The sequence below is a fragment of the Pseudorasbora parva genome, chromosome 4, assembly GCF_024679245.1.
Source record: "Pseudorasbora parva isolate DD20220531a chromosome 4, ASM2467924v1, whole genome shotgun sequence".
Lineage (NCBI taxonomy): Eukaryota > Metazoa > Chordata > Actinopteri > Cypriniformes > Gobionidae > Pseudorasbora > Pseudorasbora parva.
In genome coordinates this window covers 26,065,862-26,190,815 of record NC_090175.1, presented here as the reverse complement: position 1 = coordinate 26,190,815, position 124,954 = coordinate 26,065,862, and the positions used below count along the sequence as shown (strand labels likewise).

Here is a 124,954-nt window from a genome sequence, read left to right as displayed (position 1 = left end):
TATCTGCAATATCTGAATATCTGATATCTGAAAATATCTGCAGATATTGCTAGACCTATTGCGCCAATTTTAATCTGATGCTGCGTCCCAATTCGCATACTATTCATACTAAATAGCATTTGAAAATAGAATTAGTCTGTCCTAAATCATAGCATGTTGAAAAGAGTATTCCAAAGATACTCGGATGGTCTACTATTTGCAGTAAGAAATTCGAAGTACGGATTGACACACACTTCAACAGCTGATATTGCCCACAACCCATTGCGAGTTGGACGAGAATTTAATTAGAACTAAAAACATGATGGATGTGAGACTCCAACGGTTAAGAGGTTTATTAAAGGGGTGAACTGAGAAATCAACTTTCCCTTGAGCTTTAGATATATAAAAGGTCATGGTAATATAAGAATATCTTTTAAGTTTCAGAGCGGAAAACTTCATTGTTAGTCAAAGAAAATTTTTTATAGACACCAGGCCCAGAAAACGATTGCGTGCACCTAGACTTAATCTGTTGTGAAACACCGCCTCTACAGAATAATAAGCATGTCAAATTCAGTAGCCCCGCCCACCGATTCACAGAAATGTCCGGATTGCGCTAGCCAGCAGCAATAAACAAGCTAAAGAAGATAGCAAGATATTATGCTATTCCTGGTTGTGGAAGAACACAGTCGCTGCATAGGCTTCCTTCGGATTCTTATATTAGGAATGTGTGGTTGAACTTTATTTTTAATGAAGTTCCAGCTCTCATGGGGAAGACATGTACACATGTTCGATTCATTCACTGCGGAATCATTTGTAAACAAGTCTCAGGTCAATGCTGACATATTGCTCAGGTCAATTGCAGTCTCAGGTCAATTGCAGACATATTGAGATTAAAACACAATCTTGTGCCTTCTATATTGGATCCAACAGGAATGGTGCAGCACACTTATGGAAGTAAAACATGTTTTTTTTTAATGTATTTCTATTGCATTGTTGTAGATCGTTTTGATTATGTGTACTAACAGAACATATCTTTAGCACACTGTCACAGGGCTGGAGAATCCCTTATTTGTTGGTTCATTGCAATCTGTGGTCAGACTCGGACATATGGGCCAGGGACATTCCTTGGCAACTGAACTGACTGGGGAGCATATCATTAAATATGCAAATCTTATCCAATTCTAGCCTCCAGTCTTCAGTGCGGCACGCCCATCAAAACCCAGCGTTCAGAAGAGAGCCTCAAAACCAGTGTAGAAAATAGCCAATTACTTATTGCTTACTTCTTCAATGCGTATAAATAGTACGAGTATGGAATGTCATGGAATGTATATGCCAAAACTCCTTTTGGCGTGCCTATGCTACGCTGTTTTTCGCGTGCATATGATATGCATTTTATGGCGTATTTTACGTACGAACTTATTCGTATTATTCACATTATATTATTTAAATTGCAAATACACAAGGAGAGTTGCTGCATGAAAGACCCACACATGGCAAATCAACGGGCTACTACATTTCTCTCTGATATGGTAGGAAATGAAACTGAATGTGCAGGATTTGAACTGTGAAGATGATTGACGACGGATTAATTAAGCAACAGAGTCCGTTAAAGATGACAAAGTATATTTCCCAAAGCTTGCATACTGTTTTGCTACACACTCAAAAGTATGTACTTTTTCTTTACAAAAAGAGTACATACTGTCGTAGGTAAATTGGGATGCAGCATGTCCACTAATGTAATACCGCCATCTTGGAAATCAGCTATGGTCCTTCAGATTTGAATAATTATCACCCTATTTCTAAACTACCAGTTTTAGCAAAAGTTTTTGTATCTATGGTAAATTATCAAAAGAAAGAATAGTCAATTATAATATTTTAAACGCATCTCAGTTAGTATTTAGAGCGGGCCATATTACGATCACAGCTACTAGTTACTAATGATTTAATCACTGCTTTCGATAAGAGACAGCACTGTGTGGCCTTATTTGTTGATTTGCAAAAGCATTTGACTTAGTCATGCCTTACTGTTACAAAGGGCTTAAAAGTATAGGGCTCAGTAATTTGGCCTTGAGTTGGTTTAAAAAACGATTATTCTGATAGAACTCAATGTGTTGCTGTAGATAATTAGACCTAATCTATAGTAACAGTCAAGACAGGTGTCCCGCAAGGTTCTTTACTGGGACCACTTATTTTTACTCATTTTATTAATGAATTGGGGCAGGGATTGAAATGACGATATTATGCCGACGATACAATTATTTATTCCACTGCACCCTCTCTCTCTCTCTTAAGCTATTGAAATTCTTCAGGATTATTTTCATACTTTTCAGCTAGTTTTACTGTAACTAAAATTTGTTTTAAATGTGAATAAAAATAATTGTTTTATTTTTACGCTCAGCCGTTCTATGACCACTGCCCCGCCCATTCCTACTATGGCCTTAGTAGGAATGGCACAGACATGCCAGGCTCCCACGTCACAGACACACAGCGCACGCTTTCACCGGAATAATAATCACTCACACCTGCAACCCATCACCACCCCAATCACCCACAGTATAAGAGACACACACGCAGTATTTGTCCGGTCTCATTTGGGAAAGGTACTAACCTCTTCTGCTTACCTTAAGGACTCCCTCGATAATGTGTCTTCTCCCCAGTCTTCAGCGATCTCCAGTGTCCAGCGTGTGTGTGTTTAGTGTTCTCCATCGTTCTTCTCCTGCGAATGCTCCTACGATCTCCAAGTGCACCCTGAGAATCAAAGACCAGAACCATCACCAGCATATTTTCACTCCGTCAAGTTATTACTCTACTGGTTGCTTAAAGGGTTACTTCAGCGATTAGCATATGGCTTTGTATCAGTAGAAACCCTGGAGAATATTCAAATTGTTGTGCTTTCCCCCCTCATATCTCCCTGAGACAAGAGATTTATGCATTTTATTTCTGGAAAAATTCCTCCTATGATGCAAAATGACGATTTTTGCATCATAGGAGGAATGTTTGCCCAGAGGCTAAAGACTACAGCCAGCAGAGGGAGCCATTTCCGCATGTTTTAAATGTGCGCATGGGGGATGGGAGATAACACTCAGCTGGCAGGGAGAGCTCAGCTTGCAGACAGGATCATTTAAACGGAGCTATGGTGAGCAATGTAAGTCTTTTAACTTCTCAAATTCATTTCTATGAAAGTTAAGCTTGCAAAGGCATGAACTGAAACGCGTGCCAGACTGAACTCGCGTTGTGAATGTATGCCGCGAGTGTAGTCGCAATTACCTCAGCTCTCATCTCTCATGCAGTTAGTGCTCAGTGCTGTGATACTCGCGCGGTGACTCACTCATTATATTGAACAGACACGTTCAGTTTTTAATTGTAGTGTCTTCTCTAACTCAGTCACAGTAATGAAGTTGATGGTGTTGGGAATGGCCTCACAGGGCAGCGAAGCATTCTGGGAATTGTAGTCTTTCATCCCCATGGGACAAAAATACATTTTCTGTCTTTTCTCAGTCTAGAAGACACCAAATTCAAAAATAATTTCACATTTCTACTGCATTGATGACCCAGTTTAAATACAGATTCATCTTCCCAGCGCTGAAGTACCCCTTTAATAAACCTGAATAACTCACCATCTTGTCTCTTCGTAGAATCTGTACCGTAACAGAAGACCGGACCCCAACCGTGAGCACCAGTATAAGCCACCCGGATCCCTTTCAAGAACTGGTGGATGGAGTTTGCCGGGCTCTTCCATCCAGGCCACCATCCCCAATGCCGGCGAGCACTTCTGCATCCACCAGCACCTCTTCCACGTCACCTCTGTTCGCCAGTCCCATGGCCAAGCCAGCGTCCTTCTCTGGATCGGCAGAGGACTGCAATGGATTCCTTCTGCAGTGCTCGCTGGTCCTGGAGATGCAACCGCACCTATATCCGACTGATCGTTCCCATGTGGCTTTCATCGTGTCCCAACTGAGCGGCAAGGCCTTGCGTTGGGCAGAAACACTGTATGCACAGAATAACTCAACTGCAATCGCTGTCCAGTTTCACCGCTCACTTCAAGGAAGTCTTCGGAAAGCCTGCCTGAGATGCTTCAGTAGGTGAGCAATTGTATCAATTAAAACAAAATATGTCTGTAAATGAGTATGCCTTACAGTTTCGGACCTTGGCCGCCGCCAGCGGATGGAACGAGCAATCCCTTCTGACCACCTATCGTCAAAGATTGGGTCCCCACGTGCGGTTGCATCTCGCTGCATACAAGGATTCCATCGGGCTAGAATGCTTCATCCAGTTATCCATCCGCTTCGCCACTCGTATGCAGGCGTGTCTCGAAAAACACCAGCACCAGTGTATGAGCCTGCCGTTCCTCTTCGCAAACCAGAATCTGTCAGGCCCTCCAGAACCAGTATCCGAGCCCATGCAAGTCGAAAATACAAGGTTAACCCCAGCGAAATGGAGGAGACGGCTGGCGCTAGGTTTATGCTTATATTGTGGAGCTTCGGATCACTACATCGCCAAGTGCCCCACATGTCCTCCTCGTCCTCTGGTGAGTGTGATCTATCCTTCTACGTACAAGAGTTGTCCACTGACCACTGTAGTGAACCTCATTACTGCCGATGTTTCCTTGCCAGTCTCCGCTCTCCTCGACTCCGGTTCCGCTGGGAACTTTATCTCTGGCGCCCTCTGCCGTCAGCTCCACCTCAAGATGACTCGCACTCCATCTGTCTACTGGGTCGAATCCATAACCGGAAAACCGTTAAGCCGACGGCAGGTCAGTCTCCTCGCTGAGCCTCTTCAGATCCAAAAGGGTATCCTTCTTGTGGAAGACATTCATCTACTGGTTCTGGAGGAGTCCACCGCTGATGTGATCCTAGGGCGCTCATGGCTAGAGCAGCATAACCCCGTCATCTCCTGGAAGTCCTTTGAGGTCCTAAAGTGGGGCGATAATTGTTTCTCAAGCTGCTTGTCTGCACTTCCTGTTCCTTCCACGTCTCGTTCCAGGAGTATTCCCTTCTGTACAGCGTCAATTCAAAGTCCCCTCGAGCAGCGGTCAGTGACTATTCCACCCTGCTATGCCCACTTCAGTGACATGTTCTGTCCTCACCGGGCTTCCAAGCTGCCTCCCCATTGGTCATGGGACTGTGCCATCGATCTGCTTCCGGGTGAGCCAGTGCCCAAGGGGAAAATCTATCCCCTCTCACTGCCGGAGAAGAAGGCCATGGAAGAATACATCAAGGAGGCACTCGACCAGGGCTATATTCGACCATCCACATCCCCTGCTGCATCCAGCTTCTTCTTCGTGGCCAAGAAGGACGGAGGCTTGCGGCTCTGCATATACTACCGGGCCCTCAACAAGATAACCATTAAGTTCCGCTATCCCCTTCCACTCATCCCAACTGCGCTGGAACATCTCTGTGGTGCCACTGTCTTCACCAAGTTGGACCTCTGCAGCGCCTATAACCTCATCCGGATATGTGAGGGGGACGAGTGGAAGACCGCCTTTGTGACACCCACCGGCCACTACGAATACTTGGTGATGCCCTATGGCCAAGCTAACGCCCCCTCCGTATTCCAGGACTTCATTCACAAGGTGCTCCGGGAGTTCCTCCACAAGTGTACATTGGTGTACATTGACGACATCCTGATTTACTCCTGGAGCCAGGCCGACCATCGCCACCATGTTGCGGAGGTCCTGCAACGCCTGAGGGAGTTTCATCTGTATCTCAAAGCAGAGAAGTGCTCCTTCCACCAGCCCTCAGTGCAGTTCCTTGGTTACAACATGGACAGCAGTGGCATTCGGATGGACGAGGGGAAGGTGGAAGCCATCAGGACCTGGCCAACACCTTCCACCATTAAAGAACTCTAACGATTCCTAGGGTTTGCACATTTCTACCGAAGATTCATACAAAACTACAGTGTCATCTCCAGTCCACTCACTCACCTCCTGCGCAGTAAGCCCAAGTCTCTGTCCTGGAACCCGGCGGCCAAACCCTTCGTCGTGGAAGTCGATGCATCAACCACAGGAGCGGGAGCGGTGTTGTCCCAACAGCAGGGGACGCCCAGTAAACTCCATCCATGTGCCTTCTTCTCCCGGAAGTTCAGCCCGGCTGAGGTAAATTACGACATCGGGAACAGGGAGCTGCTTGCCATAGAGTTGGCCCTGGAAGAGTGGAGGCATTGGCTGGAGGGATCTCAACATCCATTTCTGTTGCTTACCGATCACAAGAACCTTGAGTATTTGAGAGATGCCAAGCGACTCAATCCCTGCCAAGCTCGTTGGGCCCTCTTCTTCACCAGGTTCAACTTTTCAATCTCCTATTGACCCGGTTCGAAGAATGTGAAGGCTGATGCCCTCTCTCGTCTTTTCGCCTCTGAAGAACAGCCTGAGCGGTCCGAACCCATTCTGTCAGAAAAGATATTCATGAGTCCCAACGCCTGGTCAGAGGAAACCCTGCCCTCTTCCAATGCTTCCAATACTGCCCCACCGGGCTGCCCACCAGGACTCCAGCACATCCCACGAACACGGCGCACCCCACTTATTCACTCCGCTCACACTTCATTGGGCACTGGCCACCCAGGGGTCAATGAAACCCTCTCGTTGCTATGAGATCGCTTTTGGTGGCCCAACATGGTGGGAGAAGTCAGAAGGTACGTGAAAGGGTGTCGGAAGTGTGCCATCTCAAAGAGTCCCCGGCACCTCCCTGCCAGTAAGCTCCTTCCTCTGCCCGTTCCCAATCGGCCATGGTCACACCTAGGAGTAGATTTCATTACTGATCTACCTGTGTCCAGTGGCTACACTTGTTTCCTTGTTGTTGTGGACAGATTCTCCAAGTCATGTCGGCTCATGCCCCTGAAGGGCCTGCCTACCGCCCTGGAGACGGCCGAGCTAATGTTCAATGTGATTTTTCGATATTACGGACTCCCTGAGGACATTGTGTCGGACAGAGGGCCACAGTTTATCTCCCGAGTCTGGAAGGCATTCCTATTGCTTCTAGGTGTGAACGTAAGTCTCTCTTCTGGTTACCATCCACAGACCAACGGGCAGACAGAGAGGAAGATCCAGGAGATGGCCACGGTCACCAGAACTCTTGGAACCAGTTCCTGGGTTGGGCCAACTCCCTCCGTCAAGCGACCAGTGGACCCACACCCTTTCAGTGCGTACTCGGTTACCAACCCCCATTGTTTCCCTGGTTGGGGGAACCGTCGGATGTTCCAGCGGTCGACTACTGGTTCTGGGAGAGCGAGACGGTCTGGGACTCTGCACACCACCAACTCCAGTGAGCCCTGCGCAGACGCAAAATGACAGCTGACCTTCGGCGTTCCAACACTCCCACCTTCCAGCCAGGACAGAAGGTATGGCTGTCCACGAGGGACATCAGATTGCATCTGCCATGCAGGAAGCGCAGTCCCAATGTCACACACACGCCAGGCTCCCACGTCACAGACACACAGCGCACGCTTTCACCGGAATACTAATCACTCACACCTGCAACCCATCACCACCCCAATCGTCCACAGTAAAAGAGACACGCAGTATTTGTCTGGTCTTGTTTGAGAAAGGTACTAACCTCTTCTGGTTACCTTAAGGACTCCCTCGATGATACTTACCCGTCTCCAGTGTCTTCTCCCCAGTCTCCAGTGTCCAGCGTGGGTGTGTTTATTGTTCTCCATCGTTCCTCTCCTGCGAATGCTCCTTTGATCTCCAAGTGCACCCTGAGAATCAAAGACCAGAACCATCACCAGCATATCTTCACTCCGTTAAGTTTTTACTCTACTGGTTGCTCAATAAACCTGAATAACTCACCATCTTGTCGCCGTAGAATCTGTACCGTAACAGACCTGCATATAGAAAGATATTTCAGAATATAGCTTGATGAGAAGTTAGCCTTGGATGTTGACATTGATTACCTGGTGAAAAGACTTAAAACAAGATTAGGTTTTCTTTTTTCTTTTTTGGGTCTACTTTTTCCTTTGGAGTACATTTTTTACCCATTTTAGACTATGATGTTATTTATATGCATGCTTCTATATATTTATTAAAAAGGCTGGATGGTGTTTATCATGCTGCACTGTGTTTTATAACAAGTGCTTGTTCACGTACTCATCACTGTTTGCTGTATTTAGGTTGGTCCTCTTTATATCAAATAAGGAAATCACACGCTAGTATATATTGTAAAGACTTGTTAGGTATGCTTTCAAATTGCATTACTAGTTTTTTATGTTTATGTCGAAAGAACTGTGCACCAGATCATCAAATGGGATTAAATTAGTGTACCCTCAGAGCAATCATCATTCTCTTATTATGCTCCATGGCTGCGGAATGAATTTCAATCCACTACTCCGCTAGAAACAATTCCTCCATTGAATTTGTTCAAAAATGTATTGCAGTGTAAAATAATTGAATCACGTTGCTGTTTTAATTATTTGTTGATTTATGTTTTAGCTTTGACTGTTTAGAATTTATCATTGTGTTATATGTTTATGTGCAATTTTATTTGGGGCCATCTTGGCCAGGACTCTGTGGAAAACAAGATTTATTTTAATCTCAATGGGAACTTCCTGGAAAAATAAAGAATAAATAAAACATAAAAAAACATATAAAGTGTTCTTCAGGACATTACAGTTCTAAATAGAACTGTTACGTGTAAAAAAAAAAAAAAAAAACATATTTTTTAGAGAGTAGAGAATGTGTATGTAGTGTATGATGCCCATTAGCTCAAGATATATTTTTTCCCCCACATTTTCTTTGCAGTTTTTTTTTCTGTCTGCGCAGGAGCAACATCAAAGCACAGCATCACACTTGCAGCTCAGAGGGAACGTTTCCCAATAAAGTCTTGTATGTGTTGGTGTGCGTATGAGAGAAAGAGGAAGCAAGTTCAGAGAAGAGATGGAGGTGTGGTGTCTGGATCTCTGTCTGGGTTGTGTGAACTTGGAATACAAGGTAAATGTTCACATTTAGTTTACTTGAGAGTAAGAGAAAGACAAAGAATAATGAAAAGAGACAGATGACACTGGCAGAGTAAGTTTGCAGCGAAGTGCTGTCTGTCTGAAGAATCAATTTTGTGAACTCATTACATCAATATGTGAAAGTACTAAAAAACTAATGAATGTCACTTTTATCTCTGATCAAGACATCAAATGGTGTCACCCAAAAGGGAGGCATCCCAACACACACACACACACACACACACACACACACACACACACACACACACACACACACACACACACACACACACACACCTACATACATATCCATTGGGACATTTACTTCTGCAGCATTTATTTTCAGATTCATCTGGTGTAACAAAAGTGTGATGCATTGCTGTGCTATCCGACAATTCTGCCTTATAAGATGTGGCTATTTGTCATTTCGTCTCAATACTGACAAGATGATAAATGTTGTATGAAGTGCCCTCCTGGGCCTGTGACGCAAATATTACAGGTTTGGTTCAAGATAGAAGTGACCTGTGAAATAAGCCTCTTGAAAAAGGTACTTAAGCCCAGATTGCACCAGGGTTGTAAAACATATTTGTACCGAGTTGTGTTTCGGTCGGCTTAACCCTATAAACCCTGTATCATATTTGATAGGCAAAATTATCACATGATCAAAATTTGCGCAAGAAGGGTTTGATTTAAGGTTTGTGACACCATATTAAATATGTATGTTGTCTGTTTATGTGTGCATTGAACAATGTTTTGATTTGATTTGAGATTATATTTTGATCTCTTTGTCTTGTATTTCAGAATAAATGAGTAGTGTCGATTAATTTCACACTAAATGAAAGCCATTTGAGTTTTGCTCATTTGAGGGGTAAATATTACATACACAATTACAAAATTGCAGCAATAATAATAGCACAATGACATACAGTATTTAAATATAAATTACCAAAAGTAAGGATTTCATTTTTGCTGATGCTTGATTTTAGCAGTTGAACACACAAAGTCTGTGAAGATCAATCCTTAAGTGAAATCTCCCAACTCCATCGCGTGCATATGAGACGCACTTTATGGCGTATTATACATACGAACCCCCCACCCCACCACCCTAAACCTACCCAAGAGCGTGTCATATGCACGCCATAAAGTGCGTCTCATATGCACGCAAAAAAACGCGTACCATATGCACGCCAAAACTCATTTTGGCGTATACATTCCACGAGATTGCAAACTCATACTATTTATACGCATGACCATGAGATCGTGTTGTAAAAAAGTTACACGGTATTTCTAATATGCAGACCATTTTCACCATTAGGGAATTTATCCATTTCACTTTAGAAAATACCAAACAATGTGCAAATAATGAGGCTGTAGGTTCATGTGCTACCCCACAGCTTTAACAGTTGATATCAAGTCCATTCATTTTAAAAGCTTAGGTAAGGTTTTTGGTATTTGGATCTTATCAAACAAATAATTTCCCCATTTTTTTTCCTCATAAATGGTAGACTGACGTCATTATACTCTGAGTCTTGTCAGAATGAGTTTAATACTGCTCCATTAGGCTTTGATTATGGGGCGTTTTAACCGAACCATCAGTTGGACTGACCTACAACAATCAAAGCAATGGAGTAAGTGGCAATGATGTATGTTGACTCAAAGGGTTAGTTCACCCAAAAATGAAAATTATTTCATTAATTACTCACCCTCGTGTCGTTGGACACCCGTAAGACCTTCGTTCATCTTCAGAACAAAAATGAAGATATTTTTGTTGAAAGCTGATGGCTGAGAAAGGCTTCAAAAAGGCCTCCATTGGGATTCAGTACATTTCCACTGACCCACTCACAAGACCCATAAAGGCATTAAAGACTTCGTTATAAAGTCCATCTCACTACAGTGGCTGTACAATAATTGTACCAAGCGGCGAGAACAGTTTTTGTGCGCAAAAAACAAATAAAAATAATGACTTTATCTGCCAAGATATTGTCTTCCGTGTAGGTCTCGGACGTGAACTCACGCGATAGCGGCGCTCCTCCTCTTCCGGGTCATGGTTTTGCTATGATTCAAATGGCGGTGCTGCATCATATTCTCGCGCATGCGTCGAGTTCACGTCAATAATTTGTTGCATTATATCGTTATTTTGATTTTTGTGCGCACAATAACTATTTTCGTCGCATTGTAAAATTATTGTACAGCCACTGTAGTGAGATGGACTTTGTAACGAAGTCTTTAGTGCCTTTATGGGTCTTGTGAGTGGGTCAGTGGAAATGTACTGAATGCCAATGGAGGCCTTTCTGAAGCCTTTCTCAGCCATCAGCTTTCAACAAAAATATCTTAATTTGTGTTCTGAAGATGAACGAAGGTGTTACAGGTGTCCAACGACTTGAGGGTGAGTAATTAAAGGGGGGGTGAAACACTCAGTTTCAGTCAATCTCATGTCAATCTTTAGTACCTATAGAGTAGTATTGCATCCTTCATATCTCCGAAAAGTCTTTAGTTTTATCATATTTATAAAAGAAATATAGGCTGTACCGAGTCTTTCCGGAAAAAACCGAGCGCCTGGAGGCGTATCGTGTGGGCGGAGCTAAAGAATGACAAGCGCGCAAAGCGGTGACGTCATCAAGCGTGGAGAAACCCATCTATCTCAGCTAATACAGATAATGATCCACAATCAAATCTGAGGGAGAAATAAATTGAACAGGAGAAACGGCAACAGCAGGACGTCCGTCTCTGTGGTATGTAAGTTACTGTATTTAATGGCCTCTCCACATTTCTGTGTGTTTACTCGCAGAGTATGAGGACATGATTCGGTTTATGGACTATTGTATGCGACTAGACCTTAGAAGTAGCAAGCAAAACGGTTTTGCACGTCAGAATACTGTAACGTTATACAGAGAACAACAATGGAGTAACCGTTAGCGCATTTGAATGACGAAGCACGCGATCGTGTCGTTTACTGATGTTTACTCATGCGACGGTAGCCAATAGCAGAGACATTTGAAGCAGTTTAAGTTAACTCACCGTCGAAGCTTTATCGCTGGGACCGCTCCGTCAGAAACACACTTCTTTGGTATGATTTGGTAAAGTCCTGTGACAGCAGTGGCGTGTAAATCCATTTTGAGACGCAACTGAAACGATGTTGTCAAGCTTCCCGTCATTTCTGCGTTCAAATCGGTTCAAATGCAGCGCTGCCTTCCCGGAATGCTGTGCTGAAGAGTTGAAGTCGCTCGACGTCACCCATAGGAATAAAGTGGAGCGCGGCGTCGTTCACGGACGACAGGATCTGCAGCTGAGAGACTGTTTACAGCGTGCTCTAGTCACGCGCGCGCGCACCCTACCGGGAGAAGAGCCCGTACGGCCCATACAAGGACCTTCCGCTCTTATTAACGTCAAATAGACCCATACTCGAAAAAAACTCTCCGGAACTTGTGAGAAACCGGAAGGAGTATTTTTGACACAGAAATACTCCATCAAACGTCCAACATTAGTTTTTGAAACTTTGTCTATGTTTAGGATGGGAATCCAAGTCTTTAACAGTGTAAAAAGCTCAGTATGCATGAAACAGCATTTCACCCCCCCCTTTAATGAAATAATTTTCATTTTTGGGTGAACTAACCCTTTAAGCGACACATAGGCCCTGTCCCAAATGGCACCCCTCACGGTCTTCCTCTGAGTCCACACTTTCACGACGTAATGCCGGTTTGACTGCCGGGAAGAAGTCCGCTGCATAACCCGCACCAGTGCTCTGCAAAAGTGCACATTGAGGGAGCTTATTGACTCGCAAAGCTCGCGAGCACCCTTCTGAGACCTAAAATTACAAATGGGACATTTGTATAAAATGGGACTTAACCGACACACTCACGCAACTGCCATTGTAAGTCCAAAAGACCGAAAGTGCACATGAAGTGTCCCATTTGGGACAGGGCCATAGTTGTCAACAAAACTCAACTGTACGCATGCTGGAAGAAGATCATAATTTTTCAGAGAAATAGTAAATGTGAATGCATGTATGAACAAGTTCTCGAATTCAACCCAAATGTTCTTTGGTGAAGTGGATGATTACGTTACTGTTTATCATCCGTCCATCATCGCACCGAACAGCTCTGGTTCGAGCATAGTTACTCCACAACGGATCAAGTCTAGACCGAGCTTCCCGACCTCAAATGTCATGTGCGGGGCTAAGTTCGGCTGGCATCCAGGCTACATAAATGGGTCTTTATACATAAAAATAGCTTCCTTTATATTTTTGGAGATTATATTTCTGCATCAAAAAGTTTGAAAACCATCAAACTTCTGTGTGGAAATCTGTGTGGAAAAGTGGTGTGTGAACAGCCTTCAAAAATGTTTAGGCTACTTTGTGTTCTGCCAAACAAAAAAATCTTACAGGATGACACAAGGGTGAGTAAATAATAAGAACATTTTCTTTTTCAGGTCAAGAACATATAGTTTCAACTTTCAAAAGGCAGTTTTCTAGCAAACAAAAACGATTTATCCAAGCGGGAATGTTTGCATTCAACCTGGAGGCAAAGCTGAACCTACAAAATTTCCTGACGTAAACAGTTGATTCTCCACAGGTTAAATGAAATGACTTGACATCTGCTTAAAACAAAGCCTACAGAAACTGGTGTTCCACAGGAGGAATTTTAGCTTTGCCTTTTATGGGATCAGATGAATGTGTTTTTTATTTCCAAGATAAGCTATAATGACGAATCTCTGCTCCAGGGAAAGACTGACAGAATGAGAGGAAAGTGACAATCCATGCGAGAGCATTATCACAAAGGCTTCCCATCCCTCCTCCCTCAGTAGCCCACCTGTTCGTGTTGCTTTGTATCCTTCACTCTCTCATTTTTGTGTCTCGCTCTTTCAAGCAAGCCTTGTTACAGACACTCTTCCTGTTCAGATCCCAATCTCTGTCCCTGCCTTATTAGAAATCCAATTCCCTGCCTTTCTGACCTCCCATCCTCTACATTTCCTCTTTCAACATTTGCTGCAAAACTTTTGATGTGAGCAAAGCATCCAGACCAATAATGGTTTCGTTTGCTTCTATTAAGACAATCTTCCCTCCATCTCACTCTTGGGTAAATATGCACATAAATTAGAATGCATTACCTCCATGTGCTCAAGACCTTCCAGAGTTTATTTTTTATAATATGCACCGCTAGCTGTCATGAAGTATGAACCCTATCATTTATTGAGTGTGCTGATATTTGGTGGGATCTGTTCTGCTTGTTGAAGGTCTGACTATCTGAGCCTCACCAGTTACATAACAGCCAGATTGCAGAAGGGTTCCAGGCTGAAAATGAATCATAGCCTATTGAACCACCCTGGAGGACCTCTGATAGCATCCTCCACAGGACCTAATGATCACTACAACATATATAGGGCCTGTCTTATACCCTGGGATATGTATTCTGAAAACTCTAATAAAGTAATTTACATTGATCTTTTGTATGTGTTTATTTGATAGTCGAAAATAAAGTAGAAGGAAAACGATACTTAGGAATCTGGACGCGTGTCCTGTACAGACGTTAAACGGGACTCAGTCGATGTAATTGCTGAGTAATTCGTAACTCGATAATAAAAACGTGCCTCCCTCCCATTAAGCACCTGTCAGGCGCACCACGGCGCGCGGCTCCCACGCACTATATGATGAATAGCACGCGCTCTCATCAGGAGCACTGAGCAGTCACACACAGCTCCGACATTCCGCCACTCACACTCACACTCACTCAGTTCCGTCACTTGTGGGGAATTCTTATCCAGGGAAATCGTGCTGAATCGAAGACATCCTCTTTGGAATCACTAGACGTAAGTACCTAAGTTAAATTACCAAATGAGGTTGGCCACTTGTTTTTGGCCAAGTATGTTTGTGTCTTGGGGTGTGTAGACTATGGAAACATATTGTTTTGAAGTGTATGGAAATATAATGTGCGTGTGTGTGTGTGTGTGTGTGTGTGTGTGTGTGTGTGTGTGTGTGTGTGTGTGTGTGTGTGTGTGTGTGTGTGTGTGTGCGTAGCCTATGTATACATGTATAGCCTATATTCTTATAGGCTACGCGATTTTTCAGGCTTTAGACTGAGCACAACCACATTGACAAATATTTCAAAAGGATTTACAGGATTTACAGTTCAATTAACCCCCTTTCTTCTCCTTTTTAACACACCTAGAAAATCTTATTAAGTAAATGAATTCATGCGAATTACATGCTCAAACCAAAGCACAGTATGAGCATAATGGTCCATAATGGTTTTGGTTTAAGAGAGAACCCATAATTATAATGAATTAGCTTCTATCTTCTTTAAATTCTTTATGTAGCTTTTATATATTCAGTTAAGTTCTTGTAGCTGTTGTACATCAAATCAATTCTAGTCCCATTTAAATGAGGTTATTGGTATAACATATCATTACAAATGTCCCAATGGACTCGCTTTACAAATTTTCTTCTTATTTGTGTTCATTCAGATATATATTTAACTATTTTGAGTATGTTGTCATAAAATGTATGATCATATGGCTATAGACTTTTTATATTTACTTATTAACTAGCATTATGTGCGAAAATGTGTGTGTGATGAATGCTTAGCCCAAAATAATATATATGAAACATATTTATAAATTACATATTTATGTATTGTATAATACATTATTGTTTTGTGATAATATATTATTTTAAATATATACAAATAAATGTTTCCCTGTTTAAAAAAATCAGCTCAAGGATAAGTTTGGCTAACTTTTATTAATACACGTTTATTTAGAGAACCCACACTGTATAATATATATATATATATATATATATATATATATATATATATATATATATATATATATATATATATATATATATATATATATATATATATATATATATATATATATTATGAATGAATCATTAACACACAATATATAATGCTTATGTATCATTAGTTAATATTCACATCAAATAGTTAGACTTATGAGATAATGTGCTTGTTAATGTTTACTAATAAACATTACATAGTGATTAATAGATCATTATTTAACTTTCAATTTATATGAGCATGCACTTCTTGAACACTTGAACAGATGTTATACTATGAATACAATCTTATTTGTTAATGCATTTGAATGCTGACATGTCTTTAAACTAAAATGTATATATTACCTTATGCATATTTTTACATTTACAAATGTTTTGAGTATAAGCACTTCATGGTTTACACATTATTCATTAACTCATAACCACAGTAAAGGTCACACATTTGGTCTTTTTTGTTGTGGTGTGTATGCAGAATCATGTTTTTGCAGTACCCAATCTAAAGTTGAAACTATTTATTGTATGTAAATGTTTATAAATTTTTACTATTAACCATTTACCTTTATGGGCATTGGACTTTTAGCTACTGTGACGTTAATGTCTGTCTAAAGGGTGGTTATTTAAGTTTAGCTAAATGCTTGCTAAACAACTATTAAAATAATTGTAATTTGGGTGCATAACAAAGAGATAGTATACTATATCTGCCACAGTCGCTCTATATCAACACACAAAGATAAAGATTCCAAAAGTCTTTAATTCAACACACAGACCATACAAACACAGGGTTCAGCTTAACACAGACGAGACTGAACAAATTGTACCTAAATCACAAAAATGTATGCTGCCTTCATGTCTTATCAGAAGTTAGTTAATTCCCACTTCTGAAGTCGTGATTATAGAAATGTTCATGTGCAATTTTTGCCTATAGGAAACTCATATTTACGATAATAACAGAGAGCACCTGAAGGCAACATAAAATCACCACAGGCAATTGAGGTGATAAATGACGGCACAGCTGACTGTGATGACAAATCATATTAGTTATCATGACAACAAAGAAGTAGCAGTAAAACTAAAGAAAGGAAAACAGGAAGAATGCAAACTAAAAGTCTATGAAATCGAAATTAGAGACACGCATAACAGAATACTATACCCTTAGATATATCCTTAAATATGGGAATCATACATAAAATCAAAATAAATTTAATTTCCCTTCACTGTTCATTAAAACAATGAAGAAGGTTTAAAAGATCAAATTGTAATGCATTTAGCTGATGAGAGCTGAGAGCTGATGGGACCACACAACACTGATGGCTTTGGAGACCAAGGTAGAGGACTAAGACAAAGCTGGTGCGACTGAGGATCAAGGCGAAGCCCATTGCAGCCGAAGGGGTGGAGGAACAAAGTTTAGCTAAAGGCCTGTAAAGATGATGTCTGGCCAAGTTGGAGTGGAGTTAACAAGGCAATGGTCTCTGATGGAGCGAGGGAGGGAGGAACCAAGTTGAAGCCGACAGGTTGACAGGCCAAAGTGGAGTCATGGGCACAGAAGCTGAATAAGTATGAGGAGGTAGGAGAGGAAAGCAACGACAACAATAAAGCTTGATGTGTTCGAAATCAGCCCTAAACCCTCATTCACACCCCATGGCTCCACTAATATAGTCCACTTGAAGGAATGAATGAAAACGAGCGAGTGAATTCAGACACTGCTCTACCTCCACTCCCCAGTCGTTACCACTCCTCAGTGTCCAGCTCCATTGACACGGATATTACCGGCTCACACACCTGGTCAGACTCACATTGGAGCTCAGGTCCTGGCCTGTACATCGTGGCAGGCGTGAACTTGGTGAGAGGTGAGATCTGGGCGATGCGTGCGAGGCGGGGCTGGACAATGGTGATGTTATCTTCCGCTTCGCCCCATGATAAAAGAAGATCCATCCGCTGACAATGTGACGTTGATGTACTTTTGATGTACGTTGATGGCCAGCCCACACCTGAAGCCCTCCATGAAAGTGTTGTCGTCACACCCTCGCTTAGAGGCAGTTGTTAACAAATTCCTCCACATATTCCCTGAGAACGCAGCCATCTTGAAAAATAATAATCCATTTTATGTTTGTGCCAGTTTTTCATATAGCAAAATTGGATTGGATCACCCTGATCCAGATACACATTTTTTTTGTCAGATTATAGAGCCCCATAAAGTGACGATGGAAAAATATATGAGTTGGGGACATGCTTTTGCGTTCTCTCAGAAAAGTTCACCTCAGAAACTTTGCATTCGCTCACAAAGATCTTTTAACTGGTTAAACAGTGATAAAAGCACTTTAAATTAAATACGATATCTAGTCTATACTTCTAATTGCTCTAATTTACTTTTAATGTCTACTTTTACTTTAACAGTTCAATTAATTCAGAAAAAAGGGTATATTACATGATTCAAATGTATTTTGACCAGTTTAAAAGATTTATTAAATGTTTGTTCCTAAAATCCACCCTTCTGCTGGGAACATTATAATCCTGGTATCACCATCTTATAAAAGTTTTTGAATAACACAAACTGATGATTTGATCCACATCAAAACCATTGGATTTTGTGATCTAGTGTGATTTCAGAAGCCTTTTCCTTTTCTTTTTCTTTTGAACAACCCATTTTCAAGATTTGAACCAAACCGAAAACCAAGATCCGATCAGATTACTTTTGAACATCTGGCCCTAGGGGAATGCTTGCAGATCAGGCGGTGAAAAATACTCCTCCAGAAAACAACACAAAGAGACAGATCATCAACATGTTTTAAATAAAAACAACAGGGCTGACACTGTTTTGGTAGTCCCCATGAAGTTATCCCAGAGCGGCACTGCAACTGTGTGATGCAAAAAACAACTCTGGGGCAGAATACATGATAAATTACAATCTTGATCAGAGCTTCTTAAAAAAAAAAAACTGCAAAGAGTTGCATATGCTCTCTACAAAGAGAATACAAATTATGTTTCATAATCTCTCAGATGTTTGTTTTTAGGTTTTAAAGAGATTTAAAAAATAAAAACCTACAGTATTCTGTGCATATTGATAGACTGAGTGCCATCCTTATCCATGCCAGTCCTGCCCCATTGACTTTGATCTATAGTCAGATGTTGTCTCATATTTATTCACAGGGCCAGCCAGGTAAAGCAACTTGATCTGACATATCTTAAAATATACAGATATTCACAAGGCCGATCAAATGGGGCAATAAGGTGTATCATTTTGACCAGTACAGGAGTCAATGTATTGATTTCTTCACACTGCTTAAACAATAACTCTTTTGCTTGCTTCATGAGGATATCCATCGCCACCAGACACTGTATTGGCACGACATGATTGACATTTAGTTCTCATTAGTTCTCTGAATGCACACCCTATGGAGATTAAATTACTGGATGAAGAATAGGGTTTTGATAGTGTGACTGTGTGCATGTAGTGGAGTATGAAATATCCCGTGAGCCAAGTAAACAGTGAAATTAAAAGAAAATGAAATTTCTTCTAAGGAGCTAAATTAGTTGCCCACATTTCCTATGGGGTGCTTTTGGTGAGCAAATAAATGAGTTTTAATAATGGGGATTTGTTTTTTGTATTTATTGAATCTGTTATGAGAGGATATCTTCGAATTTTGCATTAAACATTTGGAGACTTGTAATTAAATATCTAATTGCTTTGGTCCATCTATTTTATTCTTTTTCTTCATCTTAATGAAATAAATTATATAATGAAATGTTTTTTCATCTGTTAAAAATCGTTGGCTTGGGCTGTTTTGAGAATGTGCTTTGAAGCCAGGATATGTAGATAAGCTTTGACATTGAGGCAAAAAAAAAAAAAAAAACTGCTATGTATCATAAACATCTGAATACCTAATGAATGGTTATCTCTGGATTGCATGACAAATCCATTGATCATAAGTTAATGCAATCAGAACTTCACAACATCAACAGATCTTTTCACCTCATTCAATTGGACGTTGCTGAGAACTGTCAGCTACACAAATTGAGGCAATTATATCTGCTTTGTTTCTGAAGGTGAAGGACAAGCGTGTGTTTGATGCACTTCCAACTCATTTCAGAAGAGTGCGGCGTTATTGATTGAGGCCAAGTGGTCAGACAGCCCGTAATGATCTTGTGATTGTGCCCATAAAGATTTTAGTGCCCAGAAGCATTCCATCTGTTGACTTCCATCTGATCCGAGTTGAGACGACACCTGTAGGCGGCCCAGGTGGCCCTACGTGTGCAAACATCCACACCATGGCTTCATTTAGAGACAGTCCGACTGCACTGGGCTAGTCCTGTATAGTCTTGTACTGATTCTAGACCTGTATTCTTGGTTCTTTATGCCCAAGACACAAATTTGGATAGGAGTAGTAGAGCCTTGAACAGTATTAAAGGGAATGTCATGAGCAGGCTGCCTCGAGCCTAAAGTGCCGTCACCAGTCCAACACCCAGAAGGCTTTTTGGCACAACCACCGCTGAAAGTTTGAGTAGGACGGATCTTCAGTCATTCTGCAGCTGGCAATGTGTTCTGATATCTCTCTGTGACAGCCTGTTGTTGTTTGCTCTCTGAAGCAGAGATTGCGAGAAATCGCTTAACCTCTTGAGACGTGTTGCATAAGATTTATTTAGTCTACTCCAAGGCACAATTCCTTAGTCTGGTTAAAATCCTACATTTCCTGAGTGAAATTCCATCATCCAAATGCCTTGAGATAAATGCAACTTAATGTGTAAAACTTTCTCCTAGGAGAAATGGAATTCTGTACAGATACTTACATTTTTGCGAAGGTTACTTTTCTGAAAAAGAGCGCTCCCGATTGTTTCTATCACTGTTCGTGTGAATCACGGCACGGTTCGGCGCACACACACAAAATACGAGCAGTTCAATAGGGAATGCGCATCTCTTAAAGGGGCCGACACTATATTCCTACTCGATGAATATAAACCTGGAGGAGTCCAGGTATGCTGTGGTACTGGTGCGCTCACATGTCCACATGGCAGCTTTCACACTACCAATTTTTCATACGAACTGTGCCCTGCTCTGAATTAAACTGCCAGTGTAAAAACTCCCTTTATTTATATTCTTAAACTGAGAGAAATCACTGCTTATTCTGCATTTTTAAGCTTAGGCTTATATGAACAAGATCATTGAAAAACATCTGTGACCTTTGATACATGTCTAATCTTCATGCTCTGAGTATGATTTCACTAATAATAAACATACATTTGTATAAAGCATGCATGTTTGTCCATACCCATGTTGATTAAAGTATTAAAAACTTAATTTAGAATTAATTTAAGATACATTTACAACTGATAAAAATGTGTGATTAAATTGTGATTAATCGCGAGTTAACTCGTGACAATATGCGATTAATCGCGGTTAGATATTTTAATCGATTGACACCTCTTAGTGGTGAGTAATGTTGTGTTCATGTCATGTTGTAATTATTGAAAATTCATGAGTTCACATATACATGAAATCCGAGGCTATAGTAAATTATGCTTATTTGGGTTTATGTAGCTCAGAATTAGAAGTAAGTGCAGGACAGCAACCGGGAAACAATATGAGATTAACCCTCCAAAAAAGTGAAGGGCACAAGACGGTATTCGCAAAACCAAGCTTGACCTTGACTGGGAGGGCTGTCGCAGCATCCAACAGGAGCTTGAAATGCTTGCAGCATCGGATGGGTAAGCCCCACCAGCAGTTAAATTGTTAGCTCTCATTTAGAAGAGCTTGATTTGGAATCAAGCAGAGTTGGGTAGCGACAATCTACTAAATCTAAGTACTTTATATTTAAGTATATTTACTCAGGTTAAAGTAAAAGTAACAATCATAATAGTTACTTAAATAAGAGTAAGAAAGTATTCGATAAAAAAAACTACTCAAGTACTTAGTTACTTGTTACTTTCGATCTGATTGATAAAAAGCAAAAACCTTGAATTTCAGACTCTGAGAGCTTTCACTCACCTGTGTGTGTGTGTGTGTGTGTGTGTGTGTGTGTGTGTGTGTGTGTGTGTGTGTGTGTGTGTGTGTGTGTGGGCATGTTTTTTGTGAAATATGAGGACACAAATGTGTATAATGACATAGGTACGACACAGGTATTACAAGGAGAGGGAGAAAAATGCGGACATTCCCCATGTCCCCACTTTTGAAAATGCGTATAAATCATACAAGAGTTTTTTTTTAGAAAGTAAAAATGCAGAATGTTTCCTGTGAAGGGTAGGTTTAGGGGTAGGGGCAGTGTAAGGGGATAGAAAATACGGTTTGTATGGTATAAAAACCATTACGCCTATGGAGAGTCCCCACATTTCACAAAAACAAACTTTGCTGGGCTAACCAGAGCTCTTTTTAAAACATAGGCCTACTTTGTTCTTATATTTTTATAATTATATGCATTCTTTAGGTAGGAATAAAATATTATCCCGTTTTTATTTGTATGTATTTTCTACACTTCAGACAGGTGTCTGTCCGGATTTGTGTATAAATGCAAAATGTCACACTAGGCTATTCAATTTGTTTCGTTTTGTGGAGAAAAAAATGTAAATGCGCAGACGTGAACGTTTTGTTCATGGACGTGTGTTGTTTGGAGGATTCAAACGATTTGTCATTGTTCGCACAAGAGCGCATATGAGGAAAACACTCGGACAGTGTGTAAAATAGTAATACAATAAGGATAAAGTGCCAATTGCATATGGCATACGGCCCAGGCTCCTCTGGTCCCTCATGGACAGCAGCCATCCCTCCAAAACCCAGGTGGCTGGCAGTCCAGGCCCAGTCCACCGCCTTGAGCGTCCAAACTGCAGTTTTCTCACAGAGGCGAGGGCTCCATGATGGGGCATTCCTCCTTCCTACAATGTAACCTACAATGTAAAAGTTTGTTTTTATGGGAATAAGGAGGCAGGAACCGGCTTTAATTTCTAAATTGAATTCTGAAATAAACAAACAACAAAACGAAAGTAAAAGCAGTAGCCTGTCACGGACGACTGCCGCACACACTAACCAAAGCATAACATAAATAGTCTAGGCCTGGTCCTCTCTCGTAATTCACTGTCATCCCTCCTCCTTTTACGTTTCTGAAGCTCCTCTGTGTAGAGACTGATGCAGCACTCATTATCAATCACGTCGCCAGCCTCACCCCTTTCTCACTGCACTAGTCCTCGTCATGCTTGCCATAGTGTTTGAATTTGCTGTTTGGAAAGACCTTTTTAATTCATTACATTTATATAGCCCTTTTCTAGGCACTCAAAACGCTTTACATGGAAGGGGGAATCTCCTCATCCACCACCAATGTGCAGCACCCACCTGGATGATGCGACGGCAGCCATATTGCGCCAGAACGCTCACCACACACCAGCTGATTGGTGGAGAGGAGACCGAGTGATGAAGCCAATCAGAATAGGGGGATGATTAGGAGGCCATGATGGACAGAGGCTAGGGGGCAAATTTGGCCAGGATGCCAGGGTTACACTCTTTACCCCTACTCTTTATCGAAGGACATCCTGGGATTTTTAACGACCACAGAGATTTGGGACCTCGGTTTAACGTCTCATCCGAAAGACATTGCTCTTTGACAGTTCAGTATCCTCCATCACTATACTGGGGCGTTAGGACCCACACAGACCACAGGGTGAGCGCCCCCTGCTGGCCTCATTAACACCTCTACCAGCAGCTACCTGGTTTTCCCAGTTGGTCTCCCATCCAATTACTGACCAGGCTCAGCCCTGCTTAGCTTCAGTGGGAAACCAGTCTTGGGCTACAGGGTGATATGGCTGCTGGTGATATGGCTGCTGCTTTTTGAGCGGCTGTGGTTGCTGCATCTAAAGCCGGGTGCACACTGTGCGATTTTGGCCACGATTTGGCCATCTGAGACAAATTTAGCAATACTAAAAGATTCCTCTGATCCTAGGCTAAAATCTGCCATCTTTGGTCATTAGTTTGACATGTTCACCGGCAGCAGATTAATGAGCGCTGCGATCAAATTTTACCTCAGACAAAATTCTGGCAGTGTCAGAAGATTTGGCACACAATCCTGCAGTGTGACTTTTCCTACGACGACAGTCAAATATCTCCATTTTTCAAGACAAACTATGACCAAAACGAGAGCTAGAGATTTCTTTGTAGCCTCCATTTCAGTCAAGTGTGTAATGCAGCTCACTGTCACCGAACACGTCATTCATTGATGATATAAAACTCCGGACAAGTTTTCTTGCGCACGTCCGTTTTTAGCGCGCCTTCACTATCGTGCAGTCTGACATTAATGCCAACTGAGATCTTACAGTGTGACATGGCTTACATCGGGGATCATGTTCTTACAGTCTGACAAGGGACATTGCCAATGTATTTTACTTTAAATGTATTGGTCATACATTTAAAGTGGGCGTGGTTAATGCAGAGAAACACAGATGATTGGCACCTGCTTTTCTCTTGAAGTATGGAATGTACTGGCAAGAACGAACTTTGTTCTTGTTCTTGCCACCTCGAGAAAACAAACACATTTCTTTGTTCTTGCAAAGTATGTTCCAAGCTTAAGGGAGACATACAAAATGTGCAGGGCTGGGGTGCCTCCAGGACAAGTTTGAAAACCAGGCAGTGGTTGATAAAGCACTGCAGATAAAGCAGCACTAGGTAACTTTTCAACCTTCATAATATATTTTCAAGACTCTTGTGATGATACATCAACTTACAATAGGTTGAATGACCCGTCTGCCATAGCCTGACGGGGTCTGTATCATTTTTAATCTTACTTTAAAAGTACTTTTAAACTAAACACAAAGAACTACAAAATTTGACTGCTTTACGGCATATACGTCCTTTCCACCACCACCCAAACTACCTTAAATTCGGACGTGCGAGCCCAACTATCGCTTGTTTGCCGGATGTTATAGTCATGTCTTGTTTATTTGTCTTGCCTCAAGCTAAATTGATATTTCAAATTTGCAGATTCATCTATGGTATTGATATTATAATATTGACGATATATGGTTATTACCTACCACTCAAACATTATAGTATCATAGATTCTGTAAAACTGTAACCAACGCTGGCTTGTAAACGTGAGCATCGGGATCCTTTGGCATTTGAAAAAAATAAAACCCATGGAATTATATTTATGATATGCTGAAACATATGCCACTTTACCTGGGATGAAGACATTTCACACGCGACGCAAGCATACACCTGAATGTGAACTCCTCCTGCAGTGTTCAGGGCTATCAAGGTTGTCATGTCAACAAATGCACGCAGGCATCCCCTGATGTAGGATGACAGAGTTGACAGTAGTAGAAGACAATACTGTTTCCCAACAGTAGGGGGACCCCAAGAGCAAAACCTACCTGGTGCTGCTTTAAAGCTACACTGTGTGATATTTTCCCCTATCTAGCAGTGAAAGGGTATATGACCATCCAGTGAATAAAAGTTTCTGTTCCTCTCAATTCTGATTTCGTTTTAACTCCTACGGTGGCCGATTTAGTCCAAGATTAACATGGCAATCCCCCTCTTCACATTCGACACGGTGCCATCGAGTGTTAAAACGCAAAAGATGAACCTTGAATTTACGGGTATGTCCCTCTTTGGCTAATACTTTCAAGATGGAGGGGCAACATGGTGACCAGCATTCGAATCCCTCACCCGTATGTATTTTTAATGGCATATTATAAACTTACGAGAATACTTTATTACTCGAAAGAAGTAAATATACATTAATGAGCACATATATTTTTGAAAGAACTAAGTGTTTTTAGCTAAGAATAAACTAAAAAAGTTACAGAGTGTAGCTTTAAAGATACATATTAGTACCTTTTCAGGTTTTATACGTTTTTTACCTAATGGGTCCTGCACACTGTGCGATTTTTCAAAATCCTTTGCGAATGTCCCTTGTCAGACTGTACGAACATGATCCCCGTGTCACACTGTAAGATCTCAGTTGGCATTAATGTCAGACTGCACGATAGTGAAGGCGCGCTAAAAACGGACGCGCGCAAGAAATCTCACCCGGAGTTTTATATCATCAATGAATGACGCGTTCAGTGACAGTGAGCTGCATTACACGCGGGACTGAAATGCTGGCTACAAATACATTTCTAGCTCTCGTTTTGGTCATAGTTTGTCTTGAAAAACGGAGATATTTGACTGTCGTCGTAGGAGAAGTCACACTGCAGGATTCTGTGCCAAATCTTCTGACACTGCCAGAATTTCGTCTGAGGTAAAATTTGATCGCAGAGCTCATTAATCGGCGGCCGGTGAACATGTCAAACTAACGACCAAAGACGTCAGATTTAAGCCTAGGATCAGAGGAATCTTTTAGGATTTCCTAAATTTGTCTCAGACGGCCAAATCGTGGCCAAAATCGCACAGTATGCACCCGGCTTTAGGGCAGGGCTATTCAAATCTTACCCTGGAGGGCCAATGCAGTGCAGAGTTTAGCTCCAACCTTAATCAAGCACACCTGAACATGCTAATCAATGTCTCCAGGAGCATTAGAAAATCACAGGTCGGTGTGTTTGATCAGGGTTGGAGCTAAACTCTGCAGTGCATTGGCCCTCCAGGGTAAGATTTGAATAGCCCTGCCTTAGGGTACCGCCTTAGGGTTCTGTCAGTGACAGAAATATACCTTTTTTCTGACAGTATGAATAATTAGAGTCATCGACAAAGAATGGAACGGATGGAGATTAATGGAACGTGATCATGGAACGTCTGTACTGCAGGTAATTTTTGACAGAATGGTATAGTTGAATGAATGAGAGCAAATTGAAAATGTAAATGAAATGAATTAAGTGACCTTTTGTTTTAGCTTGATCTCTAAAATCTGTAGATCCGAAATTGTAGGGTGAATATTAGTGTTGAAGTTAGTGGTAATGGTTAAAGCTACACTGTGTAACTTTTTTAGTTTATTCTTAGCTAAAAACACTTAGTTCTTTCAAAAATATATGTGCTCATTAATGTATATTTACTTCTTTCAAGTAATAAAGTATTCTCGTAAGTTTATAATATGCCATTGAAAATACATACGGGTGAGGGGTTCGAATGCCGGTTGCCATGTTGCCCCTCCATCTTGAAAGTACATTAGCCAAAGAGGGACATACCTGTAAATTCAAGCTTCGCCTTTCGCGTTTTAACCCTCGATGGCACTCATGGATGAGGTCGAACTGGAATCCATGTTAATCTTGGACTAAATCGGCCACCGTAGGAGTTAAAACGTAATCGGAACAGATACTAATATTCACTGGATGGTCATATACCTTTACACTGCTAGATGGGGGAAAATCTCACATAATGTAGCTTTAATTCAGAGCAGCAAAATTTTCCAAATGGAGACCTGAATTTTTTTTACACTGTAAGAGATGAATGACGTAAAGCATAAAAGAGTAAAATCGGGAAATATCAGGTTGTGAGAGAGGTAAACTGCTTTGAAATATGTAGTATGTTTGGATGTTTCTAAGTCAAATTTATGGGAAGATCAGCTGTGAAAAATAAGGGACTAGGGTTGGAAATGAATCTGCTTCTGGTGGCATCATCCTGAATTTCTAGTGGAAGAGGTTCTGAGTTCTCATTTTTTTCCTCATTTAAACATAATGTGTTTATTCTATATCAAGAGCAGGGACCCATTTGTGTGCAGTTTGTTTTGTGATTTCACCAGAATGAATAGAGTGTCTCCACAACAACGTTAAGCGATAGATTGAAGCACTCGTCTGTGTGAAGAATGCTGAGAGAGAACATAAAACAGCGGCAGCTAGCACTCACTAAAACAACACTTCTCTTATTTAACACGAACAAACAAATGAAGATGTTTCTTTCTATTAGGTTCTTTCATGCTGCGAGATGTTTCAAAAAGTGGTGGGGACAATATACACCCTGGCAAAAAGTGGTAGGGATATGTCCCACCCGCAAATTATGATTGTAGCATTTCATTTGGATGCTTTTGACTGACCACTTTTTCCCTCATAGGCAAGCCGCAATGACAGCTGACGAATGAGGTCTGTTTAGGAGGTATATGAGCAAAGGGACATGATCCAATGGCCAGATGCATTTGTCGTAAAACTATTTTTTTACCATTACACTGATTAAGGAAAGTTATCCATAATAAGTTTTCCCCGGGACAGGTGGACGGGCAGGAAAAGCTGAACATGGGGGAACGGAAGGGGAACAAAATTATCTCAGGGCTTGTCCTGCTAGGGGAGGCATCTACACTCTAAAAAATGCTGGGTTAAAAACAACCCAAGTTAGGTTGAAAATGGAAAAACCTAGAAATTGGGTTGTTTGATATGGTCCATTCACTGGGTTCAAACAACCCAATTTCTGGGTTTGTTCATTTTCAACCCAACTTGGGTTCTTTTAAACCCAGCATTTTTTAGAGTGTATAGTTGTGAGATTGGCTGACTAAGAGTTTGAAGCCAGAGATGTTGGTAGTGTTCCAGTCATACACTCTAAAAAATGCTGGGTTAAAAACAACCCAAGTTGAGTTGAAAATGGACAAACCCAGAAATTGGATAGTTTGAAACCAGTGAACGGACCCATTCAAATTAACAAAATTTCTGGGTTTGTCCACCAACTTGGGTTGTTTTTAACCCAGCATTTATTACAGTTTACATGTTTATGACCAAATGATAATTCTAAGTGCAAGATATCAGGTGAAAAGTTAACAAATGAAATGTGTACAATCTAGCCATCACTAGACCTCTCTGTCAGAACATATCAGATTTTGGTTTGATATATAGCGCAGTCAGCATGTAATACAAGAGGTGCAGAGAGAGGAAGAGCGGGAAGCAGGAGATTAAGTGATGGTAAAATATTTGAATATAGTTCACTGAGTAATCTTAGTTGTGTGATGTGTATTGCACTGTATGCCTTTGTCTGATCAGCATAAAAATTGCTTTTTTGCCAGGCAAAGTGAAATTAATGCTTCACAACATTGTCCTGTGACATTAACAACCTTGAGATGACAATACAGCACAGAATATGAAAGTGCATGTGTATTGAATAGATTAATACATTAATACAAAGTATAAAAGAGAATAAAGAAACAAGAATTTAGATGTTTGTGAAATACAGGGGAACAATAAGTGTGTAATAATAGTTTAACACTGCACTGTTGCACAAATGGCAAAATATCTTCATCTCATTGAGGCCCTGCAGCTAAATTACAACGAAACAAGCATACTTTCATCTTCATATGCGACATCTGATTATCACAGCAGTTGCTTACACCTTTTAATATTTAATAAGATCTCTTAACTTCTTAGTTTTAGTAATCACAGAAATGAACCGATCAAACTCTACATACCTCTGCTTAGTCATTACATGAACTGTGGTCAGATGATGACCCGAGGTGGGCCTGCCCTCACGCGATTATGATTGGCCATTTGATACGTTTAAATCTGATTGGCTAAAGAGTACAACTGATCCGGGTGGGACAAGAGTGCTGCCATAAAGTCTCAAAAGCACACACACACACACACACACACACACACACACACACACACACACACACACACACACACACACACACACACAAATCCAAGGTAGTTCACATGTGAATGATGATTTGCTCATTCACATTTAAGGATGAACTTGTACATTTTAAATATTCAAAGGTTTTTCTGCACATGGGAAATGTATTTTATGAATATATCATTTTATTTTGCACACGTGAGTTTGGTTTCAAGCATGTGAAATTGGCTACACATGTGTACATTGTGTTTGTTTGCGTGAATTATTAATGATACTATTCTGACTCCATATTAGGCAAACTAGATGGTTGTCAAGGGCAGGGTTTCTCAACCTTTTGCCTACTGCGACCCACTTTTTTTGTATGTATGCCAGTCATACGACTCACTAAGGCTGGAAATAAATAACATACATTTTAGACCTAGGCTAGTTCATACAAATCCAGCTGTTCATGGTTTGTTCATGTAAGTTCATGTTACAAGATTTTAATAATGCATTAGCACTTACGGGGTTAACAAGATTTTAATAATGCATTGGTAAATATTGAAAGTGCAGTTCATTATTAGTTCATGTTAACTCATGAACCATATTGCAAAGTTTTACCATTATTTTTATTTATTTTTCAAATAATTAGGCAGACTATGAGGCAAACTGATTCATTTATTTTTACTCACATTAATGTGACATTTGAGACTGCCGCTCTGAAACGATGACATCCAGACGCAGTGGAATAGGGCTTGGGCGTCATGACGTCATTACTTGGCGTGGCGGCCATGTTGATGGCATCCTTTACTGCTACTCGGACTACTGCGCACTGTTTATGTACTCCCTCTGCACTGCACTGTACTCCCTCTCAGTCGTGTGTCTTAATTTGATTATTTTGGCGTTATTTCAACTATGGTAAACCGTTGCTGCATTTTGGGGTGTAACAGCGCAACACATAATCGCCATGGGAAATGTCGAAAATGGATTAACTTTCCACCGCTTTCATGCTTGGAGGCGCAACCACGGACAAGAAGTAATAACAGTACGATGTGCAAAAAGCAAGAATTGTCACACAATCAGATGTTTTTTAGTGTTTATTTGCAAGTAGTGCAACCTAAGAACACAGAAATGTGGAATGCTTCAAGGTAAAAGGTTACAAATAAAAAATGAACACAGAAAACGGAGTGCAAGTTGTTGCACTTTATATAACGGAGTGCACTTTATATAACAATAATAAATACACTTAAAAAAAAATTCTTTCAATACTATATAAGCAAATAAATAGGAATCTATAAAATAACAACAAAAGACACAGAAAATGGAAGAAGTGCAAATTATAAATATAGTAAACAATAACATTGCAATAACAAATAAAAACGGAGGCAGTGCAATTTCTTATATAATAATAATAATAATATACGTTTCGGTTAGATTTTATTTCGATAGTCCCCTTTAAACATTCTACTAACTATGTACGTTTTCAACAGCATGTCAACTAACACTAATTAGAGTATTAGTAGACTGGTAGGTTATGGTTATGTGTTGGGGTTCGGGTTCGGGTTCGGGTTAGTAGAATAAGTTGAATTGTAGTTGCAAAGTTACTTATAGTCAGTAGAATGTCTGTTGGGGACATACAAAATAAAGTTTTCGTCGTCGTCGGTGCTCCGCTCTTTCTTTGGAAATTCATGTGGATCCAAAACTTTAATAGTTCCGATTTTGTCTCTATAGCGGTCCCTGCCTTCCCTAACGTATCCCGGTAAATTCCACATCCCTTTCGGGATTTTAACATGTTTTTTCTTTCTCCCAACTCTGCTTCTCCTCATTCGACTTGCTGTATGTTTACTTTTGCTAGGCCATCAACATGGCCGCAACGTCCCAGAATGCAACGCGGCACCCAAGCCCTATTGGGGAAAGGGCCACTCGTAGTGTTGCACTCAAACTAGCTGTTGTCAGTCTATTCCTGCTTTCTGTTTTCATTTTAGTCACTGTTGAAAATTCTGGATATTCGTGTCTGGTTTGAATCCAGAAGGAATTCAGGTCTCAAGCTGACAGGCCGTGGCTGCGTACAGTATAGGTCTGGCATCTCGAGCGCGATGCCATTACCAAGCAACGGGGTAAAACGCTTGTGTAAGGAGAGTAGTACCTTGTCCAATAAGAGCCGTTCGCGGCAGTGATACATTATTGTGATAGGACAGTTTAGAATCAGTGTTAGAAAGTTACGGCAATAATGATTCAATACGAAATGCGAAAATAGGAGAAAGCATAGACAGTCTCGCGACCCCCTAAAAAATGATCCACGACCCACTGGTTGAGAAACACATAGACAGTAAAAGAAATGGACAGAGTTATCCCATTGACTTCAACGGCAGAAAAATGAGGCCATTCATAGGCACTCACTTCCTGATAGCTGAGTGAACTGTGCAGGCTCAGACTGAGCTTGACGACGTAGATGTGATGTAAGCCTCCTGTCTGACAGTTGTAGGTCTTCTAGTTGTGGAAAGTGAAATCTGAATCACGTTGTTTAAATATTTTCTTCCGTTGCTTTTGGCTCACTATCGGCTTCTCCCCATTCTTCTCCCTTGACTTTATCGGACTTTATGATTCCACGTCCCCCCGACTGCCTCATAGACATTTAAAGATTGCCTGCGAGCATCTCCTCCTGTCTATACTGTAATTTCTCAATTGTGCAACAGAGTCGCGTTGGTTATGACGCAATCGTTAGCCTATTTTTACAAAAACAGCTTCTACGGGGCGATAGTGTAAGATACAAGGTAATGGAGATTTTTATGCATTGTCGTGTTTCTTTAGAAATAAAAAATGGACAAATGGAGTCTTTAAACGCCTCAGATGTAAAGTTATTCACTGTCAAAATGACGCAAAAATGAATGGGAGTCAATGGGATGCTAACAGCAGGTGATGGCTTGGTTAGCAATGGCCGCCCCTATGGGTGGAACGCTTTCCGAGTGCTAGATTACCCCCTTGGAGAAACACTGGCCTAGGGCGCCATTTACTGAGGTGGCGCCAATGAGCGCATATCTGGCACTACATTTTAGCAGGGGTGTGGTAAAGGGTGTCACGGCCACCCTGAAATATGATTGCCGCCCCCACTGGTTCCTCCAACACTATTTGGCTAGACTAGAGTATGGCTAGAAACGGGCCTGGTTGAAGACTATTGATATTTAATCAAACCAAAGCAAACACACCCCTCCCCACATTGCTCCAGCCCCAAACTGCACAAACACGCAATGCAAGAGTGGATGTCTCTTTATGATAGCAGAAGCTAAGCAAAATAAACCTTTGCAAAAAATAACACAAAGATGATGAATGAATAACAAGAAAGAACAAAAACATTATATTATGGGGAAGCACAGGTGAAGCACTGCTACTTGGGCGCAGAGATATCATGGCTCTCATCCTCAGGTCCTTCAGCTGTTGAGCGATCACAATGTGTTGCGTGATATCTCTGCGCCCAAGTAGAAGTGCTTCGCCTGTGCTTCCCCATAATATAGTCCCAAGTCAATATCTTTCTAGGGAATCGCCTAGTCTTAATCTGCATTGCTATTTGTACTCATTTTGAATACGCAGGCCACAAGAAGTAATTAGGTGGGGTTTTTGTGTCACTTTTACTCGGGACATGCTAGCTGTCAACATAGGATTGTATTCATTATGCTAAGCTAGCAGCGACCCTGCCAAACTAAAACGATGCATGCACTGAGACAAATACATTTGCCCACATATCTAAAGTTGAATAAGCCCTATTTCTAAAAAAGAAAATATTCAAAGTGAAAATAAAGTATTCCACAATTGGAGATTATTTGTTCAAACTCATGTTAAACAGGTATTTAAAAGGGTGCATAATTGAAATTGAATGTGGACGTTTGTGGGCTGGCATATCGACTGTGACACGTGCCAAAAACTTTTGTGGAACTTTGAGGATACATTTACTGATCAGCAGGTTCAATATGGTTTGGAGTATGTGTGCAAGGATGGGCTTTAGGGACAAGTAAGTATCCAATAAGGCAGCATTCCTTTATGACTTTAATTAATACACACTGAATATGTTGTTATGGTTGTATAATGTTTTATAATGTATTACAATACATATACCACTACTTACACTGTGCAAATGGCATATTTTGTAAAAAAAAAAAAAATGCAACTTATGTTTTGTATGACAAATTCAGCTTAAAGTTTAAAAGTGTATTCAACTATTTAACATCGAAAAAGCTTTCTCAAAGATAGTTTGTTCAACTATCGACCCTAAGTTGAGAAAACTCAAAAATGTTCTGCAGCTGGATGCCTTAAACTTTTAAGTGTTCTCAACTTTTCTTTTCTTTTTCTTTTTCTTTTTTTGCTATGTAAATTTTAGTTACAGTGTTTCTCCCAGCCTCAATAGTCATGTAGTCAGGTGTCATCCATGTGCATTATTCTGACTTCAAAAAAGGATAAGATGTGGTGGGCTGCCAGCATGCAATTATAATTTATCCTATTTAGTTTTTTAATACACATTGCTGGTGTTATTGTGCATGATGCATAGATCAGTGCGCATTATTGTTAGAAAAAAAATTGCTTTGTAATCTTTTATCAAAATGAAATTGCTTGCTCCTGCTCTAAAATGACTTTCCTTTTCGACCGTGTTTATTAATCTCACTTACTTTTTCAACCCCTCCCCTCAGACCACCTGGCTTCATTCTGGTTTGTAACAATCATTTCTCATGATCCAATCCAATCAAAAATGGATAGAATGAAGTCTTGCCATACATGTTTCTCACTGAATGTCCTATTTCACTAGGAAATAAGTCACAGGGTTTCACATAAATGTTTCATTTAGAACACCCACATTTGGAATCCAACCCCCCCCCCCCCCCCCCAACCCTCCCTGCAAATTCCACATGTTCTCTCTCCAACCATCACTAACAGTCGAAACTAATAATTTCCCAAATTTTCACACATCGTTTAGAGTTTATGGAATACCATACTTTTGTTGACTTGTTTTTGATTCGCTAATTTCCTCTGGGAACGTGTGTCAGAGCTTAAGATGCCACGGCACTAACAAAAACTGACGAATCTGCCGTACCATATTAGTGTGACCGTGAAAGAATAGAGTAGGTCGTTTGGGAGGGAACTGTGAGACCTTCTGACTCTTATATATTCACTGAAACTTCTCGCAATTACCTTTGGTCTTCCCTGAGGAGGGACATTTCCATCTAGCAGGCAACCCAGGCAGGGATTTAAAAGTCTTCAAGGCATTTCACATATGCAAATACTTTTAATAGAGTGTAAATCAAGAAATTATTGGTGTGAGCTACACAGTCCCTATTGCCTGAACACATGTAAATGGATCGTGTTATTTGTTTCCTTTGGTAGAATATGGCTTTTATCTACCATATAAATTATATAAGAAGGACGCATTTTCTAAAATAAGATCTTATGTCTTGTTTTGCATAGGTACTAGTTAAAGGTCTTTAAATGCATGAAAGGGATGAAAGTTAAAGTGAATCTGTATTACTTTAAAACACTGCTGCACATATTACTGCTGATCTGATATTCAGCTTAACCTACGCTTTGTTTAAAAACCTATTGAGCTGTTTCTGTTGGCTGTAAAGCATTATAAGTGCACACAGATTATTCCAAAAGGTAGGCAGCATAATTATACATCCTCCTGAAATACCTTTTTTTTTGGCCAGATTCTCAGGCAGTTTCACATCCAATCCCAGAATACATTGTGAGGCCGCTTAAAAACAAGTGATCATGCTTAGGGAGCGTTTCCCAAAACAGCATCACAATTATTTCTGTTGTTGGCAACATACTTCAATTTTCTGGTGTTTCTCGAAACCATAGGTCCAGTGAATGGCATGCAAAGTTGTGTGTTAGAACCATAAACTAAGAAAGTAAAACTACAGCTCTTCTAGATTGTAGGACATGTAAACTTGGATATAGGATATATATAGGAATCTATTTATTACCTTCTAAGTTTTTTTAAGTTTGTGTGTTCAATTGGAAACATATCTAAATTAAGCAAAACAACAAGAACAAAAAATTGCAAAGTAGCCTACTTTTCAAATGCCATGCTCATTATTTACAGCAATATAATCATCCATTAATATGATCTGGAACTGATTAATTAGTAGGACTTATTATTTTCCTGCCTCTGTCATGGCAGTTCTATTTTGTTGAACCAGCGTGGTTCAAATGATGGATTTTTACTACTACGAATTGAGGATGCAGTCATGACTAACTATATATATATTTTTTTCAATGATGTATTGTAGCAGCGAGTTACATCATTGTACGGTAAATTCACCCCAGGTTAGCACACAAACTGCATTTGATGTCAAACAGCATCTCTCTCCATTGATGGCCAAGGTTTTTGTTTAACTTTTTTTATTACTAGTATTATTATTTGCTAGCAACATATTGCCAATGTTTAATTATACTGAAGTAGATTTTTTACCAGTGACTGTTTTTTTTTTGTGTGTGTGTGTGTGTGTGTGTGTGTGTGGGGGGGGGGGGGGTAGCTTAGCCTATATCTGAGATCCACGACTGATACACTGACATTAGAGAAAATCTCAAGCTAAAAAAAATACATATGGTATAAAAGTGAGACAAGCTAAGTTGCTACTACAGCTTGTCTCACACAAAAAATACAGTGCGAACAATGTTGAACTTGACTTCGGACCAAATAAATAAACCAAGTGTGAAAACAGCTTTACTGTAAAGCACTAGCTTAGCGACATGCTAGTGCCAGAGTCTAGTGGAATAAGGCTTTCATAGACGTTTTGTTAGCGTTAACTGTATGATGCATTAAATTGATGCCTAAGAGCATTTTAAATTTGTCACATTGTATGTTTCGCCAATCATTATTCCATATTTGGATATTTAGTGACCCGGATCAATATCTAACATGGTTCCCTAAGTGTCACAATGATATAACACTCTCCTGATATTAAAGTAAGATTTACAAAATAATAAAATAAAGCATATGTTGTTACCTTTTGGAGTTTGGAAGGGTTCAGTTTGAGCAGATCGTTATCATCATCATCATCATCATCATCAACATCATCATCACTGTCCTCATCAGAGCGCATTTCAGTACAATCAGAATCTGACTCGCCATCTCAAACATATTCTTAAAACTATCATCTTCAAGATAAATTTTGACCACTGACAGCTTCTTCACCAGATCTACCATTAAGTGACAGTGACACTAATATTTAACTGTTCAGAACTTGCTCTGCTGTAAATCACTGAGCCTTTTCAAGTTTTCCTGATGAAGTTTTGTTATTGTTTGTTTTCTGTTTGCACTTCATCATTGTGTATTAGACATTGCCACCTTGTGGAATAAAGGTGAACTGCACTTATTCAGTCCTCAAAGATTCAATTAGGCATACAGGTCCTCCTAAAAAAATTAGCATATTGTGATTAAGTTCATTACTTTCCATAATGTAATGATAAAAATTAAACTTTCATATTTTTTAGATTCATTCCACACCAACTGAAATATGTCAGGTCTTTTATTGTTTTAATACTGATGATTTTGGCATACAGCTCATGAAAACCCAAAATTCCTGTCTCAAAAAATGTTCATATTTCATCCGAACAATAAAAGAAAAGTGTTTTTAATACAAAAAAGTCAACCTTCAAATAATTATGTTCAGTTATGCACTCAATACTTGGTCGGGAATCCTTTTGCATCCTTTTGTGGGAATCCTTGATTCAGCACTCTGGTAACATCCTATTCATTCAGAAATTTCTTTCTGTGTCTTACCCTCTCGCTTGAGGGTGTCAATGATGGCCTTCTGGACAGCAGTCAGGTTGGCAGTCTTACCCATGATTGCGGTTTTGAGTAATGAACCAGGCTGGGAGTTTTTAAAAGCCTCAGGAATCTTTTGCAGGTGTTTAGAGTTAATTAGTTGATTCAGATAATTAGGTGAATAGCTCGTTTAGAGAACCTTTTCATGATATGCTAATTTTTTTGAGATAGGAATTTTGGGTTTTCATGAGCTATATGCCAAAATCATCAGCATTAAAACAATAAAAGACCTGCACTATTTCAGTTGGTGTGCAATGAATCTAAAATATATGAAAGTTAAATTTTTATCATTACAAAATGGAAAATAATGAACTTCATCACAATATGCTAATTTTTTTTAGAAGGACCTGTATTGTTGTACAAAATTCTTACTCTATTCTTCTCGGAGGAGGTTTTTATGTAAATATTGGGGCTAATGATGTTAGCAACCCTGGAGGAATGTCTGTAGTCCCTATACCGGCCGTTTTTTGTAGTCCGTAGAAATTGATTTTTTTTAAAGCAAATATCTCCCTTTGCTTTAAACTTTGAACACTGTAACTTTGCAGATGTTGTTTATGCTCAAACAGCAACATTACACAAGTTAGAAAAGTGAAATTGTGTTTTACCATCCCTTTAAGGGTTAAAAAGACAAACAAAAAATGTTGGTTTTGGTACAAAGCCAGTGTTTGTGCTAGCAAAGCTGTGTTTATAGTGCTAATAAACATTTTATTCCTGCTCTAACTACCAGCTGGAAATGAGAAGTGTGGTTAGGAGAAAATATCTAGGATAGTCTTAATATGATCACACCGACTAGCATGGCTTGTCACTGATAAAGACAGGGTTGGCCATCTATTTCCTGCCTTTTAAGCAGTCAACATGCTCACTGGTGGGTTTCCACTGCACTGTGAAAAATTAATCACCAAACTTGTGTGGAGCGTATTAGATTGACAGGGCGGCGCTAACGTCTCTCAGTGTTATCAGCATCTTACTGCAAGGCCAGATTATAGCTTCACCAGGAGTGACACAAATACTAAACATTTTAAAATGCTTTCATCTAGCTTGGCATGTATAAGCATAAATCGTATGCTCCAAAACAGAAAATTACGAAGTGATAAGTACCTTTTAAGTAATGTACCCAGCATATTTTTAAACGTGCCGTGTAATCCTGAAAACCATAGTGGGCTCATGTGAAGTGATAAATTTGGACTAGGGGGTGAGCAAACAAATTTGTCACCTTGAAAATCGTATAGCAGTCTGCACTAAATAATGCTTGAGTTGATATAACATATCTTAAAACGTGGGTGTTTCCTCATGCAGCTCTCGATCTAAACCTATGAACTTTTTGCTTTTCATATGTAATTTGTCCACTAACAGTGTCCAACAATGAAGATCACAGGGGAATTATGTCTTTTTTTATTATGTATTGTGTTTAATAGAATTCTGCAATTGAAACAACATTTTTAAAAAAAGTTACGAACCCCTTTGTCTTACTAAAGCTAATTTAATGACTAACTACAAAATCCCCACACCTGAAAAAAGTTGTAATGTAGGAAATGTTGAAAATCTTTGTTTATTACATTCTTGGTTTAGAGTAGTATCATTTTTTTATGATGGATTTTAAGATTGGCACCAAGGTATAACAATAAAATATATGCATTTAAAGGGATAGTTCGCCCTAAAAGGAAAATTCTGTCATCATTAACTCACCCTCATGTTGTTCCAAACCTGTATGAGTTTCTTTGTTCTGCTGAACACAAAATAAGATATTTGGAAGAATATTTGTAACGAAGCAGAGCAACCATTCACTACCATAGTATTTTCCCTATGGTAGTGAATGGTTGTTTGTTCAATCAATTGATCAATCGACCAATCGACTGATCAATCAATCAATCAATCAATCAATCAATCAATCAATCAATCAATCAATCAATCAATCAATCAATCAATGGTTGTTCTATCTGCTTGGTTGCAAACATTTTTCCAAATATCTTATTTTGTAGAAGAAAGAAACTCATACAGGTTTGGAACAACATGAGGGGAAGTGAAATGATGAATTTTCATTTTGGGGTGAACTATCCCTTTAAGGCTAGCCCCATATGTTATATTGCATATATATTAAGAAAGAGGGAAAATACTAAACTTCTGGAAATTTGTATTTATTAATGATGTATCTGGTGACAATTTTGTGACCATATTAATGTACATTTTAAATTGAAGGAATAATGCCTTGAATCTTGTTCTTTGTATGTGCTTTTCTTAAAAATAAATAAATAAATAAATAAATAAATAAATAAATAAATAAATAAATAAATAAATAAATAAATAAATAAATAAATAAAATCATGTTTGCAGTGGTTTTAATTCAAATAAACACCTGTAAATAAGTTGAATAAGAAAGTTAACCAATTCACTGGAGTTATTGTTAATCTGGTTTAAGTTTATCTGTTTTTTTTTTTTCTTTTCTTTTAAAGTTCACACTTCCTGACATCAGTGTAACCTTAAAAGTCAATGGGTACATATCAATCTCAACTCCTTAGTTCAGTAGTCAGGACACTGATCAGGGACTCAGCCATTTTAAGGGCTCTCAATTGCAGAATCCTTCCAGTGCACGGAAACGTTCGCTCCCTAAAAAGTCCCAAAATGCACTGCACAAAACCCAGTGTGCATCGATACTCACTGTGTTCCCTTAATGGAAGTTCTGGAGCACAAAACTTAAATCGCATGAGCCTCCCACCACACATAACGAACTATAACAGCACGTAATATAACTTTTTTTTTTTTTTTTTTTTTTTAAAGAGAAACCATTATTTTATTATATTTCAGCATAAACATACATCGTTAGACTGAACATAATCTAGCTAATATTCATTTGCGGCTGAAATGTTGCAAGCATATGTAACAAGCAAAGTATTTATCATAATGTGCTTTAGATAACATTACGTCAGAAAGATATCAGCTCTGCTGTTAATCATTCACGAGTTCACACTTACATCAAATTAAATAGAGTAAAGATAATGCGTATTTGGTGTGCTGTCCAGGGGAGGGCTCCGGGCTCTGAATTTTTGCCCGAACCCAGAGTATAAACCGCCCTGTGATAAAGATACTCTAGAGCTAGACTGTAATGTATTATGGATTGTGTTGACATCTAATGAGAGTTTATTAAATTAAAGTGAGGAGATGAGGCAAAAATAAATTGAACAGGAGAAACGGCAACTTCAGGACGTCCGTCTCTGTGGTATGTACTGTATTTAGGGGCCTGTCAACATTTGTGTGTCTTTACAAGCAGTTAATGAGGACATGATTCGGTTTATGGACTATTGTATGCGACTAGACCTTAGAAGTAGCAAGCAAAACGGTTTTGCACGTCAGAGTCAGACTAGTGTAACGTTATACAGAACAACAATGGAGTAACCGTTAGCGCATTTGAATGACGAAGCACGCGATCGTGTCGTTTACTGATGTTTACTCACGCGACGAGCCAATAGCAGAGACATTTGAAGCAGATTTACTCACCGGCTGCTTCCAAAGCAGGACCGAACCTTTATCGCTGGGACCGCTCCGTCAAAAACACACTTCTTTGGTATGATTTGTTGAAGTCCTGTGACAGCAGTGGCGTGGAAATCCATTTTGAGACGCGACTGAAGCGATGCTTTGAAGCTTCCCGTAATTTCTGTGTTCAAATCGGTTCAAATGTAGCGCTGCCTTCCCGAAATGCTGTGCTGAAGTGTTGAAGTCGCTCGACGTCACCCATAGGAATAAAGTGGAGCGCGGCGCGCGACTATAACGACAACTGGATCTGCAGCTGAGAGCAGTGTTTACGGCGTGCATTTCCTCTCTCTCGCTCTAGTGACGCGCGCGCGCACCCTACCGGGAGAAGAGCCCGTACGGCCCATACAAGGACCTTCCGTTCTATTAACGTCAAGCCGACCCATACTCGAAAAAAACTCTCCGAAACTTGTGAGAAATCGGAAGGAGTGTTTTTAACACAGAAATACTCCATCAAACGTCCAACATTAGTTTTTGAAACTTTGTCTATGTTTAGGATGGGAATCCAAGTCTTTAACAGTGTAACAAGCTCAGTATGCATGAAACAGCATTTCACCCCCCCTTTAATGTGCTCCACTTGTGTTTAATTAGGTTTAATTAGCTGATGTGCTCTGTTGTTTAATTGGTTTAATTATCTGAATGTGCTCCTCCCGAAATTAGTTAATACAGCTTCACTAAATACCATTAATGATGTTGTCACGTCGTCTGAATTGGAGTCATGAGTGTCCCAATGTGTAGTGAGCCAGCGTCCTTTACTGTCCTTTTATTTTTCGATCGGGAATGAGTTTTGCTCTTGCTCATACTTTTGCTTTGTCCAACTCTTTTAGGTCCCAATCGTTTGTCGAATAATTTCGCCATGGACCACAGCAATTGCTCAGCTGTGGACCTCTCTGATGTTCTGGCCAGCCGGATGAGTCCCAGTAAGATCCTCCTCTCCCTGACTCTCTCCCTTCTGGCTGTTGCGACCACCGCCATCAACTCCCTGGTCATCACTGCTATCCTGATCACCCGCAAACTCCACCAACCCGCCAACTACCTCATCTGCTCTCTAGCTGTGACAGACCTCCTAGTAGCTGTTCTAGTGATGCCCGTCAGCATTGTGTACATCGCAGAAGAGACATGGGTTCTCGGTCCAATAGTGTGCCACCTGTGGTTGGGTGTCGATGTGACATGCTGCACATGTTCGATTCTACACTTGGCTGCCATTGCGCTCGATCGATACCGCGCCATCACCGATGCTGTGGCGTATTCCCAGAAACGCACGTATAAAAGAGCAATCATAACCATTCTTGCCCTGTGGACATTATCTGTGCTGGTGTCTCTACCACCATTAGTGTGGAGGAAATCCTCCAGTGTGGAACATGAGGATGGGAAGAGGGAAGTCATGGACTGCTGGATTGAACACGACCACGTGGCCTTCACGGTCTACTCCACTTTTGGAGCATTCTATATTCCACTGGCCCTCATTTTGGTTCTTTACTACAAGATCTACAAGGCGGCGGAGACACTGCGAAACCGCCGAGGGAGCAGCCGATTAGTCAAACAGACAGTGAGCAGCGTCATGCTTCCAGGAATGAGCTCTGATAAAGACATCGCCCTCAGCCCAGACGTATTCTGCCCAATCGAGAAGTCGTTTTCTGACCCATCAACAGATGGAGAAAGGGGGCGCATCACTTCCTCGTCAGGTAATCTCATCAAGGTCCGCAGGAACCCAGGGGCTAGGGAAAGACGGGCAGCTTTGACATTAGGACTAATCCTGGGAGCCTTTGTGGTGTGTTGGTTACCGTTCTTCCTGAAGGAGGTGATAGTGAATATTTGTCCGACCTGCAGCACCTCTGCAGTGCTCGCAGATTTCCTCACTTGGCTCGGGTATCTCAATTCCCTCATAAATCCGCTAATATACACCATCTTTAATGAAGACTTTAAAAAAGCATTTAAGAAACTTCTGCCCTACTGTTGCAGCAATGTCCTTTGAAATTGAACGGGAGGGCAAGAAATCTCACAAACTTTTGAGTTGAAAGCTGGAAAGTAAAGCAAAGTTACAAAGACAATCCTGTCATACTGTAAATAAATGGACTTATACGAGAATTACACATCTTTCAGAGACATTTCAGTATTATTGTTTTATAGTAACTGTATACTTGTGGATGCATGTAAAAAACAAAAACAACAAAAAAACAACAACAACCTATTTGCTCCACTCAAAGATTTCAGTATTTTGAAATGGAGATTTTCATATACAATTCAATTGCGTCTGATGCACAATGTTATGTAAATCAACTCTGGTCATGTTTACACCAAGGGGTAAAAGATTGGCTGGTTAGCATGGACCAGTTAGCCCTTACTGATATGCCATAACTACACCATCTGAATCCCAAAATATTTTAACAGCCGTTCAAAAGTTGCTGTGTATAGTTACTGATGAAATTTAAAACAAATATATATTTTAGTCCATTATTATATGGAATGTTTTGCCATTGTTTTTTGTTTTTGTTTTTGGAGGGCTCTACAAAGTGTGTGAACGAGGTTTTGGGATTAGATGTTTGTGTGGTGGGATTACCCACATGATTATGACTATTGATTATTATGTACACATCAAATGTTGGAAATATCAGAATTATGAGTGAGCAAACAAATGACCAAAGAAATTCTAGATGACACAAATTGCGGCATTGGAAGAGTCATATTTGAAAAATTGCAGAAACACTATGCTTGCAAGTCTGTTGAGTTTTGATTTTGCAAATGTATCGATAGTACATGATGTACTGTATTTTCATCACTTTAAATACAGAACAGCTGAAAGACAGGTGTAAATTAAATCACGTGACTTTAACGGTTTGAGTAATGCAAACATTTATAGTTTTTATACTATGTATAAGTGCTTTTAATTAATAAAAAATAATAAAAGTATAATAGAAATAATTTTCATAAAAATTGGTTTATTGTTCACAATACAATCATTTTGTTTAGTCTTCTTCAGTGTTGTTTCCAACTTGAATACGTGACATGTCGTAATAATAAACATCTGAGTTGGTGGTACGTTTTTATTCACATAGAATCAATATCTTAAGTGATTAGCTCAAAAAAAAAAAAAAAAAAAAAACTAAAAAGTGGAAGAAGTGTAGAAAAAAATGGCAGACAACAGCCCTTCTCCCATGGGCAGTCTTCAGGGTTAGCTCAAAATACATAATGCAGCAATATCCCAGGAGAAAGACAGGAGGCTGTTCTGTTCAAATGGAAGATGGAAATCAGTATGCCAAATAAACAGCTTATGTCTGAAAACAGCTTGTCACAATTGACTGACTGCTAATATTCACCATTCGTTTGGGAATGTGCTACACTTGATGTCTGCTTAAAAAGCTTTACAAAAATCAAATACATTAACCCACTACATAGCAACAGAAAGTTTTCTTAACCTATATATAAAATCTATAATGTAAAATGTATGAAGACTTCTCATTTTTGTCAGGCTTTTATATGGGCTATAGGTTTCTACTCAAGTACCCATACTTCTGAATGGTCTGAGGCTGGAATTTAGTGGGTTTTGTGGTGAAAGTATATGATAAACATGTGCAGAGGACATTCACTCATATCATTATCTCATTTTTGAGATAATGATATGAGTGACACCGAGGTGGCTTTTAGAGACTTTTGCAGAAGAGGTATATACATATAGCTCAAAAACAGTGCGTAGAGCTTCATGGAATGGGGTTCCATGGCCGAGCAGATGCATCCAAGGCTTATATCATCAAGTGCAATGCAAAGTGTGAGATGCAGTGGTGTAAACAAGCCACCACTGGAATCCAGAGCAGTGGAGACGTGTGCTCTAAAGTGACAAATCATACTTCTCTGTTGGGCAATCCCATGGGCAAGTCTGGGTTGGGTGTCTGCCAGAAGGCCTGACTGCATTGTGCAACATTTAAAGTTTGGTGGAGGGGATTATGATGTGGGGTTGTTTTTCAGGGGTTGGGCTTGGCCCATTAGTTTCAGTGAATTAAACTCTTAATACAGCCGCATACCAATACATTTTGGACAATTAGATGCTCCCAAATTTGTGGGAAAAGTTTAGGTATAGCCCCATCATGGTCCAACATGAAGGAACTTTTGGTACCTTTCGTGTATTTGTGTGGCCAAACATTTTTCACTAAAAAGTAAAGCAGCTCCCACTTGATTTTCCTAATAAAAATTTGATTTTTCTCTGATTTACTACCTATACTGCAGATTGTTGCCCTGGGGCAATTTTATAATCGGACTATAAATATTCCATAAGAGATAACATTCAAGTGCAAAAAAATATTTTATGCTCTAGACTAGAGTTAGAATGTAGTTGGGTGAATTTTTAGAAGCGGTATTCATACACTGCTGCTACAGAAGTTAGTCTCCCTAAAAACAGATGGAGAATGCCATATTTTAATAACAAACTGCCAAGATAAAAGGGGATTCTAATAAGATGTCTGGTACACATGGCAATTTAATTTGTTTCTCATTATTGGCAGAGTATGATAAGAACCAGCACCAAATTTACCAATGCCATAATTTAGCCCCCAAGGAATCCCCCACCCCAGCCATTACAAAAACAATACTGCCCTCTGTTGGATAAAAATATTTTATTAGCTCAATAGAAAAGTAATTAAGCAACATGTTAAAATTTGTAGTATACGGAAGGTCAAAATCATTTAAAAGGAGGCAAAACATTAGGTCTTAAAATAGCCAGACACCCTGCAGTCACACATACTCCAAGCGTTCCCTTCCATTTTGAGAAGCTGGCATATACCGACCCCCAGTGGACTTCCTTCCTTTTGGGCAAGAACTGCAGAGAAGGCCTCCACCAACCAGCATGAGAACCGCTGCTCCCCAGCAGATAAAGATAGCTGCACCCAACTCCCTCTTCTGAGCATGGGCCACAAGAGGATTGTAGAAGTCTCCAATGACCCTATGGGCAGTCCAACTAGATGGCACCAAACCTAAGACTCCTGCAGTGACGAAAGCGGCCCCTCCTACTGTGGCAACCCGAGCCTTTCCAAAACCATCTGCCAAGCAGTTAGTGCATTTACCACCTGCAAAACTGGCAAATATGCCTATCAGACCAACAAGGGCAGCAATGATAAGTATAGCTCGAGAGGCTTGGAGGTCTTGGGGAAGAGCCAGCATGGAGTCATAAACTTTACACTGCATTTGACCAGTGCTCTGAACCACACAGCTCATCCATAGCCCCTCCCACATAATCTGTGCAGTCACAATGTTGTTCCCAATAAAAGCAGTCACACGCCATAGAGGAATTGCACATGATATGATGCCCAGCCAGCCAAGAATGCCTAGTGTGGTTCCAAGAAGCTGTAATCCAGTAGACATGTCTGCAAGAGAGAAACCATTAAACCAAAAAGGAAAGGGCACTGGAAGTATGAAGAAATGCTTTAATTTTTTTTTAACATAGCAGGCAATTGCTTTCTAAAAGAGTTTGATACAAAGTAACACTTTTTTACTTTTACAGTTCTGACAGTCTTAAAACAGCATCAGATTTAAACAGGAAGCCGCTCTGGAGAAAAGTGATGTCATCAGCTCATTTCAATTATCATAAAGTGTCAACAAGGGTAGATCAGTGATACACTAGAATAGTGTCCCCAACTGAGCAAGCCAAAAGGTAAGAGTCAAGGAACCAAAATTCCTGCAGGTGACAATGAAAAAAAACCTTGGGATAAACCAGGCTCATTTGGGGTGCCAGTTCTCCTCTGGCCAACAAACAAAGTTGTGATTCTGGTAACATTACAGATCAGAAGTCGAGCAAGAGCTAAACGACAAAAGTCAAACTGGACAAGTCTTATTTTAGGGAACACTGCAGCATTTAAAATAGTGAATGTACATTTTTTGTAACCTAATAATTAAAAATAAAATAAAATTACATATGCATATTAAAATGAGGAGCACATTGTCATAGCTATTGACGATAAAAAAACAACACATCACTGAAATTCCTGACTGCATCTTTACTGCTCCCTACTGCCAAACTGATGGAAAGACAGCTTACACTGATTTATTGCAAAGTTAAAATTGGAAGTTTTACAGATTTTTTTTTTACTAGTCTGTAATCAAAGTGCCCACTTATGTCCACTACTATTAGGCCTACCTGACCACTTCTAACGCTGTAGATTACACGCCAACACCAATCCAATCACAATTTCTTTTTACAAAGTCTGAAGCAAGCACAGCTGATGCTTCCGTGCAGGAAAACTATTCTTTTAAACGTCTTGAATCACACCAACAAGTCCGTCTGTGCTCCTTTATGCAGTTTTCTGCTGTTATGACCATTGATTGGCTGATTATCAATCAGTTAAATCACTGGTTTGTAGTTTAATTAGCAGGCTGTACTGATGACGGTGATTATTCATTATCACGTTACCCATAAAAAAAGATTAAATTAGCATTAGGCTATTTACAGTTCGCCCGATTATTTTACACATTTTATTTCATAAAACTATAAATGGACCAAGATTATTGTTAACATGTTGCATCACGGCAATAATATGGGAGTGCGCGTGTTTGGGAAACTTAGTTATTTAGAGAGACGTTAAAAGTGATTTTGACAACTTATTTGTTTTTGGGGTGTTTATTACAAGACAGAAAAATATTAAAGTTTCTGCCTAACCAATCAAATGTTCAGTGTGAGGGTACGTCCCAACAACCGTTTGAAGGAAGGGGTCATCGTCCAATCACAAAGCAGATTTTGATTGCTCAGTAGCTAACTGACAGGGTGTTCCACCAATCAAATGCTTCCGAGGGGCTGTCCTTACACTCAGGGTAACATTCGTGGTCTCTGTTGTACGCGCTGGTTTAGACAAGCAGTATGGCGGAAGAAGAGAGTGAATTGGAGTTAGACAGGTTTAAGAAAGAACTGGAGACTTTGTTAAAGACTAGTGCAAACGACGAACGCGGACTGCAGAGCAAGACGTACTGTGAAAGGTTTTGCGAGGTAAGATGACACTGAAATGGTCGAAAGCGTTCGCAAGCTTTTTTAAAAAAGCAAACAGAGATGTGCTAACCAGTGTTAGCATCATGTCAGCAGATTCCCCTCCCCCAGTGTAGAGCCACCGTGAGCCAACATTCACACAGCATTTACCTCTCTAACTACGGGGTTTTTCAAAATACTATAGGAGTAGAGCTCAATAGTGCTATGGTTGATTTCCGATCACGGTTTATAAAGGACGTACTGTCACTTTGTTTCAGTTAGCTCCATTAGCCTAGTAAGTGGCTAACGGTTAGCATTCCTAAGTTGCATTCCAAAACAAGCAGCCTGCGAAAGATTTAAGCGTATGTCCTCTTCATAATATTTGATTTACCAACGATTTTATGAAACCCAAAACGGGCAAACCTAGTGTGAGAAATCCTTATGCACGACTGTGGGGTGTTAAATGATAGAATAACTCGATGCTGTCAGTGTTAGCAGTGGCTGGTGTCCTTTTAACCAGTCGCTGTAAAGGTTGGTTTTAAACCGCTGGTTTGTTTCCAAGAGTTATTAAGCAGCTTTTAATTTCGAATGAAATGTTTGCCAAATGAATCAATACACCCTTCTTTCTTGAAAAATCAACTTTTTATCCCGTTTTACGAAAGTTTGATTGATGTTTCCTAATTTGTATCACTAAGTCCATGTCCTGTCATTGATTGCTAGTGACACCCATGATTATAAACAAATACTAGAAGTCGATTAACAGTCATGCTTTATATTTTTGAAGCACTAAGTGATGGTAACACATTTATTCATTCTACTGTTTCTCTGTTAATTTTATATTTTTCCCCCTTTTAGTTGGTGGTGGAGCAAACCGGACGATGGCAAGTGCCTCTTCCTCAGCTCCAGGTGTTGCGGAGTGCCCTGTGCTCTTTTGTCCAGGGTGTGGCATCATTTCCTCCAGAGTGTGAGCATGTACGCTACACATTGAGTAGTCTGGCCCTGTGAGTATGCACTTCTGCTTTTGCCATGAAATCAAAATAGACCATTCTTTTTTTTTTTTATGGAATATTGCAGTATTTACTCTAAATGATTTATCTTTTTTTCAATGAATGTGCCCTTGTAATCTTTTAAAGGGATAGTTCACCCAAACATTTTAATAGTCATCATTCACTCACCCTTGTTGTTCCAAACCTTTAAGTATTTAGTTCATCTTCTAATATTTTTAATACAATCTGAGCCGCTTCTGTCCCTCCATTATCAGCTACGCAACTACCACTTTGACGGCAAAAGTTTATAAAGAGATTGTAAAACTAATCCATAATAATTGAGTGGCTTAGTAAATGTGTTTGTTATGTGAATAAAAGCCTAAATTAAATCTGTTCAACATAAAGCAATTATGTCTCTTCTGAAAATGTGGACTAAACCACTCAATTCATTTGGATTACTTTTACCATCTCTTTATGAACTTTTTAAAGTGCCATAAGTGGTAGTTGTGTAGCTGTCAACGGAGGTCTCAGATTTAATCAAAAACATTGATTATCGAAGATGAACAAAATTATTACGGGTTTGGAAAGACAGTGTATGATGACAGAATTTACAGTTTTTGGGGTGAACTATCGCTTTAATGCAGTTTACACTCTTTATTATCGAGCACATCCTGCAGTTTAGCAATAATAGACTATATTTTACTGCAATCACTGATCTAGTTGATTTGTACATTAGGTTTAGGCTTTTAGGGAGGAACAAAAGCACACTGCTATGAAGAAAAGAATTGCACTGCCCTAGTTTCTTGCTGTCATCGCTGTGGGTTTGCTGTTGTTTTAATGTCTCTGCAAAGATGTTGCAAATGTATTGTCCTTTTCAGACACCTGGTAGAACTGCCAGACCAGTGAATGTACTGAAGCTGTTTATAGCTGCACATTGAAAATTTGTCTCGTGAGATTTGCATCATCTGATTGGGTCTTTACAGAGACCTCTGTTCAAATTGTGTGGCGTATTCCCCATAAACACAGCCGGTTGTCTCAAGTGAAAGTAAAAAGTTGGGTATAAACCGGATATGTATCGGTATAATGGAACAACTCTTTTGGTCTTAAAGTGCTGCGGCACCTGCCCTGTGTCATTAATGTAAATCAAACTAAAGTAAAATAACTTTTTTTTTGTGTGCTGCTTTAATAAGAATACATTTAGATTTAATTCATACAACGAAGACTGTAATATTATTTTTTTTACATTTGATTATTATACTTCTGTGCTAATTCTAACTACGTTAAATTAATCTATTTTACCAGAATTCTGTGTTACAGCAGACAAATATAATGTTTTTTAATGAATAATTCATAAAAAATTTAATTACAAAGAGGCTCTGGTAAATATGATATTTCTCCACCTCCTAAAATAAAACTAATATTCTATGAAAAGGACTGAAAGTGGCTACAATGCATACAATATTGTTTATTGGTGCAACAGGTTGTAAACGTGAAAGTGAATAATTACAGAATCTTTTCATTTGTAGGAGTATCTTTGAACTGCTGCTGTTCTTTGGAAAAGATGAATTCATCGAGCATCCTTTAAAAGATATTCTAGACTCATTCCAGGTAACAAGCATGACATCAGTCCTATTATTATTGGGGGAGCATCATGTAGAATTCTGCTCTTTAACCTTGTGGTTATCTTGTATCAATCATATCTTTCCATATGGTCTATTCTAGGACTGCTATTCGAGCCTGGTAAGGCACCAGAATGTTTACCTTCTGCAGGTTAGGCATATTATTAAAGATGGAGGGCCTTGGGCAAACCCTGTACTTCAGGCCCTTCTCAGGGATTCAGAGCTTCCACAAGAAGATGGTCAGTCAATCACGCTTTTGATTAAAAACAATCTTGATCAAGTAATCTTTACCTTCAGGTTTTCTAAATTGTTAATGGAGTTGATTATTAGAATTCTTAATGGCTGTTTTTGTTCGCAGTGGACAAATATCTGAGCTCAGAAGTATCAATTTTCTTTGAGCTGCGTTTGCGGTATCTGGTGGCATGTGAGAGGCTTCAGGAGGCTTTGGCACTGACAAGGAGATGCATCCGGCACTCTGTTGTAGGGAGGCATCTCTATTTCAAGCAAGCCTACCTCGTCTGCCTTTGGAGAGCTTCTCTTCATGAGCGCTTGTACAAGGAGGTGAGTAAGAAATTCTCTTGGTGTGAGACTGGCCTTATACGCAGTCACTTTTTTGCCAGTTTCTAAACAAAAGTTTGCTCGCATGATCACATTGTGCACATGCTCATGCTGTAAGAAACAAATATGAAAGGCTGAGCAGTGATGTTGGTGTCTCAAGTCTCCACTATGCACATTTTAAAAAATATAAAATAACTCTATTACAAGGTTTGTGTAATGTAAACTGTTAAATAACTCCCAACCAAACGGCACTAATACTGCTGCTCTCCTTCTACTCTCTTCTGAACTCTTCCCTCTCTTCAATAAACTTAATTGAAGAGTTGACAGATATCACAAAAAAGCATAACAAGCCCCTAAAAATGCAATGTAATAGGAAGAGCAAACATGGCAAATATAAACAACATAACATCGCTTTTGGCTTGACTTGCTCAGTTGGGGACTCAAATTTAAAAACTAAAATATCCAAATCAAGGATGGAAATTAACTTTTTTATCCACCGGCCACTGTAGCTGTATCTACCAGCCACTCAATGTTTTTACCAGCCACTTTCTTGTTTTTAACCAACAATGTGTAACTGCATGTGGAAATGAATACTTCAAGCTCTACAATACTTAAGCAGTTTATTTAATCTCAAGTCTCAATGAAATAGGGTGGACTACTGCAATGCGCTCCTTATTGGCATCCCTAGCAAAAATCTCCAGAGGCTGTAGTGTATTCAGAACAGCGCTGCTAGGATCCTCATATGAGTGCGCAAATACGACCATATCACCCCCATTCTAAAATCACTCCACTGGCTTCCTGTGTCGTTCAGGATCGAGTACAAGATCTCTCTCCTTACCCACCAGTGCATCCATGGTGATGCTCCCTCCTATCTTAAGGAACTCCTCACCACACAAACAGCCACTCGTAACCTCCGCTCTGTTTCGCTGTATCGCCTTAAAACTCCCACAGCCAATCTCCGTACTATGGGAGATCGGGCCTTCTGCTCTGCAGCCCCCAGTCTGTGGAATGCTCTCCCTGACCACCTGCGGACTCCACAGACTATAGATGCTTTTAAGCGTGGTCTTAAAACCCACCTTTTTAGCAGAGCTTTTAATTGACTTGTTACTTCTTTATTTTATTTTATTTTTCAGTTTTATTTATTTTATTTTATTAATTTACATATTTATTGTTGTTGATTGTTTTTTTTAATTCTGTAGCACTTTGAGATTTTGTTTAATATAAAGTGCATTATAAATAAAAAAATGTATTATTATTATTATTATTATTAAATACTGACATTTTCTCTTTCTCTCTTATACACACACAAACCATGAACTGATATACATTGCATTAAATGAGTAGGCGTCTGTGCGCTTTCTTTTAAAAAAAAATTTTTTACCTGGATGTGGCATTTGGATGATTTGTGGTATTTTATGGCTTCCAGTTTTATTTTTTTAGTCCCAACAATGAAACTATTAGTTTTGGCATCTTCTGAACCGTGTTGACGACATACTGAGCAGAACACTGTCAGTAGGGATGCACAGAAATCAAAATTCTTGGACGAAACTGAAAAAGAGGACACCAAGGCCTAAAACCAAAACACCGAAAGAAATTATGCCAATTATTAGTACCATTGCATTTATGGCTATGACTGTGTAACTTTTCTAAAAATCAAGGCATTGCAATTGCATAAATTAATATTAACATTACAAATGATGTAAATATTTATTTAGCACATTGTAACAATGCACAGTATAAAATAAAAATCGAACTAAAATGTTTAACTTGCCCTCACTCATGTGTACATTAAGTAATAATGTACAGGCCTACTGGCCTGCAGAAAGGTACATAAATTGAATAAAATAATCAAATGTAAAATAACTGCATATTTAACGGTTTAAATTAAAGATCAATCTTTATTACACTTAAAAAATTTATTCAATCAAGAGCAGTGAGTGATGTCCTTATCTTTTGTTTTACATTAAACAGAGCAGTTAGGCTGCTGCTCCTTTAAGACCTAATGCACAGATATGCGTCGTCTTTCTCGACTATATAAATTTTACTTATACATACTGTGTCTGCTAGGATACTTATCAAGATGGACATGTTGATACTACTTGTGTGAGTTTGTCCATTCAAGCACAAGACTTGAAAGAGAACTGAATATTTGCGCGCTGTGAGACGTGTGCACTCTTTTGAAAGAGTGCAGAGATACAGATCTTCTCACAGCACACGTACTTCTCATTCGCGTCTTCTTCTGGCACTACACACGGGTTGTGACTGGTCATATTCGAACATACAGCAGCACTTGCATGCACTGAACAAAGTTTACAAAGAGGTGAAACAGTATGCTATTTTTATTTACCCGCCACGGTGGCCGGTAGGTGAAGCGAGTTTACCCACCACAACTTAAAATCACCCGCATTTGGCTGGTGGCGGATGCTAATTTCCATCCCTGATCTGAATGAATCTAATTAGTAAACTAAATTTACTATATAAACTATATTACTGAGCCACCCACATTGACATCATATAATAATTGAAATGAGCAGATGACATCACCGTTTTCTCCAGAGTGAATCAAATTCTTTTGCTTTATTTTCCTGTTTAACTCTGTGAAGCTGCTTTGAAACAATCTGCATTGTAAGGGTGCGTTCACACTTGTAGTTCAGTTCGTTTGGTCCGGACCAAAAAACAAAAACAAACATAATAGTCCTGGTCCGCTTAGCGTTCACACGGGCATTTTTAACAGCGAACCTAAAGTTACCGAACCAAAGGCACAGGGAGACGGTCACAACCTGATTGGTCGGCTTATACGACGTAGGAGTTAGTTTACCGAACATTCAAAACAATGCTGTGTGCGGATTACACGCGCTGGCATTTTATGCGTGTACATATGGCATTATTTTTTACCAGAGAACTCATGAAGAGCCCATGAAATGTTCACAACATTCAAAACAACGCTGTGTGCTGGATTAAATCGATCATTTTATGCGTGTACATATGGCATTATTTTTACCCGCTGAGAACTCATGAAGAGCTCATAAAATGTTAAAAACATTCAAAACAGCAGCAGGATGTCCTCCGTTGTGCAGAAAAGAGACGGCCGTTCTGTCGTCTGTAGGCTACCTGCTAATAATGGGCAACACAGGAACTTTGATGAGAAGAGCCAGGTATGCTTTTTGTGTGTTTTTTCTAGCATTTTCGAAACATGCTCGTCTGACCAAATATTGATTAGGCACTTCCTCGTTGCTCCATGTTTGCCCTCTAACGTTAAAGTTACTCATTTTGGATACACCGATCTTTCCGCGTAGTCAAATCAGCTGCATTATGCGTGGCATCTTGTGACATTACGTCCGGTTTTTGGTCCGTTTACATGTCTTTGGTCCGTGTTGCGTTCATATATCAATCGAACCGCACCAGAGTTCGTTTGGAAGCGGACCGAGACCCATCTTTTTAGTGGTCTCGGTCAACTTGTTTGGTGCGCACCAGGGTTCGGATGGCAGCGTTCAGATATGTTCAAATGAACCGCACTAACCGAGCAACCCGCACCAGGGTTCGTTTTAATCGAACCAAACATGACAAGTGTGAACGCACCCTAAAAGTGCTATATAAATAAAATTTGACTTGACTTGAACTAGTATTACCAATTCCCTATGAAATTAAGGAGGGCTTCAAGGGCAAAAGGTTGTGAACCAGTTTGAGATCACCTGTTCTACCAGGTTCATCAATATTAGGGATGCACCATTGCCATTTTTTCAGAACCGATCCGATATAAAATATTCTGAGTATCTTCCAATACCAATGCAGTTTTGTTTAATTTCTATACCTCAGTGTGTTGAACTGATAATCACTCTTTTGTGAGTTAGACACATTCTACTAAATACAGACAACTTCATTATAAAGAGAAAAAATTATAACAAATTAAAAAAAAATCACAATCTATGATAAAAATACTACTATAAACTAGATTAGTGGATAATTCGGCAGCAAAAGCTACTGAAAAATCACAAGTGCACAATAATTGTATAAAATCTAAGCATTTAGCATTGGATCATCTTGGAGAGAGTTTCATAATGTTTACTGTCGTAACCGATGGCGACATGCAGTTTGGAAGCTGAACGGAGAATGACTGATGGACACATCGGAGGAAAGCATTCACGTGAACTTGAATGTAATGACTTATATTCATCTGTACCTCACATTAAACTATGGAATAGCATCAGAACACTAGTTGATGATGCTTTATAATGTTATGCCGTTTATTATGCCTCTTGTGCAGTAGAAAACACATACCAGACTCCCCAGACCAATATTCTGATTAAGATGTTTACATGAGTTGCTTTTAGTATATTCTACTTATGTTCCCATTTTACATGTTATAGAACAGTGTTTCCCAACCTTTTTTCAGTCATGGTACCTTTTTGCAATTTTGTGGCACCCCCTCGCATACTTTACACTAGGTGGGTAACGGTACAGATTGCTCACGGTTTGGTTTGCATCACTGTTTTAGGTTAGGTCAAATTTGGTATTTGCGATGTTCAGTGGAAAAAGGACCACTGTCAAATAAAAATAAAGAAAATAAGAACAACTTAAATACATATAGGTAGCAGCACAAATACATATTATCGAGCAAAGATACTACCGTATTTTACAGACTATAAGTCGCATCAGTCAAAAAATTCGTCATGAAGAGGAAAAAAAAAACATAAATTGCACTGGACTATAAGTTGCATTAGGGCAGAAACAGAGTGGAGAGCAGGAACCCACAGATGGGTGCTTGAACGCTCTGCCGGGAGAGGCTCAGCCGCGCGAGATAAATGCTGTGTGAATCGTTCTCAGCTGCATATTTTACTACATGCAACCCATATTATAGATGTGTCATCAGATGTGAGATGAACAAGTGCAAGTGGGTGCGATTAATGGGGAAAAACCATACGATTCGATTTTTTTTTTTGTTTTTTTTACCGAAAACTGCTTCGCCCCTAATATAGATGTTGACGTCAGACATTGGATTTGTTAATTCAGACATTAGATATTCATCATATATATTAATTATTTTATTCGCCTTTTATCATTTAAAAACATTTATTTGAAGGACTATTACACGGCACCCCTGCTCTCCTCAGATGGCACCCCAGTATGCAGCGCCTGGTTGGGAAACACTGTTATAAAACAGATTGAGTAATGGCACACATCATTACATTCCCATGCCACGCAGTCCGATATTTCCTCCAAAATTTCACATATCAACATAGTTTCATTTTTAAATTTTATGAAATCTTCAAGTGTAGTTATTTATATGTCATGCTATACATGCAGTAGATGACGGCGGATACACATTTTTCTGGCAACGGGCCTCCTCTGCCACCGTGACAGACTCTGAGGTACTGGATGACGGTACAACGTAAGGTCTGGCGGAAGAGAGTTGCTTGAAGCCATGCTCTCTTGTTTGCCGTCAAATGTTTTACACTGCAGTGTGCATGTGTCCTGATGCAAAATGACTACACAATGTTAATAGTGTGATCTAAAGGATTAGTTGGTAAAATTTAAATTCCCTGATAATTTACTCACCCCAATTTCACCCCCATTTTTCTTCAGTCGAAAATATATATATATATTTTTTTAAAGAAAATGTTTCAAGATTTTTCTCCATTTAATGTACTTCATTGGCAACCAATGGGTTGAAGGTCCAAATCAATGCAGTTTCAAAGGGCTTCAAACTGTTTTAGAGGGCTCTGCAAAAACCCAGCTGAGGAATAGGGTCTTATCTAGTAAAACAATCTGTTAAAATAAAAAATGTATATATATAGGCTACTTTTTAACCACGAATGTTTGCCTTCACTATTGTGATTATTTACAGCGTATGATATAAAGTAGGTGAAATATGTCACTTCTTTGAACTGACAAATAGCTGTTGAAATGGTCTATGACTCTATGGGGAACCAGAGCTTCTAACGGCAGCTGCAGTGACTTTATCAATCAGCTCTTTTATTTAGAAGGCGGTACATATTTCGCTATATATGCCTGTTGCATTATCTCCCATTCATTAATAGGAGTAGGCCGTCTTTGTATGGTTTTGGTATAATTTATTCTTTTTATTCTAAGATTCAATGTGAAGTTGGCAGTTTAACTAGCACAGCAAAAGGAAAGAAATAATAATTTATAATGTATGCATGTGTGAATGTCCACATAAAGTATAGGGCATGCAGTTGTCTCATGCTAATTAAAGGGTTAGTTCACCCAAAAATGAAATTGATGTCAATAATGACTCACCTTAATGTTTTTCCACACCTTTAAGACCTCTGTCCATCTTCGGAACACAGTTTAAGATATTTTATATTTTAGTCCCAGAGCATAATCAGTCAATGCCCACTTCACTGTCCATGTCCAGAAAGCTAATAAAAACATCATCAAAGTAGTCCATTTGTGACATCAGTTGGTTGATTAGAGTCTCTTGAAGCATCAAAAAATACATTTTGGTCCAAAAATATCAAAAACTATGAATTTATTCAGCATTGTCCTCTCTTCCGTGCTGCTCCAAAAAGATTCAAATGGTTAATGAATCAGTGAATCGATCAATGCTTCGGGTAGCCAATGTCACGTGATTTGAGCAGTTTGGCAGTTTGACGTGATCCGAACTGCTGAAATCACGTGACATTGGCGACCCTAATCATTGATCGATTCGCACCGTGTGAATCTTTTTGGAGGAACGCGGAAGAGAAGACAATGCTGAATAAAATCATAGTTCCCTTTCGAGAGAGGTTCCTCGTATTACGTATGGGGAAAACTCCTTTTCTCGAGAATATGAAGCAAAACTTTAATAAAGGTATCCATGTAAAGCGCAGTGCCGCTGAACGGCCATAACTCAGCGCGAGGAGCGCTCTGATTGGCCGGGCCACGGCAACTGCATGAACCTATGGTGAGGCGGCTGAGAGGAACGAGCCAATGGGGGGCGTTCCAGAAGCCCGCCGAAAAAAGGTGCTTATATTTGCATACAGGAGGCTATATAAAGCCCTGATTTCGCCATAGGTGTCAGATTTTATCTCCTTCAGCGATACCTTCGCTGACCTCCGGAAGAAGCAACCGCCGTCGAAAAGGCACCAGCGGAACCTGCAGCTGAGGACGACGGACTCCCTCTCCGCCTTCTCTGCCGTTCCAGCTACGCCATCCGGCGATCGTATCCTTTTATACTCTCTTCTCCTAAAAGAGCGCGGGGCGTTGTTTCAAATGCCTCGCATTTCCTGCGGCTCTTGCAGAGCTCCTCTCCTTGGCGGCGACCGTCACGTCATCTGCGTGGCATGCCTTGGACGGGACCACGCGCAGCTCGCACTCTCTCAGGGCGGCTGCCCCGAGTGCGATGAGATGGCGCTGCAGACCCTTCGGGCTCGCCTCGCCACCTTCGACCAGGTCCCTCCTCCTGCCGCTGGGCCGCGCCGCAAGAAACGCCGCGACCAGAGGCTGCCGGAACGGTCTGGCGACTGCACGCCGGATGACTCCCCGCGTGCCTCGCCATCGCCGGTCACCTTCACCCAGGAGGAACAGCGTCCCTCTCATGCAGCGGCCTGTTCGGTTTCCTTCGGTGGCCCGCCGCCAGAGGATGATGAGGACAGCCTCTCCACAGCCGCTTCTGGTAGCGAGTGGTCAACTTCTGTCTCGGAGCCCCCCGCTTCGACGCAGACCGCCACGAGCGCCAAAACTAACGTCGACGCGGAACTCATCCGCGTGCTCTCCAGGGCCGTGGAAGACCTCGGGCTCGAGTGGTCCCAGCCCGATGAGCCAACACGCAGCAGACTGGACGAGTGGTTCCTGGAAAGCCGCCGCCTCTCTTCTCCTCAGAAGCCCGCGCCTTTCTTCCCTGAGGTACACGACGAGCTTACGAAGTCGTGGAAGTCGCCCTACTCTGCTCGCGCCAGATCCGCTTTTTCCCCAGCGCTCTCCGTTGTCGACGGCGCTAAGGAAAAAGGCTATGAGTCTCTTCCACCCCTCGAGGAGGCTGTCGCCGCGCACCTCTGCCCGCCCTCCTCCTCCAGAGGATGGCAGTCCAGGGCTCAGCACCCGTCCAAGCCCTGCCGCACCACTTCTGCTCTCGCTGGCCGGGCATATGCCTCCGCTGGCCAGGCTTCCGCGGCCCTTCACACCATGGCTATCCTTCAGGTGTTCCAGGCCAGACTTCTCCGCTCCTTGGATGAGTCTGTCCCCGACTCCGATGTTTTGAAGGACCTCCGCAGCGCGACGGACTTGGCCCTTCGCGCCACTAAAGCCACTGCACAAGCCATCGGGAAAAATATGGCTAACCTGACGGTCTTAGAGAGGCACCTTTGGCTGAATTTGACCGAGATGAAGGACGCGGACAAAGCCTCCTTTTTGGACGCCCCCATCTCCACTACCGGTCTCTTCGGCCCGTCAGTCGTGGGTTTCGCGGAGCGCTTCACCGAAGCGCAGAAGGCTTCGCAGGCTATGAGGCATTTCCTGCCTAAGCGCTCCAGCTCGTCTTCAGACCAGAGACGCTCTCGAGGTAGACCCCCGCCTTCTCAACCCGCTAAGCCGGCAGAGCCACCTTCCCGGCCTCGCTCCTCTTCTGGACCGCGCCAACGTTCCCGCTCCGCGAACCGCAGCAGTCGGCCTGAACGCCGGGGACCTCGACCCAGGATTGTGTTGAACCCCGAGCCTCCGAAGCCGTCCTAGCCGCAGGGATAAAAAGGAGATGGTCAGGTCTCGCCTCGGCCGGACCCCCATCTCTCCCTCCCGGTCTCCCAGTTCCCCGCACCCAGGTGACTGCCGACCTCAGTTTAGCAGCCAACGAGCCCGTTGTCAAACGCACTCGCCTGCACACAAACGCCGTTATCACGGCGACCCAAATAAATCTCAAAAAGAGCTTTTTCTCTGTAGTAAATGTGCCCACACATCAGTCTGCACTCCTACACTCATTCACCCCTCCCACCCATGCTATAAATGTCCCGGCGCCCACTCCACAGTGCACGCCGCCACACATAAGCACTACCCCCTCTATGTCTCAAGCACAAAATGGCAGCGCTACCGAGTTCCCTCTAGTAGGCGACCCTTATCCGCGCCGGCTCCAGCCGCTATCGTGTCGGGCTCAGGCCTGGCAAGCCATGCCCGGGGTATCAAATTGGGTTATGAACATAGTAAAAAGGGGCTACTCGCTACAGTTCGTTCGCAGGCCCCCGCGCTTTCGCGCCGTGGTCGAGACCTGAAAGATGCGTACTTTCATGTGCTGGTAGCCCCCCACCACAGGCCATTCTTGAGATTCGCCTTCAAGGGGCAGGCTTATCAGTACACGGTCCTGCCATTCGGCTTATCCCTGGCGCCCCGCACGTTTACGAAATGTATGGACGCGGCATTAGCCCCGCTCAGGCTGAAAGGGATGCGGGTGCTCAACTACCTCGACGACTGGCTAGTGATAGCCCAGTCTCGAGCAGAACTACTAACACACAGATCCTGGCTCCTCAACCATTTAGACTGTTTGGGTCTCAGGATCAATATCGCCAAGAGCTCGATGTCACCCACTCAAAAGATATCTTTTCTGGGCTTTGTTCTAGACTCGAGACTCATGAACGCGCGGCTGACGTCACAGCGCGCGCTATCCGTCCAGAACATGGCGACTTCATTCAAAGCCGGAACTCGCGTTCCCCTGAAACACTTTCAGAGAATGCTCGGCCTTATGGCCTCGGCATCGTCAGTGCTCAGGCTGGGACTGCTACACATGCGTCCCCTCCAGCGTTGGCTACGCGCCCGTGTCCCTCCTTATGCATGGAAATGGGGCCGTTTTCCCGTCAAAGTGAGCCACAGCGTTGTCAAAACTTTGGCTCCTTGGACGAGGACAGAGTGGTATCGGAGGGGCGTGCTTATGGGCACAGTCACGAAGTTGAAAGTGGTCTCGACAGATGCCTCCACTCGGGGGTGGGGAGCCCTACACGAGGGCAAGCCGGTCTCTGGCCTGTGGGCGGAAACAGAGAAGCGGCTGCACATAAACTGTCTAGAGATGAAAGCGGTCGCCTTATCGCTGAGAGCTTTCCTTCCACATATAAAGAACCACCACGTCTTGGTTCGTTCAGACAACATGTCGGTGGTAGCGTACATAAACCGCCAGGGTGGCCTGAGATCATATTCCCTTCACCGCATGGCGAAGCATCTCCTTTTATGGGCAGAGCACAACCTGAGCTCCCTGAGGGCGGCTCACGTGCCAGGTATTCTGAATGTGGGTCCGGATATGTTATCCAGGAGAACCATTCCCCCAGGGGAATGGTCTCTTCACCCGCAAACGGTTCTCTTAATTTGGAACACCTTCGGCAGAGCGAAAGTGGATCTCTTCGCCTCAGAAGACAACACTCACTGCCCAATATTTTTCTCCAAACGCAGGGATGCCCTGGCCCATGTCTGGCCCAGTCTCCCGCTGTATGCTTTCCCCCCGATCGCGATGCTACCACAAACCATCAAGAAAATCAGGGAGACAGCATCCGCGGTGCTTTTAATAGCCCCGCTCTGGAGGAACCGAACGTGGTTCTCCGATCTGATCCAGCTGTCAGACACAGCCCCATGGCCCATTCCGCTGAGGAAAGACCTCCTCACGCAGGCGAAGGGGGGGGATCTGGCATCCCAGTCCCGAACTATGGGCCCTCCACGTATGGCCCATCAACTGGTATCGGGAAACCTCTCTGACAGAGTTATGAACACTATAGCGGAAGCTAGAGCCCCCTCGACGAGGCGGCTCTATACTCTGAAGTGGTCAGTGTTTTCTAACTGGTGTGCCGTCCGAAATATCGACGCACGCTCATGCGAGATAACAGAAGTGCTCGCTTTTCTCCAAGAGCTACTGGACGCGGGTCGTTCCCCCTCCACGCTCAAAGTTTATGTCGCCGCCATAGCAGCTAACCACGCTCAGGTCGCGGGACATTCACTAGGGAAAAGTGAGCTCATTGTACGTTTTCTTAAAGGGGCCAGGAGATTGAACCCCCCTCGCCCCCCTTCGGTCCCTATTTGGGACCTCGCGGTGGTTCTAGACGCTATGAAGGGTCCCCCCTTCGAGCCTCTCCAGACCGCGACCATAAAGCTTTTATCATTCAAAACTGCGTTTCTGCTGGCTCTGGCCTCGGTTAAACGTGTGAGTGACTTACACGCACTCTCAGTGAGTCCGTCCTGTCTCGAGTTCGGGCCCAACAACTCCAAAGTTGTTCTTAAACCGAGACATGGTTTTATACCCAAAGTGCTTTCTACCCCTTTTAGAGCACAGGTTATTACTCTGCTTCCTTTACCCGTATCTCAGGGTGAACAGGACGCGAATCTGCTCTGCCCGGTCAGAGCTCTGAGACTGTATCTGGAGCGCTCCTCCCCCTTCAGGCAGTCGGACCAGCTGTTTGTCTGCTTCGGCGGCCGCACTAAAGGTTGTGCTGTCACGAAGCAAAGACTCTCACACTGGATAGTGGACGCTATCTCGCTGGCATATGAGTCTAAAAACCTGACTTGCCCTATAGGCGTTAAAGCCCACTCCACTAGAGGCATGGCCTCATCTTGGGCTTGGTCGTGTGGCATTTCTTTGGAAGATATCTGTGCGGCGGCAGGCTGGGCCTCTCCGTCCACTTTTATCAGATTCTATAAATTGGAGGTTCCAGCTCTACAAGCAGGGCTTCTCTCCATTTAGGCTCTATCTTGACCCTGGTAAACAGATTGCCTTTAGTTTTGGCCTGTACACTTCAGTCCTTAAGCACTTTCATTTATCATAAGATCCGACTATGTCCGATCAGCCGTTCAAATGAACCGACTCTTCCGGTTCTTCATCCCCCCTTATAGCCGCCTCTTCGGTGTCTCGGGGGTTATTTACATGTGCTTGGGTATACTGGGTCAGTCAGCACACACGGCGCTTTACATTGTGTTCCCATACGTAATACGAGGAACCTCTCTCGAAAGGGAACGTACTCGGTTACTTTCGTAACCTCGGTTCCCTGAGAGAGAGGAACGAGTATTACGTTCCGTGCCGTGTTTATGCTTCTCAGGTATCGCTTCAGTCGATCTAAAAACCTGACACCTATGGCGAAATCAGGGCTTTATATAGCCTCCTGTATGCAAATATAAGCACCTTTTTTCGGCGGGCTTCTGGAACGCCCCCCATTGGCTCGTTCCTCTCAGCCGCCTCACCATAGGTTCATGCAGTTGCCGTGGCCCGGCCAATCAGAGCGCTCCTCGCGCTGAGTTATGGCCGTTCAGCGGCACTGCGCTTTACATGGATACCTTTATTAAAGTTTTGCTTCATATTCTCGAGAAAAGGAGTTTTCCCCATACGTAATACTCGTTCCTCTCTCTCAGGGAACCGAGGTTACGAAAGTAACCGAGTACGTTTTTTATATTTTTGGACCAGAATGTATTTTCAATGCTTCAAGAGATTGTAATCAACCAACTGACGTCACATATTGACTACTTTGATGATGTTTTTATTAGCTTTCTGGACACTGACAGTGAAGTGTGCATTGACTGCATATGCTCTGGGACTAAAATATAAACTTATCTTAAACTGTGTTCCAATGACGAACGGCGGTCTTACAGGTGTGGAACGACATTAGGGTGAGTCATTAATGACATTAATTTCATTTTTGGGTGAACTAATAACCCTTTAAGTATTTTACTGTAAATCAATGCAATACCACAGGAAATAATTGACACTGTTTCTTTGTGGTCTCTTCAGGTGTAGGAAGGGAGTGTGTTGTTTGTATATAAATATAGTGATATGAAAGATGTCCTAACATTCCTGATGTTTTTACCTAATGGAAGATCACCATATTTCATGTTGACTTAATGTCAAAAATTGCACTTGTTTTCTTTTCTAAAGATGGCAGATATCAGTGGGAAGGATGCTGTGGAGATACTCTGCATGATGGAGAATGAAGAGAAAGATGAGACTGTTTTGATGCTCAGTAAAGGCTTCCTATCTCAGAAGCTCCAGATTGGAGACATGTTCTACCTTTGGTGGGTCTCACAAGCTCGATAAACATTTAAAAGGGAAATTGTTTTTATTTTTATTTTATTTTTTATTGCCCCTATTTTTAGCATTCTATATATTTTCTACTTGGTTATTACAAAGTCCTGAACAGAAGATAGTATTGAGGGTGCAGATAATTACATTTTTTTGCAATTTTTCCATTTAAGGGATTTGGTCTTCATATGGAGCAGACTCTACTTGCGGTTGAACCTCTCTAAACAGGGCTTCCTGGAGGAATGCAAAGTAATGATGTTGTCAGCCACCAATATAAAAGCGATTTTCCCATTTATGAAAGTGATTTTGGCAGAGGTAAGATTGGTTTATCATTAGTTTACTGTATTACATGTATTTGTAGAAATAGGTCATGTATATGGAATGGTCTTCACATATTGTCAATAAAATATTTATTTTTCAGCTTGGAAAAGATGGCCTGGGGTTTTGTGTGGAGCTTTGTGCAAGAGCCTTGCAGACTGACCTTAAGAATGATCCAGTCATCAAGTCCCTCATCTACAAAACCATTGCATACCTACTTCCTAATGACCTTGAGGTCTGTAGGGCTTGTGCGCTGCTAGTTTTCTTCCTAGAGAGAACTGTTGAGTCATACAAGAACGTGTTCCTCCTATATATTCACCCTGATCAAGAGTACAATGCAGACACCAGTCTTGTGGGTAACAGTGTACGCTTTGAGGTTCTCCAGATCCTGAAAAAAGACCTGTACTTTGACCCTGAGTTCTGGAGCATTGTCAACATCGAGACACACTGTCTGAAACTAATGAGTGATAAGATCGGTAAAGCTGCCTTATGTGAAATCATGCAAAAGGACAGGTGGATGCCAAGCTACTGTATGAAAGGATATTGTCAGTGTCATGCAGACAACACAGACAGGACTATTAACACAGCAGAGAACCATACAAACCGAAATGACCAGGAAGCTGAGTCATTGAAAACATTGGTTAATTCCGCCTCAGGGGAAGCATCCTCCAAACCTCCAGGCAAAAAGCGGGGGAGGAAGCCAGGATCACATCTTGTTAAAGATCCAGAGGCCTGTCCAGTTCGACGTTCATATAGGCAATTGGACTTGGCAAAGAGTCATGCCAGGCAACTTAATAGCAGGCGTCAGAGACTACTTTCCCGGCAGACAGAGATGAACCCTCTGAAACGCAAGGGCAGGAAACCACAATGGCTTTTGGACCAGTTAGCTGCCCAAGCAGAAAATGGTGAACCTCGACAGCCCAAGAAACCAGGAAGGAAACCAAAGCAGTCAAATATTTTGATGGACATTTCAGTGGAGACAACAATTACCGAAGTCACAATGAAATTTTCATATCCTGATAATGAAGTTGACCTCTCTTCTGATGTTCAGGCCTCACTGTTTTCCACAGAGATCCCTCATATCACTGAAAACAGTACTAACAAAATTAAAGACGATTTGAAATGGCCTGATAGTAATACATCTCTTATCGAGTTACTATCAACAGAATCTACTCCATGTAGCAAAAAAGACTTCAAGGTTCGAGAGGAGATTGTTTTCCGGGAACAAGGCCTTACTATGGTTCGAAAATTCCACACATATTCAAGACAAGCAGAATCAGAAGGAATATCAGTTGACAGTTTACACCGAGATAAAGAAGTTAAGCTGGACCGTAATGAATCCAAACAAGAACCACAGTCTGCTGAGCAACAGGTTGAACCTACAAAGAGCCTGGGAGCTGCCATCCAGGATAAAAATACTGTGGAAAGCATGGCTACTCCAATCTCAACTGTAAATATGGAAATGCTCACTCCTGTTGAAGACATTCATGAGCCAGTTAAAGAATTAATTGAAGATCCAAAAGTTAATAACGAGTTATCAGTTCTCCAAGATGCAGACACCAAATTTCCAGACTATGGTCCTTACAGTCCTATAAGTCCTCCAGAAATTGTTGATGTTGATCTTCCACCAGAAGTGACAACTGACACCAGAGTTGACACCATTGCCGTACCTCATAGTACTCCAGAAAACATGACAGCTCTTAATGAGGATGCTCCTCCTGTTCTTACTGAAGTGAGAATGCTCCCTTATGAAACAGTGGCTACTTTTAGTGAAACTGAGATTGACACTAAAATTGTGCCTGAGAGTACGGAGGTACCAGTGGTGCCATCAAGACCTGAGGAAACATCACCAGAAATCCATGCAACTGTTGATGGTCTAGTCTCTGACCTTGTGGCCCCAAGTGATGCAAGTTACCAGCTTTCAGTTAACTGCAGCCTTTGCAAAAAAGAAACCAAATACCCACACATTCTACGGCATGCACTGTGGCATCACCGGATTGAGAGAAAGTGCATGTTCTGCCACAAACGCTACACTCATGGGCGCAGCCCATCAATCCATTTTAAAGTGCACATTCAAGAACTGAAAAAGTCCAATGGGCTTTTTATTGAAACTGTTGAGAATGCCACTGAGACCACCACCTCACAGTGTTCCCAGAAGAGACTGTTTAAACGTGTGAATCCTGCCATAAAGAATAAGTTTAGAAACATCAAAATGAGATTAAACTGCAGTTTGAACATCACAGATTTGCACAAGGAAGGGCAAAGTTCAGAGCCTAAGGACAGATTGCGGACAAGGTTGGTCAAGAATTCAGATCCCCCAAGTACATCGGCAGAACAAAAGGAGAAGGTTTGCAAGATGAAGAGGAAATGTCTAAGGAGGGTTTTAGCAAAGAGATCTCAATCCACAGATGAGAACAAAAAGTTTTTCAAAATGAGACTAGCAAGGAAGAGAGCAAAGACTATGCAAGCACTAACTCCAGAGGACAACCAGTCAGATACCAATGGCAACTCCGCTCATAGGGTAAATGGAGTGATCAGAAAGAAAAGGAAAGTTAAGAGTGTCCCTGAGACAAATACCTCAAATGAAGAAAATCAGACATCATTACCACAGGACAACAAAGTGAAAATTGAGAATGTAGAATGTGCTTTAAGCCAGAAAGACAATGTCAAAACTGAATCTGAGAATGTAGAATGTGCAATAAGCCAGAAAGACAGTGTCAAGACTGAATCTGAGAATGTAGAATGTGCGATAAGCCAGAAAGACAGTGTCAAGACTGATTCTGATAATGTAGTACTAACAAAACACAAAAGCAAAACAAAAATGAAAAGAAAAGATGGAATTATGAACTCTGGGAAGAAGATGATTACACCTGGAGACCAAAAAGAGGAGGGAGAAGCTATAAAAAAGAGGAAGATAACAAATAGTCCAGAACACAGTTCTGAGAATCAGGAGCCCATAGACAATAATACAGAATTAATTAAGGAAATAAATGCAGTGGGCTATAAAAATGGTACTCCGACAAAGTCCAAACAGCCTTCCACACCATTCCAGGGAAAAAGAACTGGTGCATCAACGCATGTTAGATGTCCTGTGGAGATTTGTACATTTAGTGCAAAGTCAATTCTTGTACTTTCACATGTGCTGTCACACCACCATGGCGACAAGAAGGCGCTTCTGTTCTTTTTCAATTTCGGAAAGGAAAAATGTCTCTTCTGTTGCAGAAAGATATATAACCCCCAACATTTTTTTGACCATGTGATATGCCACAGAGGTGAGCTTAAGTTCCCATGCTACCATTACGGCTGCAAGGACAGGTACCAAACGCGTATGGAGTTGAGTGAACACATGTTAGGCCATCATCCATTGAGAGCGATGTGCTGCTTTCCTGGTTGCTCTATGCAAACAGAGACCATTTTGCTCCTGTATAAGCATGAAAGAACACATTATCGGCTTGATGCAAATTTGGAAATAAATTCGTCCTTCAAATGTGCTAAACCAACCGGGCAGGGAGCCCCTCAAATTACGGACGATGGTATGGGGGCAGCAGCAAATTCATCAGTCAGTCAACTAATTGTGGGTGCAGCCAAGTGGAAGAGGCCAACATCTGCAAATCAAGAGGATGATGAAAAACCTTTGGTCCTCAATAAAGGTTCCGTAAACTACAGTTGCAAGAACAATAGTCTTCTTAATGGGCATAGCGAGAGTGACAAAGAAGCTCCTCCCAAACCTTCAGATCCAGTCATTAAAGAACAGGAACCACTCAATTCAGGAAAACCCGCAAATAAACAATTCATTCGACCTCTTCCCTCAGCTTATCTAGATGAGTCTTACATTAGCATGCCAAAACGCTGGAAGGAACCCCAGGTGGCCTCAAAGTCAGTGGGCTCTGTTTCAAAACCAGTGAAACTGCCTACCAGGCAGCGTTGCTCTCGATGTTTTGAGTCTTTCAACAGCGAGGAAGAGCTGCAAACACACAAGGACAAATGCACATACCTCTTTGGATTTGATTCGGATGATGAGAGTAAGTCCTTTTTTTGTTTATTAATTTTAAGGTTATTTTAATTTTCGCAGTTGGTTAAATGTTTTGTTTTTGTCTTCATAGGTGCCTCCTGAATTTGGAGAAGCAGGCCTTTCTACTGAGAAACTGCAAAATGCTGCTGTAGGCAATCAGCATTCTTACATGTGTGCGTAACATCTTTGTCAGCATCTCAAAACTTAACTATATTGAGATCTAAATGGGAAATGAGTTATGCCTCCTTGTTAGTTGTGTATGACCGATCTGCTGCTTTGTTTCAGAGCAAAGGTCTATCTTTTGGTAAAAGTTAAGATTTTTTTTTTACTTAATCAACAGTTTTTTTTCTACCGAAAAATAGTATGTTTGTCTTTATATAAAATGCACAGAGGATGCTTTTTGACAATTGTCATCACTTTCTGTCAAAGAGCTTAGCTTCTCTCATTTTTGCTTGTCTTTTCAATTCCTGGTAACAAGAGGCCACCAAGGGCCATAACACTACATGAGGATTTGGTCAGTCTTTCTGGGCAAGGTAATACATGCTCTAGAAAGCACAAAATGTTGTGCTCCATATGGCATTTATTGGAAGGTTTAACTTTACTGTTTTGTCACAGTAAGTCAGATGTCTACAAGTGTTACATGGGTGCTTATGAGCAGAAGACCTGGATGGAAACTCATAGGCCAATCAAAGTATTGCAAGCACACTATAAACATGTTCTTTTATTTTATTTTGTTTTAAACCTTGATATGTGAACCTTTGTAAATTGTTACTTATTGCATATTTTGCAAATGTCATTAAGTTGCTTCTGTTTTAGTCGTTGGACACTTGGGAAGATTAAAGACGCCAAGTCTTTAAATGAAGGACTAACTTCTGTTGAGATTAGAAGAACTGTTGGCTTACTACAGCAGGCCTGTGCTGCTGGGAAGGCCTACAGCTTCAGATTCTCCTGTTAATGGAGGAGTGTACATGTGCCACAAAGCCTCACTGAACATTGTCATGATGTATACTAAAGGACTTCTCTTTAAACTCAAGAGAATCACAAGGGGAGGACTAATTTGTGTCTTAAACAGAGGCACATTTAAAGCTGTTCCATTTATGAGCAGTAACAGTCTTATTTATTCTTATGTTTGTTTTTGTATCTTCTGTAAATGTGTGAAGAGTTTAAATTGTATATGATTGGATTAGGTGACTGGGTTTATATATTGAGAGCTTTTTTCTTAATTAATAAACACATTTTAAGGGGATTTAAGTTTGTTGTAAACAGCCAGGATTCATTCTATCGTTTACACGTCCCCAGAGAAAACGGTATATATTACTTTGTCTCGAAAACAGAATTTTGTCATCACACTTGATTTGCCCGTGTATGTTATGTGGTGAAAATTACCTACAGTTTGATGTCTCCGTCCACGGGAGGCGCTGTGTACTTTTTAGATAACGGTACTCGTATAGTGTTGCCAAGTCAACTTTTTTCAGACTGTTATTTTTTCGACCACTTTGATCGACACTCTTATCATAAGGGTTTCCGTGTAAAAAAAAAAAAAATGAAGCTGTAATTGTACAAACGCATGTTAAAAGCTAAAAAAGAAAGTTTGTCTTTACTTATGCTTTATATAGTTTACATTATCATAAAATGTTTAAACACTTGGCAACCCCGACTCTCGACGAGATCGTGGCTGCAGCCATAGCAGCCAGATTCAGCTTGGTCAACAAAGCGGACTGCTAGCAAGCTCACAGTTATTCCATTACATTTGTTAGTGAAAAACGGTGTACAAATGAGTAAAGTATTCACTGGGGCGTCTTTGAAACAGTATGTATAATAATGTCTAATTAGAATGTCATTTTAGACATAAAATGTAAGACATAATGTAATTCAATAGTTTTCTTGGATCGTAAGCAGTAGCTAACTGGTTAGCCTTCAGTGAGGGTGCATTGATTCGGGCAGTGAGCAAAATGAAACTAAACACTATAGTCAGTTTTGCTAGTGATTTAATAATTAGACAACGCATCCTAGTTTGTCATCTTTAGGTTGTTTTACCCTTATTCACTGCTAGAATGACACAACATGTCTTTTCTCAAATCAAGAGTTCCAGATAGGCAAATAAAAGGGTGCTAGCAAATAACGGTTTGATTAAAAAACACGAAGGAAAGAAATTAGCCAGGAGCTTTAGTAATCTGCCAAAACGGCTGTCATGAAATAAAAAATCCCAGTTCGAGCATTCGGGGTGAAATGTTCAATCTGATGGCGAACTGCTGCAACTGGTTGAAACGATGGAGAGAACCTGCAAGGTGAGTGTCCACAACTTTGATCATTGCCTGAGTCAGAGACAATATATATTTACTATTTAGTTTTCTGAGCAGATCTGTCAATTCGTATAATGTGTATATGTTATCTATATTTGTACAATGTTCCCAATTTGTATTTGGATACGTAAACCACACACAAAAATCATTTTATACATAAAAAGCATGTTAAATTCAAATGTCTGCTTTAATATTTCAAATAGCTTTTGTTAAAATAAAATGTCAACATATGGCGGAAATGTTACAAAGTGTAAAATTGTCATTCAGTGTAATGGTCCGATCTTTGATTTTGCCATTACATTTTCAAATAAACATAAAATACCAATTTAAAAAATATGTTTTCTTGGCATTTTCTTATATAAGTTACCTTTTTCCCCATTCAGTTTAATGCAAATTCCGTTACGCCAAAGTGTCACTGTCACTGAATGACAGTATCACTGTATAAATGTGAAATGTTTAGCATGGACAAATATGTGTTAAACTTAACAAATATTCATATTTTAATTCATTTTTGTATTGTTTAATTTGTTGTTGATTCATTTTAGATGCCCACGAACAAAGATAGTTAAAAGACACTGTTAATTTTAACAGTGTTAAGCCAAAAAGTAAATGCAGACACAGTAGCTAGGGCAGCACTCATAAAACCCATTCACACCAAGACCAAATAACTATTATGATAATTATTTATAATAATCGTAACTATAACAGCAACCATATAATTGGTTCATTCAAATAAATAAATAAAAACGCCATGAAAGTGATTCCATGATATTGTTTCTCTGTGTTGTTATCATTATACTTTTGGTGTGGAGTCTACTGTTCTTTTTTATTTAGAATGATTGTTTTTTTTAAATTATAGCTATTATACTTGGTGTGAACAGACCTTTAGCAAGGAAAAGAGTCAGAAAAGTCAGACAAAATTAAACAATATACTTATTCTGACCTGTCATTATTAAAATATATAAAGGAATAGGCTAGGTGAACTAAATTGTATTATATTTTAAATGATTTTCACTTCCTTGCAATGCAAAAACGTATTGTGACAAATAGGTAAAGCCTAGTGGTTTGAAGGATAGTGACAAAGTATAAAGATTAATCGCTGCTTTCAAAATAAAAGTTTGTGTTTGCATAATATATGTGTGTGCTGTGTATAATTATATAAATACACACATGCATGTGTATATTTAAGATTTTTTGTTAATATGTATTTATAATATAAATTATATATCTGTTAATAAGATGAACACAACACACGCCTCTCAACCAGCGGGACTTTTATTATGCCACAGTCGCTGGCGCCATTACGCTTTTTCGGTCATGAGTATGAAGCGGTATTTTTTTACGGTCTATCTATGGTATGAAGTCAAACAGCTCTGTTTATCATATTAGATACATTTAAGTTTGTTGAAAATTATGTAATGATTTTACTCGGCTGCTGTGACATGTTGCAGTAGGAGTAAAGCTTTATGCAAAATGAAACCGAGAAACCGAGGGTAACGCAGATATGACGCAAATGACAGGGACTCCCTCACATGTCCCGGTTTCTTGCTTACAAAGGCAATTTTATCACGATTTACAAATAGTTGTAAACATTTGGAATATTGTAAGTACTCAACTGAACAAAATATACAACACTGGCCTAGTGGTTTTTGGATATTTTCCTGAATTGTTTTGCATGATGCACTTTTAAATATAATGTATGCATGTGTATTCAAATATAATAATTATACACCGTACACATAGATATATTATGTAAACACAAACTTTTATTTTGGATGGGATTAATCGCGATTATTCGTTTAACAGCTCTAAAATATTCCTTATAAGATTTTATGATACATCCATTTTGTTACACTGAATTATATTTAGTGGGTGTCTTCTGTAAATCATGGTTAAAAAAAGGTATGATAGTGACAGTGCTTGAAAGCCCTGTTTGTGTTTTGTCTTTAACTATATCCTTTTGTGATTTAATACTTGATTCAAGCTTTGTGTCGGCAACATTTCTTTTTTTCATGTAGTATTTATGTTTTATTTAAGCTTTATTTTAGTTAATTAAAATAAGTTTTAATAGTTTTAAATTACATTAACAAAACTGTTTGGCAGGAGACAAGTTTTTTTTGTGTGTTTTCCACACAGTAGATTCATCTTTTGTCATAAGGTTGAATTAATCCTTGTGTCATTTTCGATTTCAGTATTTAAGTTTCATACAGACGCTGTTGGTTAGAGGCCCTACATGCACCTCTCACTGGTCACTATACGTGTTTGAACATGACTCACTATCATCAGGCATAGGCTTAAATCCAAGTGATAAATATCTGATTACTCACATCACCTGCTGTGCCTTTAAATATGCTTAATAAACCTAAATCTGGGTAAAAGTCTGTTTAAAGTGGAGATGTCTGGCCCTAAACTTGCCAGTGATTTTATAGAGACTCTTACTCCACTGACCACCAATGGTCTAAGTTAATTTCTTAATTTCAATGGCTGAACTTAGTGTGTCCTCTAGCACCCTTCCACTGATCTTGTTGGGCTAAGTAGAAATCCCCAGCTAATCCCTCAGATACAGAGCTGACCAGAAGCTGAACGAGAGAGAGAGAGAGAGAGAGAGAGAGAGAGAGAGAGAGTATGTAATTCTCTAAGTGTGTGTATTGACAAAAGCAACCGAAGTCAAGGGAAAGGTAGCTGTCATCTTGATCTGTTCCCAGTCTGATGAAGGCCTCCTGGTTGCAGAGAACTGTCACCTGGATAGTGCGCTTGATGTCCCTGCGGCGCAAGTGCCGCAGTTAAGTATCTGTTTGTGTGTGTGTTTGGTGGCTAAGGACTTTAGCTTTCATCTGTGTGTGCATCAGTGCTGGCTGCGAGGTTTGCTTATGCCGCATGGCCCATGTGTTTGTCTGGCATTTCTTCAGAATCAAGCATAGGGTGGTGATGGTGAGCAGAAATCCCATGTCCGTTCAGGATATTTGTGTTACTCCACAGATGTCTTTTTATGCCTCTTAAGCCTCCACTGGAAGCCATGTAGTTTAAACAGCTGTGACTACAGCCCCTGACAGCTTATCATTGAATTAATATTTTTGACGTCATTAGTGTCGGAAAAGGCCACGTTGTATTTACTTTGTATTTTTTTGTGTGTGGTAATCTGAATCGTCTTCTTTATCCCTGTGTGCTTTTGCCAGTCCGGAGATGATGCTATACGTACAGGCTTAGCTTGTCTTAGCTCACAGCTGTGGGTGAATTCATAACTTACTGTCAAGTTTTTTAATGTCAAAAAGTTTAAAGCTGCCTTTATTATTTTTCAATGACTTGAATGCACCTCTTATGTGTTTATTCTTCGTTGTTTAGTCACACACTTTATCATAAGGCTCAGTTATTTAACGTTAATTCATTCATTGACATACTGACAATAAAAAGACTTCTAAAGCATTTATTAATCTTAGTTAAATGTAAATTTCAGCATTTAAAAACACATTATTAAAATTAAGTTGTAACTTCATTTAATGGACCTGAGCTAACACTTACCAACATTGCTTTTTTTTTTTTTTAACTAACATTATCAAAGAAGAATAACTTCTGTAAAAATGTAGCTCTTTGTTAATGCATTAACAAGTGAGACCTTATTGTAAAGTGTTACCTATTGTTCTTTATAATTCCTTTGCACTTTAATCTGTTTTAGACACTTGTTTACTTTATACATTTCTGTGTATTGCTTTATTGTATTTAAATGTTTGGTTCTTTTTATTATAAGAAAGTTATTAATCCTGTTCTATCACAACACTTTATTTAGTTTTATACTGTGATAATACTGTATACCGTGATAAAAGCTTCAGCAATTAATCGCAACATGAAAATTTGATACCGCCACCACATATTTCTTATGAATATTTGAAAAAATAGCTTCAGTGCTCCCATGACTGCATAAAACCCCCATGACTTTGGATAAACTACAGAGAGCGATCAAAGAACCCTCTTTATAATGTTTGGATCGCAATCGCACGTATATCTGCAGTGCACACTTGTCCAAACTGCCGTTTGAATGACGCTGTTATGCTCAACAGAAGCTCTTACTGTATTCATGTTGATGTCGTGTTTGCTGTTAGCTGTGGTGAAAGCATTTTGTCAGAGAAATAACGTTGCAATTTTCACTCGTGTTTATTCAGAGCTCTCATCGCCTCACTAAACCACACCTCCTCCACAAGTAATCTCATTTCAAATGCAAAGATGTCAGCCAATCACTACAGTGGGTGTTTTCACTGAAGTCTCACAGCAGACACGCCCCTTGAAACAGAGCATTCAAGACAGAGGGCTAATATCAGTAGAGAAAAAAATGCCTTTTATTTCTAAATTATGACATTTTTTGATGTAAAAACCATACTAACAATATAAGTATACCTCAGGAAACATTATAAAATAATTTAAAAAAATCCATGCCATGGGACCTTTAAATACAAGGATAATTAAAACAGTAAAAATTTATACAAAAGATGATGATAACCAGATAAGTGTTCTCTTTTTGACAGAGACAGATCTAGCTTCAGTGGCACTACAGACAATTTTGTAATAGAGAAGACCCCTGTAGAGCTTAAGCTAATCTTTTAGACACGGTTAGTTTAAATAAAATGACATGTGGTGCAACTCCCCAAAAACGTTTATTACTTTATTGTTAAAACCTCATTGTATTTTTTTAATAATTACATTTACCTGTTCTTACTGTAGGATTAGGGTTGGGTTAGGGTTTGGTTGAGGGTTAGTTGCATGTAATAATGCATCATTTACTATTATTGCTATGGTAAGTATGTAACACATGTAATAACAACACTGTAATATAAAGGTTTTTCAAAACCTTTATTTGGCTCAGGGGTGTTTCAAAGCATTTTACAGAAAAATATTTATTGTTAAAAGGGCCGTTTTGAACTTGGGAGGTCTGCGAGTGATGCATAATAAAGTGATGCTGTATTTGTGTTCTTGCAGGAAGGTGACATTAGTAATGGTTGGACTTGACAATGCTGGAAAAACCGCTACAGTCAGAGGAATACAGGGAGGTAAATCTTCACCGTAATATTTTCTTAAATATTTTTTTATGTTTTTTGTTTTCAAGATCCAGAATCATTCTCATAATGTGTATATTTCTGTCATAGAAAGTCCTTTAGATGTAGCACCTACAGTGGGCTTCTCAAAGGTGGACCTGAAGCAGGGGAAGTTTGAGGTCACAATCTTTGACCTGGGTGGCGGTAAACGCATCCGCGGCATTTGGAAAAACTACTATTCTGAGTCTTATGGAGTGGTGTTTGTTGTGGACTCCAGTGATGTCCAGAGGATCCACGAAACCAGAGACACAATGGCTGAGGTTCTCCGGCACCCTCGTATTGCAGGCAAACCTGTATTAGTGTGAGTTTTCAGAATGTTTGGAATACCGGTATAAGTAGACAATAGAGATTATCAAATGTGGAAGATGAGATGGCTGTCAATAGAATCAAGACATAAGGCACTGTATAGCACACATAAATAGCAGCACAATATACAGAAAATCTAAGAAAATATGTGGTGCCCTTCAATGATCTGTGTATGAACCATCTTTAAAATGTGTTCTAATTGGTTTGTTGCATAATAACCTTTATTGGCAATCACCCAGTAAAGCTATAAAGGTGTGCTGACCAAACAATCTTAAAAAAAAAAAGGTTTAATCCAATTATCAGGCATCACTGCTGCCAAATGTGAATGTGACATTCAGGTATCACATTATGTATTCAAAAAGAAAGTAATTATTGCTGGTTTTCAATGATAATTGCAAGTTACTTTAATGCATTTACACCAGTAAATAGTAGGAATTTATGCTGATATTGGGCAAAGCTCCACTGCCTAGGACAAAAGGTGAAAAGTGGGTCTATTTATTTTTTGCTTTAGTGCTATTCTGCCTTATGAAGATTGCATTTTGGGAAGCACATCCTCATTGATTCATTCAGCGCACAACACCACCCTGTGCACGCCTCTACAATTTTACATGGCCCAGCTCCCCTGACAGTAATACTACCTGACAGAATGATTTCAATGATACCTGTAAAAGATCTCTGCACCTGGGGGCCCATCCTCAATTTCCCTTAGTGCCTGAGATAATATAGGTATTGATGTGATCTTAAACAAGCTGTCAGTGTGTGTGGTTCAAGTGAATCCTTCGAATGGCTTCTTGTTCTTGCTGGTATTTGGTAATTATACCAACACCACCATGTCGATTCTTTACTATCTCGTAGCTCTTGTTTATCAGACCCAGCTGTGTGTGTAAATGGGAAAATAGAAGAGAGCTCAGAACAGAACCCTGGTGAACACCCATTTTTAAATAATTGCAGCCCTCCTTCACCTCCCATGCCTGCCTGTCAGAAAGAGGAAGGTGTTCAGAGCCAAGACCTTGAGTTTGCTGATGCGCCTGGAGGGTTTGATGAATGCCGAGCTGTAATCAGTGAAGAGCATTCTCACATAATTCCTGCCAAGTGGAACATGGCGGTGTGCTATACATCATATCAGTTGGAACATTGGACAAGCTGCAGTGGGTCCAGTTAACTAAGGGAGGGAGCAGCAGATGAAGTCCTTGACTAAATATAGCCTAAGTGTGCTAATAAGTCAAGAGTGCTGTATAACACACGGCTAATTATTCAGTCCACCTCAAGTGCAGACCTCAGGTCATTTGTTTGTGACAGCTTACCTAGTAACCTGTACACCTAGTGACCAGGTTATATTCTTTTGATTGACTTTCAGACTGGCTAATAAACAGGACCAAGATGGGGCACTGGCTGAAGCTGATATCATCGAGACCTTGTCATTAGAGAAGCTTGTCAACGAGAATAAATGCCTCTGTCAGATTGTGAGTAAATATATATAGAGTTTATATTAATCAGAGACCAGTTTGTGATTTGCAACTAATGTGGAGATAATGAGTGGTGAAATTTGCTTTGAAATTGTTACATTTTTAAATCATCAAATTACTTAAAAGAAATGCTGCAAAACAATCATATAAAACTAAACTAAATGTGGTTTCCTTCTTATCCTAGGAGCCCTGTTCTGCTGTGTTGGGTTATGGCAAGAAGGTTGACAAATCCATCAAGAATGGTCTTAACTGGCTCCTGAATAACATTGCCAAGGACTACGAGGCAATTTCAGAGCGTGTGCAAAAAGATACAGCAGAGCAAAAGGCTCAGGAAGAACAAGACAAGAAGGAAAGAGCAGAGAGAGTTCGGCGGATCAGAGAGGAGAGGTCAGTGAGCTAACAAGACTTTTCATACAGATTGTCATCCAGATCCCTCTTTTTCAGATATGTCAGGAATAGTCAATAAGAATAGTTTGAAACAATATATTTGAGTTTAGAGATGAGTTCATACTAAACTGGTTTTATTTGCTTTTATATTCAAATATGTACCCTTAGTAACAGCATGAAATGAAAATGTACCCTGTTTAGTAAATGCATGTTATACATTTTATTGCGAATGATTAATCCATGTAATCTTCCATGCAAGTGACAGACTTCTCTCTGGTGACATGCCAGAATTTTTCGGGTCAAAAGGGAGCGAGCTAGTGCCTGCTAGGGCCAGTCACGTTTCCACTGTAACTTACACGGCTTGTTTTTTGGCCCACCAAATACCTTGTTCCCAAGTGGGCCAAGAGGGGCTTGAGCAGTTAGAGTTTTAGAGTCGAAACCGCTGCTCGTTTCCCATGTTTTCATAACGGCTAACCTAAACATTTTAGAGATTATAAAAATTTTCAGCTCAAAACTTAATTTCAGACACCAGCGAGTGTGTAAATTGACTTCCGATTGAGATCTGATGGAGATTCTGATCACAGTGTGAGGCAGAAATATATTTAAACGTGATGCTAAAAGCTACTTTTGTTAACCATTGCCATACATATATAGAAAATACCTGAGACAGCTTAAAGAACTTAGACAAAGCATATATGATTATAATCGTGTGTTTCTTTGGTTTCATGTTTCATCTGTCTCTTCCCTGTTCCTTTGTTGATACCGGATGTCATATCACATCTGCGGATGTCATAAATGACATATACTCTGGTTAAATCATATAACTCATACTCCAGTTTTCTGTCTGTGAGCTCCCTCTGTTGCTCTGACTGAAGGGATAACAATGAGATGGGAAACATTACTTAAGCATCCCCAGATTGCATACTTTCTTGGAAAATGTATAGGAATGCTCATTCTTTATAAAGAAATATGACTTAAAATATGATGTAGTACAGAGTCTTCTCTTAGAAGAAAAGGTTCTATCGGCGCTACGTATTTGGAATCCCTAAAAGGTTCTATATAGAACCCTTTTTAAGTGCCAAAAGGGTTCTTACATTTTACAAATAAGTAGCGCCGATACAACCTTTTGAGTGTAGTATATTTTAAATAAAAATGGTAATGTTTTGTTAGTGGGGTTGTGTGATATTGTTCTGTGGAGGCATGTTAAGGGTGGGTTTTAGGGAAGTACTGCAGGGCTACTGGCCGACAGTGGATCGCACTAGCCTGATGCTAGAAAAGCGACAGCCAATGGATAGAACCAAGCCCCCACCCTACATTCTCGCTGTTATTTGAAAAAAGAGCATCGTACTTAACACCACCATTTGAAATTATCTGCCATCTTATTGCTTTCAGGTCCATCAAAACTTCATTTACAGCACAAATAGCAAATTGAGTTCAAACTGCGTAAGACTGTAGAACTGTTTGTAAAATAGAGAATAAAAGGGTGCCTAGGACAGAACCCTGGGGAACACCCATTGCCGATAATGTTTGCAGCCTCTCTGACCACAATCTTTTGTATTATGATAATCCGTTACACTCCAATGTATATCACAATACTGAAGAAAATGTCTCCTACGTGTGCTTCTTTGATTTTAAAGTGTTGCAAACATGTTTTGCACTAACAGAGACAGGCAGGAGAGAGAGGAGGCAGAGCGAGAAGGAAGGACGCTGAAAGACGATGAGCTTGATGAGGTCAACATGCCCAACCCTTTCCAGCCAATAAACAACGTTGTTTCTGAGGTCAGTTGCCATGTTGTTTCTTTTAATACACAAGTTGGATGAAATCCTTAAGATGCGAAAATACTCACTTTATACAAAAATCCCAGTTTGAAGACAAACTAAACAAAGAGCACGAGATGCAAAGACACAGAGAAGATGGCAAGCAGAACAGTGTGCAAGAACAAACAGCCTTTCAAGATGAGCAGGAGGAGGAGGAAGAGGAGGAGGATGAAGAGAGCGAGAGACAGACCCCGGAGAGTACGGAATCAGGTAGGACCTCTAATTTCTCAAAAGTCTCCCTTATGCTGAGAGTAATAAATGAATACAGGTTTATTTTTATATTGTCAGTTCATTTCAAATATTTGAAATTTGCTATTATGACACACGAAGAACGTATTTGCCTCTGTTGTGTTTTCAATGTCTCTCTCTCCTTTAATCAGGAGCAGTGGACCAGGCCAAAAAGAAAACTAGGAAATTACGGTTGAAACGCAAGCATAGAGTTGACCCTCTTAGAGTGGAAGAAGCAACAGCCAAAAGCCCTACCCCTCCTCTCCTACCAGGTAAGAATGCCTCTCTTACACTAGTTTCTCAGATATATAATTAATGACAGACTAATTGATACAATCGATACATTTCTATGGAGGGAAAAACATTTGAAAACATTTCTGAGACTAGAGGGTAAAGTGTACAACGCAAGCATAGGAGCATTTTATATTAAACATTTCAAAGAATGCCATAAGAATGTTTCATATGGTCAGGTTGCCATTCCAAGTGCTTTGAGAAATCAAAGTGCCATGCAAAGTGCTTGTTCTTTTAATTGCGGTTGAGAGGTTTCCACCAAGACATACACTCCTGAACAAAATCTTAAGACCAGGGGATGCATTGTAAGTTTTACACATTTCTCACTTGTGGATCATAACCGGGTTGTAAGTGCTGCTTCAAAATGCCAAAAGAAGAAACAGGAGCAAGAGACAAAAAATAGAGAGTAGGCAATTTATTGAAAACTACATTTAGGGCGTTTTCACACCTGAAAGTCCGCACCAAGGTCCGAACCAAAGTTTGTGTTTGGAAATTTGGTTCTTTTTGGTTTGCTTTCACATTGCAGTTATGTTAGCACACAAAAGAACTTTACATGACGCACTGGCGTCCTGTCGTCATCATCTATGTGGGCTGCATCTTAACATTGATTGGTTTGTTGGCGACGTGCGTCTGACATCAGTGTGTTGTCAATTCAGCGGCTAACTTTGACAAGAATGAATGAACAGACGCATCGTTGCTAATACTGTTAATATTATGGCATTACTATCTGCAGCACCAACTATAATCGAGGCAAATTCACCAAATAAACGTCCTCGTTGTGCAAACATTTTATCGGCGCCGACATGAAAGGAGGAGCTCCTAGAAGATAGGCTTTTTAGCCAAACAATGTATTTTATTTTATAGTTATGTTTAAATATTATAATGTTATTTTTAAATTTCATCTAGGCTATATTGATTATGAAACGTGCACAGATGTGCAATATATGTCAAAGACATCGAGTCAGAAATAATTTTGACCACTTCATTAAGATTTGTTTTGTAGAAAGCTTTATTTTGTATCTTAATTTTAATAAATGTTTCATCGTTTGCCTGAATTTAATAAATAAGCTTAAATAAATAATATACCATCCCGTGACGGAGTGATCATTTGCGTTGCACATGAACTGGAGCGGTCTCATAAATAAACCGAAACTCATATAGTCAAGCAGAGCACGCTGTTTACGCGAGCTGACATGACTACACAAGCGGTTCTGGTTAAAATGCTGCGCGCTCCATCACTGCATGTGCTGTGAGTTTAATCTGTGTTTTTTCACTAATCCTACACCAGAACTTCCTGTAAATGGTCTGAAAGTCCGAACTATACAGAAAATGCTTTCACACAAGAAACGAACCGAACCTTTGTTCTGTTTGGTCCGGACCGAGACTACCTCTTTTCGTCGGACCAAATTTCGTCTGTTTGGTCCGGACCATGGTCCGAGGGAGGTTTCACACCTGTAATTTTTGTTCGTACCAAACTGAAAAGTCCGAAAATCCGGACCAAACAAGGTAGGTGTGAAAGCACCCTTAAACTCAAAGGCCGTTCATCAGCTGATCAAAAGTTTAAGACCATAGCCATAAAAAGGTCAAATCTGCACAAAAATATGGCTTTCATGGCATTGTCCTTCAAGCAGTCATACTGTCATGATCTCCTGATGGCAAAGGAAAAAAGGCTTTCTCTCTTTGAACGTGGCAGGATTGTTGAGCTGCACAAGCAAGGCCTTTCGCAACGCGCCATCGCTGCTGAGGTTGGACGCAGTAAGACAGTCATTTTACATTTCTAAAAAGTCAAGTGGTAGACCCAAAAAGATTTCACCTGCACTGAGCCGCAGGATCCGACAGGTTGTCCGTGAAGACACAGGTCGATCCTCAACCCAAATTAAGACCCTTACTAATGCTGACTGCAGCCCAATAACCATAAGACGTCATCTGCTAGAGAAGGGCTTCAAGAACAAAAAACGTCTTCAAAGGCCACGTCTCCTCCCACGACAAAAACTTGCCCGTTTACAATTATGCAAGAGAGCACCAAACATGGGACACTGAAAAGTGGAAGAAAGTTTTATTCTCTGGCAAGAAAAAAATTAACCTGGGCGGCCCTGATGGCCTCCAATGTTACTGGCATGACAAGGAGATCCCACCTGAGATGTTTTCTACGAGGCACAGTGGCGGAGGCTCCATCATGATCTGGGGTGCTTTTTCCTTCAATGGGAAAATAGAGCTTCAGGTTGTGCAGGGGCGTCAAACGGCGACTGGCTATGTGGATCTGTTGCAGCGGGCCTCCGTCTGTGCGGTAATGAGTGGGTCTTTCAACAGGACAACGCTGCAATTCACAAAGCCGGCCTAAAGAAGGACTTCTTCCAGGAGAATAACATTGCTCTTTTGGACCATCCTGCGTGTTCCCCTGATCTAAATCCCATTGAGAACATTTGGGGATGGATGGCAAGGGAAGTTTACAAAAATGGACGTCAGTTCCAGACCGTGGATGCCCTTCGTGAAACCATCTTCACCACATGGAGCAACGTTCCCTTCAGCCTCCTGGAAACAGTCGCATCAAGCATGCCGAAACGAGTTTTTGAAGTGATCAACAAGAATGGTGGGGCTACTCACTACTGAGTCCTTTTTTGACACTTTTAGTAATGTTGTGCGTTTATTTTTGGGCTATGGTCTTAAACTTTTGATCAGCTGATGAACGTCCTGTTTGAGTTTAAATGTAGTTTTCAATAAATTGCCTACTCTCTATTTTTTGTCTCTTGCTCCTGTTTCTTCTTTTGGCATTTTGAAGCAGCACTTACAACCCGGTTATGATCCACTAATGCAAAATGTGTAAAACTTGTAATGCATCCCCTGGTCTTAAGATTTTGTTCAGGAGTGTACATACAGTACATACATACCTTACATGCTACTGTTATATTCTTATAATTCAAGCATTTCCATTTGCATAACAACTTATCTTGGACACAAGCATCCCACTGTAGAATTTCTTCAAATACATCTGTGTATTGAACCTTTTAAAAATATTTCAGATACTTCTAAAGTGCACATGCATGTAAAAAAAACCAAAAACTAGCAAATAGAAAGGAGGGGAATAAGTCACACCTGGCTATAAGTCGCACCAGGTCAAAATTGCATTGTTGAAAGAAAAAAATTGGTCACATTTTTTTATTTGCGTTGAGAAATTATGTAAAACACTGATCAAATGAATCAAATGTTTTCGAACATTATAATTCCTATAGTCATGTTTTTGGTTCCCTTCACTCCACAATATTCAGAACAATATTTACGGTATTCAGAACAGAACAGGAATTAAAAATAGGAGGATAAAAGAAACATTAATTACAGGAATTCATTTTAAACAACATTTTTTTAATGTTATTTTTAATTTTTATAAATGCCAAGCCTAGAAATATTTATTTAAAGCAAAACTGAAGCTACCGGCATGCACTATAACAAGCTCATGCACCTCTCTGATTCCGCACAAATCCAAATGGTTTGCATTCGGCACACATCTTTGTTTTTAAACAGCATAGCTTTTTTCTGTATTGTGGCATACATCAGAGAGAAATGGATTATTAAAAAGGATAAAAAATTAGTGGGTTTTTAATTGGATTGCAGATTTGAATATCAGCTTGCTATTTATTGTAATAATTTACTGAATTTCTTTCTTCTGCTGAACACAAAAGAAGATATTTGGAAGAATGTTTGTAACTAAGCGGATCTCAGCAGCCATTAAGTACCATAGTATTTCACTATGGTAGTCAGTGGCTGCCGAGATCTGCTTGGTTGAAAACATTCTTCCAAATATTTTCCTTTGTGCTCAGAGAAAGAATCTTTATTTATGGATGAACTATCCCTAAGTCCAGCATATGTCACTAGAGAGAAGTCTGTCTTGTCATTGGAAGATCGAGTTTTGACATTATGATTAAGAAAAAAGAAAAGAAAAAAAAACATTTCAGTGGTGAATCTGTTTCTAGCATTACAACAGTCTTCCGGAAAGTCAGAAACTTTCTTCTATCATTTGCTAAGCATTCATTTTCATGGTCAAATGCCGTGTACAAAATAACCACTGATTTGTCCTATTTTTCCCTTTTGTTGCTTCATATTAATGACCCTAACAGCTAATCATTTGACTTTTTTCTTGGTTGTAGTTGGATGGGCTACTCCTAAAGTTTCTAGGCTTCCCAAGCTTGAGCCTCTTGGAGATTCAAGGCATTCTGGTAATTGTTGGTTCATTGCATCTTTTCCATCTCCGGCATGTCGGCCAGCCTGCGCATCACTAACATTCTTTTTTTCCTCATTCTGTTTCCTAACCATGTAAGCGTCTCCCATAATTCTGTCTTTAAAGCTGTGTTTTCTCTCCATCCACACAGCAAGCCTCAGCCACATCCTTCCTGTACAGTCATCTGTCATCAGCCAACAGAAATGCCACAACCATCCACCTTGATATTGTACCTAATAAACGCTACTAACATAATCTCCTTAACTACTTGCTTCCTGCACTGTGATTAATGTGTGTTATTTATTCTCCTGACGCTTGCAGGAAACATTTTGAATTCTGCATATAATGTTCTATATCCTCTGAGCAGGCAGTGACATTTTGATTAGGAATTTCATTATGTAGTTTTAACCTTATAGTCAGTAGTATGTAGTTGATCCTTGATTTAAAAAAACGGACATTGCTAACCTAATTTTCTTTTTCCATGACTCTCTTTTATTGGCAGATTTCTATGGCAAACCTCTTCCACCTGTAGCAATTAGGCAGAGGCCGAACAGCGATACTCATGATGTAATTTCCTAACACTACCTCTGCCTCCCCCCCCACCCCTCGTGGTTCACAATTCTTAAGAGTCCCAACCAATCAAAGTATTGTTTTGTTCTTATCTTCAAGCACGGGCAATGTAGCAATCTACGCAGATGTAATTGCCCATAAGAGAGGAACTGATACCCAATCGGCACACCCAGATGGATCACATGAACTCAAGCAACCAATGACTGATGGTCATCAGAAGCTGTTTCCTGGCCAGTGTTTATGAGATGAAAGGACACAGACATTCACTGTATGACATATTCTTATAATGTTCTCACATTTAGAAAGGTACAATATTTTAACTTCTGTAGAGACGTTTGTTTAGTTTTATCAAAATACTTAAAATCAGTATTAACTCAATTTAGACTTTTTTTTTTTTTTTTGTGGAAAACACTACAGACCTATTTTTTAAGAGAACTGAAAAATATGTAAATATATAAAAGAGTTTAAATTTGTGTACTTGAAATTGTACAAATATGTTCTTATGGTCCATGTGCATATCTTAAGCTCTTGTGCATATAAATTAATTGACACAGTTTGCCTTTAAAATATCAGAAAATCTCTTTTTTTTTCAGCATCTATAAGTTTATACACTACGCTGTCTTAATTTTGAGGAAGACATTCATACTCTAAAAATAGCACCAGCAACAGATTAAGAGATCTTGAGAAAGTGAAGTTTTTATATGTGATTTGAAACATTTCAAGGTTTTGTACAAGCTCATTGAGTTTGAAACAGCATTTTTCCTCACATATGATACATCATGCTTTATTAGGGAGGGAAACATATCTGTCATCTTCTGAAAGGTGATGAAGTGTTACACTTGGTGTAACAATGCTCAACCTCCATATAAATATATATTTTAATGTATGTCATATACTGTAAACGCTGTTTTCATATTTATTTATGCTATTGCAATTTTTATAATTTACGTTTTTGTTGGATGTTTTTTTTTAATATATATTTTACCCTACACACTAATATTTGGTTGATGAGAAATTCTGTCCATCATCCAGTTTGCTTTGCTTTCAGTACCTGCGCCTTTTGTAACCAGTTTACATTTAAAATGGATGACAAATTAAAGAAAGAGAAAGTTTATTCCTTTATGTTCAACTCTCACATGACACGATGACACATCTTTCATTTGTGTTATTACAACTGTTTGACAAACACACACACACGCACACATTTTTGCACAACTGTTAGCGGCACCCTCTGCTGGCATATGCCGTAATTACACCATGGTTTTGTTAATTACTATTAAAGAGAGCTGAACTGTGGAGATGCTTACTGTCTGATTAATGGCAACAAAGAATGAAAGATGCCTGCACTTGTAGTTCGTTTTTTTTTGCATGGACGATATTAAAATTCAAAAAGAAAGTCTATTACATTTAATGTTTAACAAATTAGTATACTGAGATAGCTATGCAATATATATTACATGGCAAAGTGCTGTAGAGCAATCAGAATGTGTAACAAAATGTAAAAGTTAAATAATAATAATAAAAAGTGGTTAAACTAGGTTTAAAATGTTAACAGATTGCCTGCATGGTTTCACAGGTCTTAGATTATGCCATGATCAGGCTTAGTTCAATTAGGACATTTAAGTTGCTTTTATAAACGTGCCTATAAAAGATAAGTCGGTGCAAGTTGCTTTCAGTTAAAATGCATTTTAGTCTGGTCCGACATGTGAACACAGAAACACGGAACTAATATCATAATCCACGTTTCTGGGGGAACAAAGTAAGAAGACGGACAATAAATAGACAACAAATACCAAATACCGGTTTGCCAATATCGATGTTTTCTCTGAAATTATCCTGTATCAAGGGATTTTCTAGCAGTCGTCCTGTCGTTCAAAAGTATTTTAAGTGTATTTTGATCGCCTTGTCTCATGGTCACTGCACAGTCACGGTGAGTGGTAAATAAATAACCTTGTGGTTTAATTTACTACAGAAAAAAATAAACACTGGCAACACTTTCTATGCATTGTTCTTTATATATATATATATATATATATATATATATATATATATATATATATATATATATATATATATATATATATATATATATATATATATATATATATTATTTTGAAATATTTGTAATTTGTAATTATTTAAATTGGTTTAAATATTTTTTCACCTCATTAGCTTGCCGCACAGTGTAAATCTAGACCTCAGAGGCAAGTCTGTAAGACTGTACTGAAGCATTTTGATGAGCAGTACAGTGAAGAGCTTGGAGAGCAGTGGCATAGTGCAAGGTGGGCAATAGAGTTTTCAAAAGAATCAGCATTCTGCATTTTTACCATGCTTTAAGGTTTGTTAACAACAATACTTATAAAGCATTTCGTTAATACACAACATTTACTAATACATTTTTATAATCTTATTATAAAATTAAAATTATTAAAAAGTTGTATTGTTAACATTAATGCACTGTGAACTAATATGAATATGACCATTTTATTAACTAAGATTTATAAATGCTGTATAGTGCTCATTGTTAGTTAGGTCTCTGTGATGTTGAAAGAGACCTTATTTTAAAGTTTTACCAAACTACAATATTTCCTGTGTGTGTGTGTGTGTGTGTGTGTGTGTGTGTGTGTGTGTGTGTGTGTGTAAATATTAGCTTTCTGGTATTAGCTGATTTACAGAAGTGTATTATATTAAACAACCTCTGAACTAAGCCCACATAAATGTTTGATGTCTTTAGGGATGTGCTTCTGAATCCACTCTCATGGCAATACGGTGTCTTGCTTAATCGCTTCAGTGACCTTACAAACCTCGAGCAGTGTCTCACAGCTCTTGGATACACAAACCTGCTTCCACAGACATCTCCTGAATCCCAGCCCCATACGACACAAATCCCCCTGCAGTGTTTTATTCACCGGGATCCAGTGCGTATTCCCACCCAAGGCCACCACCTAGGATGGTTGAAACAGTACTACCTCCTGAATGCAGCCTCTCTTTTCCCAGTACTGACTTTGAATGTGAAGGAAGGAGAACATGTGCTTGATCTCTGTGCAGCTCCTGGGGGGAAAAGTCTGGCCATATTACAGACAGCCACTCCTGGTAAGTTTAAACCCTAGTCTATAGTCATGGACAGGGCAATGACTAATACAGTGCATCTGAAAAGTATTCACAGCACTTCACTTTTTCCACATTTTGTTATGTTGCAGCCTTATTACAAAATTGATTAAATTAACATTTTTTTCTTCAATTCTACAAACAATACCCCATAATGGTATGGAGCTAGAAATATGACAAAATGATCTGAATTTGAATTGTATAAATCTGAATTATTGACAAGTGTAATCTAACAAAATTGAATATTATGTTGCATGTTGACTATAGAACATTTGAAATTGAACACATCTAAAATGAAAATTGTATAGACATGTATTTTCACACAGCAGATATTTTGTTCTGAATTAATAGAATGCAAATATTCAGTTTTTGAAAATACAGATTCAAGATTTCAGATGAAGAAGAAATTCAGATCATCAATTTCAATATTTTAAAATTCAAACCGCAGAAATTCATATCTTACAAAAAGTAGGCCAGAGGTCATCATCAGGGAAGAGTAGAGGATGTCAGAAAAGTCAAACGAAGCATCTGATCATTTCATTTAATGGAATAAAGAGAAGATCAAACAGCCCTTTTCCAAACGTCATTCTCCAGGGTTGAATCCAAAAATCGCCCCCTAACCTTAACTATTCCCTACTTTAGTCAACTAATACAGTTAACTTGAACAAGTGAATGAATGTAGATCCGATGAGTTTTCTTTCGGGGGTGGGGGGTGAAGTTGTTAACAATAATAATGGGAAATGCTCTAATGTGGTGTGACCTATTTTTTAACAGTCTATGGGAGTGACATTCACAGATCACTGTAGCCCTCAGTTCAAGCAAAAGGCAGCGCTCACGACATGAACCAATCACCTCCGCTTTACAGAACCTCCACATTACGAGAGAAATCATGAACACACAGGGCTGTCTGTAAGGGCTCGACATTATCTTTGTCTAGGACAAATAAAGCACGAGAGAACAAAATATCTGCTGTTTGAAAATACAATTTTGACATAAAAACATTTAAGATGTGTTCAATTTCAAATGTTCTATAGTCAACATTTAAAAAATTCAAATTCAGAACTATGTAAAATGCAACATAATATTCAATTTTGTTAGATTACACTTGTCAATAATTCAGATTTATGCAATTCAAATTCAGATAATTTTGTCATATATCTAGCTCCATAAATATGGACAACGTGAAAGAAGTTTGTTTGAAATCTCTGTAAATGTTTTTTTTTTTTTTTTAAAGTCAGAAAATTCCATGTACATAAGTGTTCACAGCCTTTGCCATGACACTCAAAATTGAGCGCAGATGCGTCCTGTTTCCACTGATCATCCTTGAGATGTCCACCTGTGGTAAATTCAGTTGACTGGACAAGACATGATTTGGAAAGGCACACACCTGTCTAAGTAGAATGTACGAAGGTACTTCAACAAAGAAGCAAAGGCTGTGGATACTTATGTATGTGTGATTTTTATTTGTATTTTCATAAATCCACAAAGATTTCAAACGTTGTCATCAGGGTGGGAAATTAACCTTTTTGGCCACTAGCCACAGTGTCTGGTGGATGTCCAGTTTTACCAGCCACTTATATTTTTTACCAGCCACTTTTTACAGAATTCAAATTTAAAAGAAAGTGCATTATCATAGTATGGGATGAATTTTGGTTGATTGTGACATTTTTCCGCAGTCAGTTCAATGGCAGAAACGGTCAGAATCATGAAATGAGTTACTCGACAAAGGTGCATTATTGTTACTAGCAACATCATTATTTGACAAAAGCTGTCCAATCCGTTACAATGAATGTATTCATTGTAAGTATGAATAAGTAGTAAGTAGTAAGTAGTAACTAGTAGTAACCAGTTGTAACCATTGTAAGTAGTAACCAGTAAAAATATGTTTTACAATTCACCCGGCACTGTGGCTGGTATACACAGCAAAGTCACTTGCCACTTTGAAAAAGTACCCGCCATTGGCTGGTGGCTTGTGCTAATTTCCCACCCTGGTTGTCATTATAGGGTATTGTTTTTAGAATTTTTATATTTTAAATCTAAATATTTTTACAATTTAAAGAGGTTGATTGGTTGCCCGTTTTTACAAGATGTAAAATAAGTATGTGTGTAAAGTTTTAGCTCAAAATACCCCACAACTAATTTTTATATAGCATTTTAAAATTGTTACTTAGGGTTAGGGTGAGCAACAACCTGCTGTTTTTGTGTCCCTTTAAATGCAAATGAGCTACTGCTCATGGGGTGGAGCTTCAAGAGCTCCAGTTAGCAGCTCTGATTACCTCATGCAGACAGGCAATTAAACTGTTCAGCGTTTAATGTTCAAACCTGAGTCAGACAAGACAACATGTAGAATGCAACAAAATGTTCCTGGATGGTTAGTTGATAAAAGTATGTAGTTGATGGAGCTAACTATCTTCAAGTCATTGATTATTCTGTCATGGAAATCTCACCCCCTTTGTGTTCCCGGGGGCATGGTTTATGTAAATTTACCATTAAGTAAGCTTACCAGCCGTTTGTTGTAGTCCTTAAAAAAGCTATTTCTTTAAAAGAAAATATCTCCCTTTGCTTTGAACTTTAAGCATCACAACTTTGCAGATGTTGTTTATTCTCAAACAGCAACATTACACACTAACTAAAGTTAAATTTTTTAAATCATAATCAACCACCCCTTTAAAGGGTAGGGGAATTTACAGTTAAGACCCGAGGACCAGATATGATGAATGAAGACCAGGAGTCAGAGATGAAGTCAGTTATATTTAGATATGAAGTCAGAAGTGTGAGACTTTTATTATATCTGTCTGTCCTGGTTTCACAGATAAACCAGGATTAGGCCTTAGTTCAAATAGGACATTTAAGTAGCTTTTATAAATGTGCCTTAGAAAAAAAGAAAAAGAAAAAAAAACTTACTGGTGTGCATCTTGAGACAAAACAATGACACTGACATGTTTTGAGATATAACAGTGCAAGTTACTTTCAGCTAAAATAACTCAAACATGCATTTTAATCTGGGACATTGCCTGTGAAACCGGGGATAACACAAACATCTGGTTTTATAACTCACGATTGGGAGATAAAATGTTGCATTATCTTTTAAAATGTTTTATTCTGTTGCGGAAACAAACTTCTGTAGTTTTCCGCTGTGAACTACTGTTTCTTGAGTACCAAATCAGCATATGAGAATAATTTGTTTCTGAAGGATCATGTGACTCCGAAGACTGCATTGCAAAAAATGCTTTACTTACTTAGCATTTTTGTCTTGTTTTAAGTCAAAACATCTAAAAATTCTTAAAACAAGAAGTATTTACTAGACAATCAAAAGTAACTGTCATGTTTTGGGAAAAAATAACTTTTTGAGTTTTTGCTTAAAATAAGATGAATAATCTGCCAATGGGGTAAGAAAAATAATCTTAATTCAAACAGAAAACAAGATTAGTTTTCTTACCCCGTTGGCAGATTATTCATCTTATTTTAAGCAAAAATTCTCTTAATTTTGAGTTATTTTTCCACAAAACAAGACAATTTTTACTTGTCTAAAAATTAAGAATTTTAAAAATCTAATGTAATAAAATCATTTTTAGATATTTTGACTTGAAACAAGACAAAAATACTAAGTAAGGAAAGCATTTTTTGCAGTGTAGAGTAATAGAAGCTACAAATGTAGCTATGCCATCATAGTAATACAATTTCTTTCTAAAAAAATAGACTTTTTAAATTGAAATAGTATTTTACAATATGACTTTTTATTGTATCAAATAAATGCAGCCTTGGTGATCTCCTTTCCCAATATTTTTTTGTATATACTGTATATATTTTTTAATCTTACACACATACAACTGTAGACTTTTGAACAGTAGTGTATGTATTCAGTTTCTTTGACTTGGTTGTTCAGTACTGAAATGTACAGCACGTGTGTAGTACATAGTACTTCTAATTTAAAATATACAAATATACAAAGAAAAATCTTTTTTTATTTAAATGACCTCTTTAAATGTAAAAGACTTCTTGTTGTACTCTACAATTAGATTTTTTTTGTTAACCCCTAGGTCTCTTGCACTGTAATGAGCTGGATAAGCACAGACATGACTGGCTACTGAAGACTCTCGAATCATATTTTCCTCCTACACTCCGACATCTGCTTTCAGTGACTCACCTGGATGGCCGGAGCATTGGGACCTTACGGCCAGGGACTTACGACAAGGTACCACAACACCCACTTCTGCTTATCTGCCACGGCAATTAAAACGACAACCTTTAAGCCATCATTTTGCTATTTTAAACACTGATATTTAAACAAAATGAATCATCAAATGACTTCTCCATAGGAAAGAACATTACCTAATTTTTTTTAGATTTGATTAACTGCAGAAGCTAAATGCACTGAATTAACTTCCCCTGAATGTCATCCGTCCAAGTGTTTGGGAAAAAAAAAAATCCCTGCTTATTTGTGAATGTCAGAGTAACACTCTCACATGAGTACTGATGCTTCCTCCAAACTCCCTCATTTATCACAGTTGGCGTAACACTTAGTGCAAGCCCTTGCTTTCCATCTCAAAGCAACCAGAAAGCTGCAAGGTGGAATAGAGGTTTTCTGCACACTCAGTCATTTGAAGGCAAAGCTGCATATGTGCGCATTTTCCCCCCACTCATCATGGGGTGACGAGACACTAGGCAGGTCACTAGCAGCCCTCCAGGCCAAACATGCCAATCAAGCGGTGAATATGGAGCTTTTAAGGTTCCCAGATACTGCTGACTGAGTATTATCCTCTTCTGGCGGTGAGAGGAGAGTCGGGCCACTGAGCAGAAAGGTAAACGAATACACAATGCGACAGGAGGTGTCGTGATGGTTTTAAATGAAAACGGCTCAGGGTGGGTGCGATGCTAGGAGAAGTTAATTTTTTTCAACAGAGGCTCACTGATAAAGAAAACATCCCTGTGGCGACATTTCTACAAAATGATATTACGCCGCGTATTGCGCGTTTCACGTCATTTTCAAAGTGAAATGTCCAGTAGCTGGTGCAAAAGGCACGCTCAGCTTTATCCAAAACAGACGAACGTGAATCTGGCATTGATTTATTATGTTGGTTGTTGTGCGTGTCACTACAGTTTAGAAATTAAATGCCCTGTGAGCTATGCTGAGTGCGCTAAAAGGCTCTCTATTGCATTTGAAAAAAACATACCACCTTCATTAAACCCTACCCTAACCGTAAACAATAGTGTTTACAAAAGCAAACAGGAGACATAAATGCATTTATTGAAGCTACCATGCCATTTTAGCTTGCTTCTACAAGTCTCTTAGTTCTTGAGTCTTTTGTCTTACGTGACTTGTACCGGTGTGCTCCGCATCTAGAGCTATTGAGCAAGTTTACTTATGTTAGAAAAGCTTATGGAGCTGATTATGTGATGCAAACTTCAAAACGGATTAGTGTGTAAATCCTGCAACACATTAACAGTGTTTTAAGTCATAACATAGGATTGTGAAAGGAACTGACTAGAGGAAAGTAAGTCTTTAATAATCAATAATCTGCTGCTGTAATCATAATTTGTGTGAACAGGAATCAAAATTGTTGGTGCTTTACTGGAAAGTAGTTTTCATTTCAGCTGGAAACTGCAGGGAATTGTGTATGTATAAGTGCATGCTGTGATACACCATTTTTACCATAAGGTGGCAGTGTTGTTGTTTTACTCTCACTGACCTCCATTCACTTTGGACAGATGCTCAAGGTCCCCGGGACCCTCGATGGAGGGGACACAGGTACGCGTTCAAGCTGTGATGATGAAACCTCCTGTCCCGAAATGTCAAATGAATATGTCTCTCGCGCCCATAATCGAATCACTTTATCAGTGCTGGCACTCAGATGAGGGTAACAGGTTTGACTCTTCCTATTAAACATGCCGGCGTTCCTGGATCACATTTTCAGGCCCACGGGGGTCTTTCTACACCATCATGTCCTTTAGTGATGTCGGGCTCCGGAGTGCCCCCCGGCATTCTTTTAGCCAGACAGGCAGCGGAGCTAAGAGAGGGAATTAAGAGGCTCTAATACAAAGCTGGCAGGGAGAAAAACAGTAGGGCTCAATTGTCAGCTTGACGAGGCAGTTTCAGCCAGTTCTAATGAGGAGAGAGTAGTCTCAAAGGAAGCTGAGATAGATGAGCTTAGCTAGAGCAAGAAACGAGAGGTTCGGTTGGTTCGTATGGGGCCGCTGGATTTCCTAAGAGAGAGGGAGAAAAAAAGAACAAGGTTTGGAGAACGGATGGCTGGGATTTTTCATTCAGTCCTGTCTATTCCTCATCTGAATCTTTCAGGGAGATTCTTGCTGCTTGCATTAGTTGTTTGTTTAACCACTGTAGAAGATTCTAGCTCAGGTGCGTTTTGAGATTATTGGCCCCAGGTGTGTGTGATGTTTCCACTATACCTCACTCTCTGCTTCAGCCACTCTCTCATTTGCTCAGCTGGTCTCACAGAGGACAGTGCGAGTGTGTTGGTTCTTTTAAAGAGCTAATGAGGCCGATGCCAGCAGGTCCCTGCTGTCCTTCTGCTTTCCTCTTTGTGTTATGTTCACCATCCCCCAGGTGAACATGAAATATTCCCCCTCAGTCTCGTACACTGTTTTTTCCTCCCCGTGGAGTTAAAACCTGTTCTCTGATGTGTGTTTTTCTGTGTGCGTTGCTCTGTCCCTGCGTGTCAGGTGCTTGTAGATGCCCCATGCTCTAATGACCGGAGTTGGCTTTATACCCCTGATACCCACCAAGGGGAAATGTGGCTAAAGGAGAGAACTCAACTACCAGTCTTACAGAAGGAGCTGCTCAGGTAAATATCTATCACGGGAACTCCCACACACACCACACTCATGTGGGCAAGTAGACAATGCTAAACAAAGATGCTTCGTTGTTTTTCCTATTTCATTTGAGCAAAGTTCTCTGAACTTGTCTTTCTTTATATTATAAAAAAATTGAAATCGTACAACAATGAAGGCATAGTTTTTGACATGAACGGTTTAAAAACCCTATTTTTAATTTTTTTTATTGTAAACTAAATGTAATGACTAAAAACAATGTTTTGATGTATTTTGTACAGAATGGGATGCTCAACACTTGCATGGTTTCCTGCTTTGTACAAAAAATAAATAAAAATGGACAATTCCTAAACCTGTGACAGTAAAGAAGTGATAACATTTGCATCCTTCCCACACCATGGCAGGAAGAATGCTGTCAAAGAATATCATTGCATGTGCACAATTTTTGCAAATAATACATTCTTTAATATGAATATTGATGATATTAATATGAGAAATAATCAATACAATTCTATTTTGTATATTTTTCATATTTTAGTTTATTGCTTGAAAATTACGAAATCGTAACAATCATTGCAAATATTGCAGACCTCATGAAATGAAAATAAAGCAGCTTAAATAATTGTACCTTCAGTGTTATTTTAGTACTAAGTATATACTATTATAGTATTTATTAACCTTTTAAATATTTTTTTTTTGTTTGTACATTTTACTTTTTTATTTTATTTTAATTTTAGTAATTTAATTTTTATAATTTTATGTACTTTAGTCATTTTCAGTTTTAGTACTTAAAAGGTTAGTTCACCCAGAAATGTATGTCATTAATGACTCGCCCTAATGTCGTTCCACACCCGTAAGACCTCCGTTCATCTTAAAACAGTTTAATATATTTTATATTTAGTCCGAGAGCGTATGCATGTTTGCACACTTTACTGTCCATGTCCAGAAAGCTAATAAAAACATCAAAGTAGTCCTTATGTGACATTAGTTAGTTCATTAGAATCTCTTGAAGCATTGCAAATACATTTTGGTCCAAAAATAACAAAAACTACGACTTTATTCAGCATTGTCTTCTCTTCCCTGTTTGTTTTCAATCCTCAAATTAAGATTCAAACATTCATGAATCAGCTTATGATTCATGATTTGGATCGTATGTCAAACTGCTGAAATCACATGACATTGGCGATCCGAATCATGAATCAATATGCTGATTCATAACCGTTTGAATCTTTACTTGAGGATTGAAAACAAACAGGGAAGACAATGCTGAAAAAAAAAGTCGTAGTTTTTGTGATTTTTAACAAAATTTCATTTTTGGGTGAACTAACCCTTTAAAGAACTTTAAAGTGCCCCTATTATGCCGTTTCAAAGGTAATTTGTTTTGGAGGTTTACATGCATCCGATGTCAAAAAGCACTTTAATTTTCTCATGATATACATTGCAGCATTACCTCTTTTCTTGGTGTCTGAAACGGTTTGAAAACAGATTCTGACTCTCTAACCATAGAAACCATTCTAACCATTCTTCATCCCAAAAAAAATGGATGACGCGACTTCATTGGCTTCTGTTGAGGAAAATTGAAGCCTCCTGAGGGCCGCACACGCCACTGACATCTTGCGCAGATTTGGGACCGAGTCTGTGCAGTAGTGATATCGGGACCAGAGTTGTGCAGTAGAAAGCAGGAAGTAGAGACGCAATATTAAAAGACCGTCCAAACTCTCACAGACACAGAGCAACTCCTTATAATAAACAGTTATGGAAATGTAGAAATTACAGCTACACTCTCCTCTCCAAAATAGAAAAGTCAGTTAGTGACTCAGTGACGACTTCACTCAGACATGCTGTCAGTCTCAGCTTTCAATCATGACGTCACACCCCCAGTTTTTATAACGTCAATTAACTAACTAAAACTAAACTTATTTTAAAAAACAAACACTTGAAATGAAACCCTCGTGATGAAAACTGCCTAAAATGACAGAAACCAACTTTGGGGAAAAATGACATGAAGTGTAATTTGATTGTTTAGTGTGTCCCGTGTCAATTAGAATCCACAGAGGGGTGGCTATACTGGGACCGGCCACCTGGGGGCGTTCGAGGCGCGGAGGCTTCAGTTATTTACAAGGGGGTAATCTAGCGCTCGGAAAGCGTTCCACCCATAGGGGCTGCCATTGCTAACCAAGCCATCACCTGCTGTTAGCCTCCCATTGACTCCCATTCATTTTTGAGTCACTTTGACAGTGAATAACTTTACATCTGAGGCGTTTAAAGACTCCATTTGTCCATTGTTTATTTCTAAAGAAACACGACAATGTATAAAAGGCTCCATTGCCTTGTATCTTACACTATCGCCCCGCAGAAGCTGTTTTTGTAAAAATAGGCTAACGATTGTATCATAACCAACGCGACCCTGTCGCACAGTTGAGAAATTACCGTATAGACCTGAGGAGACGCTCGCAGGCAATCTTTTACTGTCTATGAGGCAGTCGGGGGGACGTGGAGACATAAAGTCTGATAAAGTCAAGGGAGAAGAATGGAGAGAAGCCCATGAGCCAAAAGCAACGGGAGAAAATATTTAAACAACGTGATTCAGCTTTCACTTTCCACATCTACTAGAAGACTCACAGCTGTCAGACAGGAGGCTCACGTCACATCTACGTCGTCAAGCTCAGTCTGAGCCTGCGCAGTTCGCTCAGCCATCAGGAAGTGAGCGCCCCTAGGTTGACTTCATTCTTTCGCCGTAGACGTCAATGGGAACGCTCTGTCCATTTCTTTTACTGTCTATGGTTATTTACAGGAGTGCTGCAGGCTTGCCCTAAACCTCTCCTTTCCAAAAGCCTAATCTGCTGTGATTGGTCAGATAGCCCAGTCTGTTGTGATTGGTGTACAGCTTACAACGCGTGCCGGAAATTAAACCGCCATTACCATATCAGATCTTTGGCTCCGGGGCTTCTTCTGCACTGTGATAAACAGTGACCAGAACAGTAACGATGGCGTTGGTTTCACTGAATCAATTCTCCATCTTTTGGAAGAGCATGGAAAGTAGATTTGCTTTCGCAGTTCAGAAATGTTGACAACACGAAATTAAACTCTTCCAGGCGTCAGCTACAACTAAAGTGATTGAGTACGGCTAATGTTAAAAAACTTAACACACCTTTTAAATTCACAAACGGCTATATTACTCACAACATGGTTAAGGTCATATCTGAAAAAGCTTAATAGGGGGACTATAAAGAGTTCATTTCAGAATAAGTGTACGTTTTTTATTAAATAGTTATATTATGTTTTATCTCCGCTTTATTTCAATTCATTGAAATGTTTAGTTGTAGTTAACATGTAACGCCGCTGCTTTTTCCAGCATAGTTTTTTTTCAAGTGCCTTTCTTCATGATGTCTCTTTAAAGCTAATAATTGGTTGGTTGTGTTTTTGATTTTTTTCTCAGTTCGGCACTAGCAGCAGTTCGTCCCGGAGGAGTGGTTGTCTACTCCACTTGCACCATGTCACGTGCTGAGAACCAATCAGTTGTTGAGGCGGTCCTTGCGTCTTATCAAGGAGTGGAACTTCTGGACCTGGATCAACAGTTAATTGACTCTCTGTCTGATCATTTCTACTTTGCCACCCTCCGTCCTTCAGTTGGACAGTTAGTGATCCCACAAAAGGGTAAAACTTGGGGACCCATGTATGTTTCTCGATTACGGAGAATGTATTAAAAACTTGCTTGGTGCCATGGTGCAGCAGTAGTGTTTTTAACACAAGAGAAGGGGTGCTCACAGTCATTGAGTCATGACTGTTTATCCTAACGCTCTTCTCAAACAAATACATAAATAAATAATACTGTTGGATAAAAGTTTAATTGTATTATTATTTTCCACATGTCATTATACAGTAAAAACAGTAATGATGTAAAATGTTATTACAATTTTAAGTAACTTTTCTATTTTATTTTATTTTATTTTAAAGGTGCTGTATGTAAGAATGACAGTTCAAATTCAAAATATTGTTTCCCTGCCCCTTCTTCTCAGACTCAATGCTCACGTGGGTTGCCAGTTTGAGGACAATAGGACAATTGAAAGCGAGGAGACTTATACACTGTAAGATGATGAGCTGATATATCTGTCGTTCATAGAGATTTTTAGATGGATGTCAAGGCTTTATAGGTTGGGTAGAATCTGCGATCTCTAAACCAGTTTGTTCACTGGCTTCCATGGCAGCAATACGCTGCTTTCCGCCAACTGGCAACCTGTGGTGTCAAAATACTATTGGGTAAACAATAAAATTGGGTGCATTATCGCAGCTACCAAAAAAATATATACATTCCGATACGGAACACACATTTCAAAGCAGAATAACTGGCTGTGGCATTGTTTTTCAGAGAAATGAGTATAACTCTGCATATTTCCTAAGTACCTGCGAACATATTGTGGTATTTTTATGCAGTCAAAAGCGTATATATAACACCTTTGAGGTAATTTATTTCTGTGATGGAAGCTGAATTTTCAGCATTCTTCAGCTCACATGCCCCTTCAGAAATCAAATCTAATTATCTATCAGTGTTGAAAACAGTTGTGCTGCTTAATATTTTTGTGGAGGCCATGATATTTTTCAGGATGCCTTAAAGGGTTGGCTCACCCAAAAATAAAAATGTGAAGTTTATTTGCTTACCTCCCAGGGTATCCAAGATATAGGTGTTTTTTTCTTCAGTAGAACACAAATGAAGATTTTTAACTCCAACCGTTGCTCATATAATGCATGTCAATGGGGTGTATTCTATGAGAGTAAAAACACACAGACATACGAATCCACATTAAACCTTGTGGCTCGTGGCAACACATTGATGTCTTAAGACACGAAACGATACGAAACGACATAATATATATTTTTTACCTCTTATTAGACAAATCTCATCCGGTATTCCTAATGCCATTACATCTGTCAAGTAAGGTCAAAACCCTGCGCGATCATAGATATACAAAGTTCAGTCATGAAACTCCAACTGGTTCTTTCAGTTCTACGACACTAACCAATCGGAGGTACTTCCTCATCTACGTGGCTTTACTTATACCGCATCCTAGCTGCTATCGGCATGCTGCGTAATTATGAGAACTCCGATAATCCCACCTCCTCCCCAGCGCCACCTGTAGAGATCTGCTCGGGGGGTTCATCATTCTTCAGCAGCCTTCCTTGTCTAAGCTAAACATTATGTATTTGCTCAGCAGCAGCAGATCTCGTCTGCCAAAATCTAGCCTAAGTACATTCCATGCTCCAAGTTAATGAAATGCTGGTTGAATCTATTAACTCAAAGAGTTGTCAAGATTGAAATATTTACATAGATTAATCTTTCGCCCGATCCGCGCCATCAGTGTAGGCACTAATGAGAAATCTATCTATCTATCTATCTATCTATCTATCTATCTATCTATCTATCTATCTATCTATCTATCTATCTATCTATCTATCTATCTATCTATCTATCTATCTATCTATCTATCTATCTATCTATCTATCTATCTATCTATCTATCTATCTATCTATCTATCTATCTCTCTGTCTCTCTGTCTCTCTGTCTGTCTGTCTGTCTGTCTGTCTGTCTGTCTGTCTGTCTGTCTGTCTGTCTGTCTGTATCTATGATCGTGTCGTATTTTGACCTTCTCTGGTGGAAGTAATGCCATTGGGAATGCTAGATGGGATTCGTCTGAAATGAGGTTAAAAAAAAATAACACACTGATCTGTTTCTCGCAGAAACTGATCGTTTCGTGTCTTAAGACATAAATGTGTCGCCACGAGCCGCAGGGTTTAATGTGGATTTGTATATCTGTGTGTTTGACTCTTATAGTGGCTCTTATAGAAATACACCCCATTGACATGCATTATACGAGCAGCGGTTGGAGTTAAAAATCTTCATTTGTGTTCTTCTGAAGAGACACACACCTACATCTTGTTTGACCTGGGGGATAAGCAGATAAACATCAAATTTTCATTTTTGGATGACCTATCCCTTTAATGAATAGAAAGTTCCAAACTACAGCATTTATTTGAAATAGAAATTGTTTGCAACAATGTCAAAGTCTTTACTAATACTTTTGATCGATTTAGTGCATCCTTGCAGAATGAGTTTCTTTCCAAATTTGTTTTTATTTTTGCAAAGTTGTGCATATGTGATGGAACTTGCATCTGAACTTTGATTTGTCATGCAACAACTAAAAGGCACACAACAGCACAGGTTAAGCAGGGATGTTAATCGCTGGCGGCCCTCCAGTTGAAGCGCCACTTAAGATGATCTCTCATAAGTGAAGGCTGTTTTGAAACCTCAGAACGCAACACTTGAACAAGGTTCTGAGTAATGAATGCGGGATCTGGTCTCTTCTCTTTTGCATAAGTGTTTTTAAACGTCTCAGCTGAACTGCTTGAGGAGGTTCTGCTGTTGTCAGCCTTTGAGCTCAATGACAAATTGTGTCTAATAAAACTTAAGAGTTTTCCTGAATCATCGAAGAGCATACCTTGAATGTTTACCATTAATATGATATATGAAAATGAGATCACACGCACCTCTTAGACAAGGTGTATATGTTTAAGGAACAGTCTGTAAGTGCTGTAACAGCAGCACAGTAGCTTTATTTTCATTAAAAAACTTCAGCAGAGTGTACAGGGTTACGCATTAACAACATTGTCCTAAGAGGTCATCAAAGCTTGTTGTAATTATAACTATAAATAAACTGCAATGGTTTATTTATCTATAACTGCATTTGAATATACAAGTATACACTCCCCCAGAGATTGAACCAGGTTGGATCACCTCTGGCAGGATTGAAGTTGTCATCCTCCGTAGCCTCCAAGTCGGTATTGCACATCTTGATAATGGAATTTTTGCTCATTCTTTCAGAGTAATATTGCTCAAGCTCTGTTGCGGTATGTTTTAGGTCATTGCCCTGTTGGAAGATGAATCGTCTTCCAAATTTCAGTGCTTTTGTGGATTGCTGCACGTTGTCCTCAGGGATTCTACTGTACGGCTCCATCCATTTTTACTTCTAACTTTATGAGTTTTCTAATCCTTGCCGCAGAGAAGCCTTCCCAAAAACTTGATTCCGCAACCACCACGAATCACTCTAAGGATCGTGTTCTCTGTGTGAAGTGCTACTAGGGTTTTGCTAAACAATGCGTAGGTCCAAAAGTTCATTTCATCTGACCAGTTTGTGTTCCTCCAGACTGTTGAGCCTATCACATGTTAAGCCTATCTTATTTTTATGTGCTTTTTAGTATCAATGTACACCATATATTTACCATGGAGGACTAACTTTGGCATTTGGCAATGAAAGGCCTCTTCTTCAGCTGCCATTTTTAAGGATGATAATTTCTGGGTGGATTCACAATTGTTCTAGATATTTCTTATGCGCCATGTGAAACATCTCTTTTGCGCATAGCTTCTGTTGAAGATTTCAGCTTTTATCTCTTTGTTATGATCACGTGAAATCTGTCTTTAAAATGCTTCTCTACCTTCATTATTTGGCAAATTTCATATGCCCTTCTTCATTGATTTGTATTGATTTATTCATTTCCCATACATATCTTGAATGAGAAAAATATATCATAAAATGACTTAAACTATGTTCTAAACAAAGAGTTAAATAACCACTTTAATATTTATTAATAATTTAATATTTATTAATAATTATTTATTTATTAATAAAATAAATAATTTATTAATTTAATATTTATTATGTGAAGAAAATAGAGAAATCCAGTTAAATATCATTGAAAGGAATGCTTATATTGTGCATAATCAAATTGTGCCGTAGCTATTTCAGTCATATTAAAAATTATGTTTCCGTCAAAGAATGATATTATGATATAATTTGAGATGTGGTGGAAATGACACTGGTGGAAATTTTGATACGCATTCGTTTTCAAATTTGGTGGTGTGAGAACCAGGTGTAATTTTCCTGAGTGTAAAATATTCATTGAAAACTGCTTAAGTTGTTGCTTAATGCTTACTTTTATATATACGACCCGTGGAACCTTGTGGAAAGTGTGTGTGAAATATATTTACACTTCAGGAACTGCTACTTTCCGTTAAACTGAAATTATCCATCATCCTCTGGTGTAGAGGACGTAAATCTACAATTGAATTTCTGTTCCGAGGAACATTAACTGGTGATAACTTTGTAAAATGATCTCATCGTTGAAATTTTATTTACAAAAAAACAAACTGGAATGTATTTTAGAGCAGCTCTGCTTGCATAAGGAAGGAGTGCAGGGAGGAGAAAAAAATATCTCAGTGTGAGTTTGTGCTGGGACGACGGGTGTCTTGGCCCTTCCATTTTCTGCATTGGGCTCCGCTTGCCCTTTCAAATCAGTGAGCGGCTCACTCGCGCAGGAAATGAATTATTACCTCTCAGAGGGAGAGAGGAAAAGAAAGGAAAGCGAGGGGTGAGAGACTGGCAACGTTAAAGCGTATACTCTGTAAAGATCGCGCAGAGTCCATTGCCGGTCTGAGAAATGGGCCCTGGCTGGAGGAAAAGACTTTAAAATAGCCACTGACATTTACACAAGCTCCCCATGTCTGCCGTTTTAATAATGCCACTGTGAGAATGACAGAAAAACTTGCACACCTGTGATGAGTTTCCCACAATTCTCCACTGTTCATTACGATTTTTATGGAAGAAACTAAATGCATGAGAGATCAGGTTAAACCAAATAGGTCTCACACACAACGAATGGTCAGGTTTTATCGTATTTTTGATATTTTGATATATTTATTTCCTTAATAAAAATGAACCAAGGAGAAAAAGCAAACAAGCTACGCGTCTGACAACACCCTGTAAGTAACTTTTCAACTTCATGTCAACTGACTTTAATTAGAGTATAAGACTGTTAGGGTTGGTAGAATAAGTTGACATGTACTTGAAAAATTACTTCTAGTCAGTAGAATGTATTTTGGGAGACCATAAAAATAAAGTGTTAGCAGATATTATGCAGTCTACTAATAATCTAGTGACTGGTAGTTGACATGTTGTTACAATGCCAGCAGCCATATCACCCTGTAGCCCAAGACTGAAGCTAAGCAGGGTTGAGCCTGGCCAGTACCTGGATGGGAGACCAACTCGGAAAACCAGGTAGCTTCTGGTAGAGGTGTTAGTGAGGCCAGCAGGGGGTGCTCACCCTGTGGTCTGTGTGGGTCCTAACGCCCCATTATAGTGATGGGGGACACTATACTGTCAAAGAGCACCGTCCTTTGGATGAGACGTTAAACCGAGGTCCCGACTCTCTGTGGTCATTAAAAATCCCATGATATCCTTTGATAAAGAGTAGGGTGTAACCCTTGGATTCTGGCCAAATTTGCACATTGGCCTCTGTCCATCATGACCTCCTAATCATCCCCGTATATATATATATATATATATATATATATATATATATATATATATATATATATATATATATATATATATATATAATATTAGCGTTGTCAAAATTAACGTGTTAACGCAAATTCATTTTAACGCCATTAATTTTATTAACACAGCGCTCATTTTCTGTTTGAACGGCTCGTAGTTGGAGAAATTTAGATCAGCCATAGACGTAAAGGATGCAGCAGCAACATTAATAGGGAAATAAAAGGGTTAACAATAAAATGACTCTGAAACAATTTGCAGTAATTACCATATTTTCTGCTTAACTTTTATTAGACTCCAGGTCGAAAGAAAAGTGCCTTTTTTCACTGAGCACATTCTCTGCAATCTGAGCGCGATGCAATGCAAGCTTAGCCTGACAAGCCAGACCCACATCAAGATGTTCAGTGCCGTTCTTTTTTCAGAGAAAAGCTTAACTCCAAGTCTTCCAGAGTCGCGGTCAAAGCTGATTCGAAAGACCGCCGCCGTTCGCCAGTTTCTGTGTTTACTAGAAGCGCAAGTTAAGCCCCACACACCGACTCTATACACGATGTGATTGGCCTGGCCAGAGTTTGCCGTTTACAGCTCAGAAGTTTATTGAGAGTTTTCTAGACGACACTCATGGCAGATTAGATTTGCTGCCGCTGGGGTGCATCTAGATTTCTAGGCTAATGCAAGCTCACTCTCGCTCAGGTAAATAATTAACACCATCACCACTTATAGGGTGAGACCAGGTATAGTTGTAACAATGGGAGAGTTGTAATACTACCATTTCCACGAATCAGGGATAAGATGTGACATTTGTGACATGTAACAGTTTCACTGTAACAGGCTTCCTTTATGATCCCACATGGAGGTTTTGCTATCTGTGTTGAAGCTACCGCCAAAAATCTAATTCTGAGAAGGAAAAAAAAAAAGATAATATATTTTTTTAGTACTTTACTTTTGTAGATAATGTTGTATGAGTTATATCAGGTCAAACTTTAGTTTCTCTAGTAAAGAATGGTGTATCAACCTCCTGCTAATTTCAAAGCACCATGCTAATACAGCTAGCTATACAGTGGGTGACAGTGGTGGGGTAGGTTGTAACATGTGTTTGTAAAGTGTTACAAACATCCCCATACGTACAAATAAGATTATTATTATTTTTTTGTGATTTTAATAGTTCTACAGAATGCCTACAACTTGGGTGAGAAAAACAGATAGTGGAATCGATGCCAGTCTTTTAAAAAGAGCAGCAGAGGAAGTTATGAAAGGAAAGTCTGTCAGGGCAGTGGCAAAATCCCATGGAATCTGCCATGTCACCTTGAACAGATATTGGTGGAAATATAAAGAACTGAAATAGTTTGAGGGGATGAAACAGGGATCGAGGGGCCTTCCTCGTGTAGGACACTACAGTCCTCACCAGGTCTTCACCAGGGAGCAGGAGGAGACTTTGTCTCAGCTTATAAGCCCATATACTATGGGCTAACTCCACGTAAGGTGAGCATAATGAATAAGCGTCTTGAGAACAGGGTAAAAATGGCAAGAATTAAGACATTTTAATTTGTATTCCATCTTTCATGCAAACTCATTTTATTCATCATTCACAAAAATTAAATGATTTAAAATCAGGTAAAAGTCAAATAAATACCAACACATACATTTAGACAATAAAAAAAAGGTGTCTCTACTCAGACATCGGAAAATGTTTGTTAATTTGCAGCTATTCATTTAAAATAAAACTGTTGATGTGGCATAACACTTGTAGTACTTTTTTTTGTGTTTTTGTGCATTTTGTCTACCTGTTACAACTTTCCCCAGTATGTGTTACAACCTACACCAGTAATGGGGTAGGTTGTAACAAAGGACCACCTTGTATTTGTCATCATCTCAAAAAGTCTGTGATGTAGTTGGAGAAATTAAAATTATTGCAAATTGTAGTAGAGAAGTGTGGGTACTTTGCATAAAAGTTTCAGACGTGTAGCTAAAAAAAGGTAGTTTTAGGAAACAAATAAATGAATGTAGTTTTCTAAAACGAATACGCAGGTTACTTTTCTGAACAAGAGCGTTCTGTTCTGAATTAAACTGCAATTTACAACCAATCAGAGCAATGAAGCAACGTTAACAGAGCTCAACTGCACTGTGTTGCCAAGTCTGCGTTTTTTTTTTCCGCGGGTTGTTTTCTATGGCCGCGTGTTGAAGCGACTATTATGTGATATGTAAACCCATGAGTGCGAATTTTAGCAGGCAACCTTGCCAAAATAACACACATTTTACTCCCTAAACACCTTTTTTTTTTTTTTTTTTTTGGAGAACCCCCCGAGAAGCTTTTATTTAGGGCTAGTAGTTGGCAGGTTTTGTTGTAAAAACTTGGCAACCCTGTCTGCACGTGCTGAAATAAACGATCTTTGCTGGTGTTGTAAAAAAATTAAATAATTTAATGATACACAGAGTACTTACCCAACATGATCATCATTTCTGAGAGAAATTGTGAAGGTGAATGCATACAAACAAGCTCTCCGTTATATATAATCCAAGCCCCTTTGATGACGTGCATGATTACGTTACTGTTGATCATCTGTCCGTCATCATCTAAAGCCCGCCCTGATGATTTCATTGGTCCAAACAGTTTCTGTTTGGAGATAATTACTCCTCTATGAAGCAAGGCCAGACCAAACTGCCCGACCTAAACATTTTGTGGGTGGGGCTAAGTTCCGCTGGCATCCAGGCTAGCTCTGAGTATGGTTCAATAAACGCACATTTGCATAAAGCATGCATATTTGTCCATACCCATGTTGATTAGAGTATTAAAAACTTAAAAACATATTAATTTAAGGTACATTTAGAACTGATAAAAATGTGAGATTAAATGGCGATTAATCGTGATACATTTTTTTAATTGATTGACTTAAAATATACTGTATATGGTCTGTGAAAGAAAAAAAGAGACCAATTAACATTGATTTCTCATATATATATATATATATATATATATATATATATATATATATATATATATATATATATATATATATATATATATATATATAATATATATATAAAACATCTATACATAATTTGCTTCATCACTCGGTCTCCGCTCCAGCATAAACTGGCCGTTCTGGCGCAATATGGCTGCTGTTGCATCATCCAGGTGGATAATGCACATTGGTTGTGGTTGAGGAGATTCCCCCCTTCCATGTAAAGTGATTTGAGTGCTTAGAAAAGCGCTATATAAATGTAACGAATTACAAATTATTTAAATTACATATAGTAGAACGTCTAAAGTGGACTCAAATTGTCGTGTGGTAAAGGTGCACTATGTAGTATTTTTGCAGTAAAATATCCAAAAACCACCAGGCTAGTGTTATATATTTTGTTCAGTTAAGGTCTTACAATATCCCAAATGTTTCCAACTATTCGTACATTTTGAGAAAATTGCCATTTTAACCAAGGAGCCGGGACATCTGAAGGAGTCACCTGTCATAGCTGCATTTCCCCTCGATTTCCGGTTTAATTTGGCAGGAGCACTTTACTCTTAGCAATGTGCAACAAATGTCACAGCAGCCGATGAGTGAACGCACAGAGTAACGTCATAACATAATTTAAACACACTCAAATGTATCTGATCAGATAAACAGAGCTGCGTTACTTCATACTCATGACCGGAAAAGCGGAAATGGCACCGGCGACTGTGTCCTGTCATAATAAAAATCCTGGTGCTCGCGAGCCGTGTGTTTGTGTAACAATCGCTCCAGCGGCCATGCTCAGCTCCACAACACTCGGTCCTGCTCTGCTTCATACTACAGTAACGTTAATAACTGCATCCATCAACATGATTTCCTAGCCCGACTCTCACCCTGGCGTCATCAAACTACGCCTTTTGAATAGGCGACCTCTAGCGGATGGAAAAGTTATATAGTGTAGCTTTAAGTAAAAGTAACAACACTGGGCACAAAGAACAACTTGTTTAGTTTGGTTTTGTACAAAGTACACAGATTTAATGAAGATTCTGTTGTCACTACCTGAATCTTTGTGGAGTGAAATCTGTTGTAAAATGCAATTTTCACCCCTATAAATAATGGAACTCAGTGCGTACAGAACGAGGATGAAGCACAGTGTGTACGTGGGTCTCTTGTTTCACTTCATTTCACGTGTAGCTGAACCATGTGAGCTATGTCCTCATGTGGGTGACAAAGCGCTGGCGACCCATACTGATATCCGATTTAATCTGGTTTTGCCCTTTGTTCTCTCTCTCTCTCTCTCTCTCTCTCTCTCTCTCTCTCTCTCTCTCTCTCTCTCTCTCTCTCTCTCTCTCTCTCTCTCTCTCTCTCTCTCTCTCTCTCTCTCTCTCTCTCTCTCTCTCTCTCTCTCTCTCTCTCTCTCTTTTTGATGTTCAGATTGCTTTCCTGGCCTGCACAGCAGATACCAAGCCAACTCTGCGGGTTGCTACACAGTTACACAGTACCCAGTGTTAATGGGGGTCTGTTTATGACTGGCCTGGCTCTGCTTATAGAGGAAATATGGTCACAGCGCCAACCATGTCTGTGTGTATGCTCGTGCTTACCAATGCATAGCTTATATTTTAGATGTTTGTGTGTGTGTGCCTCATTTATTTTGCAAACATTGTTGTGTTAGGAGGCCTTGTGCATTTCTATCTTTCTATCTGTATGTCTGTCCGTCTGTCCGCCTGTTCATCCATCCATCTGTCCCTCCATCAATCTGTATGTCTGTTTCTAAAATAGATTTACTAGAATTACTTTTGCAGTTTAGGCTTGAGTAAAGTTATAAAATACTTCGAAATTATTTGAATATGGCACCGGAAATCACACAGAACCAAGTGAAACTCATAATGTTAAATTAATTAAATATGCTAAATAAATGTGATAGCATTTTACACATTTAATGAATCATATGATTGAATACAATACATTTAATATTTCATGGCTATATTCATAAACGTTTGCATACCTCTAAAATTGTTAGACATGCTATACATTTGATTAATATATTAACAATGCACGTTTCAGTGTCTATGCAAATATATATATATATAATGTTTTTTATTATTATTATTGACATTAACAATGAAACTAATAATCACAACCATTTCTAGTCGATAAATCTAAATAGATGGCATCTAGCCTGACTCTTTTAGTATCATTATGATAATCTGAGATCAAAACAGCACAGGATACAACAGAGCAGCTTCCATGATAACAGACAGAGTGCAAGTGAAACAGCTGTAATGAGTCAACTTCATCTCGCCTGTTAATTACTTCATACACATTCTGCACTGTTGCTTATGGGACTAATTATGAGGTAAACAGGCAAAGATTTCAAAGTGTCTCTCCTCCGGAATGATGTTAAAATGTCAAATGGGAGTGTATCCACAGGTAATGGTGCTCAGAGAGACATAGAAGTTGTTCTCTGCGGTGTTGATTTTCTTTATGTTTGAGTTTTATTATTCTTAATAGTCTATGCTGTAAAGATCTGTGTCATTCAAACAATGGCTTTCCTGAAATACGCTTCAACAATAAATGTCAATCACATACAGTGCATCCGGAAAGTATTCACAGCGCTTCACTTTTCCACATTTTGTTATATTAGAGCCTTATTCTAAAATGGATTAAATTAATAATTGTCTTCCTTAATTCTACAAACAATACCCCATAAAGAATGTGAGAGAATTTAGTTTGAAATCTGTGCATTTTTTTTTGTTTTTGTTTAATCACTTGTACATAAGTATCCACAGCCTTTGTTTGATACTTTGTTGAAGTACCTTTGGCACCAATTACAGTCTCAAGTCTTTTGAGTATGATGCCAAACTTACACCTATTCTTAGCAGTCTCTCCAATTCTTTTTTTCGCGGGACCTCTCAAGCTCCATCAGGTTGCCATTTTCAGATCTCTCCAGATATGTTAAGTCTGGGCTCTGCAGGGCCACTCGAGGACATTCACAGAGTTGTCCTGTAGCCATTCCTTTGTTATCTTGGCTGTGTGCTTAGGGCTGTTGACCTGGTGGAAGATGAACCTTGGCCCCAGTCTGAAGTCCAGAGCACTCATCTTTTCCATCATTCTGACTAGTCTCCCAGTTCCTGCCACTGAAAAACATCCCCACAGCATGATGCTGCCACCACCATGCTTTACTGTAGAGATGGTATTGGCCAGGTGATGAGTGGTGCCTGGTTTCCTCCTGACATAATGCTTGCCATTCAGGCCAAAAAATTAAATCTTTGTTTCAGATCAGACAATTTTGTTTCTCATGGTCTGAGAGTCATTCGGGTACCTTTTGGCAAACTCCAGGTGGCTTCCATCTGGCCATTCTTACATACAGGCCTGATTGGTGGAGTGCTGCAAAGATGGTTTTTTCTTCTGGTAGGTTCTCCTTTCTCTATATTGAAATGCTGGAGCTCTGTCAGAGTGACCATTGAGTTCTAAGTCACCTCCCTTACCCCTTTTTCACCAAGGCAGTGCTGGTGCTAATTCGGAGCCAGAGCCTAGTTTTAAATCGGTTGTTTATCTTTCCACAGCCAAAGCACCAGCTCCGAGCCAGGATAAGTGGTTCTTAAGTAGCACCAAAACATTGCATTCGCGGCATTTTAATGCCGATGTAGGATGCATCAGCGCGTGCTGTGCAGACCGATCGCCGTATGACATCAAAGTACAGTGATCGCAAACGACTCCTTATGCTTTTGAATCGCTCACGCGGTATTTTGATATCATATGCGGATCGGTCCGCGCAGTGCTGATGCATCTCGAACAAGCCTGGTGTGTTTGTATTTCCCGCTGCCTCGCTGGCATCGCTAAAACGCAAGCGAGAAAGATGAGACGTATACAGTGACGTAAGACCTAGCTCTGTGGTGGCTCTCTAGCCTGTGGAAAGGCTCGAACCAACTTAGAACTGACACTAGAACTGGCTCTGAACTAGCACTGAACTAGAGTCCTTCTGGTACCTTTTGGCAAACTCCAGGTGGCTACCATCTGCCCATCTAGCGTTCTTAAAGGCTCTCAAGTCGAACCAACTTAGAACTGACACTAGCACTGGCTCTGAATTAGCACCCGGTTCATTCTGGTGGAAAAAAGGGGTACCTGACTAAGGACCTTCTCAACTGATGGCTTAGTTTAGCCTGGCAGACCAAACTTTACTTTTGTCCAATTGTTTTTGTGTATATTTCTTTATACAGTTTACTTGTTTTTTGTTTGATTACATTAATTTGGAATAATTCAATAAAGAAATAATAATTATTACATAAAATAAAAACTACATGGACACTAAGGAATTGAAGGATGAAATGGTGCGCTGCTGTATATAAACATTCATAGGGATTGTATGCTTATTTTCAGTACTACAAATAGCTATTGAAATTTGAAACAAGAATACTTCTACTGTATTATTTCATGAGCCTTAGTTTTGAGTGGTTCAACAAACACAAGGACATCAAACCATTGAATCTAAATGTATTTAAAAAAAATGTTTGTATTTGCAAAATACATTGCACAATGGGATAAGGTCCTAACTACATAATAGAACATAACATTTCATGTTGCTCAAGAAATTATTAAAACACATAATAGTCATCATGATTACCAACATGAATCAATATTACCTGAATCATCTGGCAAGTTAATTGGCACCAAAATGGAGGGCCTTGCAAACCCCAATTTCTCCAGTGCCAGTCTCCTCTCTTCTAAAGCCAGCGTGGCCTTCTTGAGGTCTGTGAGCTGCTGCTGAAAGTTGATGTCCCTCTTATTGGCATCTTTAAGACATTTTTTTTTGTCTTTTAGGACATCTAGTTTCTCCCTCTCCAGCTGCACCAGTACTGACTACAACAACAGATATTCTCAAAGCGCTGAGGTGTTGTGGTCTGACAATTGAAGATGGAGGCTCGAGCATGGTTAGGCTGTTGGGAGGACTGGGAGATGGTAGGTGTCTGCCAATAGGAAGTGAACCGGATTGCTCCTGTGAGTATGATGGACCTGGTTCAGGTTCAGGCTCTACTCCTCCATAGAGGTCAACACCACCACAAATCCCATCTGAGGCCAAGAATTGACGGTGCCCTTGCTTCTTCCAGTGTAAGAAGGGGGAGTCATTGGGCCCACAATGAAACAGATTTTTTAAATTGTTGACCTCTGAGGTACTCTTGAGGCTTGCCACTTAATCCTGACCTCCTTCCCTGATTTGAATGCCCTTGCTTTCGGTTAATTTTATAGCAACATCCTCACAGATTTCTCATTTTTGTTTATTGGTATGACTGCCATCAAACCTGCTGAAATTATCTTTGTTTAGCTCCACCTGTAAAATAACATCAGTTTTCTCTTTTTTTTATATATTTTTTTTATTCAGCCATTTTTTGTCTAACCCTATGTGATTATATAGATTTTTGACCTTGTAGCAAATGATAATTAGGCTAAACATTTTGAAATACAAGTGTTTGCTACAACTGCGAGCCATTTTATAAGGTGACATTTCAGCACTTGACAAACGGACAGCCACTCTTAAGCACTTAAAGCACAGCTGCGTGCACTGGTGGTTCCACATTTTGGAATAATTATGTAACGTGACAAAATGTGGAAAAGGCAAAGCGATATGAATACCGTCCGCATGCACTTTTTTGAACCTTAAAAAAACATTTTCTAAAAATGTCAAATACCACCATTTTACCATTAAGTAAAAGTCTGTAAAAAAAACAACATGTAAAATTTACTTAAATTTACCTTAAAGTTTTTGCACACAGATATATAAAGTACATTTCACATATGGAATTAAGTAACCTCTACTTAACTATGTGAAGTAAAATTAACAATTAAAATAAGTAAATTTAACTTAGCCAGTAAACATTTGTTGAATAATTTTTACTTAGTTGAAGTTTACTTTGGAATACTTTTTACTCAAACAATATAACACTGAATTATACCACGCTTTAAAAGTGTATGCTTTACTTAGAATCTAAGTAATACAATAGATGTTGTACTATTTAACAATCTAAGTAAACAGTACAATAGAAATTGTGTGTAGACACTATATCTAAGTAACACTGTGGCCAAACTCACACAATGATTGTAACATTTGATGGATAATTTTAGAGTATGAATTTGTCATTTTGAGTAGACAATATCCTCCGGATGTCACAAAATGGCAAGTTACTAAACCTAAATAAAAAAAGCATAACATCAACCTTATTAATAATGCATGCCACAGTGCACAATGGAAACAACACCAGTATCAGAAAAGTTGAGTAGGTTTTACTTCATTTTATAGTGTTGATATTTACGCTTCTACAAGCTTGAATTAAGCATATAGACTTTGTTTTTTTTTTAATTCTTGCCGGAACCAACTTTTTCAACATTTGTTTTTCCTGTAGTATTTACTTCACCACAGAATCATTTGAGGTCAGGTGCCTTCATACACAAAACCTTGCCTGTTAAGTCAATGATTGACTGGGCAGGTGGCATACGTTTCAGACAAAATTCTTTATAAAATCAACATCTGTGGCATCAGCTGACCTCAACCCCAGTCGGCCATTTTGTTGACCTCCGCGTGAACCCTGTCTTTTTTCATTTGCTTATTTTGGCAGGCTGTCCCTGAGGCAGCTGAGCTGTGTCGAGCTTCACCCCACTTCAAAGGGAGAATATAGGCCTGCTTTGCATAATCAAGCGGAGAGAAGAAGAGCGAAAAGCTCAGCAGTGAAGCTACAGCAGGAACATACAGCGTTTGATAATCTCTCCCCAACACTATAGTCGCAGAGCTGCTGACATCCAAGCCCAAAAGGGAGAATGATGGGACATCAAGCCTTGTCATAGAGACTGCTGGTCGTGATTATGACCATGTGTTTATCTTGTTTTGTTTCACTTGATCTGAACATAGAGCCTATAGGCTTTAATAAGAGAAGTCCGTCACGTTCATAACATGCTGACTGATGATTAAATGTCAAGCAAATAATTGTGATGATCAATTTTAACAGTTTTGTTCAGGTCACTTACATTGTAAGCTTAATGCAGATGCAAAAGGTTATTTATTCACAATGAATTTGAAGTTGTGCGAGAAAAAAAAAAAAAAAAGATTTTCTTCAAAGCTTTTGCAAACAAATATTACACAGGGGTATACAACGACATGAATAATTCACTCTAAAGTTTTTTTTTTATTTTTATTACCCAACCAACTAATATTATATCAGAGATGCATCAATAATACAAATCTAGCAGTAAGCTAATTTGCATATCATGGCAGGTGACTGATACATTGCCTGATATTAAAACTATACTATTTTTGTCTAAATAAATGAGTTCTAAAACAATCAATTTAAACCGTAGCGCCCACTTCCTGTCTCACTGAGGACATAAGAAAACTTTTTGTCCAAATATCAGCCTGAAAGGAATGCTGAGTTAGGTCTGGCCTCAGATCCCATGAACTCCTCATCACCAAGGTCAGTCACAGTCCAGTGCGGTCTAATGTCCATCGCTTGAAAGTAATGGGTTGAAGCAGTTCTTTTGCTGATCTGAGACCGGTTTTACAGTTTTGCCATGGGCATTTATATTAGGGCAGTTTTAGAAGGAGGTTTTGACTTAGAGGAGATTAAGACAGAAAGCATCAGCCTTCATCTCTGGCCATAACAGTCTCTCCTGCTTTATGTAGCCCATTAAATGAGATTCTTAATAAAGCTGACTATATTAGCTAACTGACCAACCTACCATTAAAAATGAATGAATGGTGCTGCATGATGCAAGCAGAAAGCTGTATGTGAAGGGGCAGAAAAGAGAGTGTGAAAGATATTTAAATGCCTCATTAAATGGACTTTTTAATGGCCAGAGACATTATTTGTCAGAGTCAGTGAGCAATACGACTATTTTATTTTATAAACATGTTCTGAATTAGATTTTACATACCTAGTGTGCTCAACAGTTGCATATTAATTGAAGTACAGCCAGTTAATCAGCTTTATAATTGTATAAAGTAATTTAAATTTACAGTAAGATCATAAAGTTCACTGTAGAACTTAAAGTGTACCTAAAATACCTACAGCAGCTTTGCCAGCCACTAGCTGTATTTAGGACTAGTACTGTAAGCAACATTTACAGTCTAGTACTGTTATTACCAAATATAGTATCCTACTGTAATATGCATTTTTACATTTACAGCAATTCTTCTTTTTTTTTTTTTTTTTTTACAGTGAAATACTTACTGATTTGATATACTCTGCTTTTCCTGTATTACTCAATATACTTTTTATTTTCCATAGCAGTGGCAAAAGAAAAATGGAAAGTTGTGTTTTAAAACAAAAAGAAGACAATTGTCTTTTATGACTATGTAAGCTGAAATCTTAGAAATCTTGAAAGAAAGCGGAGCCTCACACACCGATTACGTAATTGCCATGGACCAAACGGCGCAAACTTATCTGGAAAGTTCACTTTGGCAAGCTGATTTTTTTTTCTTTTTTTTTTTCTAAAATGACATCACATAAGTTCATAGATCAAATAAAACCCTCAATTTGAAAATGTTAGGTATCCCCAGTTTAGACAAACAGTAAAAAAGTTATGAACTGCCATGATAATGTGCTGGGGAAACTATTCAGTAACAATTTACAATAAGTTTTCATTATTTAACATTAGTTAACTACATTAGTTAACATGAACTAATGAACTGCACTTCTACAGCATGCATTCATCTTTTTTAATGTTAATTTTAACATACTAATACATTATTCAAAACAAAAGTTGTATTTGTTAACATTAGTTAATGCACTGTGAAGTAACATGAACAAACAATTAACAGATGGATTTTTAACGATAACAAAGATGAACAAATATACAGTAACGAGTGTATTGCTCATGTTTAGTTCAAGTTAGTTAATACAGTTATACATAAAATAATAAATACTGTTAACAAATGAAAACTTATTGTGAAGTGTTACCAAATGTTTCAAATGATTTTGTGTGCGAGCGAACCGTTTGAATGATTTGAACTGATTCTGTACAGTGCTAATTGGTTTGACTGATTGATTCAAAGCAACCAACAGTGATTCATTTGCATATCTGACAGCACTTTTATGGTTCTAAATAACTAATGGAGCACATGACTTGACTGAAATATTGAAATGGAAAATGTGACAAGCCAACGCTATACTCTGTATATAACAAAAATTGCCTAATAATATGTCACACTTTTCTCCAGCACTACTAGATCCCAACCTTTGCTGGGGGGCCTTAACTGAAGCCTTGGCACGTCTGTGTGCTAATGCGTCCCTGGTCACACATTCAGGTTGGGGGGAATTAGCCCCCCAAAAATTGAATGCTTGAAAAACACTTTTCTTGTGGACTTTATTTCATCACAACAAACTTAAAGCTGACTTAACCATCTCACTGAACACCTTCAGCGAGAGGGTTTCTAATAAGATGAATTGGTTGCAGTTTTTGTTGTTGTTATTGTTACAGTGTAATTATATAAGTACTGATTAATGTTTATTAACTACATGTTCTTACTATAGGGTTAAGGTTGGGTTTGGTTGAAGGTTAGCTGGATATAATTATGCATAATTTACTGTTATTAGAGTACATGTAACATATATGTAACAAGGACACTGTAAAATAAAGTGTTACCGATTAATTTAAAGTGCCCTTATTATGGCGTTTGAAAGGTTTCTATTTTTGTTTTGGAAGTCCCCAACGGCAGGTTTACATGCATTCAAGGTCAAAAAACACTTTGATTGTCTTACAATATACATTTTTTACCTTGTTTGCTCAATGATTCCCGAAGGATTCGTTCAATGATTAATTTTATTTTTTTGTGTGACGCTAATCTGTACTGGACTACGATTTGTCAAGTGTTGAAAATTGTATGCAGTGTATGAACAGACATGGCATCAATTTTGCCTAACCAATTCGAACCAAAGTCCGACAAGGAAACTTACAGAGTTGCTGATGAACCAGAAATCATTCGCAAACATGACTGGAGCAGGACCCTTCTCAATGGTAATTGTCAATGTAGTTTATGACACTTCAGACCGATGAATTAGAGTAAGAATGTCTGGAAAGTGAAGTGCTGTAATCGGATTAATATTGCTGTCTGTCGCCGTTTGTTAGTTCGGTGTAACGCGTCACAGACAAATTAATTGCCATATTTATTTAGGTGTGGGAACTGTTTCAAAATGCCAAGGGAGGCTGAAAATGATGACTATGCTAATGTTTCATTGTGACGTCACAACGAAATGGCTTGGGATTAGTTTTTAAAAATGATTCGTTTAATTTATTTTGTTTCTTTTGAGAGAAAATAACTCTATACATGGGGCACTTTCAGATTTAAAACGTTGCAGGATGTTTTCATTCACTTAGAACTATGTTACACACTACATGAAAGGGAATTTTCAAAAATCCATAACAGAGGCACTTTAAAAAGCTTATCTTGGTGTGACTTAATTTGTGCTTTTCACTTATTCGTGTAATAATAAAGAACATATATATTTTTTTTATATCACACATTTAAGTGTTTTATCACTTCTAATGAAGAAAAAATACAACGGCAACTGTTACACACTTTTTAAATTGTTGTACCAGCGTAAGCAAAGGCAAACTCAAGCATGGTGATTCTGTTAGGTATACTGTGCATTAAAAAAAATATTCTCATATTATTCTGATACATTACAAATCAAAATTTCCTTTGGTTATCACCCTGGTGCATGCAACCCTAGCAAGAGTTGCTCTGTGCCCTGGTTCAGCCCCTCATCACCTGGCCCACAGAGTGCCACATAAGGTCTAGTTCAGCCGTCTTCCATCATGTATGAGGTCTCGAGGGCATTACTGGTGTAAATTATGGCTGTCACATAAAGGTCCAGAGGCCTGGCCGTAATTATAATTACTTGCAGCTAAAGTGAAGCCACCCACCCAAAGCTAAATAGACAAGATGTTGTAATACTGTGATATGATTGTGATAATAAAAAAAGGATGATATAAATGTATAAAGGTGTCATGAACTGGCTTTTTTAATTTTTTATACTGTTGTCTGAAGTCAATTAATGATACTAGTGTGTTTTTTACATTCAAAAACATCATAACTAATAAGTAATAGGCTATTTTCTACACTGGTTTTGAGGCTCTCTTCAAAACGCTGGGTTTTGATGGGTGTGCCGCACTGAAGACTTGGAAGTAAACGCCCACGGCTAGGATTGGATAAGATTTGCATATTTAATGAGCTTAAGCCCCTGTCAGTTCAGTTCTCATGAGGGAGAGGAGAGACTGAGGGAGAAGCAGCAACCGGAATGATTCTCTCGATCACAGGGCTCGTAAACGTCTTTATCAAACAAACACAATGATTTACAACAGCACAGATCAAGAACAGAATACTATGAGATTCATCGACCTGCCGGGCTTTGGGATACTATTACATATACAATGCAATACTATTACATATAAAAACACATTTTACTCACATAAGTGTGTTGCACCATTCCTGTCGGATCCAAATCCAGCATCAACCGGAGATTTGTTTACAAACGACTCCGCAGTGAACTGAAGTGAACATGTCTTCCCCACATGACCTGGAACTTCATTATAAATAAACCACACATCCTAATATTAGGATCCGAAGGAAGCTTATGCAGCGACTGTGTTCTTCCACAATCAGGAATAGCACAATATCTTGCTATCTTCCACGGCATGTTTATTGTTGTTGGCTATAGCACCAGCCGATCAGCTCCATGAGTCGGTGGGCGGGGCTACTGGATTAGACGCGCTGTATAGGCAGTGTTTCGTCAAGCTATGATGTAAGTATGAAGCTCAAGACCGTTTGCTGAGCCTGGTGTCTATAAAAGCTTTTCTTTGACTAACAAGGACGTTTTCAGCTCTGAAACTTAGAGGATATTCTTATATTACCATAACATTTTATATATCAAAAGCTCAATTGATATATAAATTGATTTCTCAATTCATCCCCCCTTTATAAATAAAGCTTTATTTACCTTTTTAGCCTGTGTGTGTATTTAAATGATATATCACATAATTGGATCTTTTGCAGAGTCTGGATCTAGAACTTATGTTCGCTGGTAAATAATGATAATTAAACACCTTTTAATGTGTTGTGATGTACATTTTTAGAATCCTAATGAATCTACGAAATTCATTAAATCAATTTATCAGATTTTCAAAAGAGTTCTTTAATTGCCTCTGATTATCTTGGTAAGGAAGGGGATTTTCTCTACATCCTGAATATTTTATTTCTCTGCACTGGACACCTGAACGGAAAACTGAGGAACTGTTTGGAAGTCAGAGGGTCAACCCCATCTGCTGAATGCCGACAGATATGGAGATGGTTGAGTTGGTCGAGGGCTTCTGGAAGTGGGACTTCATGGGTCAAACTGTAACTGAAACTGTTCCGCTAATTTCTGAGCTCTCGCTGAGCAAAATAACATCTTTTGGCACTTTTCCAAGGTCTGACAAGTGTTTGAGAGTGCTGCCTCATTGCTCATGATATGCTGATGCATCAGGTCTATTAAAAACAGAGTGTGATCTCCGTTGAAGACCTGATGAGAAGGCAGATTAGTGGTGCTAAGGAACAGATGATTGGCAGTTATAAGCGAACCAGGCTGAGATAGGGGAGGGTATAAATCAAAATAAATGTTCTTCCACTTGAGATTAATGTTCTTATCACTATATTTTGGATCTCTTTTAGATGGATTTAACAATGTCATCACTAGCCTGTTCGGGTCTAGACCCCAAATTAGTTTTAATGAGTATAGGCACTAAGAGAAAATCCATTAAAATAATCACTATGCTCAATTCATGTTTAGAATTAATTACTATAGTCAGACCCACAATTGAGTTATCGTCAGAATTGCCGAAATTAAAGTTTTTACGTTCGTAACTCGAAAGAGGCGGAGAGATGTGGAGTATTTTTACTTTACAAGTAATTTTTTTTCAAATATATGTACTTTATCTGTGTTCTTCTTTGGAAAACTTTTACATCACAAAGGGTCAAGTATAGTAAAGTAAGTAAAGTAAAAAAATGAAGTATAAATGTAATGTATTTTACACATATTGCAAAGAACTGTATCGTTATATGGTATGATTTATATGGTGTAAATAGAATGTATCACTATTTGCACTTAGTAAATAGCATCTACAGCATTTGCACTTAGTGTAAATATCATCTGACTATAGCTAAGAAAATTAATCTTTAAAATTCATGGAGCCTTCCCAATGCAAAAAAAAAAAAAAGGGATATATGGTGGACAACAGTTATTTAGTTTACTCAAAATATCTTCACACAAAGAAAAGAAGGGTTCTTTTAAGAATTTTTCACTTAAAGGTTCTATATCGGGAACGTCTCGGTTACGTATGTAACCCTCGTTCCCTGAAGGAGGGAACGGAGACGCCACGTCGGAGTACCGACGAATAGGAATCTCGCTAGCGAGAGCCAATCTACTTCGAGTGTAACTAAACGAGCCAATGCACATTGGCATGCAATGATTGCACCAGCTGCCCATGCCACGCAGAGCGGGTATAAATGAGGCACAGGTGCTTGCATTAAATTAGTCTTTTGCTGAGGAGCCGAGTAGGTGAAATGGCACCCCAGCAGGGTACAGAGGACATGGCGACGGGACGTGGCGTCTCCGTTCCCTCCTTCAGGGAACGAGGGTTACATACGTAACCGAGACGTTCCCATTCAGTCGGTCACTCTCGACGCCACGTCGGAGTACCGACGAATAGGAATCCCTACCAAAGCGCCATGGCCTGTGCCCCCTTCCAGTGCCCTGTGTGAGCCTCCTGAGCTCTCTTACCTGACGAGACGGGGCTCACACAGAGAAGTCCATCACTGCTGTTCTGCATGACCCGCTCAGTGACTATTGGATAACACTGGGAAGCGTGCCCTAATGGGGGGCCGCTGCGGAACCACATCATACCAAGGGGAGTTATGTGGACACAGAACTGAGCCGTAGCCCGCCGCCGTGAGGGGGGCCCCATCCCTAAAAAGGAGGGCACTCCCAAGGGAAAGACACGGGCTTCCGAGAGGCTCCACACGTAAGCTATAGAACCTAACGAACGTGTTGGGTGTCGCCCAGCCCGCAGCTCTACAGATGTCTGGCAGTGAGGCGCCACGTGTCAGCGCCCAGGGGGATGCACCACATCTAGTAGAGTGTGCTCGTACCCTAAATGTGGACAGGGCACACCTTGTGCTTGGTAGGCCAAGGTGATGGCATCCACTAACCAGTGGGCCATCCTCTGCTTGGAGACAGCCTTTCCCTTCTGCTGGCCTCCGTGACAGACCAAGAGCTGAACTGAGGTCCTGAAGCTTGAGTTCTGTCCATGTACCTGAGTGGATAGGACAGAGCAAAGCTAGGGCTGGGTCTGCCTCCTCCAGGGGCAGCGCTTGCAGGTTCACCACCTAGTCCCTGAAGGGAGTGGTGGGAACCTTGGGCACAAAGCCAGGCCGGGGTCTCAGTACCACGTGGGGGTCACCCGGCCTGAACTCCAGGCACGAATTGTTGACCGAAAATGCCTGCAGGTCCCCTACCCTCTAGATGGAGGCCAATGCAGCCAACAGTAAAGTCTTCATGGACAGAATCTTAAACTCTGCTGACTGCAAGGGCTCACATGGGGCATTCTGAAGTGCTCGGAGCACCAGAGCAAGATCCCAAGAGGGTATGGAGGGAGGACGAGGAGGATTTAACCGTCTCGCCCCCCTAAGGAACCTGACGACCAGGTCGTGCTTCCCCACCGACTTACCTCTACATGGCAGAAATAGCAGCAACGCAAACTGATGGTGGAGGGCGACAGCCTATGCTCCAACCCTTGCTGCAGGAAGGAAAGCACTGACGCGATCGAACATCCTCGGGGGTCTTCTCGGCGGGAAGAACTCCAATCGACGAACAGGTTCCACTTCAAGGCATAGGCCCGTCTCGTAGATGGTGCTCTAGCCGAAGTGATGGTGTTAACTCCCTCTTGGGGTAAATCACCTAGAACCTCCGCGTCCCGTCCAGGGACCAGACATGAAGTTTCCAGAGGTCTGGACGCGGGTGCCAGAGGGTGCCCCGTCTCTGAGTAGAAGATCCTCCCTCAGAGGACTCGGCCAAGGAGGGGCTGTCGCGAGGAGCATGAGTTCTGGGAAGTCCGGTGGGGCCAATACGGGGCCATTAACAGGACCTGCTCCTCGTCCTCCCCGACCTTGCACAATATCTGTGCAAGTAGGCTCACTGGGGGAAAACGCATATTTGCATAGGCCCTGGGGCCAGCTGTGCGCAAGTGCATCCGTGCCGAGTGTGCCCTCGGTCAGCGAATAGAACCACTGGCAGTGGGACGTTTCTGGGGAGGCAGACAGGTCGACCTGTGCCACCCCGAACTGAACCCAGATCAGCCGGACCACCTGGGGGTGGAGCCGCCATTCTCCCGGAAGCGCAGCTCGTGACAGCTCGTCGGCCGCCCGGTTGCGCACCCCAGGGACATGAACGGCCCAAAGAGACCTCAGACACTTCTGACTCCAGAGGAGGAAATGGCGGGTGAGTTGCGACATGCAACGTGAGCGTACACCACCTTGACGGTTGATGTGCGCAACGGTCGCCGTGTTGTCCGTACGGACCAGTACATCTTTGCCCCGTAACCGGCCCTTGAGGCGGCTCAGTGCACGATGTACTGCTAGCAACTCGAGGCAATTGATATGCCACTGCAGGTGCGGGCCCGTCCAACCCCTGACACTGCATGCCCGTTGTACGTGGCACCCCAGCCCATGGATGAGGCATCCGTGAAGACCACAGCATGCCTGGATACCTGTTCCAACGGCACTCCGGCCCGAAGGAACCCGGGATCTGACCACGGGCTGAAGGTTTTGCGGCAGGATGGAGTGATGCTCACCCGATACGTGCCGCGTGTCCACGTCCATCTCGGGACTCGGCCGTGAAGCCAATGCTGAAGCGGTCTCATATGAAGCAGGCCGAGCGGCGTTACTGCCGCCGCAGCCGCCATATGCCCCAGGAGCCTCTGAAAATGTTTCAGTGGAACCGCCATCCTGCCCTGAAACGTGTTCAGGCAGTTCAGCATTGACTGGACGCGCTCCTTCGTGAGATGCGCAGTCCGCTTGACCGAATCCAACTCCATACCGAGAAAGGAGATCCTCTGCACGGGGGCGAGTTTGCTCTTTCCCCAGTTGACCTGAAGACCTAACTGGCTGAGGTGTCTGAGCACCAAGTCCCTGTGTTCGCACAACTGCTCCCGGGACTGTGCAAGGATGAGCCAGTCGTCGAGAAAGTTTAGGATGCGAACGCCCTGTTCTCTCATGGGCACAAGGGCCCCCTCCGTGACCTTCGTAAAGACACGGGGGGACAGGGCCAGCCCGAAGGGTAGGACTTTGTACTGATATGCTCGCCCCTCGAACGCAAAGCGCAGGAACGGCCTGTGTCGGGGGAGAAACGAGACATGAAAGTACGCGTCCTTCAGGTCGATCGCTGCAAACCAATCTTGGGGACGGATGCACTCGAAAATGCGTTTCTGCGTGAGCATCTTGAACGGTAGCTTGCGAAGGCTCCGATTCAGTACTCGCAGGTCCAAGATTGGCTGTAACCCACCGGTTTTCTTGGGTACAATGAAGTACGGGCTGTAGAAGCCTGTCCTCATATCGGCTGGAGGGACCGGCTCTATCGCGTCCTTCGCCAGTAGGACTGCGATTTCCGCACGCAGGACACGGACGTCTGCAGCTTTCACCGAAGTGAAGCGGACGTCCATGAACCTGGGTGGGGAACGCTGGGTGAACTGAATCGCATAGCCGAGCCTGATGGTCTGAATGAGCCAGCGAGACGGACTGGGGAGCTCTAACCAGGCTCGCAGAGACCGAACAAGCGGGAACATCAGGACCACCGGCGTACCCACCATGGGGCAGCAAGGTGGAATACAGGCACCAGCCTGGGGCGGCTGTCTCGTGGAGGTGGCCCGCAGTGAGGTGTGAATGTGCTGTGCAACACATACCTGATTCCACGGAGGGCAGAGGGTCCGCGAGGAGGCTGTGGTGCATCCCTGCGTCATCCGCTGCTGCCTGCTGGCGAAACAGGAGGAGGATGAGTGTGGTCCGGCGTTTGACCAGCCACAACTCTCCAAGCCCCCTGAGGACCCAGAGATAGAGGAACTGCTTTTTTTTTTTTTTGAGAGAGAGAGTTTGGGTACCACTGGTTGTGACCAGCGGCAGAACAGAATTTAGACTCAAACATTCCCCGGCCCTCTTCCGGGGAAAAGCAGCCCCGCCCATCTCCAGGTCACCCGTCTCAGAGGTGATGTTTCACCGACCGCTTAAACAGCAGTAGAGACGGGTGGCGTCGTCCTCCTGCAGCGAACACAGTAGAGCAGACTGTGTCGAGGGTCCCTTTTTTTTTTTTTTTTGCAGGGGCGACGCCTCTGGCGACAAGCAGACTGAGGGGCGGCCCATAAGGCGCTCTGAAGCTTGATTTCCTCAGCCCGCTACCGACTGCAAAGAACTGCTGGGCTCAGTTCTCAACAGTGTCGCCGAAATGGCCACCTTGTGAGATGGAAGCATCGTGAAGCGTACTTTGACGACCACTCGCATCTCAGCAAGGCAAGCCAGGGGGCGTTTCTGGACCACAGAGGTGGACATCGTCTGGCCGAGGGCCTGCGCCATGACCTGATCACGGTTAGTCAACATGCGCAGCTCAACCCCGACTCAGAACTACCCTCGTGCATAAGAGTGCAGGGCGGAGGTGGTCTGCGTACAGCCACCCCACCAATGAGGGTAGTGAGGGAGGAAAAACTTATGCAGTGCTGGCCCCTCTGGAGTTCCATACTGCCAAGTTTTACATGCACATCTGGGATTGATCCCAGGAAAGCATGGCTATTGACTCTGAATCTGATTCAGCAAAGCACACACCATTACAGTGGGCTCAGCATCATCTTCCTTCCCAGAGCACAACAGCCCTCTCTCCGATGTAGCGATTGACATCTGATCCTCAGCTGGAGCCCTGAATGAAATGCTAGGTTCCCCCCTAAGAAGGACCAGCAACTCCATCCAGAAGCTGCACAGCTTGCAGTGCGCTTGAGGGGGAGGGGCCCCAGGGGGTTGGATCCCCGAAGAAGCCCCACCCACCTCAGGTCACCCCAGCCATTACACCAAAGTAGACCTCTCCTGTGGCCACCAGGGAGGGCGCTACAATGG

The 124,954-nt window shown here is 40.1% G+C and overlaps 5 protein-coding genes across 9 annotated transcripts; 4 read left to right on the top strand and 1 right to left on the bottom strand.

The window, feature by feature from the left end:
• Nucleotides 1-14,562: 14,562 nt before the first annotated feature.
• Nucleotides 14,563-43,469, top strand: htr1fb (5-hydroxytryptamine (serotonin) receptor 1Fb). Its single transcript, XM_067442707.1, has 2 exons — nt 14,563-14,712; nt 41,310-43,469. Exon 2 carries the CDS (start codon nt 41,339-41,341, stop codon nt 42,455-42,457), a length of 1,119 nt encoding a protein of 372 aa, XP_067298808.1. The 5' UTR covers nt 14,563-14,712; nt 41,310-41,338; the 3' UTR covers nt 42,458-43,469.
• A 1,603-nt stretch (nt 43,470-45,072) lies between these two features.
• Nucleotides 45,073-46,763, bottom strand: cldng (claudin g). Its single transcript, XM_067441405.1, has 2 exons — nt 46,607-46,763; nt 45,073-45,836 (listed from the first exon to the last, which is right to left on the bottom strand). The coding sequence occupies exon 2, from the start codon at nt 45,832-45,834 to the stop codon at nt 45,208-45,210; it is 627 nt and encodes a 208-aa protein (XP_067297506.1). The 5' UTR covers nt 45,835-45,836; nt 46,607-46,763; the 3' UTR covers nt 45,073-45,207.
• A 546-nt stretch (nt 46,764-47,309) lies between these two features.
• Nucleotides 47,310-69,139, top strand: znf654 (zinc finger protein 654). Its single transcript, XM_067441404.1, has 9 exons — nt 47,310-47,449; nt 48,281-48,426; nt 49,938-50,019; nt 50,134-50,269; nt 50,389-50,591; nt 63,415-63,551; nt 63,732-63,873; nt 63,980-67,898; nt 67,980-69,139. Exons 1-9 carry the CDS (start codon nt 47,324-47,326, stop codon nt 67,988-67,990), a joined length of 4,902 nt encoding a protein of 1,633 aa, XP_067297505.1. The 5' UTR covers nt 47,310-47,323; the 3' UTR covers nt 67,991-69,139.
• A 297-nt stretch (nt 69,140-69,436) lies between these two features.
• arl13b (ADP-ribosylation factor-like 13b) lies at nt 69,437-85,850 on the top strand. Of its 5 annotated transcripts, XR_010904747.1 has the most exons (12): nt 69,437-70,176; nt 75,160-75,230; nt 75,327-75,576; nt 76,939-77,044; nt 77,232-77,434; nt 79,099-79,213; nt 79,300-79,462; nt 79,633-79,752; nt 83,914-83,982; nt 84,136-84,213; nt 84,487-84,551; nt 84,654-85,850. XR_010904747.1 is itself a non-coding variant. In XM_067441399.1 (11 exons), exons 1-11 carry the CDS (start codon nt 70,118-70,120, stop codon nt 84,693-84,695), a joined length of 1,263 nt encoding a protein of 420 aa, XP_067297500.1. In that variant the 5' UTR covers nt 69,437-70,117; the 3' UTR covers nt 84,696-85,850. The 5 variants fall into 5 exon arrangements, 4 of the variants coding, with proteins under 4 accessions (XP_067297500.1, XP_067297503.1, XP_067297504.1 ...); XM_067441399.1 differs by lacking the exon at nt 84,136-84,213; XM_067441402.1 differs by having other exon boundaries at nt 84,487-85,850.
• A 446-nt stretch (nt 85,851-86,296) lies between these two features.
• On the top strand, nt 86,297-98,355 carry nsun3 (NOP2/Sun RNA methyltransferase 3). The gene is made up of 6 exons (XM_067442706.1): nt 86,297-86,484; nt 86,727-86,836; nt 87,289-87,647; nt 91,703-91,857; nt 94,344-94,465; nt 97,891-98,355. Exons 1-6 carry the CDS (start codon nt 86,371-86,373, stop codon nt 98,156-98,158), a joined length of 1,128 nt encoding a protein of 375 aa, XP_067298807.1. The 5' UTR covers nt 86,297-86,370; the 3' UTR covers nt 98,159-98,355.
• The last annotated feature ends 26,599 nt before the right edge of the window (nt 98,356-124,954 follow it).

Excerpts from the sequence above, each read along its gene's own strand:
- htr1fb (XM_067442707.1), top strand. The coding sequence starts at position 41,339 with ATGGACCACAGCAATTGCTCAGCTGTGGACCTCTCTGATGTTCTGGCC.
- cldng (XM_067441405.1), bottom strand. The coding sequence starts at position 45,834 with ATGTCTACTGGATTACAGCTTCTTGGAACCACACTAGGCATTCTTGGC.
- znf654 (XM_067441404.1), top strand. The coding sequence starts at position 47,324 with ATGGCGGAAGAAGAGAGTGAATTGGAGTTAGACAGGTTTAAGAAAGAA. Across the intron at positions 47,450-48,280 it reads ACTGTGAAAGGTTTTGCGAG|TTGGTGGTGGAGCAAACCGG; the intron begins GTAAGATGACAC and ends TCCCCCTTTTAG. Across the intron at positions 63,874-63,979 it reads TGAAAGTGATTTTGGCAGAG|CTTGGAAAAGATGGCCTGGG; the intron begins GTAAGATTGGTT and ends TTTATTTTTCAG.
- arl13b (XM_067441399.1), top strand. The coding sequence starts at position 70,118 with ATGTTCAATCTGATGGCGAACTGCTGCAACTGGTTGAAACGATGGAGA. Across the intron at positions 70,177-75,159 it reads CGATGGAGAGAACCTGCAAG|GAAGGTGACATTAGTAATGG; the intron begins GTGAGTGTCCAC and ends GTGTTCTTGCAG. Across the intron at positions 79,214-79,299 it reads TAAACAACGTTGTTTCTGAG|TTTGAAGACAAACTAAACAA; the intron begins GTCAGTTGCCAT and ends CAAAAATCCCAG.
- nsun3 (XM_067442706.1), top strand. The coding sequence starts at position 86,371 with ATGTTTTCTCTGAAATTATCCTGTATCAAGGGATTTTCTAGCAGTCGT. Across the intron at positions 86,837-87,288 it reads GAGCAGTGGCATAGTGCAAG|GGATGTGCTTCTGAATCCAC; the intron begins GTGGGCAATAGA and ends TGATGTCTTTAG. Across the intron at positions 91,858-94,343 it reads GGCCAGGGACTTACGACAAG|GTGCTTGTAGATGCCCCATG; the intron begins GTACCACAACAC and ends CCTGCGTGTCAG.